The sequence below is a fragment of the Equus asinus genome, chromosome X, assembly GCF_041296235.1.
Source record: "Equus asinus isolate D_3611 breed Donkey chromosome X, EquAss-T2T_v2, whole genome shotgun sequence".
In the NCBI taxonomy this organism is placed as follows: domain Eukaryota; kingdom Metazoa; phylum Chordata; class Mammalia; order Perissodactyla; family Equidae; genus Equus; species Equus asinus.
The window spans coordinates 124591503-124728871 of record NC_091820.1 but is presented as its reverse complement, the minus strand read 5'-3'; the positions used below and the strand labels follow the sequence as shown (position 1 = coordinate 124728871).

Sequence of the window (137369 nt, the reverse complement as noted above, 5' to 3'; positions counted from 1 at the left end):
GTATAGGACTCTGTGCTGAAAATTATAAAATGCTTATATAAGAAATCAAAGATTTAGGGGCTGGCCCAGTGGCGCAGCAGTTCAGTTCGCACGTTCTGCTTCTCGGTGGCCCTGGGTTCACTGGTTCGGATCCCGGGTGCGAACATGGCACCACTTGACAAAAGCCACGCTGTGGTAGGCATCCCACGTATAAATAGAGGAAGATGGGCACGGATGTTAGCTCAGGGCTAGTCTTCCTCAGCAAAAAGACGAAGATTGGCAGTAGTTAGCTGAGGGCTAATCTTTCTCAAAAAAAAAGAAAAGAAATCAAAGATTTAAATAAATGGAGAGACATCCGTTGTTTGTGGATTGGAAGACTCAACATAGCAAAGATGTCAATTCTCCCCCAATTGACCTATAGGTTTAATGCATTTCCTATCAAAATCCCAGCAAGATATTTTGTACAAGATTAGTCCAAAATATATATGGAAAGGCACGGGAACTAGAATAGATAAATTAGTTCTGAAAAAGAATAAAGAGGGGGGGCCGGCCCCGTGGCTGAGTACTTAAGTTCACGCACTCTGCTTCAGTGGCCCAGGGTTCCACCGCGGACATGGCACTGCTCGTCAGGCCATGCTGAGGTGGCATCCCACATGCCACAACTAGAAGGACCTGCAACTAAGATATACAACTATGTACTGGGGGGCTTTGGGGAGAAGAAGAAAAAAAGAATAAAGTGGAAGGAAATACTCCATCTATTGTTAAGACTTACTATGTAGCTACAATAATGAAGACAGTGTGGTACTGGCAAAGAAATAGACATATAGATCATTGGAACAGAACAAAGATCCTAGAATAGATGAACACCATTAGGATCAAGTGATTTTTTACAAAGATGCAAAAGCAATTCAATGGAGAAAGGATTGTGTTTTCAACAAATGGTGCTAGAACAATTGGACATCCATACACAAAAACAAAATGAAACTCAACCTAAGCCTCACACCATATACAAAAAATTAATTCAAAATGGATAATAGATTTAAATAAAAACATAAAATTATTTTTCAATTTTTAGTATAAAATGTAAGAGAAAAATCTTTGGGGTCTAGGGCTAGATCAGGCATGATGCTGAAAGCAAGATCCATAAACGAAAAAAATTAATAAATTGGATTTCATCAAAATTAAAACGTTTCTATGGAAAATCCTGTTAAGGTGGTGAAAAGACCAGATAGACACTGGGAGAAAATATTTACAAACTGGATTAGTTTCCTAGGGCTACCATAACAAATTACCACAAGCTTGGTGTCTTAAAACAACAGAAATTTAGTGTCTCACAGTTCTTGAGCCCAGAAGCCCGATATTAAGGTGTCAGCTGCTTTCTCTGAAGGCCGTAAGTGAAGGATTCTTCCTTGCCCCTTCCTAGCTTCTGGTGGTTGCTGGCAATCCTTAGCACTCCTTGGCTATAGACACATCACTCATGCTAATCCCACCTTCCTTTGTCACGTAGTATTCTCCATATGTGTCAGTGCCCAAATTTTCCTCTTCTTATGAAGACACCAGTTATTGGATTAGGGCTACATCCTAATCCACTATGACCTCATCTTAACTTGATTATATCTGCAAAGACCCTATTTCCAAATAAGGTCACATTCATAGGTATCGTGGTTTAAGACTTGAACATATCTTTTTTGGGGAGCACAGTTATGCCCACAACATAAACCGTATGTTCAACAAAGGCTTTATATCCATAATATATAAAGAACTCTCAAAACTCAACAGTAAAAACACAATCCATCCAGTTATAAAAGGGCCAAAAGACACCAGCAGATATTTCACCAAAGAGGAGACATGTATGGCAAATAAGCACACACACAAAAATGTTCAACATCATTAGCCACTAGGGAAGTGCAAATTAAAACCACAAGAAGTTATCACTACACACCTATTAGAACAGCTAAAATAAAAAACAGTGATAATACTAAATGCTGGTGAGGATGTGGAAACATTGAATCACTCGTGCACTACTGGTGGGAATGTAAAATGGTACAGACACTCTGGAAAACAGTTTGGTAATTTCTCATAAATTTAAACACACACTTACCGTATGGCCCAGCAATCACACTCGTGGGCATAAATAAATGGAAACTTAGTCCATACACAAAAAAGTGTAAAGTATTATTCATAGCAGCTTTCCATGTAATAGCCAAATATTGGAAGTCATCCAAATGTTCTTCAATGGGTGATGCCTGCACAGACTCTAGTATATCCATCTCATGGAATAGGGCAATAAAAAGAGATGAACTACTGATCCATGCAACAACTTGGATGGATCTCACTGGTATTATGCTTAGACAAAATCAATCTCGAAAGGTTATATACTGTATGATTCCATTTATATAACATTTTTGAAATGATGAAACTTCAGAGATGGAGAACAAATTAGTGGTTGCCAAGAGACAGGGATGGGGGTTAGCCGCAAATCCAAAGAGGGAGTACCAGGGAGTTACTTTGTGGTGATGGAAACAGTTCTGTATATTGATTATGGTGATGGTTGCACGAACCTGTATTTGGAGCAAATTTGCATAGAACTATACACACGTAAGTGAATGCAGGTTTAAAAATTGTGAGAACTGTTAAAGTCTTTAGTCAACCATGTTCTATCAATGTTGATTTCCTGATTTTGATACTGTACTCCAGCTATATAAGATGTCACCATTGGGGGAAGTTGGGTGCAGGGCATACAGATCTTTCTACTCTTTTTGCAACTTCCTGTGAATCTATAATTATTTCAAAGTAAAAGGTTTTTTTTAAACGTCTGAATGCCAGGTGTGTGGATTCTATTCAATTATCTTAATCATCTTTGGCAGGGTTATCAGAGGTATTGTAAGCTCTGTGTAGAAATAATAAAGCTTTATTGCGCATTTAGTATGTGTGAGCCGCTATGCTAAGCATTTTACATTCGTTATCCCATTTGATCCATATTATAGCTGGAAGAAGTAGCTAGTGTTATGTCACCTGCCTTTTATAAATCAAGAAACTGAAAATCAGAGAAGTTCAGTAACTTGCCCCAGATCACAGAGCTTAAGTGGCAGAACTAAGGCTTGCACGTAGGTCTAACTGATTCCAAAGCTTGTGATCAAAAACACAATGCCATAATGACTCCATACTTGGGCGGTTGTGAGGCCAAAATGAGGCATCTTACGTCAATTGCCTACCTCAGTGTCTGGAACATAATTAACATCCAGTGACTAGCACACTTTTACTATCATCATCTTCAGCATTATTATTTACTAACTGTGGTCTTCGCCTTAGCACTGAGCAGCATCTGGTCCTTACATTTAGGGCACCGTGAATAGTGTCAGAAGAAAAGAGTCAGATCCGTATCTGTAAAATCATAAAAATAAAAATACCTACCGCACAGGGTTATTGTAAGTTTTCAGTAAAATTAAAGGTGATAATATATGTGAAACGTGCTCTGTAAACAGTAAAGCTCCCTGCATGCTAGCTGCATTGCATTTTATTCCATTTCTTTACCTCTAGATTGGCAGCTAAAAAGCTTTTTGCTTCTCAGCCATGCCGCAATCCACAAGCTCATCACCCTGCTCACTCGCTGTGTGTTTCTATGGCATCAATCACCATAGTTTCTAGATTCTCTGACAGATATATTAGCTGAAAGGCAGTTTAACAGAAGGAATCGGTGAATTTGATTCAAAGAACTCCATCCTCTCCACCTTGAAGCGGTGTTTAGCTGAGCAGCAGCAGGTCACATATTCATTACTTCCCCATTCATTGCTTCCAGATTCCCTTTGCAAAAACGTAAATAAAGTGATGAATTTAGAGTTATTTCTGAGGCTTTCAATAATCAATAGGTTTCTCTAAAATCATCTTTGTCCTGGGATAGAATTTCACAGGGGTTCCTCTACAGCAGAGGGTGGCAAACTATGACCCGTGACCCAAATCTAGCCTGTCACTCCTTTTTGTGTGACCCTCGAGCTGAGTGTTTTTTTACATTTTTTTAATGCTCGGAAAAAAGTAAAAAAAAATAAAAGAATAATATTTCACAACACATGAAAATTACACGGAATTCATATTTTAGTGTCTATAACTAAAGTTTCGTTGGAACACAGACACTCTCACTGTTCAGGCAGAATTGAGTAGTTGTAAAGCTGAAAATATTTACTATCTGGCTCTTTACAGATGAAGCTTGCCAACCCCTGCTCTATATGATAAGAACATCAGTGATCCAATATGGACGCCAAGAGAGTAGACTCTCAACCTACATTTAGCCCCACCCCCACCTCTCCAAGCCACTCTCCTCCTCACTCCCTCCCACCCCCATAGTTTTAAACATACCTATCTCCCACACTACGTTGCAAGTTCTTTGGAGGGAAAGATTCATTCTTTTCTCTTTCATCTTTGCATCCCACAAGGTGCCTAGCATAGTGTTTTACTCATAATAGACAAATGATGAGTTTTTTTGAACAGAGCTGGATTGAATTTCCATAGCAACTGAGTTTCATGAATGAAGTGTCACCATGCAGCATCCTTTAAACCCAACCCATTCCATTCAGTGCTCGAGGTCAGATGTAGATCTGCTGCAGGTAAAATAGTATTTGCACTCTATAGCACGGAGATTCATAAATCACAATTCTGTTTAAATGTCTGCTGTTCTTATTCTTGGAGTAAAAAAGATCTTTCTAAATATTTCACAAAACCCAAACCATAAAACAAAAGATTGATACATTTGACTAAACATTAATAAGGAATTTCTGCATGGCAAAAACCACCTAAACAAAGTAGAAAGATGAATGAACTGGGGAGAAAGGGGATTAACATCAGGTAAAGAGCAAATTTCCCCAAATGAATAGCTTTTACAAATCAATAGGAAAGAGAGCAACAAGCCTTACAGAAATTAGGTGAAGAAAATGAACAAGTAGTTCACAAAGGAGCAAATACAAATGGCTACTGGCGTATGAAAACATGTTCAGCTCCAGTAATAATCAGAGAATTGCAAATTTAAATTCCACCATGATATCATTTTTCACCTATAACATCGACAAAGCTTAATGACACATTTCATTGGCCAAGGTGTGCAGAAACAAGCACTCTCGTGCATTGCTGGTAGAAGTACACATTTCCTTTGCGTGAAAATACATGTGCCTTTTGACCCAACAGTTCCACTTCTAGGAATTTTTTCTAAAGATATACTCATATATGTGTTAAATTATTTATATACAAGGTTAGCCATTGCAGCATTTTTTGGTAAGAGCAAAATATTAGAAACAACCAAAATATAAATCCTGGGGCCGGCATGGTGGCACAGCGGTTAAGTTCACATGTTCTGCTTCGGCGGCCCGGGGTTTGCAGGTTCGGATCCCGCGTGCAGACATGGCACCGCTTGAGAAGCCATGCTGTGGCAGGCGTCCCACATATCAAGTAGAGGAAGATGGGCACGGATGTTAGCTCAGGGCCGGTCTTCCTCAGCAAAAAGAGGAGGATTGGCAGCAGATGTTAGTCAGGGCTAATCTTCCTCAAAATAAAAATAAATAAAAAATAAATAAATAAATGAAAATAAAAAATATAAATCCATAGGTGGCTAGTTAAATAAATGATGTTAAATCATTCGATGGAATACTATGCGGCAATTAAAAAAATAAGGAAGCACTTGACCTACTGTAGACAGGGAAAATGGTAGAAGTTTCGATGTATACCTTTTGTAAATTTTGAATTTGTACCAAGTGATGCATTACTTATACAAAACTAAATTTAATTTTTAAAGGTGTGTTTATTTCTTGTTTCTTGATGGGGGATACTTTGGGGTTTGTTTTATTTTCATTCTTTGTACCTGTGCTATGCATTTCTTTTGTATCTGTTCAGTAGTTAATAAGACCTAAAAATGCCTATTTTTAGGGGTAAGGATTTGTTAATTTAGGGAAGACTATAGGCTCTTGGTCATAAATGTTAGCACATAAAAATTGAGTCTGGGGCTTTGCAATGAAAATCAAGGTTTGTAGAAATATAAAAATATTTTAATTTACTCACAGGCACTGATGGTGATAAATATAGGCAAAACCTTTTGCTTATAGTGAATCATTAATTTTGACAATAGAAGTGTAAATAGGACCACAAATAGAATTTCCAATCATTATCCTATGCCAAATACATCAGCTAGGGTTTAGTCATGAAACATATTTATAGTGAGTGATCTTTCTCCCTTATTTTCTGCATCCTGCTCTGTGCAACCTAGAATTGATCATGAGAGAATAAGGATGCTGCTTCTCCCTAGGCTGATTTTGGTTTATTATCCCTCTAGACAAATGTCAAACAAGTTGGAATCATTAATGGCTATTTCATAAGCTAACCAAATGAGAAATTTTCTTTATTCTCTGAGTGTAATGTTTCTAGCAATGAGATTCGGTTTAAAGCACATTCTTATGCATATAAAATTAACTGTTATAGTAGTAATTAATTTTACTTACACTGGCTGCTAGGTCTGAATTTCCTCAAGGTCCAATGTAAGTCTCCAGTATCCAAATAATATACTATATGATTTTAAAATTCTAGGACTAGCCAATACTTTCCAACGACACTAACAATATCACACTCTATTGTAAGCGTTATTGCCTGTTTGCTGGTCTGTCTCCCCACTAGCTTGTGAGCTCTATAAGAGCAGGGATGGTGCATTTTTTCAGCCTTTTAGTTTCCTCCTCTAGGCTCCCATAATCATTGTCATAGAATAGATGTTCAGTCGGTTGTTGAATGAATGAATAAGTACCCTCTCCTTGTTGTTTTCTGCCACATTATTAAAGGCAAGAATATTTAGAGTATTTAGAGAAGTAATAGGCAGAGGGCAAGCAGGACTCCCCAGTAGTGCTTTACTGGCCCTTTGAGCCACGGACCAACTACACCCTAAGTCATATGGTCTACAACTGCTGGCACGCAAAAAGAATCAAGTATAAGAATCCAAAAGAACAAATAAGCACCAAGTTTGAACCACTGCACTCCTAGCCTCCACACTAATTTGTGCCTTGTTAATTTAGTTTTGGTTGTTGCTGCCTGATTGCTTTACCAATGTGGGTAAAATAGATCCAGACAATATCCAATGGAAAAGCTTAGAATTCAGATGAATTTCGTCTATGGCTTAAACCTCTGCTCATTAGTTTAATGGACATTAAATGCTTAAAATATATTTGAGTACCTGTTCCTAACTAGATTCATTTCTTTTATTCATTTTTGTCTCTAAGCCTCTTGCCACGCTATGAACCAGGAACTGGCAAACTATGACCCATGCAAGGACTGGTCACCTGTTTTTGTAAATAAAGTTTTATGGGAACACAGACACATCCATTTGTTTATGGATTGTCTGTGGCTGCTTTCGCAGCAGAGTTGAGTAGCTATGACAGAGACCATGTGACCCACAAACCTAAAATATTTCCTATCTGGCACTTTACAGAAAAAGTTCACTGACTCCTACTATTTCTGCATGATCAAATGATTAAGGATCTAAAGGAGGATACATTCACTCAACAAATAACTAATATTTAACTGAACTCTAATATGTGCCAGGCACTAGGAATTAAAAGATAATGAAGACCCTGAACGGTGTTTGTACAGGACATAATTTCAGCAGCAAGAAAAGTACATATTCTCATTCCAGAAGTCAAGGTAAACAATGCCACATTTGAAATCTGAATGCTACAGTGAAAAACCACCAGGATGGAGATCCGAGGCAGATGAATTGCTCTTCTTCTCACAGAAGCAATTATATACTTTCTAGAAACCTGGAAAATGTCATTCATTCCAGCTGAGAAGTACCCAACTCAACCAACCAATGTACTGGGAAGCACCTTGGACTGAAAGAAAGAAGTCTCCTAACTCTGCAACTCATAGTGCTAGCTAATAGATACAGCGTTTATCATATACCAGGCCCATACATCAACTTATCTAATGCTCATAAAAACTCTACGAGTTAGGGGCCTTTATTCAGTACCCCCTCTTCACACACAAGGAAACTGAGGTACAGAGTGGTGAAATAGCTTGCCCAAATCACATGCCTAATAAGTGGGAGTAGGGATTTGAACCTATGTAGTTTGGCTTTGGAGTCTGGGCTCTTAACCATCCACACTGCCTTCAACTGATTCTATGAGTGTGGACAGCTCACGCAATCTCCTTGAACCTCAGTTTCCTCATCTGTGAAATGAAAATGTTGGTCTTGATCTCTCGGGTTCTTATAGCTATAAGATTTCAGGATTCTTGGTTTCAATAGACATTTACATGTACCCAACACTGTGGGAATTACCAAAGATAATATAAGACACATATTATTCATTCATTCAACAAGTAATTAATGAGTGTCTACTATGTACCAAACTGTGTTCCAGGCATTGGATACAGCAGCGAACAAAACAGACAGCAATCTCTGCTCTGGTGCTGCTTGCATTCTAGCGGAGGGCATTAATAACAGTGACAAGCATTTGTAGAGCAATTACAGTGTGCCTTACACTGTGCTCTGTAATTTATGTGGGTTCTCCCTTTTAATCTTCACAGCAGTCATGAGTTCTACGGTACAGATGAAAAAACTGAGACTTGGAGAGGTTAGGTACCTACCGAAGGTCACAGCTAGTAAGTGGCAGAGCCCAGATCTGTCTACTTGTAGATTCCATGCGCTAACTCATGTTACGCTACTTCCCTTCTAAGGACTTTATCACCAATTAACTGACTGACAAGCAGTTACGGTGAACTGGCTTAAGAAGAATCTCTTGGTATTTTGACAGTTTTTAAAAAGTGAAGCAAGAGTAAAGGTGGGCCTCTAAATCTGCAAAGTCACATCAGAAACTCTGAGCTGACAGGCCAGAACAAAGGATTCCTGTCTATATGATGACCTCTGGGCCTCTTGAGAGGAGTCGCAAAAGGAATTTAGAGATTGATGGTCTTGTACTAGGATTAAAATTCTGGGATAAAGTAGAAAAGTGCCCTCACCTCTGGCTGGGGGAGTGAGGGCATGCCCCAGGGTGACAGAGGACTCACTCTAAGGAAGAAGAGAGAGAAAAACCCTGAAAACATACTTGTGTCTTGGGTCTTGAGTTTGAAGTCATCAAAGAATGCATATTTGACCCAGCGTGGTCTCAAATGCTTTCTAGCCCAGATGCTGGAAGAACTTGTTCCTCCGCATAGTGGAGTGCAAAGCAGGGAATTGGGAATCTTGCAGTTTTGGTAGCCAAACTGCAATATTCAGAGCCAAATTTCATGAATGTCTCAAACTTTGGTGGGACCTTAGGAAACAATGTTTACAAAGCCTAAATGGATTTGACCATCCCTAAGTCCACTCCCAGTAGACTTTTGGAGGTCTTTAAGTCTTTAGTACCTGTGTTTATATAGCTAAAGTAAAGCCAAAGGCTGTATAACTATCTAATGCACTTAGAACATTCCGTTGTATCAACCATTGTACAAAAGTTTTATCAATCAATTCCTGCTTAATGGATCCAATGGTCTGGGTCTATAGATGCTAGGATTTGGCTCTGTCAATGGGGTGTGTGAGAGAGAGAGTCATTCAAGTTTGAAGCTAAGCTAGAATTCAGACATGTCTAAATTCTTTGACCTCATTGAGACCTCCAGTCCACTGATTCATCACTTTTTCTCGGTCCTTTGGCTTCCTCCCATCCTCTCTTCCTTGTCCAGCTTAGGTTGCATGAACTTATAATCACTTCTTTGCAACTCCCTGGCTTCTCTCTCTCTTTCTCTCTCTCTCTTTCTCTCTCCTGGCAAAAGCCCAACTCTGGTCGAACCCAGAATCTGAGTTACTAAATGTTTCTGGACATAATCAGAGAACTGGGATGCCTGCCTTTACTTTAAATTCATGATCACTGGGGCCAGCCCGGTGGCGTAGTGGTTAAGTTCATGCACTCTGCTTCGGTGGCCCAGGGTTCACCAGTTTGGATCCCAGGCTTGGACCTACACACTGCTCATCAAGCCATGCCATGGCAGCATCCCCCATACAAAAAATAGAGGAAGACTGGCACAGATGTTAGCTCAGGAAGAATCTTCCTCACTAAAAATAAATAAATAGGTAAATAAATAAATAAATAAAACAAGAATTGTTTACTTTAAAATAAATAAATAAATTCATGATCACAAATATCAAATGACACTTAATACTACCAGGCAATCCTGGTACATTTCCCTGGTAAATTCATTTTCTCACTATCCAAAATAATTATTCCATATCTTCTCCTCAAAACTCCTACACTCATTCTCAGCTGGCATCACTTTATATTTCATTGAGATAATAGAAGCCATCAAATGAGAATCTCTTCCTTACTGCAGTTATCCATCACCGTCCTTCATTCCTAGTCTTTCATTGAAGATTTCAATACCTGAATCACCATCTTCTCACTCTAAACTCTTGATGTTCTTGGTGGTTTCAACATCTAAGTACAGAATCCGTGCAACACTCTGGCTGCTCAGATCCATGACTCTCTTTCTCTCTTTCAGTGATCATTTCCTCCATCCTACTTCAGCCACTTACTCCTGTAGTCATAGGTTACATCTTGTCGTTATTGAAAAATGCACCACCTGAAAAATTTTGACTTCAGGCATCCCATTCTCTGACTATCACCCCCAACCCTTCCAGCTCACTTCTTCTAGTTCCCCCACTCCAACCACTTTTTGACTCGTATCTGGACCTCCAATCCATTAACCCTACCACTTTTCACTGACGAATTGAAACCCTCGTGTCTTCCCTTCGTTCCTGAACCAGCTTAGACTACATAATCCAACATCATGACCACTCCCATGCATATATCCTCAAATGACTGACCCTCCTCTCCCTCTATCATTCTTGCCTGACAAAACCTCAATGGCAGTTAAGTCCATCTTTCCACCTACTCTGTGTCTGCTCCTGAGCAGCTAAACTTGTCTGCAGCAAATACAAAACCATGCTGACTCATCTCACTTAACATTTTTGCCAAAACCTTAAGTAGGCCCTCAGTACTGCCTGGCTAGCCTACTATATACATTTTCCTAGTCAAGTCACTCTACTCTTCCAGATGGTTATTTCACACCTTCTCCTCTCAAACCTCCAAAACTCTCTCCACTTCTCTTTCTCTCAAAAGATGATTTTTCTTCTTATTTTATTGGGAAAATATATATAATCAAAAGAAAATTGCATATGCCTCTACCACTAAATCTACCAATTTGCTTGTATCTCTACCCTTATAATGTGGTTACACACAAACTGGAGACCAACTTCTCCACCTGTACACTGGATCCCATCCTCTCTTGTCTACTGGAGAATACGACTCCAACATATATGCCTCCTTGCTCCTGCATCACCAAGATTCTTCTTTTACTGGATTATTATCATTGGCATATGAAAAAATATTCTATCACTCATCATAGAAAAGCCAGATAGCCTTCAAGCTGCCACCTCTTTTCTTTTCTCTCCTTCACAGCAAAACTCCTCAAGAGTTATATAATTTTACCATCTTCACTTTCCTCCCATTCTTTCTCAAATCTATTTTAATCAGGACTTCATCCCCACCAGTCCACCAAAATTTCTCTTAATAATCTCACTAATGACCTCCGTATGTCAAATCCAAAGCTCACTTCTCTGCCCTCATCTTACTCAACTTCACAGAAGCATTTGACACAGTGGCTCACTCACTCCTTCCTCTTTAAATAACTAACTTTCAGAAAACCACACTCTTCTGGTTTTCCTCCTACCTTGCTGACCACTCCATCTCAGCCTTTCTTGCTAACTCCTCCACTTCTTTCTAACTTCTAAAACATTGAAGTGCTCCCGAGCTCATTCCTCAGACTACTTTTCTTCTCTATCTACAGTCATCGTATCCATGCCCATCACTTTAAATGCCAGCAATAAGTTGATGACTCCCAAATTTATGTCTCCAATTGTGACTTCTGCCCTAGGAGCCAGACTCATCTATCCAAATACTGACTCTCCATCTCCACTTGGTTGTCTAAGAAAGAACTTACGTTTAACATGTTCAAAACAAAACTCTGAATTTTCCCATGGAAACCTGTTCTTCTCCATCTCAGTTAATAGTACCACCATTTACCCATTTGCTTAGTTGGAAAGCTTGGGAGTCATCCTAGGTTACTGTCTTACTTTCACACCAATTCATCAGCAAGGCCATTCAACTCTACTTTCAAAATCATGGCCAATCAATCCACTTCTCACCTTCCACAGTACCACCCCAGTTCACAATACAATGCTCTCTCACCTGGTCTACTGTGACAGCCTCCTACCTACTTTCTCTGCTTCTTCTCTTGCTCTCCTACAATCCATTACCAATAGAGTAGCCAGAGGGATCATTTTAAAAATGATTTACTTTTTAAAATGATCATGTCACTCCTCTCCTTAAAAGCCTCAATGGCTTCCCTTTGCTGTTGGAATATAACCCAAAGTCTTCACCAAGGTCTACAAAGATGACCATAAACTTCCCATGCTCACCTCTCCAGCTCTGATTCCTGCTCTTCTTCGCTAGGTTCCAGTAACATTTGCCTTCTTCAAGTGCTCCTGGAATGTTTCTCCCCTGGGATTTTTTTTTGCTCATTGTTCTCTCTTTCTGAAACATTCTTTCCTCATTCTCTTTTAGATCTCTGCTCCTCGGAGAGGCCTTTTCTGGTTACCCTTTTAAAAATAACCACTTCACCTCCCCCATACACTCACCACCCACTAACCCCTTAGTCTATTTTGTGTTCTTCATAACACTTATCTCTCTCTGAAATTCTACTATATATTCTCTGGTTTTAATTCTTCATTATATGTTTTCTCCCTTAGAATGAAAATTGCATGACATGAGATTGGGGACTTAGTCTATTTCACAGTATCTTCATATATAGCCTAGAACAGTGCCTGGTATGTGTTAATTGAATGAATGCATCTTCTCATCACCAAATTCACAATTCTACCTTAATCTGCACCTACTCCCACTTCCCTCTTGATATAAGGAAGGATGTCTCCCTCTTCCAACAAAGATTAAACTCACCACTTGTGACCTCTATCCCAACTCTTTTCACCCACTCAAGGCTTTGACTCCTTAACTTGTTCCCCTCCTTCCTACATCTTCAGTCACTCTGTCTCTACTAGAATATTCCTGTAAGCGTTTGAACATACTCTATTATCTCCCTTCTTAAGAAAATCCTGCAACTCTATGTCCCCTCCAAGATTTCTCTGCTCCCTTTCACAGCAAAACTTCTTTGTAATTGTCTTCACATGTTGTGCTTTCTCCACTTCCTTACCTACCACTCATCCCTCAGCTCTCTCAGCTCTGGCTTCTGTACTCACCACGCCATTGAGACAGCTATGAATAATGTCATCAACAATCATCATGTTGCCAGATCCACTGGACACTTTAAAGTCCTCAAATTACTTGACCCGCCAGGAGGATTAGAGACCATTGGCTACTTGCTTCTTGAAACCCTCTCCCTTCTTGGTGTCTGTGACATCATACTTTCTCGTTTTTCTCCTCCCTCACAGTTCATTCCTTCTCAGCGTCCTTTATAGGCTCTTTCTTTTCTACCTGGCTTCTAAATGTTGTGATTCCTTAGGGTTTGGACCTAGGCCCTCTTTCTCTGACTACACTCTCTTGCTGGGTGACATGATCTGATCCTATGGCTTTAAGGACCATCTATATGTCAATGAAATCCTCTGCAAGGCATCAGAGGCCAATATTTCTACTTAAGTTCCCCTCTGATAGAGTGTAACAACAAAACCAAAAGAGAAGAGAGACCTCCTTTCCCACCGGGAAGCAGGCTACTGTGTAGCTTCAGTACTCTAGATGTGTTAGGAGATAGCCATGACTACTAGATGCCAGGCAGATACAGAGATACCCAGCATATGCCCAGGAGGAAATGAAATTATTTGTGAGTACATGTGAGGTACCCGCTGAGAAGTTCAAAGTCCTGTGGGAGCTAGGTAAATGTAGTTTATTATTGGCAATGTGAGTGAGTCCATTCATACTGGTAAGGCTGGAGAAACACAGGATATGGTACAAGTCATCATGTTTTATATCTGGTGCTTTTCAGGATGTTGATCTCAGTGGTGGTGGGAAAATCTGTGTCTGATTGTCTTGCAAAAGTACCACTCACTACTTGCCCAACAGACTAATAAATAAAAGAGAATGCCAATGGCTTTACAATAATTATTTAGTTGGGAAAATTTAAAGAGGGATTGTCAGTTGGTAAAAAATAGTTATGGGTCAGTACATTTAGCCCACTAGTTTGCAAGGCTTTCTAAATAACCTAGATATAGCTAAATAACCATGCTAAATAAGTGTGGCCTTCTCATTTGCTCCATTAGTAGTGGCTTGGGATTTTAAAAATGGGTATTTTTGAGTATGGGAGGGTTCTATAATTTTATGAAAGGACCAGTTACTTGGGCCAGACAAATTGTCTTCCCTGGGACAGAGGAGCAATAGTATCTGACACAAAAATCAGTTTCAGTGCTCTTAGATGAAAGCAAAACAGTTAGGGTGGCAACTCTTTGTGCAGAAATCCAAGGGTAGAGTGACAGCTCCCTTGAAACTATGGGGCCTTAAAAGATTATTTAAGTAACTCAGGCCAACAAAACAGGTGTTTCCTGTTTAAATCTAGAATATATTTTTTCCCAAGCTTTTTATGTTTACAGGGGGTGGGGAAAAGTTTGGGGACACACCACTGATATCTTTGGGCATCCATCACTCCTGGATCATCTCTTGGGGGTAATATCAAAGAAATTAATGGGAACTTGATAGTCAATGGCTGTTCTCTAACTGATGTCAGCTACAGTACTGAACTTCTAAGTAGGGATGACTAATGACCTTTATACTTACTTCAATCGGTGAGATCTCTGAACCACTTCGTACTCAGCCTGTCTAATATTGGTCACCTTGGGGATAACATTTATAGAATAGAATTGGGAATGAAGATATCAGAAGGCATAATGAAATGATAATGAAAGAATAATAGCAGCAATAGCCAGCGCTTACTATGTATCAGGCATTGTGCTGAATGCCTACACGCATTATCTTATTTAGTCTTCACAACATCCCTGTAAGGTAGGTGCTATTTGTTGTCTCCACACTATGGAAGAAGAAATTGAGGCTCCAAGAGATTAAATGACTTGCTTTAGGTCACACAACCAATATGTGATAGACCCTAAATTCAAATCCAGATCTATCTTACCCAAACCCACACTGTGGGTTGTTTACTCTGCTAACCTGGAAGAGAGGAAAAGAAAGTGAAGAAAAATGACAATGGATAAAATATAAACTATTATACTGAAATGCCTGAAGATATCAATGATGTGTCTCCAAACTTTTTCCCACCCCCAAAATAACTAAAAAGCTCAGGAAAAATAAGTATATTTCAGGTGAAAATCAGGCCATCTTTACTGCCACTCGATCATTCACATTTTCCTTTTTTCTTTTCCAAGAAGCCACTGGTGCCATGTTGTTGTGATATTTGTCCTTATGATTAGAATCCTGAAGTTTCAAAACTCAGTTTCCCAAAATATCAAATTAATTGCATTCTTATTCTGCTCCTTGGAGTGATCTTTGGTACCAGAACCCTCCCAGCCTCTAGCTAAAGCAAGTTAGACTGCACAGGAAACTAGTAATAGTCCAGAGCGCCTTGATACTAGCAGAGTTCTTGTCTGAACACATTGCTCCCTGTCCCTCTTTGGGAGTCGAGGGAAATTGGGTCTAGGGGCAGAGAATTAATCAGGATACAGGCCAAAGTGGTTGGATTTGGATCCCAAGGGCTGGAGGCTAAGCTGGGGAATTACCAAGGCGGCCAGGAGTAGAAGAGGCAGGAATACCAGTACAAGTCCTTAACGGGTACTGAGAATCAGGCTAGGAAAACCAGTGCAGTCACTATACCCTATCAACAGAAGTGGGGTGGAAAATGATAGACAACAACTGGAACAGAATGGAAAGAAGGTTGCAAGCCATTGAGAAGGTCCCCAAATGCTGAGTGGTCCTTACAAACACCTTAGATTGGCATTCTTAGTGCTCCAACTTTCTTTCCAGTGTCCTCTCTCACCATCCTCCCCTTACTCAACCATATGAACACAGGAAGCACTTCCACACCTCTGAGGCTTTCCATATGCTGTTCCCTCAGCCTGGAATGCCTTTCTTCTACACCTTGGCCACAGAAACCACCTCATCTTTCAAGGATCTTCTTAAAAGCCACCTCCTCTGTGAAACTTCCTTATCCTCCCTGACTTAGAATTAGTACTGCATCCTCTGTGTTGTCATGGACTTTACTTATCTCCTTCATAGCACGTAAATTATATGTTATATTGCGGTTATTTGTGAACATGCCTGTGTCTCTTACTAATGCGTAAGCTCTATGAGGCTAGTTTTGTTTCTCCCTTATACCCAGTTCCTTGAGGACAGGATCTTTTTATCTTTGTCCTATTTATCTTTGTGTCCCCAGGGCCTGGCAAATGAGCTGGCACAAAGTGAGGCTCTTGCTAAATATTTATTGAATGAACGAATGACTGTTGAATGATGAGTTAATGAGTGAATGATGGAGACAAACCCTGGCATGTAAAACACTAAAACAGCAGACAAGGCACAAGAAAAAAAAACCTGCTTTATTTACACATCATCCTTTTCCCTCTCAATTTTTTTTTTCCGGGAAGATTAGCCCTGAGCTAACATCCACCGCCAATCCTCCTCTTTTTGCTGAGGAAGATTGGCTCTGAGCTAACCATGCCCATCTTCCCCTACTTTATATGTGGGACGCCTGCCACAGCGTGGCTTGATGAGTGGTGTCTAGATCTGCGCCTGGGATCTGAACTGGTGAACCCTGGGTCGCCGAAGCAGAGTGCACGAACTTAACTGCTGCACCACCAGGCCAGCCCCATTTCCCCCCAAAATTTTGACATGGCTTGAAAGTCATGTATATTTAGATTAGGACAAATATAAAATTAGGACATTGCTGAAGAGGACAGCAAGTGAGTGATTCTGTTGTAATAACCAATCTCTTGGTTTAAAGCAGTAAGAAATAAATATACATCTTCAAAATCCCATTATCTGCTTTTTCACTCTTGGCAGAAGCACACAACTCCCAGCAAAACAATAGCGCTCTTGCAAGAGCTCAAACACACAGGATACTAACACACATGTTGCCCTTTTTCATTAATTTCTTGTTCCACTCTCAGAGCTAACTGGTAAAGTACATAGGTGAGAAAACAAATGTCAAGTAGAGACGAAAAAGAGAAGGGTCAAAAAGAAATAAAGCTTCAAGGTAAAAGCTGAAGCAACGTTTGCCCACTAGGATATGCTGTTAAGTGAGCCAACTGTCCTTAAATCTATCAGCCACCAACTTCTAAAGAAAAGGCTTACTATAAAAGAGACAGAGACAGAGAGAGATGCAGAGAGACAGAGACAGAGAGAGACAGAAAGAACTTATATCCAGATCAGTTAAAGGAAAAACAGAAAAAATCAGCAACTCCATCAGGAAAGGAGAAAGAGTAATGGACTAGGAACTGAAGATAGAGAAGTCACTGAATGCTGAAATTGTTCTGGCCTTTCTGTCAATCAAGAAAATAATTCATGATGGGCTACAAATCTCTCCTTGTCTAAAGAAAATGTGGCACTGAGAGTAAGTCATCAGCCCTGAGCTATTTCTCCAGGAATGAGGATGGCTCCATTTGAAACCCTGCCCACTCTCTTGGCCAGCGTCTTTTGCAAGCTGCGAGACACCCTGGCAGGGTTAGCTGTGGCCTTGGGATGGAGGGAGCTGAGAGACCTACAAGGGACTGAACATGTGGAATGGTTAGCTCCGTGCTCCTACCCACTGGCTGAGCTGCCCAGCAAGGACTTTGACAAGTGATCGACAAGAAACCTTCTCCCAAAGAACCGTATTTTTAAAGCAAAGATGAACGCTTACAGTGCAAACATTGAGATTATTTACTTTGATTTCCTTTTTAAAAGAAAACTCTTGAAAATTACAGTGATGGTTTATTTAATGTCTCAATTTAGAAAATCTTCTCGGAATACAAGGAGGTAATAACTAAAATTTTCTATTTATTAATTAACTTTTCCCATTGTCAACAGTTTAAACCTAGTCCCCTCCTCCCCAGAAAGACAAGTTACAGCTAACGCTTAAGCATTCATCTCCCCCTTCTAATTGCTGTGTAGGAGTAATCCTGTGATTCTGGAAGGAAACTGCAGTGAATAAATGAACGACTCTCTCATTTGCTATTTGGAAGTTATAAAAATTACAAGACATCATTCCATTATATTCTATCATTTCCTTGTCATTGGAAAAGGTTCCAACCTTTCATCATATTAAAAAGCAATTATCAAAATGTTTTATTCCATAATAAGTTTGAGTACTAGGAGAGAAAGTATTCAGAAATCAAAATAACGGGGTTCTTTTTAGCATATAAACAGGTGAGTCAACTCTCCAACTCTGAAAAAAATTATCAGTGAAAGACTACCTTTGAAACCATCTATTTGGAATTTGGTGTTTTTATACAGCCTAATTCCCATTAAACCACTGTGATTGCGTTACAGATGTTATCTTCTTGCTGACTCTGCAAGCTGATGGAGTTGGGTTTCAGTTCCTTCAAAAGCTGGCACACAGTGCTATTCACCAAGGTTAGCTGGGCTTTGTTGGAAAGAATTTGGAGAGCGCTCTCTCCTGCAGCCGGTCAACCAGTAGTAGGCTCTGAAGCCACCACGTGCAAGGCACTGTACTTCCTAGCCGGGGAGAATTACAAAGGGATTTAAAGATATGCCACCTAACCCTTTCATAATAATCCTTAACATTTGTACAGAACCTTACAATTTACAAAGGGCTTTCCCCTAAGTTAGCGCTTTCGATCCTAACAATAACCCAGAGAAGCTAGTACGGCACGTTTTACCAATCCTCATTTGATAAATGAGGAAACCAAGGCTCAGAGGGTTCATGTGCCTCGCCTGACTTCATGAAGTGAGTGAAACAGCAGCCGGGGCTGCAGCCCGAGTCCTGTGATGAGCAGTCCAGTGCTCTTTACATCCTGTTGCTTCTCATATAGCCACAAATGCAGGGGCACACGTGAAAGCGACAGAGCAAAAGTCCAACTGTACACAGAACCATCATCCAGAGTTACCAGAGAGGAGCAAAAGTTACAGGAGTCAGGGAGGCTGGGGCGTCACTCGCGGCCAAGGCTGCTAGACCTTTGTGTGGGTTAGAAGGAAGGTGCTCGCTTCTGAGGGATGCAGCCCTGGAGGGTAAATAGCTTACAGAGCCGTTGTCGGAAGTAGCAAAAAGGGGAGAAGGTGCCCCTTACCCCCGCCCCCTGAAGATGTGGCCAGTACCAAGGTGCAGGGCTAGTGAGCATGGTTTCGATTTCAGCCCTTCTTATCCTCCTCAGCTGGGTGTCTCAGTACCGGGTATTTCTATGCGACCATTCATGGTGGTCTTAAGTAACTAGAAAGCCTGAGAATCGGGGGAGCTAACTAGTCTTCACTACTCCAAGTGTGGTCCTTGGACTAGCAGCATGGGTTTCACCTGGAAGTTGATTAGCTATGCGGAATCTCAGGTGCCACTTCCAGGCCTACTGCCTGAGACTCTGCCTTGTAATAAGACCCCCAGCTGATTCGTGTGCACATTCAAGTTTGAGGAGCACTGGGCTACAAACAGGAGATAGGCCAGGAAGAGGATTTCTGGGAGTTGGAGACAGAAGACTCAGTGATCATTCATGGAACGGCAAGCAGGTTTGTCTGGCTGCAGAAGAAGGCTCTCAGGATAAAGAAGAGGCCCTGCCCTCCAGTGAATGGCACTCTGCTTGGAACTCAGTTGAGCATTAACTTTTACTCTTCTTGTGTTACTCCATTCGACGTTGTTTGAAGCCGTCTCTGGCGCACTAAACCCTGCATGCCTAAAGCTCATTGTCCCTCTTCTGGAGGAGGTCACTGTCTCGAGATAAGAGAGAATATTCAATCCAATGCAACAGGCACCCGAATGAAGATGTAAGCAAGTCGCTGGGGGAGGACAGAGGAGCAGCCAACACCTCTGTCGGGGATATTTGAGTTGGGTGTTGAAACATGAGGAATTGCTCAACACAGAGAAGAGAAGGGTGTCTCTCCAGGCTGAGATGTCTGTCTCCCCCACTGAATTGTGGACCTTTCGTGGGGGTCTGGTTTAGTTTATATCTCCCTCCCCTTCCCCTATTTCAGGGCCTAGCACAGTGGTCAATGCACAACTGTTAATTAATGCTTGTTAAGCAACTGACAAACTGACAGGCTGATTGAATAAATGAGTGGCTTCAGAAAGAGGAGTCATGCCGATTAACAGCTCAGGAATGATGTGGTTAAGATCTGCATTTGGGTTTTGGCTGGAGAAATGAGGGAAAGATCTAAGAAATATTGTACTATGCTAGGATTTCTTGTCTGAAGGAAAAAAAATCTAACAATGAGACAGACATTTTTAAAATACACCTTTGCTAAATCTGAATACTCCTTAACAATGAGCTAAGCGAACTGCAATCAGATCCATTCTCTCCAAATGGGTTGAGTGGAGGGCACTGGGAAAGGCTGCAGCTAGGAATTAGGCCTGTTTTTTCCAGCTCACCGTGGGGTTCCATTTTGCTTTGGGTGAGAGTATGGGTATTTTCCTTTTATAGGTCTCCATTGCAGAGAGCAAGGCAGGAGTCCCCTGAATGAAATCCAGACATTAGCCTATCTTTTATAATCTGCATAATACTTCCAGGGAGGGATAGAGGGAGGGGGTCACAGGCTGGCAAGCCAGGGATCCAAAGGGGCTCATCTGGGCCCTGTTAGTGCAACAAAGCACATTGCAGCCCATCAGCTCCAGAGCCTCCTCCCACTGAACATTCAGTTATGTAGCATAGTTGGCTTAGAGCCTGCATATACTGTAGCTTGAACACAGATGGCATTTTCTACAATATGTGAAATACATTTCAGAAATATAAGTAAGTTAGACTCTGCTGCTTAGTGTAAAAGATTATCAGACATTCAAGGAAAGCTATGTAGTTGAGCGTAGTTGAAGTTAGTAGAGTTGATAGGGGCCGAGAGGGGCGGGAGAGACTTCATGTAAAATCTGCAGAGACCTGAAGCAAGCCCGTGGTACTTGGGGTAAAAGAGAGGAGTAAGAATGAGAGGCATTTCAGAACTGGGAAACAAACTGCATGTGGGTGGCCAGACATTGGAGAGAATTGAGAATGATGCCCAGATTTCTAGTTTGGGCGATAGCATGAGCTGGGGCAGAGGGGATAAAGATAATGAGTTTGGGGATGAACACATTGAGTTTGAGGCGTCTTATGAGTCATTTAGGTGCAGATGTCCAATAAGACTTGGAAATACAAGGCTGGAGTTCAGTAGAGAGGTTGGTCTGGAGATACAGACATGAAAGTTATAAGCATAGTACTGATAACAAAAGCTGTAGAAGTGAATTCTCTCTCCTAGGAAGAATACACAAAGCAAGAGGAGAAGACTGAGAACAGGGAAAAGCCAACAAAAGCTAGGGTAGAGTGGTGTCAAGGAAGCTAAAATAGGACAAAGTTTCAGCATGGAGGAGCCGGCTCCGTGGCCGAGTGGTTAAGTTCACACGCTCCGCTGCAGCGGCCCATGGTTCGGATCCTGGGCACGGACATGGCACCGCTCGTCAGGCCACGTTGAGGCGGCGTCCCACATCCCACAACTAGAAGGATCTGCAACTAAGATATACAACTGTGTACAGGGGGGATTTGGGGAGATAAAGCAGAAAAGTTTCAGCATGGAGGGGTCAGTGATAGCTTGGAAAGCAACAGGAGATTGAAGAGGATAAGGGCTGAGAGGAAATCACCAGATCAGTCAATTAGTAGGTTCTTGGTGATCTTTGCCAGAGCAGTTTCAGTGGTGCAGGGGAGGAAGAATGACTGCAAAGTGAGAAACTGGGGACTATGAGGGGTTTGGTGTTGGAAGGAAGAAGAATGGGGTGGTGGCTTGTGAAGGAGAAGAAATTTTAGTATGCCAGAGGTTTTGGCATTGTGAGCAGAAAGGAACAGATTTGGGTAATGGGAGAAAGGACATCAATGGAGGTAGGTTCCTGAAGAGGTGATGGAAGGATGTGTCTTAGAAAGGAAGGACGCCTTTCCTTTGAAACAGAAAGGAATTCACAAATAAACACAATAAAATGCAGTGTTTTGGAAAATATCTTCATCATTAATAGAAATATTAGTGCCTGGAAAATTAACAAAGAAGAAAGATGCAATCAGGCTTGGCTGTGTAAAAGAATAACTAATTCAAATCACTCATGCCAACTGCTCACCATTTCTGCCTAATTAACATATGGCACCCTAACTATTGTGTATATAGACACATACTTGTCAGGTTAACTTAGTTCTAAATTTTATTTTATTTCACAACCAAATTCTCCTCAGGCGTGCTCAATCTTCATAACCTGTAGCTTATATAATATTGTGTGTTCACCATCTTAAAATCATTTCAGAAGGAGCACTGACGTGGACAGGAGAAAATTCTCAGAAGTGAATTTACTTCTGTGATATTTAACTTGTCAATTAGTGGATAAGAGAGAAAAAAAATGATGTATATATAGTCATGCGCCACATACCGCTGTTTCGGTCAACAACAGACTACACATACAACAGCGGTCCTGTAAGATGAGTACCACACAGCCTAGGTGTGTAGTAGGCTATACCATCCAGGTTTGTGTAAGTACACTCTGTGATGTTCGCACCATGATGAAATACCTAACGACGCATTTCTCAGAACAGATCCCCTTGTTAAGCGATGTGTGACTGTACAGCAGAAAAGGAGGGCAAGTTTACGGCCTTGTCACACTCAAGAGATAGGCTCGCTAATGGAGATGCTTGTTCCATTTTGAGAGAAGATTGTGTTTTCGAAAGCAGCTTTTTTCCTAGGCCTCTGGTAGTTACATATAATTACTATATCCAGGGAACACAAGCGCCATGAAAACTCAGCAGAGGTGTTCTTTGGAGGTCGTCTGGTGAGATGCGGTTTGATGTGCACTACAGCAAAACTTATTCTGAGATTTCTTTGTTCCCCCACACAATGACTCATCTGTGGTCTAAGACATTAAAATCTCTATTATTTAAAAACGTATCAGCATATGCTTTTAATTCTAGTGTAAGCATTTATGAGAATAATAACTACCATTTATTGAGTGCCTACTATGTGATAGACACGTCATATGTACTCAAAAACTTTTTATTGAAGATCTTTTCATTTTTCCAATACTGCTGAGAGATAGGCAATACTATCCATCCCCTTTTACAGGGGAGGGAGCGAAGGCTTCATCTGCCAGCTACCACCCCTTTCTTTGCTCCTATTCACAGCAAACTTCATTAAGAGTGGTCTGTACTCCTTGTCTCCAATTTTTTCGAGCTATTCCAATCAGGCTCTTGCCTCCACCGCTCCATAAAACCTGCTCCAGTTAAGCCACCAATGAGCTCCACATTTCTAATACATGGCTCAATTCTCAGTCATAATCTTCCTTGACCCATCGGCAGCATTTAAGACAGTGGACCACTTCCTCCTCCTTGATGGACTTCCTTCCCTCAGCTTTCAGGACGCTACTCCGTCTTGGTTTTCCTCCAACTTCACAGATCACTCCTTAGTCTCCTTTGCTGGTTGTGCCCTTTCTCTGATGTCTTAGTGCTGTGGGGCCTCAGGACTCAGTCCATGGAGCTCTTCTCTAGCTCTACTCATGCCTCAGGTGGTCTCATCTAGTCTCATGTCTTTGTAGGCCGTCGCTATACCTACGACTCCCGAATTTATACCTCCAGGCCAGACTTCTCCTTTGAACTTCAAACTTGTGTATCCAACTTCCTACTCAACATCCTCTCCACTAGGATTTATTTATTTATTTTTTTTGATAAGATTTTATTTTTTCCTTTTTCTCCCCAAAGCCCCCCGGTACATAGTTGTATATTCTTTGTTGTGGGTCCTTCTAGTTGTGGCATGTGGGACACTGCCTCAGCGTGGTTTGATGAGCAGTGCCATGTCCGCACCCAGGATTCAAACCAACGAAACACTGGGCCGCCTGCAGCGGAGCGCACGAACTTAACTGCTCTGCCATGGGGCCAGCCCCTCCACTAGGATTTCTAATAGACATCTCAACATGTCCAAAACACTGCTCCTGATCTTTCCCCACAATACAAAAGTAAGAAGGAAGGAAAACCTGCTCCAAACTCTACCCTTCATCAAATGTAGGAGTGTATCTATTCTTCTGATTGTTCAGGCTAAAAACCTTGGAGTCATTCTTGACATCTTTCTTTTTCTCAATCACCATACCCAATCTGTCATGAAATCATGTTGGATCTACTTTCAGAATACATCCAGAATTTAACCATTCGTCACACTCTCCACTGCTACCTCCCTATTCCTTGATCTCGCCAAGCATACCTCTGCCTACCACAGGTAGCCATGTGGCTAATTCCCTTTCCTCTTTGCTCAAATGTCACCTTCTCAATAAGACCTACTCTGACCACCCTATTTAATACTGCAGCCTGCACCCTCTGCCCATCACCCCAATGCCCAAGTACCCTTCTCAACTTTTTCTTTAGTCCATAACACTTACCGCTTTCTAACACATCACATAATTTACTTACTTATATGTTAATTGCTGTCTATCTCCCCTTATTAGAATGTCAGCTTCATGAGGGCAGGGATTTTCATCGGTTTTATTCACTACTGTACCCTCAAGCACCTAGAACAATACCTTGCATATAGCAAGCCCATAAATGTTTGTTGGATTGAATTAAAAAGCTTAAACATCTTGCCAAAGTTTGGTTACACAGTAACAGGTCTAGCATTCAAACTCTGGCCTCTCTGATACTAAAGCCCATGCCTTTGAAGACTCCATTCTACTGCTTTCCAATGCAGCATGGAGCAGTGGTTCTCAGCAGATGTGCCATGAACCCTTCTTGTGAGCCCAGGAAGCAATGTATTTTTGCTACAACTGAGCATACAAAATGTTATGATGATGACTGTCGTAAAGAATATTGAGCTGAGTAGGCCATGCAATATCAAATAGACTGGAGCCCAACTTGTTGTAAGGGGGAAGAGGCAAAGGGAAATATCAAACAGATGTCACAGAACAATATCACCCAGCTGTCCAGAAAGATTGCATGTTCACCTGCCTCATGGGTATATAAGTGAGGGTGGTCAAGACAGGAACAGTTCTACTCAAAGCGTGACATGGGTCTGATGCGTGTTGATAAACACATTGTTAAACATCGCTATGCTTCCCCAGGGCCTGAGAGGCATTGTAACAGGGCAGTAGGGACTACACTATCATTATTACTGTCATGTTTAGTAAACTTTTGAAATCCTTTCAAGCATGCTGCCAAAAATTCTAGTATTCAAAAGTGTGACTTAGATTTTAAAAAGTTGTCGAGAATCCTTGCAATCAGAGCGGTTTCACTGGCTTTAACCACTCTTCCTCTACGTAGACAAGGCAGGGCAGTGCATCTTTTTCCTGCTTTTATTTTTAAATTGAAAAAAAAATTATGAAGGAAGCAGAAGCCACAGGATGGAGTTGAATTTATTTAAGAAGGAAACAACAATAGCAAAACAAGTGAGAATTCTCCTGAGTGGACATGCATGGTACAGGCGGAGGAGTACTGGACTCAGGAGGCTTGGGTCTCGTTTAAGCTTTGCAACTAAGTGTGTGACTTTGGCCAAGTCATTTGCCGTCTCAGGGCCTCAGTTTTCTCATCCATAAAATAAGTAGTGAGGTGAGAAGCAGCCTTGGATGACCTGCACGCTCTCCTCCAGCTCTGATCCTGTGTGAGCCAGTGATTCTGAGTTGGAGATAAAGGCGTTACTTGAAACAAAGTCTTCAAGAGGTTGGGAAGTGTTTCAATTCATCTCTTTATCTCTGTATGTGTTTAGTTCATGCCTTAGGAGCAGAGGGTTGTTAATCAAACTCAATTCATGACGCATTTACCGGTCTTGGTTATCTCATTTATTTATTCCCTGCTATCCCCACACCTCACTCACATTTTCCTCCCTCCCTCACTAGCAATCAGTCTCCTCTGTTTAATTACTATATTTTGTTTGTATGCATTCTTATGAAATGTGTATTATCATTTTCAGTGAATGTCTTTTTAATTTCTGTAAATGGCATTGCTGTATATTTTATTCCGTTTCTTGCTATTTCTTATCCAGCACTGTCTTACAAATCTATACATGTTGCCCTATGTACATCTAACCCCTTGCTTCTAATTGCTGAAAACTACTCCAGAATGTGTGTCCACCACATTTTGGCTCTCCTCTCTCTCAGTGATGGATGCCAAATTGCCTCCAGCTCCCTGTCACCATAAATAATGCTGCAATAAGAAGCATTCCAATTTAGAAGAGAATTGTAGGTGAAGGAACAAATAGGAAAGGGAGCTGCTTCTGAGCTGTGACTGGAATGATGAAGTGCTACTGTTCGTTAGGGTCTCCTTTTCTCCAACATGCTGTGGAGCCTCGGGTGATGGAATTAAATCCAAATGCTTCAGCTGGAGCAGTAATCAAGATTTGGGCTCTTGTGGTGCCAAGTAATTATGTTAGGAGATTTTTTTTTCACCACCTTGATAGTTGTTTGAATCAATTTACCCAGTTGGTCAGAGATTTTGACATTGCGCAGACCCTCCACCTCTACCCTCACTCCCGGGAGATGACCTCACATGATCCCCTCAAATGACGAAGACCATGGTCTTTGACCTCAAGTGGAGCTTTAAGGAGGCCAAATTCTTCTGTTTCCCTGTTCAGCGCATCCTCCTGTTCTCCATAGCAGCTATTTAAAACCTTCTCCATCTTATCACTTCTCCCTTCTCTCTCAGCAGGTTACCTCACCTCCTGCTTCACAGAGAAAACAGAAGCTATCAGATGAGCGTTCCCTTATGTTGCTATTACCAAACCTATAAATTTGCCTACATCCGCACCCACCCTTTCCTCTTCCTTCCTGTTACAATGGAGTGCCCCACCTTCTGTCTAAGAGGAATCCTTCCATCTGAGCTGTGGATCCTATCCTCTCCTTCCTGGCTTCATTGGCTAAATTACACCCCCAGGCCCTCAATATTTCAGTCTCTATACTTGTACTAGCTTCTTCCCATCACCATGTAAATGTGTTCAAGTATTTTTGATCTTAATACTGTATTTGTTAAAAATCTCTCTCAACCTCAATCCCCTCCAGTGACCCCCATCTCCACCACCAACTCCTACAACTTAGCAACTAAATTTATTGAAAGAGCTACATTGGTCCCCCACCCCCAGTCAACCTCCCGGATCTCACCAAAGATTCCTTGTCATGAAATCCAGAAGACACATTTCTCTCTTTGCACTTCCATTCTCACCAGCATTTGTCACTATTGAGTATTTTGTCCATTGTGGACTTCTTTTTCCTTGACTCGCATACCTCATACTCCTGACTTTCTTCCTAGCTCTCTAGCCATTCCTTCCAGGTATCCTTTGCAGGCAGATCCACTTCTGTCTGGTCCTTGGTGTTTCTCATTTCTGGGCCTGCGTGCTTCTATCATTTCTCTGCATACTCCCCCTCGGCAATCCCGTTCCTTCCTATGGTGGCTTTGATTGCCATCCATGTGCCAGAATCTCTACCTCAATCCCTAAACACTCCCCTCTGCTCCCAAGACTGAATTTATTATCTTTCTCAACGACCCCCCTTGGATCACCTCCACTGTTACTATCTCAGTGAGTGAATGGCCTTTTGACTTCCCAAGCCATGGAAACTTATTGCACACTATATATTCTTATCATTACTAAAATTTTAAATTACAAAAATTATACATGCTTGTTATAAAAATTAAAACAATACCTTAGCATATAAGATAAAGAAGTAGAAGCCCCCACCAATCACTCTTCCCAGAGATAAACCACTATTAACAAGGAGGTGTGTGTCCTTACAGATTTTTTTGGTACCTATATATGGATGCACGCACAAAGTTTTGTTTTTGCATGTACTTTATCATACTATATGTACTGTTTTGCAACTTGCTTCTCAGCATAAAAATATATTATGGATATCTTTACCTTATTAATCATATTGATATAACTTATTCTTTTTATTAGCTGCATATTATCCCATATTATATAAAGCCCACATTTATTTAACCATTATGATATTGTTGGGCTTTACTGTATTTCCAGTTTTCACTATTCCAGGGTTGCAGTAAATAACTTTATTCATACATTTTTGTATTCCTGTGCTAAGATAGCACACTAGAAATGGGAGTTCTAGGTTAAGTATGTATACTTAAGTTTGGATGGATACTGCTAAAGTGCCCTCAAAAAAGTTGTATGTTTTTTTCCTTCTACTTCTCAATTGAGAGACAGCATGCATACTGTAAAGTGCATAAAGTGAGCTATTTTTAGTGTGCAGCTGGATGAGCTTTTATGTGTATGTACCTGTGTAGCCACCATCCAGATCAAGTTGTAAACCATCTCCAGCATCTCAGAAGGTTACCTCTTACACCTTCCCAGTATATACCCCTCCCCCAGAAATAACCACTATTCTGACTTCTATAATCATCAATTATTTTTGCTCCTTCATATAAATGAAGTCGTACAGTAAAAACTCTTTTGTATCTGGCTTCTTTGACTCAAAGTATTTTTTATATTTATCTATATCGTTGTGTATATCCATAGTTCCTTCTTTTGTCACTGTTATGTAGTATTCACTGTAGGAGCATCCCACAATTTGTTTATCCATTCACCTATTGATGAGCATTTGGGTTGTTTTCTAGGAACGGAATTGCTGGGTCTAGAGTATGTTTGATTTTGTTATTAGAAACTACAAAACAGTTTTCCAAAGAGGCTGGAGTTGTTTGTCCTCCCACCGGTTGTGTAAATGGGAACCTCGAATAATAGTGGATGAGAGTATCACACACTGTATTGTTACTGCACATTTAATTTTCTGTCTCCCCAGACAATTGTAGGAACTGTGTCTGTCTTGTTCAGTTCCTCAAACATAGTAGATACTCGAGAAGTATTTGTGGAATTAGATTCATAATTAAGTGGCTATTGTGTATTATGCCTAAAGATCTCTACCACACAATTTAAAGAGTTAACATGTGTTACTGTGGACAAATCGTTATAGGTGTGGATGTTTTATTGCCCAAGGGCAGTTCCGGGTTGTTATGGGTAGAACTGTGACTCATTCATTGTTGTATCCTCTATGACATAGAACTGAGCACAGAGGAAGTGCCTGTGATGCCCAGCATGCTGTCCTTGGTTAGACAACAAGTGAAAAGAATGTCAAACCTTCCTGAAACCTTTACTTGCTCACATTTCTGAACTCAGGTCGAAAGGAGGCAGAGAGGGATCTTCTACTACTCACCAGCTGCACAGCCACTGGCCCCGATACTAGGAAATGTTCCCCCAATCTCAAGTCCACAACCCGATTTCCTTTTTTTTTTTTTTTTGACCTGTACAAGACTGTTTATTGCAGCATTTTTTTGAAGTAGCAAAAGTTTGGAAACCACCATTAGGGGACCTCTTTAAAAAGTTATGGTATAGCCATACAATGGAATATAATTCAGCCTTAGAAAAAGAAGCTCTTTATGTCCTGATATATTGCTAAATGTAAAACAACAACAAAAAGAACAGAAAAAGTCAAGATACAGAGGAGTATGTATATTATAACGACTATTCGAGGTTAATAAAGGAGGGGGAAGGGGACTGGAGAGAATATTTTCTGGGCGGAAGACAGCTAGAGTCTAATTCAGCTCATTGCCAACCTGCACAACTTGATTTCTTGGGTCCACTAAAGACCCAGATGATGCCGGCTTGGGGAGGTCTGATGCACTATAAAGTATACCCCAAGTCTCAACTCCTGAAAGGGCCAGTGTCTGAAGATTTATGGAGCCTGTTACACTAGGTCTTTATTCTTCCTCCGTAACTGCCTCTAAAGTTTTCCATTCCTCTAGGAATTTGTGTGCTGAGGATTTTTTTAAAAAAAGTCTTTCCCACATTAACTAGGCCTTCATCAAAATTCACTGCAACTCAGATTCATTTCCATTTCTAGTCCTATTGCTGCCTACAACCAACTAAGCATGAGGGATGAGCCAGTTATCTATCCATCTAACCATCTATCTAGCATGTCCCCTGATTTGAGTGCCTTCACAGTATTAATGTAGCATATCCTTCAGTCTTGCCTCCCCTCCCTTCTAAGCAATTATGAGGTGTAAGCAAAAATCCTCAACCTTGTTTCTCTGGTGAATACCAGGTTAACATAAGTAAATCTTGGAAACTTAGGGATTTGCCAGTCCCAACTTTTTGTTTAACTTACATAATCATTTGCGTAGTACTGCATATGTTAAGGAAACATCTGTAGTTTTCTTATGCATTTAGATAAGATGAAAATTGTTTGCAATATTTGAAGTTACCACTTATTATTGATTTCTTTTGGGTCTTTTTTTTGTACTCACATCAGCGTCCTCCGATGCAGGGCCCTGAATGCCATATGCCTCCCCCTTTTCTTGGCATCTCACTTTGTGAATATCATGCTGTTAGCATAGTAAGATGGAGACTATAAGCGGCATTCCTCCTCGCTTTCCTTCTCAGACGACTGCGCCTTCCCCAATCAGAGCTGAAGGCTCCTAGAAGCTGGGATCAAAATATATTTTCAGATATTTGGGGGAACTCTCAGAAAGCTGTATGGTGAAGCACCTTCACAAAAAAACGTAATCAGTTGTGAACTCCTCTGGAGAGACGTGGCAACCATAGACAAAAAACTAAGCTCATTTTCATATACTGATTTTCCTTAGAGTGAGGTCAACAGGTAAACCCAAGATAAAAATCACCTTTTCTAACAGCACTCTTCTCTATTGTTCTGAGATGCTGATCTTGAACTCTTCAGCTCTCTCGATTCATCCTGATACACTTTCACCTTTAAAGAATAAGTGAATACATGAATGAGGCATGGGGGGTGGGAGAGAGACCTCTTCTTCTAAGCACTATTGCAACCTCATTCAAGAAATATATTACTGAATTAGCCATTCATTCAACCAAAATACATTCAGCCCTATATTGTATGTACTCGGCATATGTGGGGGTTTTTCCTTACCTACTTATCCATTCCTAACAACACCCTAATTTCTCTTCAGAGAATCACTTCTCCCCCACTCTGGGTATTCTTGGTGGGATGGTAAATCCAAGCTCCTGTCCTACCTCTATCAAAACAAATCGGCTCCCTGAAGATTTCTTCTGCCACATTCTTCCTCTCACCGCTCAGTACAGGACAAAATTTAAGCTTAGCCTATCAGAAGCAGTCTCATGAGACTCTGAATCTTAAGCTGATAACATGAGGCTAGATGAAATTACTGTTTATTCTTCCTGGTGGTCGTGCCCTTACAAGAAGAGTCCCTGCTAGGAGACTATCCCTATGGTTCCTGATTTGTAGACCTCTGTCCTTTTTCAAGCCCCTTTCTTTTTTTAAGGATTGGCACCTGAGCTAACCTCTGTTGCCAATCTTTTATTGTTATTATTATTATTTTCTTCTTCTCCCCAAAGCCCCCCAGTACATAGTTGTATATGCCAGTTGTAGGTCCTTCTGGCTCTGCTCTGTGGGACGCCGCCTCAGCATGGCCTGATGAGCAGTGCTAGGTCTGCGCCCCAGATCCAAACCGGCAAAACCCTGGGCCACCGAAGCAGAATGCGTGAACTTAACCACTCAGCCATGGGGTCGGCCCCTCAAGCCCTATTCTTTAACATTCCCATAAATTATTTGAGTTCCCAAAACCCTTTTGACCAATTCTCTTTCCCTTGGGTAACTGGAACTGACAATTGTCAGTTCAAAGACATTTGGTTTTTGCTGCTGGCAACCAAAGAAACTTGACTGAAATATTGTGCTAGGCACTGAGAGTACAGCAGTCAACAAGACAGACACGGTTCCTACTCTCACGAAGCTTACATATTAGTGAAGAATATAGGTTCGTTTGGCACTAAGATAAGAAATCCTAGATTAGGAAAAGTCAGCCATTGCTTTCATATACCCTTACTGTAGACCATTCATTCATGCATGCATGCAAGAAATATTTATGGAGTGCCTACAAAGTACCAGACATTATAAGTATGAATTTAATCCATTTCATTTGTTTTGCCTAATCAACAGAATTATAACTAGGTCCTTCCTCCCTTGTTCTAAACTCCTTGTGTCCCCTAAATGTCTGAAGGTCAGGACCAGAAACACACCCATTAACCGTAAGCCGGAGCTGTTGATGATACAAGCCTTACCTCCTCTCACACTTCCACCCCCTAACCTTCCCATATCCTTGGATGCCGAGGAGGTGGGCCATCACAGATGATCGCTGTCTCCTCTGACACTTCTGACAAAACAGTAAGGATTGAGGTCCTGGGGAGGAGCTTCCTCAGACTTGCCCCAGAGAGAGTTCAGTACTAGTCAGAGTTTCCCAGCTTGCCCACAGGGTACCCAGAGCACAGAGGAGAATGCAAAGCCAGAGCCTGTGCCCTGAAGCTCCAAGAGGCTTTGTAAATTTGTTGACTAGTACTTAATAAAGAGCATTTGCCTGTGGTGTTGAGAAATGGAATCCTGCCGTACCTAAGCTGCCCTCCTCCAAACCTGGAATGCACCACTCTCAGCCTAACTAAACACCGTGTGATTTCCTGCCCGTGAAGGACTTCTCTTCCACCATGTCCTTGCTTTAATCATTCACTATTCCAATGTTTGTAGCTGGTCTCCCCAGGTAAACATTAAGCTGCTGGAGGTAGTGGTCTAAGTATGACACGTCTGAATCTTTCTCTCCATGTCAGGGCTAAATGAATGCTTGGGGCTTGATTGTTGATTGAAAGCAGCCCAAAGGTTCTAGGGTCTCTTTTCCATAATCGCTTGAGTCTGTCTTCACACAAGAGTGGGCCATTTTGTGGGCCCAGGAAGAGCAAACCAAAGGATGCCTGAAAGATGTTTAAGCAGTGTTTGCCCTACAATTTCAAACTGTCGACTAATTTGCAAAACACCCATGTTTTACTAATTAGCAGGAGAAGTCATGACAGGAATCATGAACTTTTCTATAAAATAACATTTCTGTTCTTGACAGCATGTCAGGTCATTAGAGAGGGGCTGCATCTTCATCACTCCCACAGCAGCAGAACAATCAGAGCCCCATTGCTCAGTGAAAATCAACACAATCATGGGCATTTTCACAGCCAAAAATGATCCCCCAAATCAAAGCATTTCTGGAATGTATATATGCATAGACTTGCTTATTACACCCAAATCTTGTCCTTAAATCTGTTTTTGAATGAAGATGACAATATTCTCAATTCAAAGACATTTTCTAACATTCAAGACACTTTGTTCATCGTTTATGTTAGTCTTTTCGCACTCACTCACTCACTCACCTTCCTCGACAACAAAGTACCCATAAAGCCCTATAGGGAACAATGGTTGTGGGATTTCCTCAGGACAAAACTTCCTGGGCAAAGGGATTGACTTGGAGGCAGATATTCAGGGGCCTAAGGGCCTACATACTTTTTTTAATGTTGCATGAGATGTGGATGGGGCAAAGAGGAGCCTAAGAGCTTGGTAGCAGTGACTGGCACCAGTCTGTTTGGCAGTCAGTGATGAATCTTGCTTAGGGGATCCAATGTGGGACCTTTAATGGAGCAGACATAGTGAGTGGGGCCACGAGGTGTGAGAGGTAAGTGGTGGAGGTTAGAAAGAGAAAGGGGTTAAGATGTACTGTTTCACTGTGCTAGAAAATTTATAAACCTCATCTCACTTAAGCCTCACCTCAACTCTATAATGAATATACTACTGCTATTACCACTCCAAATCTCACGTCTAGAAATCTCTCTCACCTCTCCATCAAGAGCTTGGATTTGAACCCAGATCTGCTGTCTCCATAGCCCACCGCACCATACATATTCACAAGGGTAACTGGGGACTTGGTTTATGGTACTGAAACCCAGTTTATCTTTCTTTCTTATTGGAAGGGTCCGACTGTCTTTATTTATTTATGTCTTCATTTATTTATTGCTTAAAGAGGTAATATATTCTCTCAGTACAAGATTCAAAAAATATAGAGGTATATGGTGAAAAGTAAATCTCCCTTCCTCCCTAGCTACCAGGCCCAATTCTGCATCCTGAAGTCAACCACTGATACCAGTTGCTTGTGTGTCCTTCCAGAATGTTCATCTCTTTACTCATTTCTACCCAAGGCCAAATGCAAGCAGCCTACCTGGCTGGAAGCCTCGGTGGCAGTATTTGGGATAACATTAAGAACACCACCCATGGTGCTTAGCCGCAGAGTGCAAAGCAGGTAAAATTCATCTTCAATGCTCACTCTGTTGCGTTTGGGTGGTTCTTCTCACCTCCATCTCCCTACAGTCCTGCTCACCCTGACCTGTTCTTTCCTCCCTAGGGGGAACCACCAGCTTTAAACAGCTCCTGTTCTGATACATTCCCTCAGGACCCTGCTTGCTGTTCCCTCAGGAGATGTCTTGGCTGAGAAATTCATCCCCACTAAGGAATTCATGGGTGTCTATGGCTTGATGAGCCACCCTTTTCACAAAACAAGTTTACATTTTATCAAGGGGCTTCAATCAAGAGAGTAACTTGAATAATGGAAATTTCAAATGACAGCCCAACAGGATGGAGTTTTTTTCCAAAAGGTATGACCTGGTGGCTCTTCCTCTTTACTTCCCCTGTGGATGTCAGGCCACCTGCGTATGGGGCAGCTTTGGCCACCTTTGTTTGGCTCTCAGGGCAATAAGGGCACTGATTTTGATTTTTTTCCTTTTAGAATGTGAACACTTAGAGTTTTTGAAACAAAATGTCCAATGCTGTAGAACTTTCTCCCCTAATATATCATAACTCTAGGCTCAAATCTTATCTAAAATGAGAAACTATAACAACGAATAGGAGAATTATTCTGATTTTAATATTCACTAAATGCTATCTCATTCTGCCCCTTCCAAAATAATATTTAGAATATGAAGTTGGAGCAGATGGCGTCACAAATTCAACATTTTTCCCAATCTAGGGGTGAAGGGAGGTGGGTCTCTCTGCTGGGAATTATTGAAGAAATCTTTGTTTGTGAATGGAATTCATTTTTAATTCATCAGGTTATATTCTTCTCACACAAGTAGGCACAATTTCACAACTCAAGGGAGAGAAACAGTAGGGATTGTCATCAAAATGATCTGCATTAAAGAAAAAAAGAACATTTTCAGCCATGGCATTGGGGACTTTGCACATAGTAGGAGCATAAGAAGTTTTTTTTTTTTTTTAAGATTGGCACCTGGGCTAACAACTGTTGCCAATCTTTATTTTTTTCCTGCTTTATCTCCCCAAAGACCCCTGTACACAGTTGTATATCTTAGTTGCAGCTCCTTCTAGTTGTGGGATGTGGGACGCCACCTCAACGTGGCCTGACGAGTGGTGCCATGTCCGCGCTCAGGATCTGAACCCTGGGCCGCCGCAGCGGAGCGCGCAAACTTAACCACTCAGCCACGGAGCCGGCCCCAGAAGTTTTTATCAAATGAAGGAATGAATAGAGGAATTAGAAAGGAAGTGAAAGTTATGGTGCTTTCCTTGGATAGTTTAGTATGAATCTGGGATGGATTAATTCATCCTAACGGCACTGTTTAGGCAATTACAGGTGCATGTGTTCTTCCTGCATTGTGAATAACAGGCTATGTTATTCAAAGTAACCTTAGCCTAGGGGGAGATATTCATGGACAAACCATGGAGTCCTTCACGAAGAGACAATATAAAATGGTAACACACATAGCTATATCCCATATGAGTTTGATATTCTTGTTCTGAAGGTTTAGCTGTTTCTCAAGACTGAGGGTACCCAGTGGTATAGAGGGTGTAATTTTTCATTCTGTGCTAATGGAATCGAGCTTCTGGCTGCCACAAGTCTGATGGCAGCATCCAGATTGCAGTTTTAGAACTGTGGTCCAAGATGCTGGACTACTTGCCCTACTGGCTGCGTTACTGTCACAACTGATGAGCATTTTGATGCTGGCTGCAGGCCCCTGGGCTCTCCAGGTCTATGGCTCGGTACAGCAACATTCAAAATCCTGTACATGGTATTTGCTACTGGTCTTCCAAAGAAAAATATGTACATTTGGGCTGTAGATGATTTGCCACTGAAACAATATCCCCTGGGGACAGCAGAGAAGCCAATACTAACTAACCCTCTTGAAAAATATTTCCCAATCAGCCCCAACTATTATCTGCTAAGGAGCTTCCATAACTCAAGCCCTCTATCTGCCATGGTTCCCCAGTGCCTCCATATGAGCATCAGAACCTATCCACAAGTTAGCTGGCCAGAGTCTGAGGGATGCTTTGGCCAGCGAAAGACTTTCTCCATATGCGCCAACTTTCCCATACAGAAATGGAGACTGAGACTCTATACACTAGTCAACCAGCCTAACTGGAAAAAAGTGTTGCCTCACACAGTCCTGAAGCTGGTAGGCACTTTGGAGATTGCCCATCCTAGCCCCCTCATGTTGAGGGTAGAGAAAATGTAGCTCCAAGTAGGGAAGTGATGTGCCAAGGTCACAGAGTTAGTGACAGAGCTTGGACTCAAGCCAAAGCCTTTGGACTCCAAGTTTGGTGCTTTTTTTTACCTACCACGCTGCTTCTGGATTGGCTGCAACCCTTGGAAACAGAACTGTTGTGTGGAGCCAACATAATGAAAACTACAAGTGGATAAGGCAGTTCTACCACCAGCTCTGAGAAGGTGGGAGAAGGACTACAGCCAGGCCACCAAAGGTGTTCTCTGTGTGTGAGCCGGAGTCTACTTTGGTCTTTAAGAAAGGAAACCAAAGGCCACCGCACCACCATCTAGATGGAAGTACACAACACAGAATCATCACAACATCAACTTGAGTTCTTAAGTTCTTGCTCATTTTGCCTTTCGCTTTACTTTTGACCTTTAGACCAATCCTTAACCTGCATTTTTCCTCCCAACACCACCTCCACCTCAACATCTGTCTCTGTACCTAGAAAGTGGGCTTCCTATGGAAGAAGGTGAGCATCTAAGAGTGGTGTGCAGCTCGGCGGGTATTTTTGGTGGGGTGTGATGAGCACTAACCCGAGAGCCAGGAGACCTGAGTTCTGGCCCCAGTTCTGCTGCTGATGGGCTGAGCGACTGTCCGTAAGGTGTTTTCCTTTTCCTGCTTAAGGTTCCTCATCTGTAAAATGAGGGGATTGTACTAGACAATGCCTAAAGTTCCTTCTGCTTTTTTCTTTTTTTTTTTATTAGTGTAACATTGGTTTATAACATAATATAAATTTCAGGTGTACATCGTTATATTTTGATTTCCATGTAGGTTACATCATGTTGACCACCCAAAGACTAGTTACAATCCATCACCACACACATGTGCCTAATCACCCCTTTTGCCCACCTCCCTCCCCACTTCCCCTCTGGTAACCACCAATCCAATCTCTGTTTCTATGTGTTTCTTGATCGTTGTTTTAATCTTCTACTTATGAGTGAGATCATATAGTATTTGACTTTCTCCCTCTGACTTATTTCACTTAGTATAATACCCTCAAGGTCCATCCATGTTGAAACAAATGGCCGGATTTCATCGTTTCTTATGGCTAAGTAGTATTCCATTGTGCATATGTATACTGCATCTTCTTTATCCATTCGTCCCTTGACGGGCACCTGGGTTGTTTCCAAGTCCTGGATATTGTGAATAATGCTACGATGAACATAGGAGTGTATGCATCTTTATGCATTCGTGTTTTCACATTCTTTGGATAAATACCCAGCAGTGGAATAGCTGGATCACATGGTAGATCTATTTGTAATTTTTTGAGGAATCTCCAAACTGTTTTCCATAGTGGCTGCACCAGTTTGTACTCCCACCAGCAGTGTATAAGGGTTCCCTTCTCTCCACATCCTCTCCAACAATTATTGTTTCCTGTCTTGTTAATTATAGCCATGCTGACGGGAGTGAGCTGATATCTCATTGTCGTTTATGTTTGCATTTCCCTGATAGTTAATGATGTTGAACATCTTTTTATGTGCCTGTTGGCCATCTGTATATCTTCTTTGGAGAAATGTCTGTTCAGATCTCTTGCCCATTTTTTAATTGGGTTGTTACTTTTTTTGTTGTTGAGATGTATGAGTTCTTTGTATATTTGGATATTACCCCCTTATCTGATATATGGTTTGCAAATATCTTCTCCCAATTGTCAGGTTCTCTTTTCGTTTTGTTGATGGTTTCCTTTGCTGTGCAGAAGCTTTTTAGTTTGACGTAGTCTCATTTGTTTATTTTTTCTATTGTTTCCCTTGGCCGTTCAGATATGGTACTTAAAAATATGCTGCTAAGACGATGTCAAAGAGCGTACTGCCTATGTTTTCTCCTAGAAGTTTAATGGTTCTAGGTCTTACGTTCAAATCTTTAATCCATTTTGAGTTTATTTTTGTGTATGGTGTAAGATAATGGTCTACTTTCATTCTTTTGCATGTGGCTGTCCAGTTTTCCCAACACTGTTTATTGAAGAGACTTTCCTTTTTCCATTGTATGTTCTTGGCTCCCTTGTTGAAAATTAGCTGTCCATAGATGTGTGGGTTTATTTCTGGCTCTCAATTCTGTTCCACTGATCTGTGTGTCTATTTTTGTGCCAGTCCCATGCTGTTTTGGTCACTATAGCTCTGTAGTATATTTTGAAATCAGGGAGTGTGATACCTCCAGCTTCGTTCTTTTTTCTCAGGATTCCTTTGGCTATTTGAGGGTTTTTCTTGTTCCCTATAAATTTTAGGATTCTTTGTTCTATTTCTGTGAAAAAATGTTGTTGGAACTTTGATAGGGATTGCATTGAAACTATAGATTGCTTTAGGAAGTATGGACATTTTAACTATGTTAATTCCTCCAATCCAAGAGCACAGAATATCTTTTCATTTCTTTGTGTCTTCAATTTCTTTCAACAATGTTTTGTAGTTTTCAGTATACAGATGTTTCACTTCTTTGGTTAAGTTTATTCCTAGGTATTTTAGTCTTTTTGTTGCAATCATGAATGGGATTGTATTCTTAATTTCTCTTTCTGCTACTTTGCTGTTAGTGTATAGACCATATTCATTTATTTTTCTGAAAGTTTTTTAGTGGGTTCTTTAGAGTTTTCTCTATATAAAATCATGTCATCTGCAAATGGTGACTGTTTCACGTCTTCATTTCCAGTGTGGATCCCTTTTATTTCTTTTTCTTGCCTGATTGCTCTGGCTAGGACTTCCAATACTATGTTAAATAAGAGTGGTGACAGTGCGCATCCTTGTCTGGTTCCTGTGCTTAGAGGGATAGCCTTCAGTTTTTCTCCATTGAGAATGATATTAGCTGTGGGTTTGTCGTATGTGGTCTTTATTATGTTGCGGTACTTTCCTTGTATACCCATTTTATTCAGAGGTTTTATCATAAGTGGATGCTATATCTTGTCAAATTCTTTCTCTGCATCTATTGAGATGATCATGTGATTTTTATTCTTCATTTTGTTAATGTGGTGTATTATGTTGATTGATTTGCGGATGTTGAACCATCCCTGAATCCCTGGAATAAATCCCACTTGATTGTGACGTATGATCTTTTTGATGTATTTGTTGTATTCGATTTGCTAGTATTTTGTTGAGGACTTTTGCACCAATGTTCATCAGTGATATTGGCCTGTAATTTTCTTTTTTTGTGTTGTCCCTGTCTGGTTTTGGTATCCGGGTAATGTTGGCTTCGTAGAATGAGTTAGGGAGCTTCACCTCCTCTTCAATTTTTTGGAAGAGTTTGAGAAGGATAGGTATTAAGTCTTCTTTGAATGTTTGGTAGAATTCACCAGGGAAGCCATCTGGTCCTGGACTTTTATTTTTTTGGAGGTTTATGATTGCTGTTTCGATCTTCTTACTGGTGATCAGTATATTCAAATTCTCTATTTCTTATTGATTCATTTTTGGAAGGCTGTATGATCCTAAGAATTTATCCATTTCTTCTAGATTATCCAATTTGTTGGCATATAGCTTTTGATAGTATTCTCATAATCTTTTGTATTTTTGAGGTGTCTGTTGTAATTTCTCCTCTTTCATTTCTGATTTTATTTATTTGAGCCTTCTCTCTTTTTTTGTTGGTGAGTCTAGTTAAAGTTTTGTCAACTTTGTTTGTCTTTTCAAAGAAGCAGCTCTTGGTTTCATTGATTTTTCTATTGTTTTTTAAGTCTCTATCTCATTTATTTCTGCTCTGATTTGTATTGTTTCCTGCCTTCTAATCTTTTGGGCTTTGTTTGTTCTTCTTTTTCCATTTCCTTTAGGTGCACTGTTAGATTGTCTACTTGAGATTTTTCTTGTTTGTTGAGGTAGGCCTGTATTGCTATAAACTTCCCTCTTAGAACTGCTTTTGCTGTATCCCATAGATTTTGGCTTTTTGTATTTTCATTTTCACCTTCTGTTTTTAACAGTCTGTGACAATTGTTTTAATTATCCATGGATTTTTTTGGATCTTCAGTCTCTTCTCTCTTCCGTTATTCTAATAGCCTACCAGATTTATACAGACTAAGTTCACTAGGTGCTTCTATACACACTTTCTCAGCCAAGAATGAACCCAGGTATATACATGCACATGTGCATTTCCTTCTGAGGAGGCAATATTTCCCAAGACCATTTATGTAGCTTCACATTCATTCAATATCTCTGAGACATCAGTGCAGGCGACATAGCATTTTCTCTCACCATTTGGGAAGCTCATTTGTGAAGGAGTGCCTTGTGCGGAGCCTAAAGACTTGAAAGTGGAGCTAGTTGCAGTTGACTTGAGGGATGGTGTCAACAATTTTTGCTTGAAGGTTTTCTTCAGTCTTTCCTTTTTATACCCAATATTTAGCCCATACCTGCTGGCATCTGAAAAGACACCAAAAATAGTTAAAAACATAAACCTTACTAAATTCTACACTTCAAATGGGTAAATTATACCTTAAGAATTTTGTTAAAAAGTATAAAGCCCGATGTACAGAGTGTTCATTCTGGGTATCTCAAGGAGTCAGCTTTTCTATGAAGTTGTAAGAAGTAAGTTTGAACTGTAATGTATGCTACAGGCAAAGTCAATTCACTTACCAAGGATGCCTGCTTTCCCTAGAGCCTGGCACAGGGGCCAGCAGGTTACTGACATGCCCAACATAAAGGAGCAGGATCTCTGTGCTACTTATAGAATCTTTGAGTTCAAGCATTGCCTTCTCTAAAGGAAATAGACTGAGCTTTGCATTGAGACTGAGTGAAGCTGCCTGAATTGGATGGAGGAGCCTTTTGATACATAGAAAATCAATTTGCCTGGACTGGAGACATCCTCAGAGGCAACGTCAGAGTCCTCTACATTTCCCACTGTGCAGGAAAGGTCCTCAGTCCGTGTGGGAAGCCCACTAGCTGGGCATCCTAGGGATGCTGCAAGTTCTCTCCATCTCCACCATCACTCCTTGCTTCCCACAGCCACTCAACCCACTGTTGGCTACGGGCCAGAAAGACCCTGTGACTCAGTGCGTAGAACACAGTAGGCACTCAATCAATGTTCTTTAATTGAATTGAGACTCAGTAGACAGCAAGGGCAAGCAATCCAAGGAATTTGGGCCAAAAGAGAAGCTTTATTAAGTTAAAATATGGCCCAAATCACATCTTTCACCTGACTTCATTCATCTCGGCTCAAAAGTACAAATCATTTTCATGACATGAAAACAGCCTCCATTTTGATGTTGATGCTGTATGAACTCAAATCAGGAGACAAGTTAATCTGATGAGTTTTGTAAAACCTGTAGAATTCAAAACCTTACCCAAACTGACATCTTACCAGAAGAGTCACTCAGTCGAAACCACCTGCAACAGAGGTGTATCTGCCACTGCTCCCGGACACTCTCCTTCATTGCACAGTGGAATACAAAAATGAGGAATCCTAAGCCAGGAAAAGAAGGTCAGTCTTTTTCAGCTTCTTTCATTCTGTCACCAATGCTCACACTCAGGCCTGCTGTTGTCATCATTAATACCTCTTCTAAGGAACCCCAGGGTCATTACTGACTTTCTGCGCTTATCTTTCCAGCCTCCCTCCCAAAGTCAGTGATGGCAAAAAGGTCTCAAGACTTCATGTTAACCACAGTATTCCCCCTGGGCTGCTGTCCATCCTGGAGCTTGAGAGATGAGGCCTGCAATGGGAGCTAGCCTCTGAGACGGTTCTCAACGATCCCCACATCTTGGCATTCACATCCTTATGGAGTCTCCTCCCACATTGTACCAACAGAATATGGCAGAAATGATGGTGTAGTCACTTCCAAGATTAGTTTATAAAAGACATTGTGGCTTTCTCTCTCTCCCTATTATCACTTACTCTGAAGGAAGCCAAGTGTTATGTCTTAAAGACACTCTGACAGCCCTGTAGAGAGGACCACATGGTGAGGAACTGAAGCTTCCAGTCCACGGCCGAGTGAGTGAGCCTTCCTGGAAGCAGATCCTCAAGCATCAGTCAAGTCTCCAGATGACTGCAGCCCGGCTGACAGCTTGACTGCAACTCCATAAGAGACCCTGAGCCAGAACCACTCAGCTAAGCTGCGCCTGAATTCCTGACCCTCCGAAACCATGTAAGATAATAAGTGTTTGTTGTTTTAAGCTGCTAAAATTTGGGAGTAATAACACAGCAATAAATACCTAATACACATGTTCTTTGGCACAATTACACTGTGTGGAAATCATGAATTCGGTGCCCTCAATTTCTACTGCCAGCTCTGATTTTTGTCCTGCAAGTGAGGAAGGGGTGCTAATGGTATCCACTAGCAATTTTGGCCATTTCTCATCCCCTAAGTCTAAAATATCTTCTTGGGGGATGAAAGTAGGACTCATGATGATCCTTATTGCAAATGCCCTGGAACGCCAATTGGATTTCCTAAAGTTTGGAGGTGAAATTGTCAACAGCCTGGCTTTTATTTATGGTCCATGCTAAAAGTCTTTATTCACAAAGCCTTTCCAGATGCCTCAAACTGAAACTCAGCTTTCCCACTCCTGAGCTCCCATAGCACTTTGTTTCTTATAACGTTTGCCATGTTTAGCCATATTATTCTCCATGCACTGCCCATCTCTCCAGCTAGCTGTCAAGTCTTTGAGGGCTGAGGTAGCTTTCTCTTCCGTCTTTATATCATTTCTCCCTTTGCCTCCAGTATTCTGTGTAGCAGCTCAATAGATGTTTGTTGACTTGAACTCCAAAGCCCTTAACACACAAACTCTCATGGCTTTCTGCAACCTTAGTGATATCTTCTTGGGCCTCAAAATATTTCTTTTGGTCCAAGTGCAGTTTGGAAACCTTTCTTCTCTATATAAGGTTCAGCTTGCCTCCTCATTGGCCAGTTGTTCTGAAGGTAAATGATTAGTGATGGATTGGAGTGGTCTTAACTCATTGCAAGGTGAGCACGAGTCACTAGTAAATGCCCCCAAAGCTCATTTAAGCCAGGGAATTAGTGGAAGTAAAGAATCTTGCATGAGGAGAGTAAGCATCTCCTGCCATTCTGCCCTGGTTTAGCCCTTCCTCCTACCAGCACCAAACTGAGTTTGGGAGGCTTTGTTTTAAGAAGATGATAACAAGTAGAAGTATTCAGGAAGAGAGCAAACAAGAATAGGGATGGACTTGAGGAAAGGCTGAAAGAGCTGGGGTGCTGTAATTTGGATAAGAGAAAACTTGGAGTGTGGAATATAGGGTGAGGAGAGATGGTAGCTACAGTCACAGATCTGAAAGGCTGTCAGGAAGAGGATAAGCTAGGCTTGTTCTGTGTAGTTGTCAGGTTGGAACTCAGAGCAATGGGAGGAAGCCACAGAGCAACCGTGTAATGAAAAGTCAAGCTAGTCTTCACTAAGCAATGACTGTGTCCTAGGCATTGTGCTATTAGTCTCATTTTTACAGATGAGAGGCCTCAGAGTCCAAGTCTAGTAAACTTGACCGAGTCACAGAGCCAACATTGATCTGGCAGCCTCAGGACTGAACTCAGGCAATCTGAATGCAGAGCCCAAGGTCTTAACCACTGCACTATGCTACCCTCAGGAAAGGATGACCCAGATAAGATTAAGGGCTGAGTAGAAGTTACAATAGCAATCATGTACAATATGTAAATTTATCTAATCAACATGTTGTTTGCCTTAAATTTACACAAGGTTGTATGTCAAATATATTTCAATAAAGAGAAGTTCAATGCTCTGCTTTATGAAATGGTGAGCTCTGTGTCTCTGGGAAGTTTGAGGTAGAGGCATGTGACTTCTGTCACTCACTGGGAAATTGGATTGGGAAGCTCTTCATTCCCAGGTCCCAGCCCTGAGACTCTCTGATTCTGGATGGGAGGCAGCAATCGGGAGGCTAAACGGAATGACATGTTTCACTATGTCCCCTGAGGGCTTTATCTTCATTTGTAACCAAACAACACTGGTGATGAATCTGGCAGCGTTCACTCTTTTTCTGAGCAGCAGCCACCTGGAAGTTGTTGCAGCCACCGAATGAGAGCAAACCCCCATCTCAGAGCAGCTAAAACCTCTCCATCTTCAGCGCAAACAAGGGGCAACAGTGGCGACAAGCACCTATGGCTGCTCTGATTTCCTGCATGGGGTTTAGTTCGTTCTCAGGCTTAAAGGTTATTCTCTGAATTCCAATGAGCTGCCTGCCAGCTCTCCCTCTCTGCCTGACAGCCTTCTTTTTTCTTTCCAATAACAGATTGATCTGCTTACTCACTAGAACATAGGCATGCGGGAAGATGTCAGGTTTTTGTCACCTGCATTTTTATTTGTGCGTCCCTCCTTCAGAAATGGCTCATCATGGGCATAATTTTTTCACACCTGACCACAGGGCAGCCCCTTTCAGCCAGAATTGCAAACTTGCCATCTGTCTTTTAAATGGCTAATTTGTTAACTCGTTTCACTGCATTCTTGTTTTGACTATTTGGGGTGTGTATGTTTGTGTGTGCAACTTGAGTTTGAAACTCAGGGCTCTGAAAACACCCTCTCTGCAAGATGGCACAGTCTATCTTGTAGGTGGGACTAGCAACTAGAAATGCTTGGTGATTGATTGACATAAAGCATGTCTGACAGACAGACAGCTCGGCTCGGTTGATGCTGGGTCTACAAGGCTCTGGTTTCGGTTCTTGGGAGGTCCTCCTTGGGATTCTGCTTCTGCCAATGTAGGCTTCCTGCTTAGGTACTAGCAGTCCCTTCTACCATAGGAATGGAGCTCGCTGTTTTGAAAACACCTCTCCCCGCTTTAAGCTCTAAACTGCTTTGCTTTCCTGTTTTTTTTTTTTGTCAGCTTTCCCTTTCACCCCTCTTTTCATAGGGTAAGTGTGTTCCTCCTCAGAATTAGTGAGCCAAGAGAAGCCTGGAGTTATTGCTGAGGAAAAAGTCTGCACGGGCACCTGGCTCCTAATCCACTTCTCTACACATTCTACACCAAGGCTGGTTGGTTCTTAAAGCATGCTACAGAGACCAGGGTGTCTCAGCGTAGGCCAGGTAGGTCTGTCAATAGGGAAAGTATAGAACTATTACCAGGGCCTCAGTCAGCAATGCAGGAGACAACCAAGTGCTGCCAGCCTCAAAAAGCGAACCAAGCGAGAGGGGCATGGAGAGCTCCTAAAAATGTCATCCTCACCACCAGAAGGCAGAAAGTAGGCATGCGGGGGAAGAACAACACATTTTGTGTCTTTTTGCATTGCAATCCGAATATGGCTAGATCAGGTTGGCAGAATCTGGTGGGACAGAAAGTTTCAGTTGATACACTTCATTGCTCTAAAATGAGATGGTTGCTTGAATAATAAGACATGAGGGCAAAAACTGCGCCTGATTCTAGATTGCTTCCCCATCTCTCTGCAGCACCTTGCAAATGCCTGGCATATAACTGCACACCAATTAATATTTCCCAAGCTTCCTCAAGGGTTAATAACCACAATGACAAAGTGTTCTGAAGTGTTTTTAAATGCTGGGTTAAAACGAATCTTTGAAGGTTTTTCTCCCCCAGCAGAATTCCTCAGACCTTGACCATTCTAATGTATATTGTGCCATTTCAAGAATGGGGGAAGGGGGGCCAGCCTGGTGGTGCAGCAGTTAAGTTTGGCGGCCTTGGGATCGTTGGTTCGGATCCCAGGTATGGACCTACGCACCGCTGGTCAAGCCATGCTGAGGCAGGCATCCCACAAATAAATTAGAGGAAGATGGGCACAGATGTTAGCTCAGGGCTAATCTTCCTCAAGCAAAAGGAAAAGAGGAAGATTGGCAACAGATGTTAGTTCAGGGCAAATCTTCCTCAGGAAAAAAAAATGAACATCAACAATTACTCACAGGTATATTAACCAGATCCCTTGCTTTTACTTATCATGTCATCTTGGCCTACCATTTAATCATTTCCTCATCATTTGCTCCTTTCACCAGAAAACAGGAATGAGATTAAAGAGCTATAGAGCCATTCACTTAGGCTCATCTAACTCAACAAGTTGTGGTGACTTTTTCAAGGTTGATTTGTAGCAAAACGAAGACTAGAACCTTGGCCCCTTGCCTTGGTCCACTGCTTTTTGCTCTTTACCTTTGTTCCTCGATGACTCTGTAATTTCCTAGCCTGGCTCTTTCCCACAGTATTAGGATATCTAATGCAGCCAGAGTCTATGTGGTCAAAAGTTTAATGTTTCTACTGTCCAATAATTGCTATGTTCAACTGGATTGTGCATTTCGAAATGTCAACATAAGTGTGAATCTGGACACCTATGAGCAGAATGTGTTGATGTAATGAATACTGTAAGAAGTATTGTGAAGCAGCATTTGATATAGACATTGCCAGTTAACTAGGGTTGGGTTAGCTATCTAGGCTTCTCTCTGCATCCCTGAGTAAGAGAGAGTGGGCTCATTTAATGAAGCCCTAGCATCTAGCTAATGTTTCCAATGGCTGCCTGTCAACTCATTGACAGCAGAAGCCTCTTGGAGTATCCTCTCCTCCTCCAAAACCCTGAAAGGTGAGATTATTTTCTAAGGCAGCAAAAGCTTTGGTGGAGGTCTAGCTAGCCACAGAAAGTGCAAAGAACAGCAGTTACCTTGCAAAGTGTTAAAAATGGCAAAAAGATACAAGAAAAAGATCCTCACAGGTCCCCAGGCAAAAAAGGCAAACCCCCAGGTGAGGCCAAGTAAGAATGTCAGGCTTGTTGTGCCTTTGAGATCATGCAGGATCATCTTCTGCCGAGTCTTCTGGCTATGGGCTTTCATGGAATTCAGTTTGGCAAAAACAATGCAGAACATGGAGAGATTCATGAGAAAGATGAAGCAAAAATAAGCCACAACTGAGATGTAAAAGATAGAATCGTCTTTAATCCAACAACTGCAAGAGACAAAGAAGAGAAGACCATTGTGAGGTAGAGAAACATAAACTCCTATTTTTCAGTAAGACTCTGAAGATCACCTAGTCACAGTTTCATTTCACCTGAGAACACCTAGACCTAGAGAGACGAAACAACTTGACACAGTTCATTCACACTCACTAGGGGCGGAGCTGGGACTAGGAACTTAATCTCCTGAGCCCCACTCCAGGGTTCTTTCCAGTGCCTAATTAGAAATCCTAGAGGATATTTCTGCCCTATATGTGCAGAAACCTCTCAATCCAATTTCCTAGAAGGCTACTGTCTTCCTCAACAACAGAAGAACAAATTATGTATTTCCCCCCAAAGTGGCTCTCCTCCCCCATGTCTTACACCTAAGCTTTTATTTGAGGGATGAATTCCGCTTTTCATGATAAGTATCACAGTAAAAGGACAGTAAGCAATGACTGGCTTTTCTGAATGCTGTATCAAACAATGATAAGATTATCAGAGTTAATGAAAATGCAACAAAAAAGCACAGCTCTCGTTGCATTGCTTTAAAATATGATGTATATGTTAAACGTCCCACCACATTTACAGGTTAGGACTACAAAAGGCAATACTGGCCACTGGATTGATTAATGGCTCCACAGTTTCTATTAAAGAAGAAATATGTGAGCCAGCCCTGATGGCCTAGCTGTTAAAGTTCAGTGTGCTCTACTTCAGTGGCCCAGGCTAAGCTACTGGACGTCAAACCACACCACTTGTCTGTCAGTAGCCATGCTGTGGGGGTGGTTCACATAGAAGAACTGGAAGGATTTACAACTGGGATATACAACTATGTACTGGGGCTTTGGGCAGGGAAAAAAAAGGGAGGAAGATTGGCAACAGATGTTAGCTCAAGGCGAATCTTTCTCAGCAAAAAAAAAAAAAAAAGAAGAAATGTGTAGTGATCCCTATGAACAAATATTTTAGCCAACATCATTTCCAATTACTGGAGGCATCACCTCTGATTTTTGAACATAGACAAGCTTCATTAATTTAATCGTGTGTCAACTTAGCTGAGATCTCTTTTCCAGAACCAAGAAAATCCCTTGTGGTCACATTGTTCATGTTGGTGTGGATACTTGCATGTATTTGTGAGTTTGTGTGTACTGGGAGGGGGCGAAAAAAGCATTTAATTTCCCTAATAGAGACTAATACTTAGGGTTCCTTGAATATCATCTTCAGCCTTAAAGAAGGATATAGAAAACTCTTGAAAAGTGGCAGAGCTATATGTTTGGATGGAGAATCATCTCCTAAACATATTGTTAAGTATCAAAAAGTGTATCTCTACCCCTTAGGTAACAAAGTGTGCAAGAGAATATGTATGCAAATTTGATTGCTGGTAATAAGAGTTGCATCAAGGGAGATAAGCTGGGTAGCTGGGGTTGGGACTGGGGCTTACTTTTCATCCTCTACCCTTTTGTACATTTGAATTTTGTACCATGTGCATGTATTACTTCTTCAAAATATAATTATTTTTCAAAAAGCTCTTAGAGCAATCTACCTCTTACTAACCAACGCACATATGAAAGGGCTCTACTCAGGGCGAGTGGAGTTGGTTTTGTTCTTGTTTTTTCTTTTGCTTTTGATCTTTGAAGAACCACCATTAGACAGACACTAGGGATCCTTTAAGCCACAAAACAGGCAAGGAGGGAGGACAAAGGAGGAGATGAGAAGGAAGGGAAGAGAAAAGGGAGAGAAAGAAAGGATAACAAGGAATTATAATTAGACGGCATCTGCTGGAAAGGGCAATATAATTTTGACCTTCTGGAAACTGTCATCTCAATATGAAAGACAGAGGAGTCTCGGGGGCAAGACCTCCTACGTTTCACGCCAGTCTGGTGGGAGGGAAAATCTATAGCAAAAAATAGCTTGGGAGGCAACGATAAAGAGAATAGATATGGGTATGTAAAAAAGAATCAGAGTGTGAAATGAGACTGTGCAGTCTAAAGGACTACATGGTTACTACCTACAGGTCTGTAAAAGAAGGTTCTAGAGAGGTGGGGCAAAGTGAATGGCTAGTCTCTTGTGGCTGTGGATGAGAGAACCAAAGAGATGGGTTTATATGTTAAAAAGAAAAGAAAAAGAAAGAAAGAAAAGAATGTCTAGGACAACAAAGCTGAGCCAATTTGCAAAGGAAAGTGGTGGAGTCGTCTTCAGGGGAGAACTTTGTTGTTGAAAGGTAGAAAATGTTTTCCAACTCATCTCCGTATTTCCTTATAGTGGCCACTCCAACTCCTTCCACCTTCTGTGAGCTTTCTAATCATAATCACAATAGCTGCCAGTTATGTAGCACTTACCAGGGAACAGGCCACATGATGAGCACTTTATATATATGATGTCATTTTAATTTACGCACAACACTGAGAGCAAACATTATTATACCCATTTTCCAGAGGAGGAAATGGAAGTAAGAGGTAAGGTAACTTGCCCAAGGGCATAAAGAGCCCAGGCACCTGACCATTATGTGAGTGTGCACATGACTGTGTTTAGATCAGAAAGACTGAGGCTGAGTCCTCCCTAAAGTCAGAGTCAAGACTAAGCCCTAGGCCTGGAACACCCCACCGTTCCCTGATGGTCAAGAGCATCACCACCTGAGAAGCAGAGATGCTGGTACTTACAATGGAGTCTTTGAGCTCTGAGTTCCATACAGATCTCTTTTCACACTGACTATAACTGCCACCATGATTGCTGGGATTCCTAGAGTGAGGAAGCAAGCCAAAGGCATCCCATTAGGAAGCGGGGGAGAGATCCTGATCAATGAATGTGGGCACTGATACATTAAAACACTTTAAATGAACCACAGATGTGCGGGCATCAAAATACCATTGTTTGCAGAATGTTTGTGAATTCTTCCAAGTGAAACATTTCTAGGAGTTCCCCAATCTGCTAAACTAGACAGCATGCCGATGGCTCCAATACAACGCCCACTGGTTATTAAAAATAGCTCAAGTGCCGAAAAATCAACTTGGCAACAGAAATATCTCGTTCATCGGAATATAAGTTCGCATCAAGCATTTCTTCTCAGATGATGGGCCGCCACTTTTTCTCCCTTTCCCTCACTTCCCAGTGTCTTTATGTCTAGGTCACCTTGGAGGCAGGGCACAGGCAATCATCAGCAACCTTCAGTGCCTTTCTGACAGGGGAGCTGTTTCCACACTCGTTACTAGTTTGACATTTTGACTAGATCGACCAGTTAACAACCAGTCAATTCAGCCAGACTATAATAAAGCAATCAGTTCGGTCTAAGTGGTCAAACGTGACATGAGTATAGATACAGGGTTTAAAAATCCAATTTCACGTACATTTGCAAAACTTAAACGTTTTCCTTGTTTCTAACAATGCATTGCTCCTAAACTAAGACCGTTACACCCGCACACATTTTAAGCATTTTGTAAGATATATCCAAAGCTGTTCCGAACCCCAGAGTGCCGAGTATGTGTGTCCTATTCTGTCATAAACTGGACAGTCCCTTCCAATGTGTGCATCACACCTAACACAGTGCCTAGCAATAATGTAGATGTTTAAGAATATACCTGTTGGAGGCCAGAAGGGAGGGGTGGACGGAGGCCTCACATTTAGGATGGAAGTTGTGAGGCAGTCTCTAAGCTGTGTTTACACTTTGATAATTAAAACAAAAAAGATCCCTAGCGCTTACCAAAAAGAAGGTGGACAACACTATTGCCTTGGGCCGGGATTTAGATAAAGGAATAAAACCTTTTCAACAGGTTGCTTTGGCATTAGGAAGATAGAACTTCAAATACAAACAGATGCCAATATTTATTTTCCTTACAGTTGATTGCATTTGTCTAATATTTATTGATTTAATTTTTTAATTGAAATATAATTGACATCCACTATCCCATTAGTTTTAGGTGTACATCATGGCGATTCAATATTCATATACATTATGAAATGATCACCACGATGAGTTCAGTTGCCATCTGTCACTGTACAAAGTTATTACAATATTATTAACTATATTCCCTATGCTGTACATTATTTAAATGCTCTGAAACTCCCTGTAGCGGGACAGCTCTGCAGTGGCTCCCTGGCGACCTCGCAGGTATCCACGTAGACTGAGTAGGCAAAGGCTTGAACAGCAGCTGATTTGAATGTGGGCAGAACGCCTTGTGATCTTCCACGAATTCAAGAAGACGGCAGGCCAGTGAGGAGGTGCTCTGAGGCTATCTCCTTCTCGCCTGCCTCTCCTCTGGGAGGCTGTCAGGACACTGTCTCTCATCGCCTCCCAGGTTCTGAGGCAGTGTGGTGCTTTGCACCCTACCCCCTCAGAACAGAACTGTGGAATATAAAACCACATAGCTTCAGTTTCGAACTGGCTCCTCCGCAACAGGGAATCCCACAGCTCGTGTGGCAGCCATCTGTTCCCTTTTGTTTTGGTGTCGTTCTTTATAGTGTGTGGGACAAGGACTTGGGAGCTGGCACCTTTAGCTACTCTTCCTTTCGCCGCTATGGAAGTAATCAACTGAATCTGAAAGTGGCTCGTTGTATCTTTACTGGTCGAGCCAATCAGCCCTTGGCCTTGGCTTGAGTGTGTACTTGACACCCCCCAAGTTCTTCCTGCCTCCAAGTACCAAGCCTTAGCCTTTCCTGCCTCTCCTTGTACCCCAGGAAGTGTGTGTGGAATGAGAAGATCAAAGAGGTAAGAAGCATGCTCTGGGGAACACCAACATTGAAGGAGGAAGGGTCTGAAAAGGAAGCCGAGAATGAATAATGACGAGGGAGAAGGAAAGCCAGGATTGAGTGCTATTTACAGCCCCCCCCACAGTCAGCCATACGGGGGTTATCTACTTTCTGGATTATTCATGAAGACTCTTCCACAACGTTTTTCAATCTTCCAGTTGACTGGAGGTGAGGGCTGCCAGGCATAAAGCGGAGTGTATTGACTGCTTTTGGCTCTGTGTTTCTGATGGATTCCAAAGTGTGCAAAAACAATTTTTGCGATTATGCTTTGTTAAGCATTTGCCTGTCTTTGCTCCCTATATTAGCGTGGATAATAGCACTGACTGCGTACCCAATGAAAACATGTGCTATGTTAATGAACTCACTAAAAGGATGGGTAGCTAATTGGGAAGCTATTGTCTTCACAAAGGCAATGGAAGATAAAATCTATCTTCCTATGTATCCTAAGCATCCCACCCAGTGTGCATCTCCTATGTGGCCAAGGCATTTTGTGAATTCAAAATCTGTCTTGAACAGGCAAAGGGTGGGGGAGGAGCTGAGCTGTGTCAGTTAGAAATACAGGAAAGCAAACCAAAGAAATGACATTTAAATTAGGAAATAGTCTTGCTGAGGCTCATTTCTGCCCCCTTCCATAGGGCAGCAGTGAGAGTGACAGTCATGAGGGGTGGTAAGAATCAGGGTGTGTCTGGGTGAGCACGATGTCACACATTGCAAGTCCTTTCCCTGTCCCTTAAATCAGGGGGTTAGATCAGATGGAGTGAAAGCCCAAACTATGGAGACAGACTCCCTGGTTCAAATCCCAGTTCTGCTACTTGCTAGGCTGTGTGAGTTTTGGCAAATTACCTAATCTCTCTGTGCCTCAGTGTCCTCATCTATTAAATGAGAATAATGATGAAGCCTTTCCCATAGAGACATTGTGAAGATTAAATGAGTATGTAAAGCTCTTAGAACAATGTCTGGCACATGTAAGCACTACCTAAGTGTTGGCTGCTGTATCAGTAAGTATTTGTTGTGACTATAACTTCTACAAAGGGAAGGATAAAATCTGACAGGTTTACTCCCATAGATCCAGCATTTAGCTGAGTACACAAGCAGGTGTTTATAAATATTTGTGAACTAATCCCTCCCCATAAAGTTTAAAAGTTGAATTTATAGAGCAACATAGGCAGAAGAAGGGATGCACACCCAACCTCAGCGAGGTAGTTCTTAATTCCTTACCTATGATAATAACAGAATTTGGTCCCCAATAATTTGTCTAATAGAGCTAGAATTAGAAAGACACACACAGGCTTTTAAGGTTTTAACATAGGCATCGAGGACAATGGCAGATATACTTACCCCAACCAACTAGGCAAAATTTAAGGATATAATTGGGAATGTATACATTGAAGACTTGGACTAGAGCAAAATACATGTGGAGCGCCTCCAGGCCCATCCAAGTCAAAGAAACCAGCAGGAAGTAATGAAGCACGACTGCGGCTGTGATGCAAAGTCCCTCCTTCTGAAATGATGACGACCAGGAATTGACCAGAAATACCAGGTTTAGCATCAGTAGTGCTGTGCACAGGTTGATCAGGATTTTGGAAGGATGATCTTTGCGAAGTTTGCTAAAAGAAAAGGCAAGATGTTTAGTTAGGTAGGGTCTCTATTTTTAATGAAGCGTTGCCACATCTTATTTGCATAACGAGTGAAAGAATGAAAGAACTGCCTGTTAAAATTAAATTACTCATGGTACCTTACAAGTACTGAATTTTAGAGTTCCCCACCCTCTTTCCAAATTGAGTCAAAGTATCCTAAATATAGTGACCTTCACTAACAGGAGTAATAATAGCCTCTCTCAATTAAGCAGTATCCCCTTTTTTTTTTCTTTTTCTTTTTCTCTTTTGGAGAGAAGGAAGGAGTTTCCTGGATAGTACAATTCTGTCTTCACTCCTTCAGCAGACTCAAGGCTGGATCTACATATGACCGAAGAGCAGGATGACCATGAAAACCATTTCAAGTATTGGGTGTTTCCAAAGATTCAGACATTTGGCATCACTAAGTGATCACAATTGTACTTTGTGGAAACTGACCCAGTATTTTCCAAATTAAATATGTATATTTCCTTTTCTTTTTCATTTCTAATAAATAATTCTTGATTTAAATTTTGCAATTTTAATTTTGTGTGTGTAGGTTTTATTAAATCGAGGTAAATAGTAAAGTACACAAGTCTTAAGAATGTAACTCAGTGAATCTTTTCATATGAATACACCTGAGGAACTTCCACCCAGATCAAGCAATAGAATGTTTTCAACATCTCAGAAGGCTCCTTCATTCCTTCTCCCATTCAATACCCCCCACTAGAGTAACCAATATTCTAAATTCTATCCCCATAGATTTAGTTTTGCCTGAACTTGGAATTTCATATAAATGGAAGCATACAGTACGTTCTCTTCTTTTTCTGCTTCCTTTGCTAAACTCTATGTCTACGAGATTTAGATATTATGTTCCATTGTATAGAAGTTCATTCATTTTCACTGCTGTGAAGCATTTCATTTTATGAATATACCACAATTTATGCATCCAGTCAACTGTTAATGTACATTGGAATTGTTTCCAATTTGGGGCCATTATCAATGAAGCTGCTGTGAATATTCTTGTATATTGCTTTCAGTGGCTATATGCACTCATTTCTCTAAAATAGTGAAATTTCTGGGTCAACAGCTAGATATATATTTGTGTTTAGTGGGTATTGTCAAAGAATTTTCCAAAGTGTCTGTGCCATTTTTGCATTCCCACCAGCAGTGTGTAAGAGTTTCCGTTGTTCCACATCCCTGTTGACACTTGCTATTGTCAGAATTTTTCATTTTAGTCATTCTGGTAGGTGCGTAAAAGTATAATTCTGGTTTTAATCTCTGAGGAGTAATGATGTTGAAAACCCCGTGATGTACTTATTAGCCAGATGGGTAGGATTTAGGGCTAGGCATGGATATCCTCTTTTGTGAGGTGCCAGTTCAAATCTTTTACTTATTTTTACTTGTATTGTCTGTCTTTTGCTTTTGATTTGTAAGAGTTTTTTATATATTTTGCATACAAGTCTTCTGTCAGATATATGCATTGTGAATATCTTCTTCCAATCTTTGATCTGCCTTTTCACTTCTTAACAGTGTTGTTGAAAGAAGTTTGTAATTTTAATGGCCCAATTTATCAACTTTTTCTTTTATGGTTAGTGTTTTTGTATCCTCTTAGAGAGATCTTTTCCTATGCTAACACTCTTGCTTTTTTAAAAATCCAGTCACAATCTTTTTTTTTTTTAAGAGGAGAATTGGTTGTTGTTGTTGTTTTTTTAACCTGTTCACTTCATAACCTAATGGATCTGACTTCTTCCTATTGTGATGAATAGGAAACTTTGTATGAAGTTAACATGGTTCCAATGACAGCAGCATCCACCAAACCAAATTAAACTTACTCTATCAACTTACTGAAAGGCTATGTACGTCACCACTGCAACTCCCAGGAAAATGGAGGAGATTCCACATCCAATGTATGTTATAAGCACTAATATCCGTTCATTCACTGCATCCACTGCAGACCTGGATAAATCCTAGGGAATGCAATGTGTTGTATTTTATACATTCACCAGAGCAAGTTTATGGTAAAATGCTTCCAGTGCCCATTAACGGGAGGTTCCCAGGATGTGTAGCATCTCTGCTATTGCTCTTATAAAACCAGAGTATGCAGATGGCTATATGATAAGACCGTATATTGTTTGTTGAGTGTGTCTGGTGCGACTCACTGTGTACAGGGCCTGAAGAGCCATCAACAGCACTGGAAGAACATTTAGTCCTTGGTTTTATTGTCATTAACATGTTCCACACTTAAAATATAACCAAACTAATAGATGTGAATTTGAGATGCAAAGTGAATCATTATCTGAACTGAGCGTCCCAAAACACTACACAGAACATCAAAAAAAAAATGTTCCTTTCCCTTAGACCTTACATAACTTTCATAAAATTAAAAGACAAAATGGACCTTAGGGAGCACATAATCCAGTAGTTCTTAGCCTGAGGACCATAAAAGACCCAAAGGGGCATGCAAAATTATTTGAATATATGTGTACATTTTTCTGGGAAGAAGGTCCATAGCTTTCATCTGATGCTTATAGAAATTCATGACTCATAAAAGGTTAAGAAGCGCTGGTCTACCCTGGTAGTTCTCACTGGGAGCGATTTTACCCTTCCCCCAGGGATATTTGACAATGTCTGGAGACATTTTTGGTTGTCACAACTGGGGAGGATGCTACTGGCATCTGGCGGGTAGAGGCCAGGGATACTGTTAAACATCCTATAATGCACAGGACAGCCCCCCAAAACAAAGAATTATTTGGCCCAGAATATCACTAGTGCCAAGGTTAAGAAATCCTGGTCTGCTCCAATCTTTCACATTTTAGAAGACAACTCTAAGGTCCAAACAAGTGAAACAACCTGACCAAGGTCACACAGGTAGTTAGTGACAGAGCTGGAACGTGAGCCCTGGTCTTTTGACTCCTACTGTAATGTTCTACCCAATTTGGAGGGAGCTAAACAAAGTTCTTACAATTCAATGAGCATCAGAGGAGCATCTCTTATTTATTGAATAGATTTTGTAAAAAAAACAAAAAACAAAAAAAAGAATAGAAATATAGAACAGACTCTCAGCCTTCACAGAGCTTACCATTAGCAGGAGAAACAACTCATGCATGACACATTCAGATAAAAGCGTACGATAATATATAATAAAGTAACTTAAAAGAACTAAGAAAGTACTCAGGGGCGGGTAGAGAAGAAGGAACACATTTAAGAGCTGTTTTGAAGGAAAACTCAGCAAGTCCCAATGTTAGGGAGGACCAGCGGGAACAAGGGAAACTATAGTTAAGGAGAACTCTGAGGCTCTATGCCTGGATATGCGAATTAATGAGATAACTCTTGTTTGGTTAAGTACTACAAATGTTAAAAAAAAATACCTCTTCCCCACACTGCAACTTGACAATAACTATTAAAATTAAAAATTATAAGGACCATACCCTTGTGGTACATATATACAATGGAATACTACTCAGCCATAAAAAAGGACAAAGTTGTCCCATTCACAGCAACGTGGATAGACCTTGAGAGTATTATGTTGAGTGAAATAAGCCAGACAGAGAAAGATGAACTCTGTATGACTCCACTCATAGGTGGTAGTTAACATATGGACAAAGAGAACTGATCGGTGGTTGCCAGGGGAAAGGGAGGTGGGGGGAGGGCACTAGGGGTCAAGTGGTGTACCTACAACATGACTAATAATAATGTACAACTGTAATTTCACAAGGATGTTAACTTTTATAACCTTAATAAAAACAAAAAATTATAAGGACCATACCCTTTAACCCAGCAATTCAACTTCTGTCAATTTATCCTATAGAAATACTTACATCAGTGTTAGAAGATAAATGAATAAAAATGTATATTACAACATTGCTCATAATGGAGAAAAACAGTAACAACTAAAATGCCTACTTAGGGTGGATTGGTTAAATTCATTGTGTTAAATTGTCAGAATGGAATACTACAAAGGTGTTTTAAAAATTTAAGTAGATGGATATGTATTTGCCTGAAAGGTGTCCAATATATATTGCCAGGTGAAAAATAAGTGGTAAAAACAGTGTAAATAACTTGATCCCATTTTTATAAAACAAAAACATGTTAATATACACATAGGAAAAGAATCTGAGAGAATATACATGAAGGTGTTAAAGGTGTTAATTTCTTGGGAGGGGAATTATAGGGACCTTTTCTGTAATGTTTGAATTTTGAGCAGCAGGCATTAATTTTATAAGGAGGAAAATAAATATTTGCTTCAATCTGCTCTACTTTGGTTGAACAAAGTGGGACTTTTTCCACCCACATGCCATTTTTCCATTCCTTAGTTCACATGTATATTCCTGGTCTGTAATTTAATAAAAGTTGTCAAAATTCTATGAAGGAGTGATTAAGGGAAAACTTACCATTAACACTCCAAAATGGGTGAGGTGGTCACACTGGCAGATTGTGTGATTTACGTTTGTTTCCTTTACTTTACAGCCTGATGAATTCCATCCACCTCGCCCATCTGCAGGAGACAGAAGGGAATTTCAAAGCAATTTTGTTTTTCTCAGAAATATTTAACTTTTTGTTATATGCACCTTCTGAACGTGTGTTGTAATTTTCATTGTTTGTTAAGACAGCAAGATAGAGGTATAATTGAACACGGAAATTAAGTCTAATAGGCTAAATTGACTTGTTAGGAACTTTGTGAATGGCATAACTTTGGCTCTTACTTTTCCTGCTCTTGTACTTCTACAGATTAGGACAGACTCTTACCATGAACAGCAGTCCCGCCGCCATGCTGTGGTGACAGAGTAAGGACTGTTTTTGAAAGTAGCACAAATAGGAAACAGGTATTTCTTGAACTTTTTGAAGGACATGAGCTATGGAATACAGTCTGACACTTGAGCCAACTCAGTGGCATTGCAATAAACATCTGAAACAACTAATTCAACCCAGAATTCAAATGGTCTCGAATGCTTTACACTCAAGCCAGATCATGTTCTGGAGGTCCTTAGGGCCAAGGAAAGCCTCTGGTCTACTGGACACCTGCCTCGTTTCTCACTCCTGAGCATATTCATGGTTCTAGAATCAACTCTCAGACTTCCATAACCTGCAGGTCTCGAGTAGTAGACCAGGTGTAGAGTCGAACCTCCAGGGTAGCACTAGACCAGAGTGCTTATCCTAGGGCAAGCAGCTAAGTGTGCTCAAAGTTTGTCCATCCAGGATAATTCCATAGATCCCAGAGGTTCTGGATTCATGGACAGAGGGGTGGGAGCAAAGGGTGACCTGGGAGGAGCCCAGCAACTGGCATTAATGAACACACGGATCAACTTCTTGAGGCTGTGAGAGACAAAGCTCATCATTTTATCCTAGGAGACTTGGAGGGGTGTAGGAAAGGAACAGTATTCCCACATCCCAGGGAGTTGAATGGGAAGAAAATGTCCCTTTCTCCCAGAATTCCAAGGATACTAAAAAGGGAAAAGTTGCCAAGCAGAGCTTCTACAGGTGGAAGGACTGGTCACATAGCCACTCCTGGCATGCCAGGGGAAATTGATTCTGTGTGGGAATTCTCTGAGATTTGGCGATATCCCTGGAGATTCCAGTGGAGATGGCAAGCCTAAGAGGAATCTGTTCAGTAACCCTGATCCCCAGTCCTTTCCATTCTCGTCCCTAAAGACTCATACCTAGCCAAGCAGGAAGGACCCTGAGAGACCAACCAGGAAGTCTTATGCCCTCAATGAAAAGATAAAAAGATTGGGGCTCTAAGAGAATAAATGGACTATCCACGGTCACACAATCAGTCTAGAAGAAATGAGGGGAAAAAAGGGAAGGAGATAGTAGACATTGCAAATCTCCATGGGAAAGCACAGATCAAGAGCCAGATGTTCACTCCTCAACTTTCTTCAAACAGCTCAAGGCTGCTCTGCACTAGGTCTTCCAAATTTTCTTCCAATCTTGCCTATCCCTGAGTTGTGTGATTTTTCTGATCTCCCAGATAAGTCTCTTACCAAAAAGAAAGGTTTAAACTCGCATTCCCTAATTAGATATAAGACTCATATTTGGATTTTGGTCAGTCAGAGTTCTCTCTAGGCTCTGATAAGATAGTAGCTTCAATATAACTCCCTCCCATCCAACTGCCGAATAGGAAAATGGTCAGGGGCAAAGTCTTGTTGAGAGCCAAAGACAAAGCTTGCTAGGAATAAAACTTACTGTTACTCCCAAAGTCCCAAAAGGCACAGTGAACTTGATCGTAATTCTAGATAAAAGAAAAATCAGAGGTGAAATACCTTTCCTTGTGATAGTTCCCACACAATGACAACTACACCCGTGTTTTTTTCTCAATGTTTTTCAAACAGTAGACACACACACACACACACACACATACACACAGACCATTTGTGAGTTGTTTTTAAGACTCAACCCAAGTAACTTGGGGTTTACAAGTGAGAAAATAACATATTAATGCATGGTGATCTGGCACATGTCCTTTAAAATGTTTGGTAACAGGAATTTGCCATACCCTCCTGGTGCAAGGCCCAAGAGGAGGCTGTGGATGGCTGGCGCCCGTCTGATGTGTGGTAGGTACGCCTTGTGGAAGTTGGGAATTTGGGGCTCACAGCTGAGATCAAGCCTTGTAGAGTGAAGGTTGGCTGCCTCCTCATTAAGCCTGGTGAGCATTCCTGAGAACTCACCAGCTCCCACAATCTTCAGGGAACTGGAGGCAATGAGAAATTGGTCATTGGGGGATGCTGGGAGGGCTGTGGCCCCAGTGGGAATTGAGAGATCTTAGCCATTTGTCATGTTTCATTTGGTATCTGGTTGTTTTTTTTTTAAGTTCCCTCTCCCATTCTTCCTTCTTCCCTTCTAGAATAAGATCTGTGAAAAAGATGCTGTACCATATGGTCTTTTAGATTGGGAATAAAGGAAGCTATTAAGACGTCACACTGGACATACATTACCATCAAAGAATGGCATAGTAGTTCGTTCTTATACTGCAGCTAAATTTGATCATTTAGTAATATATACCTTATGTTATGCCATATGACTATAGTTTTAATCCTTTGGTGATAATTAATACATATTTTAATGTTCTTCATGGAAATTCAAAGGATAAAAATTTTCAATTATTTCAAATTAAATTGTTTGCCTCACTCAAAAATAAATGGAATTAAATATCATTTAGTGTGATGGAACAGCTAAAACATCCACCTGCCCCCGATCACTCCTCAGCCAATCTGTCACAGTGCTAGAAACCCACCATCAGTTACCCCTTTAGGCTAAGGCATTATTTCTAGAAGGCCCCAATTACAACAAACCTCTGCTACCTAGAATGGGACAATCTTCATTAAGTCTTAGAATCACATCTGTTAACTAGGCAATTACTTTTAACAGGAAAATCATGGAAGAGTTCCGAGGCCTTTTTATTCTGACATGCAAATGGATATGTTACCTGGTTGCCTTCAATGTGCTGCAGAGTAATAACCACTGGGTCAGGCAAGTTTTGAATGGATGTATCTGAAAGGCTGGCACTCACAACATATGTGGTTAATGATTTAGTGACGTTTTTGATCTGTAGATGAAACATGTAAGAAAGAGGGTTCAAGTTCTACATTTCTAATTTCTTGCGTGTTAATAATCTAGAATTTTGAAGTGCTACACATTAGGTACTGAAATATGGAAAATAAAATCACAAGCTAAGGGGCCGGCCCCATGGCCGAGTGGTTAAGTTCGCGCGCTCTGCTTCGGCGGCCCAGGGTTTCACCGGTTCGAATCCTGGGTGCTGACATGGCACCACTCGTCAGGCCATGCTGAGGCAGCGTCCCCACATGCCACAACTGAAGATACACAACTATGTACTGGGGGTGCTTTGGGAGGAAAAGGAAAAATAAAATCTTTAAAAATAAAAAAAATCACGAGCTAGGAAGAAATTTTTAATTTTTTTATTTCTTTGAGGAAGATTAGCCCTGAGCTAACATCTGCTGCCAATCTTCCTCTACTTTATATGTGGGATGCCTGCCACAGCTTGGCTTGCCAAGCGGTGCCATGTCCACACCAGGATCTGAACCGGTCAACCCTGGGCCCGCCAAAGCGGAACGTGGGAACTTAACCGCTGCGCCACTGGGCCGGCCCCCAGAAGAAATTTTTAAAGGTCGTTTAGCTCATCTCCTGTCTTCACATAAGGTCTCGATTATGCCAAGCTAGAACAGTTCATTAATCCACCCATGCATCCAGATATCTACCCAAGAAGCATTGGTTTTGCTCCTACTACTCAGGACTGCGCTGGCAACAAAGTGAAACTATTCCCTACTTTGATAACTCTCTGGACCCTGACATTTCACAACTTATCCCGGTTCTAACTCTCAACCATCCTTACTTACTTTTAGGGGACCCCTCCTTACAAGGAACATAAATCCATCACGTGTTAGTTATAAACCACTTCCTGTTCCATCCTCGCTGGAGATGGAAGCAGTTGATTAACATGCGGCTTGGAACAAGTCTCTGAGGACGGTCATCTCCTCCCTAGAGGACCATGAACCCTGAGGCCGGAGCCTAGGCCTTGGGTGTCCTGGTGTCCCCTGCATGGCCTAGCACATAGCAGGTGTTTCATCTTATACCCACGGTGAGCCAATTACTTTGTTAAGTGATTTGCGCACACAGTGTCTTCAGCCCTCACTGAAACCATATAGGCATTTTTCAGATAAACTGAGGCTCTGGGAGGCTCAAAAACTTGGACAAAAGTCACATGGCTAGTGAATGATAGGACAGGGATGCTTAATAAATGTTGGTTTAAAGGGAACAAACTAGAACGTAGCCATTGAGATGTGGAGTTTGCTAATTAACAGGGCCAACGTGCCACATGCCAAGGCTCTGGGAGGCAAAGCAGCTGGGAGACCGCCTCTCCTGGGGCACAGGTGAAGAGATGAGGGTTGGGCAGATCCAAGACAGGAGGGAGAAGAAGCAAATCCTCTGAAGACTTGCCAAGAAAGCCTAGAGGAGCTGGGCCCAAATAATGTCCCTTGGGGAGACTGCCAGGCAACTTTTAGAAGACTGCAAGTTCTCCTATTTCCGAGCCTTGCAGCCATTGAGAACTGGGTAATTGGGAATGCAGCCTGGGGCTCCAGTGGGAAGCTACTCACTTCCTGTTCCTGACCAGCTCTGTTCATTCCAACCAGCCTGATGGTGCTCCCGTCCCAGAAGAATTCCCCTGGGGTAGCCTAATGCAGAGGGCAGTCTGCAGTAAGATATGGTGGAAAGGGCCCAGTCAAAAGCCAAAAGACCAAGTGTTAACCCAAGCCTTCTTGTTTCTTGAAATTCCCTTCTCCTTTCTGAGATATTGGTGACATGAAGGAAGGTGAACCAGATGATATTTAACAACCCCCTCACCAACTTAGTATAATAGAACAGTTTTCAGAAGTGGAGAGGCCAAAGCAGGAGAAGCACACGGTGACCCAGGACTTAGTTAACCTGTTCTCTGGCTTTATTTCGCTTACCTACAAAATGGCAGCCATGCAGAGAAAGGAACTAAATCATTTTTCGCTCCTCCACCCTTTGTGCTCTAGGCTCAAGTTTTACCTATTTCACTTCTGAACCTTTACAGAAGCTGCTCTCTCTGCCTGAAACACTCCCCCCTCCTTCTTCTAACCCTCTTTCATTGTCTAGCTCCTACTCAACATCAGGTCTCAGTGGCCACCTCTCTTACACTAGGCTTTTCCTATCTATGCTCCCAGAGTCCCTGTGCCATACTAGACTTGCCTAGTGCTTCATCCCTCTGCCTGAGGAACGCTAGTGGAGGAACGGAGGATGAGGTACGTGTTTTCCAAGAGTGGTGTCTTATCAGTGATTTTTAAGGTAATATGTTGTAATGACAGTTACAATTTTGATCAAAAGACGGTAGAGGAAACAATGTGAAAGCAAGGCTGTGAGACACAGGAGTCCGGGGAAAAGGTAGTTAAAGGGTGGGTTCTCTTGCAAGCATTCACTCCCCAACAACCAATGGCAGAGGTCCCAGCCTCAGGCTATCCCCTTCAATGTTAGAATCTTTAGGTCTCTGTTTTCTCCCATCAGACTGTAGGTTTCAGGAGCGTAGGCACCACGTGGATCTCTCTTGCTCACCACTGTATCCCCAGCACCCAGCACCACACAACACACATAGTAGGAATTCAATAAATATTTGCTGACTGAACAAGTAACTGCATGAATAAATGAATAAATTGTGTCACCTCCAGGAGGTCCCTTCCCCTTTCTGGGTCTCAATTTCTTCATTGGTAAAATGAGGAAATGGGACACTATGAGCTATAATTGACCTTCCAGCTCTGAATTTGATGGCAGGCTATTTCTAATCCTTCATCTAGCACTATGACGTCTGTAGGCTAATTTTGTGAAAGATCTTTAATATCTTTCAGTGGAAGGTATGAGTGAATAAAAATTACTTATTAGGTGTGAAATCTATGCAAAACAGGTTTCTCTTTTATTCTATGAGGAAGCATAGCCCTTTGAACAAAGGAGAGAAATTAAGACCAAAATAATGACATCTCAGGAGATACAGAGAAATTACAAGCCTAACAAAGGGTCAGAGTGTTATGAATCACATTCTTAATTTTTATTATAATTTTATTCATTAGCTGGCTTGTCCTGGGTCCAACCTAATTTTTTTCCATTAAAAAAAGGTCTAATAAATATATTTCTACCAAAAACATATTGGGTACCTAGCCCTGTGCTGGGTGCCATGAAAATAAAAAATGTCTGGGCCATGACATATGCCACAACCTACTTGGAGAAACCAGTCTAGAAACTAGGCAGAAGTATAAGACAAGAATACAAGCAGGGGTTGGGGAGGAGAGCAGGGGCTCACAGACTCTGGGCAAGCTTTCTGAGTAGGATTGGAGCTAAGCCCATAGGAGCAAATAGAATTTAGAGAGATAGAAAGGGGAGAGGCTTGAGAATACCAGGAGACCAGAATGTCTTGCAGACACAGCTGGAGATAACGTGGTATGTTTGAGCTGGTGTGTGGTATAGGTATGTGGTATATTTTAGTTGGCCAGGTACAACCTCCCCCAAAATAACTCTGAATATTTGACCATTAGAAATTCATTCCTCTGGGTAGTCTCTTTGGAAAATGCAAACACACCTGGACAAGTTAATGTATTGACCTCTTAAACACTTGAACTTTGGAGTCAAACAGCCTGTGTTTGATTCCTAGCTGCGCCACTTCCAAGCTGTGTGACCTTGGGCAAAATTACTTAACCAATTTGTCTTATTCTGTTCAGGCTGCCAAAAAAAATCCCAGACTGGGTAGCTTCTAAACGACAGACATTTATTTCTCACAGTTCTGGAGGCTGGCAGTCCAAGATGAGGGTGCCTGTGTAGTCAGGTTCCGATGAGAGCTCACTCTCTGGTTCATAGGTGGCACCTTCTTGCTGTGTCCTCACATGGTGGAAGTGGTAAGGGAGCTCTCCGGGGCCTCTTTATAAGGGCGCTCATCCATTCATGAGGGCTCTGCACTAGAGACCTAGTCACCTCCCAGAGGCCCCACCTCCTCATACCATCACCTTGGGGATTAAGATTTCAATACATACATTTTGGGGGAACACAAGCATTCAGACCACGGCACGCTTTGAGTCTCAGTTTCTTGTGAGAAGTAAATGAGACAGTAAGTGTAACTGTTAACAATTAATAGCGATCATCAACAACTTCATGCAAATTCTGATCGCTGTCTTCCCCGTAGCTGGATGGGACAGAGCGGGCTGAAGGAATGGGCCTTTGTTAGGCAGAGCCCCAAGACAGACAAATAATAATAGCAATACAAACATGTGGTGCTTATTACGTGCCAGGCAATATCCTAAGCACTTTCTATGAATTAACTCCTTTAATCTTTCAAAAGTCCAGTGAGGTACTGCTATCACCCTGTTTTACATAGAAGGAAACTAAGGCATGTGGAGGTTGAGTAACTTGTCCAAGGTCACACAGGCAGACGATGGCATAGCAGCTTTCAATTCAGGCACTTTGGCCCCAGAGTCCACACTTTTAACCGCGACATCATATTGACTCTCTGTTTTAACAATGGGTGAGGACTGGAGCCCTCAGAGAAGGTTCTGTAGATGCGGGGGTGAAGAAGCAACAAATGCCTGCAGGCAAGTGTTCTGCTGGACACCACTTAGCTTCAGATACATTGGCCCGAGGCGGGGGCATGTTGGCTTTGAGGAGCCGGGGAGGATTTGGGAGGGAAGCACTGACAAGCTGAAAGGGCATTTCATTGGAACTTGCTGTTCTTTTCTGGCTTTAAAATATCTTGAGGCCTCTGTTTGGTCACCAGATAATCCTTCAGGTTCCTTCAGAACTGAAAAGCTGTGAAAATTAAAAACTGTGGAACATCATTAAAGCAGACGTTGATTCATGTTGAGGGCCAGGGGTCGTGCTAGGAGACTTGTGGAATAAATCACACAGCATATTCTAAAGTAAACAGAACATCATGAAAATAGCAAGAGTTCATAATTACAATGAGTCACCGAACGTCGGTCCATGACAGTTACCAGAGGCAAGGACTTACCTTAAAGAGTGAAGTCTGGCCAAAGAAATTAAACAAGATGGTCTGTAAGTTGCTAAGAGAAATTTTCTCCCTCAGTGATTTAGGCAAATATATGGAAGCCAAAACCCTCCCCAGAGGGACTTCGCCTAGGTAAATCTGCAAAGAAAAGCCAGAAAATGAAAACTGGAGTCATCACCCGTCATCTTGAAGGTCCCCCCCACCTCCCACTGCAGCCCCAGCCTCAACCCCAGAGTACCACGTGGACGGCTGAAGGGGGGGAACTAGCTTCACAAGCTATGCTACACCTTTCACACACACACACACACACACACTCAGATCACAGACCAAGACGTGACCTGGGTGCATGTAAACAGACACACACACACATACCACCTTTTCCCTTCTGAACCCATCCTTGAGTTTCTCCCCCTTTGATCTGCTTCCACCCAGGTATTTAGAGAGGTGGAAAAGGGAATGACACATTAGCTGATTTTCCCTGATTCTCAGAAATAAAGGCCAGTCTTCGAAAGCAGGCCACCTTCTGCCATATAGTTCTGAGAGAGAAAACACAAAACAAAAAAAAGCCCAATATAATGGCGTTAGGCACTTGCCCCATAGTTTATTGAGCAATGCTTTTGTTAAGAAGTGGGGCAGGGAAGAGGGGCATTAGGCCTTAGGAATTCTAGGGGCTCACTCTCAGAAGATTTTGCTGATTTGATTAGTAATAGTATTTAATAAGTACTGGAACATTTCTGAAAGTGAAAGGCGGCTTTACCAATAATTATACTGGGACCACAGTTGTAAACTCGGACCCCCTCAGGCAAAACAGGGTATGTGAGCACTCCCACATGCATTCTCTCATTTAATCCATCTATCAGCTCTGAAAGGTATGTTGTATTATGCCATCAGGAAATGGACACGCAGAGAGGTTAAGTGACTTGTCTAGGGTCACACAGCTGGGATATAGTTCAATAAAGATATATGTGATTTAGGCCCACATTTTTCTCCTTATCCATGCTGCCTCTCAAGGAACTCTTATCTAGCTGGGGGTATCATAGGGAGATGAAAGTTTATAATATTTCTAAAAATGACTCGTGAGCCCAAAAGGCATATGACTCTTCTCCTGACATAAATGGATTCTGCTAGAGCAGTCAAGTACTGTGGAGAGGTTACGATTTAGCTTCAACGTGTAAGCACTTTGGTACCAAGAATGTGATTGGGGTTGGTTCACTTGTTTCTCCACCCAGGCCAATAATAGAAAACCCCATATGTAACCAAAAGGCAATGGGAAGTCAACATCTGCTTTCAGTATGGCTGAGTCGCTCCTGGTGGACTCGACCCGCTTGTATATAACAACTATAGAAAACAACCGTGACTCAAAGGCATTGCAAAATGAACAGAAGCGGGCAGATTCTGGAGAAGAGTAGACACTTGGAAAAAGGTAACATCACAAGATCAGTTACTTGTTTTTATAGGTTTTAGCCTGACGGCAAGCTGAGACTAACGCTGTGAAGGACACTCAAAATTCTGATGGAAAACCTGCAGTCCTTCTGGCATGAAAAATCAGAGAACAAAGGTCAGGGCAACCACAGCCACTGGAAGGTCAGGGGGGAATCCTGGAGAGGAGAGAGCTAAAGAGGAGAAGCCAAAATTCTGAGTATAAACTCTGTCTGACCTCTGAACCACGTATGTACAGGACAGAATCCAACTAAGGATAAAGGAACTTAACTGAGATTTGAGCTGCCATCCAAGAGATGGAATCTACAGTTTGATTCCAAAAAAATTAATTGTTGGGTGTAATAAAAATCAATAGTCTTGAGAGGAATATAGTGGAATCCAGAGTCTCCACAACGTAACATTCACATTATTCAGAACGTAATCCAAAATTACTCACTATGTGAAGAAAAAGTAAATGTGACCCATTTTTAAGTGAAAAGACAATCAATGGAGATCAACTTTGAGATGACCCAGATGTTAGAATAAGCAGACAAATATTTTTAAAGTAGCTAACTATAACTATGCTTGGATTTTTTTTTTTTTTGAGGAAGATTGGCCCTGAGCTAAAATCTGTGCCCATCTTCCTCTACTTTATATGTGGGACACCTGCCACAGCATGGCTCGACCAGCAGTGCATAGGTCCGTGCCTGGGATGCAAACTGGTGAGCCCTGGGCCGTCAAAGTGAAGCATGTGAAATTAACCACTACATCACTGGGCCAGCCCCAAACTATGCTTGTGTATTTAAAAGAAAATATGCTTGCAGTTAATGTAAAAAGAAGAAAAAGCAGAGAAACAGGAGCGAAAAAAAGAAAATATGGAAATTCTAGAACTGAAAATACAATATGAAAATTTTTAAAATTGCACTGGATGTCTTCAATAGTAACATGAAGGTGACAGAGGTCAGTGAACTTGAAGATAAGAAATTATGCTATCATAAGAATAGACAGTAGAAATGATTAAACACAGGAACAGTCTCAGGGAGCTGTGTGGCAGCATCAAAAAAATCTTACATACATGCACTTAGTATCCCAAAAGGAGAGGAGAGAGAGAATGGTGAAGAAACAATATTTGAAGAAATAATCGTGGAAATTTCCCCAAATTTGGTCAAAAACATAAATTTACAGGTTCAAGAAGCTCAGCAAACCTCAAGCAGGATAAATACAGAGAAAAACATGCCTAAGCCCATAATAGTCAAACTGCAAAAAAAAAAAAACCCAAAATTCAAGGGAAATACTGAAAGCAATCAGTGAAAAATGACACATTACACGTTACACACAGACAAACAAAAATTCAAATGATTACTGACTTCTCATCAGAAAACGTGAAGGCCAGAAGAGAGTGAAACAACATCTTTAAAATGCTGAGGGGGAAATGCTGTCAGTCCAGAATTCTATCATAAACAAAAATATCCTTCAAGAATAAAGGCAAAATAAAGACATTTTCAGGTAAATGAAAACTAAGAAAATTCATCACCATCCTGATGTTCAGGAAGGAATGAAGAGCATTGAAAATGGCAAATATCTAGGTAAATACTAAAGACTATTTTTTCTCTCAATTTCATAGAACTTTTAAAAGTAATGAATATAACATTGACCTGTGGGGTTTCTGATCTTCTTAGATAGAATGTATATGACAACAATAACATGACAGACGGCATAAATGGATGTTGAAATTTCTACGTTTTATATGAAGTGGTACAATGTTAACTCTAAGTAGGATGCAAAAATATAAGGATGTATATTATAATCTCTAGAGCAACCATTGAGAAAATAATGCAAATAGATATAACGAAAGAGTCTGAAAAAATTAAAATTCAATTGTAATAAATACTAAAATAAAGCAAGAGGCAACATAAAAGAGGAACAAAATTCGGAGGGGCAGATAGGAAATAAAATAAAATGGTAGACCTAAATCCAACCATGTCAAAAATTACATTAAGTTTTACAGGACTACTCACTCCAAATAAAAGGCAGATATTTTCAAGATGGATAAAAAAATGAAACACAAACCATATGCTATCTACAAGAAGTGCACTTCAAATATGAAGACATATAGAAAGCAATTAAATGAAAAATATGTATAAAATAAAAACAGTAAGCATAAATAGGATGCGATGATTATATTAAAATGAGATAGGGGCCGGCCTGGTTGCGCAGTGGGTAAGTGCGCACGTTCCGCTTTGGCAGCCTGGGGTTCATCAGTTCGGATCCCGGGTGTGGACATGGCACTGCTCATCAAGCCATGCTGTGGTAGGCGTCCCACATAGAAAGTAGAAGAAGGTGGGCACGGATGTTAGCTCAGGGCCAGTCTTTCTCAGCAAAAAGAAGAGGATTGGCAGATGTTAGCTCAGGGCTGATCTTCCTCAAAAAAAATAATAAATTAATTAAAAAAATAAATAATTAAAATAAAATAGACTGCAAAACAAAGAATAGTACCAGAAATAAAGAGGGCTATTTCATTGAGATAAATAGGTTAGGACTAGAGTTAGTATTAGGAAGATATAACAACATAAATGTGTATTCACTTATTAGCAGAGCCCCAAAATAAACAAGGCAAAATTTGAGAGGACTAAAGAGAGAAATAGACAATTTCGCAATCAAAATTAGAGATTTTAACACCCCTCTAAACTAGGATCTGAACAAACATTATCAACCACTTTGAGGCCTGATTGATATTTATAGTATACCATATCCAACAACTGTAGAAGGCACATTTGTTTTCAAGTGCACATGGAATACCAAGTTTTTCAAGTGTATGAAACACTTGAAAACACTCATATACTGGGCCATAAAACAAGTCTCAATAATTCTAAATAGATTGAAATTATACTGAGCATATTCTGTGAACAAAATCAAATGAACAAGAAATCAATAATAACAATATATCTTAGATATGTCCCAAATATCTGGGACTTAAAGAACACACTCCCGAATAATCCATGCAGTGAAGAAGGAAGTAGAAAATATTTTGAACTGACTAATCAAGAAAATTGGGGCAAGAAGATTGAGGCAACTTCCTCAATCAAATAAAGAGCATCTGTCACTATTTGCAGATGACACGATTTTATATACATAGAAAACCCTAAAGAATCCACTGAAAAACTTTTAGAAGTAATAAATCAATACAGTCAAGTTACAGGATACAAAATTAACATACAAAAACCAGTTGCGTTTCTACACATTAACAACGAAGTAGCAGAAAGAGAAGTTAAGAATATAATTCCATTTACAGGGCTGGCCCTGTGGCCAAGTGGTTAAGTCCACATGCTCCACTTCAGCAGCCCAGGGTTTGGCTGGTTTGGATCATGGGTGTAGGCATGGCATGACTCATCGGGCCATGCTGAGGTGGAGTCCCACATAGCACAACCAGAGGCACTCTCAACTAGAATATACAACTATGTACTGGGGGACTTTGGGGAGAAGAAGAAGGAAAAAGATAAAAAGAAGATTAACAACAGATGTTAGCTCAGGTGCCAATCTTTAAAAAAAAAAAAAAGAATACAATCCTATTTACAATTGCAACAAAAAGAATAAACTATCTAGGAATAAACTTAACCAAAGAAGGGAAAGATCTGTACGCTGAAAACTATAAAACATTGTTGAAATAGGGCCTACAATGGAGAAAAGAAAGTCTCTTCAACAAATGGTGCTGGGAAAACTGGACAGCCACATGCAAAAGATGGAAAATTGACCATTCTTTTTCACCACACACCAAAATAAACTCAAAATGGATCAAAGACCTAAAGATTAGGCCTGAAACAATAAGTCTTCTGGAAGAGAATATAGGCAGTACACTCTTTGACATCAGTTTCAAAAGAATCTTTTCGGACACTGTAACTCCTCAGTTGAGGGAAACAATAGAAAGAATAAACAAATGGGACTTCATCAGACTAAAGAGCTTCTTCAAGGCAAGGGAAAACAGGATTGAAACAAGAAAACAGCCCACTAATTGGGAAAAAATATTTACAAGCCACTTATCCGACAAAGGGTTAATCTCCATAATATACAAAGAACTCACACGGCTCAACAACAAAAAAACAAACAACCCGATCAAAAAATGGGCAGAGGACATGAACAGACATTTCTCAAAAGAAGATATGAATATGGCCAATAGACACCTGAAAAGATGTTCATCATCGCTAATCATCAGGGAAATGCAAATCAAAACTACACTAAGATATCACCTTACACCCGTTAGATTGGCAAAAACATCCAAAACCAAGAGCGACAAATGTTGGAGAGGTTGTGGAGAAAAAGGAACCCTCATACACTGTTGGTGGGAATGCAAACTGGTACAGCCACTATGGAAAACAGTATGGAGATTTCTCAAAAAGTTAAGAATAGAAATACCTTATGACCCAGCCATCCCATTACTGGGTATCTATCCTAAGAACCTGAAATCAGAAATCCCAAGAGTCCCTTGCACCCCTATGTTCATCGCAGCATTATTTACAATAGCCAAGACGTGGAACCAGCCTACATACCCAGAAACTGATGATTGGATAAAGAAGATATGGTATATATACACAATGGAATACTACTCAGCCATAAAAAAAGACAAAATTGGCCCATTCACAGCAACGTGGATGGACCTTGAGAGTATTATGTTAAGCGAAATAAGCCAGTCAGAGAAAGATGAACTCTATATGACTCCACTCATAGGTGGAAGTTAGTATATTGACAAGGAGATCTGATCCGTGGTTACCAGGGAAAAGGGGGGGTGGGGGGAGGGCACAAAGGGGGAAGTGGTGTACCCACAACATGACTAACAAAAATGTACAATTGAAATCTCACAAGGTTGTAATCTATCATAACATTAATAAAACAAACAAACAAACAAAAAAAAAAAAAAACATTGTTGAAATAAATTGAAGACATAAAGAAAAGGAAAGATACTCCGTTCTCTTGGAATGGAAGAATTAATATAGTTAAAATGTCCATACTTCTTAAAGCAATCTACAGATTCAATACAATCCCTCTCCAAGTTCCAATATTTTTCACAGAAATAGAACAAAGAATCCTAAAATGTATATGGAATTTAATCCTAAATAAATCCATTTATATGAAATATAAATCCTAAAATTTATAGCCAAAGGAATTCTGAGAAAAAAACAACAAAGCTGGAGGCATCACATTCCCTGATTTTGAAATATACTACAAAGCTACAGTAACCAAAACAGCACTGTTCTGGCACAAAAACAGACACACAGATCAATGGAACAGAATCGAGAGCCCAGAAATAAAACCACACATCTACGGACAGTTAATATTTGACAAGGGAGCCAAGAACATACAATGGAAAAAGGAAAGACTCTTCAGCAAATGGTGTTGGGAAAACTGGACAGCCACATGCAAAAGAATGAAACTAGACCATTGTCTCACACCATACAAAAACTAGCTCAAAATGGATTAGACTTGAAAGTAAGACCTAGAGCCATTAAACTTCTAAAAGAAAACTTAGGCAGTACGCTCTTCGACATTGGTCTGAGCAGCATATTTTCAAGTTCCATGTCTGACCAGGCAAGGGAAACAAAAGAAAAAATGAACAAATGGGACTACATCAAACTAAAAAGCTTCTGCACAGCAAAGGAAACCATCAATACAACAAAAAGACAACCTAACAATTGGGAGAAGATATTTGCACACCGCATATCAGATAAGGGGTTAATATCCAAATATACAAAGAACTCATACATCTCAACAACAAAAAAAGTAACAACCCAATTAAAAAATGGGCAAGAGATCTGAACAGACATTTCTCCAAAGAAGATATACAGATGGCCAACAGGCACATGAAAAGATGGTCAACATCATTAACTATCAGGGAAATACAAACCAAAACTACAATGCAATATCACCTCACTCCAGTCAGAATGGCTATAACTAACACGACAGGAAACAATAAGTGTTGGAGAGGATGTGGAGAGAAGGCAACTCTCATACACTGCTGGTGGGGGTGCAAACTGGTGCAGCCACTATGGGAAACAGTATGGAGATTCCTCAAAAAATTACAGATCTACCATGTGATCCAGCTATTCCACTGCTGGGTATTTATCCAAAGAACATGAAAACACGAATGCGTAAAGATACATGCACTCCTATGTTCATCGCAGCATTATTCACAATAGCCAAGGCTTGGAAGCAACCTAGGTGCCTATCAAGGGATGAATGGATAAAGAAGATGTGGTATATATACACGATGGAATACTACTCAGCCATAAGAAACGATAAAATCCGGCCATTTGTGACAACATGGATGGACCTTGAGGGTATTATGCTAAGTGAAACACATCAGAGGGAGAAAGTCAAATACCATATGATCTCACTTGTAAGTAGAAGATGAAAATGACAACAAACAAACGCATAGCAACAGAGGTTGGATTGGTGGTTACCAGAGGGGAAGGGGGGAGGGGGAAGGGCAAAAGGGTTGATTAGGCACATGTGTGTGGTGATGGATTGTAATTAATGTTTGGGTGGTGAAGATGTTATAATCTATGCAGAAATCGAAATGTGTAATGATGTACACCTGAAATTTATATAACGTTATAAACCAATGTTACTGCAATAAAAAAAGAATAAAAAAAATTTTAAAGATTAAATAAATAAATAAAGGGCATCTGAAAAAACAAAATAGAACAAAAACGTGGCCAACATCACAGTAATGGTAAAATAGTGAATACTTTTCTTCTAATATCAAAAACAAAACAAAGATGTCCACTTTAACCACTTCTATTCAACATTTTATTGGAAGCACTAACATCAAAAGAAGGCAAAAAAGCCAAATAAAGTTCAATAAGGAAGACCTAAAACTGTCTCTATTGACAGATGACGTTGGCTTACATAGAAAGACCTAAGCAATCTCTAAAACAGCTACGATCTCTAGTAGGTGAGTTTAGCAATTTCACAAGATACAAAATTTAGATAGATAGATAGATGATAGACATAGAATATCAAATGTATTTTTATATACCTGCAGCAAATAATTGGGAAATGAAATTCAAACATGATTCCATTTCCAACAGCATCAAAAAATGTAAAATACTTAGGAATAAATTTCACAAGGACATGCAATGCCCCTCCACTTAAAACTACAAAACATTCCATTAAAAAAAACTACAGAACATTGCTGAGAGAAATTTAAATAGACCTAAATAAATGCTTCTGAATTAGAAACTCAATATTCCACTGCTATATGGTATATTTGAAAGTTTTTAAGAGAGTAGATCCTAAGAGTTCTCACCACAAGGAAAAAAAGCATATTTTTCTTTTGTGTGTATGTTTCTATACGAGATGATGAGTGTTAACTAAACTTATTGTGGTAATCATTTCACAATATGTGTAAGTGAAATCATTATGCTGTACACCTTAAACTTATATGGTGCTGTATGTCAATTACATCTCAATAAAACTAGAAAAAAATTTAAACAAAAATAAAAAACTCAATATCACTAAGAAATCAATTCTCCCAAAATTGATCAACAGCTTCAACTCAGTCTCAATCATCATCTCAGCAAGTTTTTTGCACAAATTGATAAGCAGATTAAAAATTCGTATGGACATGCCAAAGGCCCAGAATAACCAAACAATCCTGAAAAAGAACAAAGTGAAGAACTCACATGACCTGACATCAAGACTACAAGAATCAAGACAGTGTGGTAACGGCATAAGAGTCTCCAAAAAATAAATGGAACAGAATAAAATGCTCAGAAACAGACTGACTTACATTTCCATGAGTATTTGATTTTTTGTCAAAGATGACAATGCAAGCCATTGGAGAAAGAAAAGTCTTCAATACATGGTGCTGGAATAAGTGGATATCCATAAGGAACAAAATGAATTCCAAACCCTACACCATACTATACCTCATACCACACACAAAATTCCATTCAATTAATTAAGATTATAGTCCTAAACGTAAAAGCTAAAACCACAGAGCATTTAAAGACAAGCATAAGAGAATATCTTCATGACCTGCTGATAGGCAAAGATGTCTTAGACAAGTCATAAAGGGTTATTTATAAAAGGAAAAAAAACGATAATTTAGACCCCCATCAAAATTAAAACTTAGGCTCATCACAAGACACCATTGAGAAAATGAATAGGCAAATCACAGAGAAAATATTTTCAAAACATATATCTGATGCTGTATCCAGAACATGTAAAAACATACTTACAACTCAATAATAGTAAGACAAGCAACCCAACTAAAATGGCAAAAAGATTTTAACAGATACTTGACCAAAGAAAATATACAAATGGCCAATACAAAAACGAAAAATCCCTCCACATCATTAACCGCTTTAGAAAACAGTATGAGAGGTTCTTACAAATTTAAGCATACGTCTTATCAACCAGCAGTTCCTTTCCTAGGTATTTACTCAAGATATATCAAAACATATGCCCACACAAAGACTTTTACATGAATGTTCATAGCAGCATTATTCATAATAGCCTAACCCTGGAAACAATCCAAATGGCTGTCAACAGAGGAACAGACAATCTGTAGTAGATCCATACAATGGAATACTATTCAGCAATAAAAAGGAATAAACTACAGAAACAAAAGAATGAATCTCAAAAAAAACCACCATTATGCTACATGAAAGAAGCCTTCTACAAGACAGTACATATTGAATGATTCCATTTACATAAAATTCTAGAACAGGCAAAACTATAGTGGAAAAATATCAAAACAGTGGTTGCCAGTGGAGATTGGTAGTGACAGGGATCGACTGGGAAGGGGCATGAGGGAACTTTTAGGGGTGATAGTAATGTTCTATATCTTAGAGGAGTTTGAGTTACACAGATGCACACATTTGTCAAAATTCAGAGAATTTACACTTAGAATTTGTGCAGTATTCTATATGCAAATTTTATAATTTTTTAACTGTAAAAAAAATATGCTGCTCTCCTGAATTGTTGTCAGCAGGGGTTGGTGGTCTATGGCCCGCCAAAGGCCGAGGTAGCGTGGTGTGGTGGAAAGAGCATAGACTTGAAAGCTAGCCAGACTTAACCCTGAATCCTGGCTCAGCCATTAGGCTGTGTCCTTGGGCAAGTTATTTAACTTCTCTGTTTCCTTATCCACAAAAAGGAGACAGAAGAGCAACCCTCAACATATAACCAGTGCTCCAAAAATGGTAGCTAATAATAAACTGACATTTGAGTTGATTTGGGGTCACAGGGCCAAAGATGGTATTACTGCCCATCTCATGGACACCACGCCAAGGTGTTAGCCTACTAAGGGTTGGATATAAATCTTCCCTAGGATATTTGTATTTTCACAAAGTCTCTTGAAATTAAAATCTTTTAAAAAGTACCCTCAACCCCTTCCAAAAAGTAGGTGAATGAAGACTTGAAAGAGTGCTTGGCTGATTGGCTCTCAGTTTCCTGAGCGGCACTCACCTCAGGGTCTATGCCTTCTTCGTAGGAGCGGATACTGAAGGCCGTGCCTTCAAACGTGTGCTCCACCCGCAGGACAGCCAAAGCCAACCTGTCCACCGTCAAATTTGCTGAACTCCCGAAAAACTCCATCTTGTGCCCAGTACGCTCGATTATCTTCAGAATTCTGGAAAAAAAACAAGCAGGCAGAGCAGAGCATTCCTACTTTTTCAATGTAAAACCCATCCGTCCTCCTTACAAGATTTCAATGTAAGACTTTTGTTTGAGTTTTAATCACTATCTTTATACTGTTTAGGAATTATTAGATAAGAGCATGGGCTTTGGAGTCAGCCAGGCTAAGGTCTAAATCTTAGCTCCTCTAATTTCTAACTGGGGGGGCAAATAAAATAACCTCGATGAGCTTCAGATTCCTCACCTGCAAAGTCAGAGGTAACACTGGTACTCATCTCAAAAGACTGTTGTGAAGATTAAATGAAATTGTTGTATGTAAAGCCAGATCCTGCAGGGCCTCATAGGCCAAGAAATGTGGATTTTATTTTATATTCACTGAGCGGTTTTAAGAGCGAGAGAATGACATGGTCTGACATGCACATTAAAGATTGTTCTGGCTGCTATACAGAAGAGGTACCACAGAGAGGCAAGAGCAGAGGCAGGGAGACCAGACAGGCTATTGCAGAGGTCAGCTGAGAGAAATGGTGCTGGGACTAGGGTGGTGCTGATGGAGATAGAGAGAAGCAGATGGATTCCAGGAGTCTTTTTTTTTTTATTGAGTTAATGATAGGTTACAATCTTGTGAAATTTCAGTTGTACATTAACGTTTGTCCTTCGTGTTGTAGGTGCACCACTTCACCCTTTGTGCGCACCCCCCAACCCCACCTTTCCCCTGGTATCCACTAAACTGTTCTCTTAGTCCACATTTTTAAATTCCTCATATGAGTGGAGTCATACACAGATTATCCTTCTCTTGCTGGCTTATTTCACTTGACATAATTCCCTCAAGGTCCATTCCAGGAGTCTTTAAGAGACTTTTAAAAAATTAGGTACAGTGACTCATATCGGACTTGGTTATTGATTGGCTGTGAGGCAGAAGGAGGTAACTAGCATTATTCTCAAGTTTTTTGCTTGAGCACTGGGTGGATGCATTTTCTAGAAATGGGGAACATTAGAGGAGTACCAGGGCTGGGGGAAATAGATTGGAGGTTTGGTTTAGGGTAACCTATTTATCTGGAAAGTCGCTATCATTAAGATTCACTTAGAGTTTGAAAGCATTCTTTGACAATTGGGATTTGAGCAGGATGACCCCATTGCATTGTACTAGCTTTCAGGGCACAGCTACCTGACCTTTAAAACTGAGGATGACTGTATGCAAAGGAATTAATCACAAATATTTTAAATTTTATGAAATAATTTATCTTACCAAACTATTAGTACTTACTCATTGCTTACTTCATGCAGATGAGATGTGGAATTGTTTTGCTTTCCCAAAGCAGCATTGATTATTTGTAATATAATCTGGGTTAGGTTCATACTTATCTCATCACATTGTGAAATATCAGATACTTTAGAAACAATAATCTTTGTTTCTTCTTCATCCAGAGTGGGGCATTCATTTATCAAATTTAAAATGTGTTCTGCAACTTCATCTGCATTCTCTGGGGAAATAAAATTGAAATGGAAAGCCTGCATTACTTAGTTTTGGCCCATGCTGGTCTGCTCCCTTCTCTTTAATCAGTAAAGGCAGAGAAATGGAAATAGATACCAAGATAACAAAGTTCACAGAAGGAAAACGCTGGACCTCAAGGTCTCCAGTAGATGGAGTCTCAGAAAGTAGCACGCAAGTCAAGTTTTTTATTCATTAAATCCTTTTTTAACGCAACAGGGAAACCTTTTTGTCACTGAAGAATTATCTCGCAATTAGATTCTAATTAAGTTAAGACTTTTGAGTATTGGGTTGAGTTAAGTAGATCCCACCTGTACTCAAATATCAGCAAACACTCAGTCTATGTTTTCGTAATCAAGGGTGGTGATTATGTTTTTCTGTCAAGAACCAGCAACCCGCAGGAAAAAAGTTAATATGGCCCACATAACAATAAAAAGCCAATTAATTTAGGTTTTTTTAGAGAGGAAGAACAATAGACATTAACTCGCTCACTTTTTTCTTCACTTTTTATTATGGAAATTTTCCAACATGCACAAAAGTAGAAAGAATAGTATAATGAATCCCCATTTACCTCATGAATCACCTAGCTTCAACAAGTGTCAATGAAGAGCTAATCTTATTTTATCTACACTCCCGCCCACCTTCCCTGAACCCCAGCTAATTCTAAAGCAAATCCTAGACATCATAACATTTCACCCATAAATACTTCAGTATGCATCTGTAAAACGAAGGACCTTCGTTTGTCATAACCACAACACCAGCATCATGTCTTTAAAAGGTTAGCAATAATACTCAAAATCATCAAATATCCGGTCAGTGCCCCGATGTCCTTAATTGTGTCATAAATGCTTTCTCCAAATAGTTTTTTGTTTGAATTATCACTCACTTTTAAAGTTAAAGGCTTTGTTAAACAAATACAACACAAATTAGATGTTAGTTCAATATAACCCACATAAAGCTGAGCTCCCTTGTGGTGCCATCCTAGCTTAAAGCAGTCACATTCGAGTTCAGTAATCATAATAGTGGAAAATAATTGAAAAATACAATCTATTCAGAAAAATTCCAGAGAGAGATTACACTCAAAACACACTTAACCCGGGTTACATTACAGATAACCAACTTTGTTTGGGAAAACAAAATAACTTAGCACAAACTTCATTTTTTCTCTCTCTCTGTTTCTCCTTCTCTTTCAGTGTCCTCCACAGTTGGCAGCATCTCCCCAAATCTTTCTCTTCTACCCCCAAACCCCCTACATCTTTACCCCCAGCACAGCCTGCACAGGCTATTTTTTCTCCCTTTTCCACTCATTTTCTTGCTTTATTCTCTCTCTCTCTCTTTGCAAATGACTCTGCCTTTGTCAATGTAAATTAAGCAATCCTAACTATGATCCTCTCAATTTCCCCCTCTTAACCATTACCCCAATCTGCCCAACAATGGCTTACACTGGAACTGACTTGGCAAAGAGAGTTCTCCTTGAGATGGAAGGAAGGGAGAGATCGCACAAGGTTGTAATTACTTGAACAAGACTGTAATTGCGTCTCAATTAATATTTTTTCTCTGTTACATCTATCTTCTGGGCAGTTAAAGAACCTGAGAAAACAATAAAACTAGAGATGGAAGAAAAATACAGTGTGCTCACTCACAGATCTTTCTAGTGCTCTTATTAAATTGTTCGGGCTTTGTTGTAAATGGGATAGCCAGAGCTGCCTTCCTGGGGTCATTATTCTTTGGGCTTCAGTGGTGCAACCTTACCTGATGCAGTCCCTGCTGTGGCAGAATGAAAGGAAATCACAGGACAATGGGACGCTAACTATATTGTGGAAAGTAATTACAGATTTTCATCTAGAGTTATATGGTTTTCAAGCAAAATTTAGGACAAATTACACTCGTGTGAAAATTCTAGGTCCCCAAGCAAAAGCAATGAAAGGAATCCTCCTTTATTAGTTGTAGAGTAAATAGATCCCATTGCTTGAAATAGTTATAATTAATCTGCCAGTAATTGCAATAATCAAAACAATAATATCTGTTATTTACCAAGCAATTTCTGTAAGCCCATATTTGAGTTATCTATTGTTGCATAACGAACCACCCCAGAACTTAATGGCTTACAACAACAAGTTGTTATTATCCCTTATGGTTCTGTGTATTGTCCGGGCTCGGCTGAGCAGGGCTCACTCGAGTTCTCTGATGTAGCTGCTGTCAGATGGCAGCGGGGACTTGAGTCATCTGAAGGCTAGACGGGGATGGAAGTCCAAAATGGCTCACTCACGTGGCTGGCAGGTGATGCTACCACGGACTGGTCAGGTGGGGCTGTTGTCATTTGGGGGTCACTTGGGCCAGTTGAGGCTGTTCCCTACACATGGCCTCTCCTGGTGGCTTAGGCTCAGTGGGATGCTGGATCCGGCTTGTGGCGTACTGGAGCCAGCTTGTATTAACTTGTGAGAACTAGCTGTTAAATTTTCAGGAATTTTGTGAGCTGGTTGTTAAACACAACCATTATTAAAAATTAAATTATATAAACTTACAATTAAAAACAATGGTGATACTCAAAACTCATCACTTCCTAATTATTTTGCTGCATTTGAATAATCTATCCTCATGTGATTATTTACATCTACTGTATCTGGTTGTGCATCTCTTATCAACTTCATGTTCACTGACTACATTTTGTACTTTGTATTCAGCCACGGGGGGCGTATTACACCAAGGAAAGGAGCAAATGTTACAAATCATTACCTTTTTTCGGTAGAACTGGTTCTTAGGCATTTTCCAGCACACCACTGTTTGGGCTTCTTAGAGCATGGTGTCTGGGTTCTGAGAGGAAGAATTCCAAATGAGAGTGTACCAAGAGAAAGGAAGCAGAAACTTCCAGTCCTCTTAAAAATTAGTCCCATACTTTGCAGTGTCACTACTGCCAAGTTCTGTTGGGCTAAGCAGCCACAAGCCAGCCCTGATTCAACTCCCAATCGGCAAGGAAGGAATGACTCGATGATGGGCATTTTGGAGACAAGATATGACAGCAAGGCATTGTACATACATTTTACCATTTAATCAGCATAATAATCCTATGCAGTGGATACTAATATTATCCACTTTATACAGATTAAGAAATTAAGACACAGAGAGGCTCTAACTCAGGCCTGTTTGATGTCAAAACTTGAGTTCTTCAATAACAATTTCTACTACAGCATCTGTGCCTTTGTCCTTTTTCTCCACGGTGTTGGGGGTTGGAACAGCTGTGTTGGGCAGTTCTTCTCCCTGACATCCTGGGAATTACATTGTTCCCTTTCAATCACGCATTATCCTGCCCTGATGGTGGGATGGACACAGACAGGAGATGGTTTTGTGAAAAGTTCAGCCAACTTCATTAAAGTGTGATGCATCTTCGATACCGCAGAAGTAACAAATTTGAGCATGTCAAAGAACCTATAGAACTTTGAAATAAGGGTAACTTTTCTAACTCTCTGGTATTTTGGGCTAAATAAAATGAGCATTTTCACGGGGGAATTGATGAGTTTTTCTCCAGCCAAGATATCTAATGCTTGTCAGCAACATTGAAAGCTAAAGAAAATAGTTTTAACGTGAACACGTTTTTCTTTCCTTTACATGGTACTCGTTTTCATGAGCTCCTAACTTACAAGGAGGAGAGAAGGATTCCTCCAAAGCTCATCAACTTGAGAGTTTACTCTTCAGTTAGATGCACTACAGCCATCATCCAACTGTTCTCTTTCTCTGCAGTAGATTTTTTTTTATAAAGTGATTTCTGACAGTTCATTTTCTAAAACTCTCAGCCCGATGCGATGCTTTTGTTGTTATTATGGTTGTTGGTTAACTTTTCCTTCCACAGAGAAAATACTATTAGCATGTCTAAGAAAAATGTGTCATTCAGAGGGAGGGAGGTCAGCATGGAACACAGACCTCTCTATCTTGCTGCCCACTCACTTCAAGCTGACACATTCCCTATTGCCCTGACTCATGATTTCGGATCTAGAAACCGTCAGAGCTATGCTTGCTTTCCTACTTCTTCTAGATATTCCTTGGCAAGGATCTCAAATTTACATCTTCTGCAGGGAAGACAAGTCGAAGAATTTCACTGCCTCAAGGCAATTTAGCTCTTCTGCAAGACACTGGAATGCCTGTGCCTCCATTTCCAACTGTTCATTATGGGAGGGACCCACTTTATGCAGGAGAGTCATGCCTGACAAGGTGTGTATAAACTGAAATTCTATAAGGAAAACCTTTATGCATACTTTAAAAATACCAATAAAGAGGGGCAGGACTTTCTCTTTTTTTTTTAAAGATTTTTTTCCCCTTTTTCTCCCCAAAGCCCCCGGTACATAGTTGTGTATTTTCAGTTGTAGGTCCTTCTAGTTGTGGCATGTGGGACACTGCCTCAGCATGGCTTGATGAATGGTGCCATGTCTGCGCCCAGGATTCAAACTAGTGAATCCCTGGGCCGCCGAAGTGGAGTGCACAAACTTAACCACTCAGCCACGGGGCTGGTCCCGAGGACTTTCAGAACGGTGCTGTAAAGAGGAGCTTGGGGAAAAGTTCTCTAAGAGAGACACCTATTATGCGAGCAAAATTAGCAAAAACAATCATTCCAGGTCTCTGGAGATTGATGGGAGGGCTTACAACAAATTGAGATGCATTTATTCAACAAAATCTAAAAAAAAATGGAAGTACAGTAGGAGGCCATGGCATTTGAATGAGGAACTGCACCCATTCCCCACAGGTCTGCCTTGTGGAAGACTTGTTCCATTGGGTTAGGCAGCCAAGTGGCAGTTACCATCTTGCCCAGGTCCCTGGGGTGGAAGAACTATTCTGAGTGGATTTGACAGCCAGTGAACATTGGCAGTTCCCATCTTTCTAACTCTGGGCTGTGGAAGATTCATACCAAGCAGTGGCAGCAAGAAGTTCCCCCTCCCTGCAAATATACACATTGTTCCCACTCCATAGGGAAGACCCTGGTGAAGTGCACATTCACCACCACCACCACCACCCCTCAAGCTCTTGCCCCATTGGACAGATATTTTGCCCAGAGGAGGGTAGGAGAAAGCCTCAAAGACTGGCAATACTCTGCTCCTTCCAAGGGAACAGACTTTAATTGGATCAGACTGTGGAGCAATTTATACCCCAGGTTTTGCCAAAAACAACAGAGCAATCAACTAGCAATTAGGAGGCTAACAGCTGGGTGTAATACCAATAGAGGCAGACCAGTCAGAAGCTCAGTGGGAAGATCAGAGAAAGGGATAGTCAGAGAGAACCCAACTAGAACTGCAGTCATCCCTGGTGGTCAGAGAAATTGTGTTCAGGCCCAAGGCTGTATCTTCTAAGGAGCAACATCAGAGGATGTACACTGCAGGGGAAATAAACTTCACTAAACTAGTCCAGCCAATGGAATTTTTTACAGAAATATAAAAAGCAGTTCTAAAATTCATATGGAACCACAAAAAAACCAAATAGGCAAATCAACCTAGAGAAAGTAGAACAAAGGCATCATACTCCTTGAAATCAAACTATACTACAAAGCTACAATAATCCAAACAGTATGGTACTGGTACAAAAACAGACATATAGACCAATGAAACAGAATAGAGAGCCCAGAAATAAACCCACACATATACCATTAACTGATCTGCAACAAGCATGCCAAGAATACACAATGGAGAAAGGATAGTTTCTTTAACAAATGGTGTTGGGGAAACTGGAACTGGATATCCACATGCAAAAGAATGAAATTGTACCCGTATATGACACTATATACAAAAAGCAACTCAATATAGATTTAAGACTTAAATGGAAGACCTGAAACTCTAAAGCTCCTAGAAGAAAACATAAAGGAAAACCTTCATGACATTCATCTTAGCAATGATTTCATGGATATGACACCAAAAGCACAGGCAAAAAAACCAAAAATAAACAAGTGGGACTACATCTAATAAAAAACTTCTGCACAGCAAAGGAAACAATCAACAGAGTGAAAAGACAACCTATGGAATGGGAGAAAATATTTGCAAACCACATCTGATAAGAGGTTAATTGCCAAAATAAACAAAGAACTCTTAAAACTCAATAGCAAAAAACCCCAAATAACCTGATTAAAAATGGGCTCAGGACTTGAACAGACATTTCTCAGAAGAAGATATATAAAAAGTCAATAGATATATGAAAAGGTGCTCAACATTAGTAATCATCAAGGAAATGCGAATCAAAACCACAATGAGATATCACTTCATAACTGACAGGATAGCTATTATCAGAAGTCAAGAGATAACAAGTGTTGGCAAGGATGTGGAGAAAAGGAAACACTCGTACACTGTTGGTGGGAATGCAAATTGGTAAAGCCATTATGGAGGTTCCTCAAAAATTAAAAACAGAACTACCATATGATCCAGCAATCCCCTTGTGTGTATATATCCAAAGGAAATACAATCACTATCTCAAAGAGGTCTCCATTCCCATGTTCATTGCAGCATTATTCACAATAGTCAAGATATGGAAACAACCTAAGTGTTCGTTGACAGATGAATGGATAAAGAAAATGTGATTGATGGATAGATAGACAGGTAGGTACGTAGATAGATAGATAGATAGATAGATAGATAGATAGATAGATAATGAAATATTATTCAGCCTTTAAAAAGAAGGGAATCTTGCTATTTGCAACAACACGGATGTACTTTGAGGGCATTATGCTAAGTGAAACAAGCCAGACACAGAAAGACAAATACTGCATGACCTTACTTACATGTGGAGTCTAAAATAGTCAAACTTACAGAAGCCCAGAGTAGAATGGTGGTTGCCAAGGGCTGGGGGAAGGGGAAATGAGGGGATACTAATCAATAAGCATAAAGTTTCAGTTAAGCAAGATGAATAGTTGTAGAGATCTGCTGTATGACTTTGTATCTACAGTCAATAGTAATGTCTTATAAACTTAAAAATTTGTCAAGAGGTTGGTCTCATGTTAAGTGTTCTTACTACAAAAAAATTAAATTAAAAGAAGAAAGAAAGAAAGTAGATTAAAGGTTTCCAGGGGTGAGGGGGAGGGGGGAATGGAGAGTGACTGCTAATGTGTATGGGGTTTCTTTTTGAAGCGATTTAAATGTTCTGGAATTAGTAGTGATGGATGCACAATCTAGCAAATATACTAGAAACCGTGGAATTGTATACATTAAATGGGTGAATTTTAAGATATGTGAATATCTCCATTAAAAAATGTTTTACACAGGGGCTGGCCCCGTGGCCGAGTGGTTAAGTTCGCGCGCTCCGCTGCAGGCGGCCCTGTGTTTCGTTGGTTCGAATCCTGGGCGCGGACATGGCACTGCTCATCAAACCACGCTGAGGCAGCGTCCCACATGCCACAACTAGAAGGACCCACAACGAAGAATATACAACTATGTACCGGGGGGCTTTGGGGAGAAAAAGGAAAAAATAAAATCTTTAAAAAAAAAAATGTTTTACACAATCCTAACAAAACGAGTAAAATGTCTTGGAATAAATTTAACCAAGGAAGTGAAAGACCTATACAATGAAAACTACAAGACTTTCCCGAAAGAAATTGATGACGACATAAAGAGAGGGAAAGACAGTCCTTGCACACAGATTGGAAGAATAAGCATAGTTAAAATGTCCATACTACCTAAAGCAATCCACAGATTCGGGGCAATCCCAATCAGAACCCCAATGACATTCTTCACGAAAATAGAACAAAGAAGCCTTAAATTCATATGGGGCAACAAAAGACCCTGAATTGCTAAAGAAATCCTGATAAAAAAGAGCAAAGCTGAAGGCATCACAATCCCTGACTTCAAAATGTACTACAAAGCTACAGTAATCAAAACAGCATGGTACTGATACAAAAACAGGTGCACAGATCAATGGAACAGAATTGAAAGCCCAGATATAAAACCACACAACTACGGACAGCTAATCTTCAACAAAGAAGTCAAGAACATACAATGGAGAAAGGAAAGTCTCTTCAACAAATGGTATTGGGAAAACTGGACAGCCACATGTAAAGGAATGAAAATAGCCTATTCTCTTATGCCATTCACAAAAATAAACTCAAAATGGATCAAAGACTTAAAGGTAAGACCTGAAACCATAAGACTTCTAGAAGAAAATATAGGCAGTACACTCTTTGACATCAGACTTAAAAGGATCTTTTCAGACACCATGTCTTCTCGGACAAGGGAAACGATAGAACAAACAAGTGGGACATCATCAGACTAAAGAGCTTCTACAAGGCAAGGGAAAACAGGATTGAAACAAAAAGACAGGACACCAACTGGGAGAAAATATTTGCAAATCATATATCCTAAAAAAGGGTTAATCTCCATAATATACAAAGAACTCACACAACTCAACAACAAAAAAATCAAACAACCTGATCAAAAAATGGGCAGGGGATATGAACAGACATTACTCCAAAGAAGATATACGGATGGCCAATAGGCACATGAAAAGATGCTCATCATCGCTGATCATCAAGGAAATGCAAATCAAAACTACACTAAGATGTCACCTTACACCCGTTAGAATGGTTATAACAACCAAGACAAACAATAACTAATGTTGGAGAGGTTGTGGAGAAAAAGGAACCCTCATACACTGCTGATGGGAATGCAAACTGGTGCAGCCACTACGGAAACAGAGTATGGAGATTTCTCAAAAAATTGAAAATAGAAATACCATATGACCCAGCCAGTGGCATACTCCACTTTGTGTCTGAAAAGGGAGGGGGAATATATTTGTATGAACAGAATATGTGTATATTTCCTTATAAATGCATAAACCATCTCTGCGGATAGTAACTGAATGGCTGGGTTCAGCAATGGGAAGAAGGTGTTTCACTGTATATCCTGTTTTGTTTTTTTTAATATTGGACTATGTGAAGTATTATCTACTAAACCTTTTAAAAATGGAAAATAATTAGCCAAAACTTATAAAATAAAAAACTTTATAAAACAAATTAAAAACATTGATAGTCTTAACTTATCGTGTCCCACCCCCACCTCCACCAATATTAACCACCTAGTTTCTGAAATTGGATTGTTGTAAGTTAGATTTCCCTACATGAGGTTTGACTGTGCTCTCTGGTGTCAGGTCAAAGAGACAAACTGACTGAGGTTCCATTATTTCTCAAATGTGCACAGAACAGTCTTACCGTCACTTATAGTAATATTAGCAAGATCCACAATATTATTAGGAAGTCCTTGAAGCAACTTGCATTGTTTAAGCTTTGGTTTTTCCCACTGAGATTTGCCAGTGTCGATACTGACTGAGCTGAAAAAGAGAGGAGAGAGGAACCAAAAGCTTTCTCATTGGAGGATGAGGCCAGAATAGTCATAAAGCAAACGGTGAAGGAACCCGGCGTATGTTTGGCTTGCCTCCCCTTCGCCCACTGCCAGCCTCCTGGCTGAGATAGCAAAGGCAGGAGCCCAGTGTTTGTTAAGTGAAGAAAACTTTGCTGTTGGGGAGCAAGCGAATCTGGGGTTGCCACGCAGGAGGTGTAAACAGGCAAGAGAGCCCGAGATGGGGCACAGCAATGTCCAGGGGACCAAGAGTTGAGGCAGAGATCTTGCCCCTCTGGACACGACTCTTTACCCTCACTTTCCCTTCTTAACCCCATTTTAAGAGGAAATTCCTCTTAGAATGTGGTCTCTCTCTCAACATATTAGTTTACTCAAGGCAATTAGTATAGAAAGCTCATTGGCTCCACCTTCCCCTATGCCTCATCCAATTCAACCCAGCTCATTTCAAGTCCGCTAACACATTTATTGAGCATCCACTATGTTCTCAGACTGGTATTAGGTAGTGCAAACACAGCAGGATCTCAGCTCTCGAGGAGCTTGTCACTTGGTGGTTTGAGATTGTAAATGTAAACTACGTTTGCTAGGGAAGATAGGAGATGAAAAGCTGTAGAAACAAAACTGAATCTATCAAACCTCCAAGCAAGGAGAACTTTTATTTGCAACTTTTGAGCTGAGCTGGGAGCTGAAAGGACAGAGATGGAGAAGGGTATACCCCATACCCCCAAACCAGAGCAAATAGCGCAAGCAGAGAAAGAGATGCAAGGAAACACCCAATTAGTCCCTTTTTGGCTGGAACACACAATAAAGAAGCGAGCCTGTTGGTCTTGAGTACTGTATTTAGGGGTTTGGACTTAATTCTTGAGGTCATGCGGAACCAGAGCAAGAGAGTGATGGCAACAATACTTTAGGAAAATCATGCTGGCAGCAGTACAGGGTATAGCTGGGTGGTAGCGGACAGTTAGAAGGCAAGGAGACTGCTCTGACAGTAGGCAAGAGACAGTAAGAGGCTGCCCCAGGGTAGCAGCAGTGGGATTGGAAGGGAGAGCCTGGATGTGAGCCGTGATTGTGACTGTAAAAGCTGCGTGATTTGCTGACTGATTAGATGCAGGCAGGAAAAGGTAGGATACAATCCAAGATGTCGCCTTCCAAAAGAGAGCTTTTAAGCCTCTGTCAAAACCTGCTGGCCCTCTGGTCTGCCCACTTAAGTTAATGGCATAAACCATTAACAGCAGAGAGTAAGAAAAAGGGGCTGATGGTTTTAAAAGGGAAAATGATAAAGTCAACAATAGAAGAGTAATTTAGTAAATTATTATGGCCCATCAACGAGGTAGCTTCTGAGGCGGTTTTTCAAAATGGTCATTAAGAAGATGAATGTAAAACATGGAAAATGTTTGATAAACCACTGAGTGAAAGGCTAAATGACACTAATGATATAAGGATGGCGATTACCACTACGTAAAACATAAAGGCACTCAGTGAAAGGCCAGATGAAACAATACATCAACCTAAAAACAGCTGTGTTCAGGCGGTGGGATCATGGGTGACTTTTTTCTCTTTGTCCTCTTGAAATTCTTTTCTAGAATGTTGTTGTGTTGCATGTGCATGCTTAAGTAGGTCCAAAAGGTGAGAGAAAGAAAGACAGACAGTCGAGGCGGAGGGAGGGAGCAGGCTCAGAGAAGTGACATAGAAATATGCCCCTAATTAAGTAGATCTTTGTGTATCTGAACTAGCAATTAGAGCTTGGCCGGTACATACCAGATTCGAATAGCGTTTCCATCCTCATTTTTTATGCATCTAGTTTGGGCTGTCTCCGTAGGATTGGTTAAGAGCCACTCATATGTCCCTTTGTATTTAGAGGCTGTTTTATCGGCTTCGCACTTTCCTGGCTCTACAGAGAAAATGAACGCACGTTTTAAGGGCAAAAGGCACTTAAAAATACCATGAACATCCATTACAACCCATCATTATTACCCTGCGCATAAACATCAGCAAATAAAAGAGGAAATTTTTTCGACCAGGCCATTTAAACCAGGCTTCACTGAAAATAGCATTAAATGGAGTCTTTTTTAAAAAATAAGCCTCTCAGTACAATCTCACATTTAGTCCTTTTCATTAAAACCACCCGTGGACAGAACAGTTTTTTTGTTTTTAAAAGTGATACACATGCATTGAAAAGAATTCAACCCACACAAAGGGGTATAGAGTAAAAATCAAAAGTTCTCACCTGCCAATTGCCCTCCTTCCGAGGTACCCACTGTTAATAGTTCGAGGTGCAATGACAGGAGAGTAAAGGCTCGCTTCTCTTTCTGGATGGCTCCTCCCTTCTTAATGGACTCCGGAGGAGATTTGACTTTAGCAAACTTAATGTGTCTGCCGTCACCAACATAGACCTGGAAACTCTGTTCTGGCGTTGGTGCTGAGGGCAAGATTTTGCTGCCAAATGTTGTCACGGTAAGGGAGATGTGACCTGGGCCAAGTTTGTGTGGTAAGTTCCCAGATTTTACTGACCACTCACGGCATTTGTGACCCTGATTTCAGGAATCTTTCCCTCGGGTGTTGAAGGGCCCAAAGAAGTGGCCCAGCCAGCCCTGCCCAGCCAGCCCACTCCCCTCTCTGAGTGAGGATGAGAGGGGCCTTCTGGGCACTCTCAGGATACATTCTCGAGCGTCACTCGCACGGCGGGCTCTGCCTGTGGCTTCAACACTTCTCTGCCTTCCATCTCACTCTCATCCTTTAACAATCACAGCCTGCCCTCTGCTACTTAATTATTTTGTTGCCAAGGATTGTGGGTTCTAACGCCTATTCGTGTTATCTGGGTTAGCTCGATGTTTTTACTTCACTCTATTGGGGAAAGGGAAGAAAGTTGGCAGCAATGAGAAGGAGGCAGAGCGGCCTGGTAACCTTTCTCTTTTACCTTTAAAGGCTTGCTAATCTAAAAAGAAAATGCCCATGAGAGAAATTCTGGACTGTTCCCAGATCACTTTCCAAGATGAATAGCTAGCTAAATCAATCAATAAATTAGCAAGTATCTATTGGGCAGCTATTATGTGTAATGAGGAAGCTCTCCAGGGCTCTGGATATTTACACAAGAAAGACAGTCCTCCCATGCCATTCATGGACTGGCCACGCTGATATCCAGAGCTGATTAACAGTCTCTGGTAACCCCTCTGGCACTCTGTTTTTTGGTAAGCTCTTTAAAGGTAGAAAGGTTGTTAGGGCAAGTGGGCACCGAGGATATGAAAAGGACCATGAAGACAACGTCTCTCCCCTCTGAAGTCAGGATCTCTTACTAGGTATGCATTATGAGCTTTATAACAAGGGGAGTGAATTCATATGGAAATACCCCCCTCCCCGAAATTACCTAGTTTCTTCACTACAACGTGTTCAGACTTTACTAATAACGTCAATTGATCTTGTGTGAAGTTTCCATGCGTGAAGTTGCCATGTATTCTACTTTTGATCCTTCTAATCAATTCGACAGGTGCTAAAGAAGAATTGGCCTTTATGATGACCTGACAAACACAGCTAAAAAAGCAGAGCAAAAAAGAAAGATGTTGCAGTTATGTCAACAGAGCGCAATTTGGCCCGTGGTACTAAAATTCTGTACAGATGAATTAATTGGTAGTCCATAAATGTTAAACACTTTACAGCTATGAAGTGGCAAATCTTAAGAAATGATGGAAGACAGCATATTGAAACCTTCTGATAAATTTTCTCCCATCCAAAACAAACAACTCAAAATCCATTTTCAAAAGAACGGTCGGCAACATTTGCCTTATGTTGAAATTGACTAGCCATGCAATTTCTCTAGGAGTTTGTGATAATTAATAGAGAGGATAGAATATTCAGGATTTATTACTACAGAGAGAATATTTTATCCTTCTAGTCTCCAATTTATCCATCGTTACTGCAATAAGGCAAATAGGCACATGCTCAATTAGTCTATAAAGATGTATTCTGCAGAAGGTCTATTTCTATAATAGAATAATAATGATGACAATGATAATGATAGTAGCTAACATTTGTAGAGCTCTTTCTTCATGTGTTTGACTCATGTTATGCTCACAACAACCTTATGAGGTGGTGCCGTTATTATTCCCATTCTACAGATGAGAGAACTGAGCCTTAGCCAAGGTGACAAAGACCTAGTATTTCATTTCTGAATATTCTATCCTCCAAAAGATATGTTTCAAAAGAATAAGGCTGTCCTTGACCTCACCCTCTGTAGCGCAATCCTCAAACACTCTAAATTCCTCTACTATTCCATTTCAGAGCACATTTCGGATTCACAAACTTACTTATACCTTTTCTCTATTTACATTTGTAGACACATCTTCGTGAAGAACACATTTGTTCTGTTTCCTACTGCTGTTGAAAGTTAGACGTGCTTGTGTTGACTCAAAATTTCTCTCTATGTCTGATCTCAGCCGTGCCTCCCTCTCCACTGAGCCATATTTGGTGAAATACCTGCTCATCCTACCCATTCCATTTAGAGGCTCTCTCTTCTCAGCTCTCATCTTTCCAGTCTGAAGAGGACGCCTCATTTTTAAACCTCTCCTCTTGCTACAACAGACTCTCTACTTTTAGTACCCTGAACATTTCAATGACCTTTCCATGAGCCTTCTTTGGCTATATGTCCTTCTTGAGTTGAGTCAAGCAGACCAACGACAGCCAGTGTTCCAGGAGGAGCTGGATCACGGGTCTGAACAGGACTGAGGCTGCTTTCTGTGTTGTTTTTCAATTTGCTTGGTCAGTATTTTCTGGACTTTTTTGATGACAACAACAAACGTTTTATTCCCTCATCCCCAAATTATGACCACTTTGGACTCTATTTTCTCTTCACTACAAAGAGGCAGCTGGCAGGCTGTTAGGCTGTGCTGTGACCAACTGAAACAACTTATTTCATGAAGGTAAGAGCCCAATTACAGCATCTGTAAAACAACCACTGGATACTTTGATCTCCATCTGACAACTCTGACCAACAGGCTGCACATACAGAATTAAATGGAAGGAAAATCAGAACTAAATGTACCAGCTATGAATAAACTCAGCTCCTACCTGTATGGTACATGGGAAATTGTAGCCATTCCTTGCCCTTCTCTCTGTTCCAAATAATGCAAAAGAAAAGTACATAGTCACTGAAATCTTTAAACAAACGTCAAAATTGAGTACAGGGCTTATTGTCGACAACAGCAATCATAATTGTACTTTACACTTATGAAACCCATTGCCATTTGCAAATCACCTTCAAAAACATCAATGCATTTAGTCCTCACATCAACCCTGTAGGATGGGCAATGCACGGATCGTCACCCCATTTTCTTGATGAGGAAGCTAAGTCTCAGAGAAGTTAAGTGATCTGCCCAATGTCGCACAGAGCTAGGAGCAGAATCTAAACCTTCTGGATCTGGATCCTGACATGGTGATGACAATAGTAAACACTAACAAGCATTTACTACTCTCTGTGTCTTGTGCTAAGTACTTTACATAAATTATTCCATTCCATCTTTCCAACAGCCTTGTGAGGAATGATAATATTGTTATCCTCATTTCACAGATGAGGAAACTGAGGACAGAGAGGTTCATTAAGATGCCCAAGGACTCACAGTCAGGAAGTGGAAGAGCAGGGACTCCAATCCAGGCAGCCTGACTCTGGGGACCATGTGATCACCAAAAGGCTTTTACATGTATTATTTGAGAGCAATTTTACTTATGTCATGTTATCTATAATGTATTCAATAAAAAAATTCTAACTCAGCTATTTACAGAAAGTATTTTATAGAATTTTTTTTTTCGGGAAGATTAGACCTGAACTAACATCCACAGCCAATCCTCCTCTTTTTGCTGAGGAAGATTGGCCTTGAGCTAACATCCGTGCCCATCTTCCTCTACTTTATATGTGGGACTCCTGCCACAGCATGGTTTGATGAGGAGTGCGTAGGTCCACACCCAGGATTATGAACCAGCATACACTGGGTGGCCGAAGTGGAGTGTGTGAACTTAACCGCTAAGCTACTGGGCTGGCCCCCAGAAAGTATTTTAAATAATTTCCAATTTTAAATAATTTTTAAAATAATTTAAAACTTAAAAAATTAATTAATCTTTTAAAATTTCCAATTTTAAATAATTGGAAATTCAAAAATTTCCAAATTTTAGGGGCCGGCCCCACAGCCGAGTGGTTAAGTTCGCACGCTCTGCTGCGGTGGCCCAGGGTTTCGCCAGTTTGGATCCTGGATGCAGACATGGCACCGCTCATCAGGCCATGCTGAGGTGGCATCCCACATGCCACAACTAGAAGGACCCACAACTGAAAAAAATACACAACTATGTACCGGGGGGCTTTGGGAGAAAAAGGAAAAATAAAATCTTTAAAAAAAAATTTCCAAATTTTAGATAATTTGGAATACACCATAGGCTTGATTGCATTTTGTATAGTCAAAACATTTGTCTCATATTTAAATACCTTAAAAGGTGTGTGTATACTATCCTTTCAGAGTCTAACATTGCAAAATTTCAAGGCCCTGGAATAAGTACTGAGAATTGGGGCAAGATGATGGGAGATCGTTTTGCCACACTCTGACTTCAAATCTATACAAATAGAGGGTGAATTTATTATGTGAATGCCAGTCTTCCAAAAAATTGTGTTACTCTTGGAAGAATCAGGCTTTTTTGCAAGATGTCTACAATCAAGAAATTCCATTTAGTATTTACAATCCCCAAGTCATTCCAACACTCCCATAGCCCACAAAATTTGCCTCAAAAAACTGCCACCTAGATAGTTCAGAAAAGCAAAGGACAGTTTTCTTCATGGGTTCTTGTGCAGATCCCAAAAAAGGTGATGTAATTTGACCCTCAGTTCTCACAACTGAGCCTTGCCTGATAAGACAGACTTGGGCGGAGGAGCTATTTACTTACATCTGATCAGGTATAGGATGGCTACAAGTAGATTCGTTTCGAGAAATTACTTACAGAAGTTTGGTCCACAATTATTTCTTCTCCCACTTGCTCAGAAGTGTCTCTGTATCAAAAGCATCAAAAAATTTTAGAAAAATGAAATATAGTACCAAATGCACAAGGGCACAAATTCAGGAGAAAGACAACTCTGAGGCAGAACAGTAGACTCTCCCAGCTGGAAATTCCAATAATACTAGGGATTCAAGAATACACTTCCAAAGAACTTGGTCATTATTTGGTAGGCCTTTGCCTCAGCAATCCCACTTCCAGGAATCTATCTCATAATAGTACCAGCAAGGGTACATAAAAATAGATGTACAAGAGATAAAGATATGTAAGAAATAAAAACTATACATCTCTGGTTAAAAAAAAAAAAAATATATATATATATATATATATACGTACAAGGGTGGAAATAACTGAACTGTCCAGCACCAGGTAATTGGCTAACTACACCATGGCACACCCACACAAAAGAATCCTATGCAGTAATTTAAAAGAATAACCTAAGTCTGTATATACCGGTCTGAAAGAAATGTACATGATGTATTCTAAAGCGAGAGAAGAAAGTCGTAAAACAGCATGTAGAGTAGGATTCCATTCTCTTAGGAAATGCATGGCAACAAGTCTAGAGGAATATGTGAAATAAGCTATTAACCAGAGCTCTTGGAGGGGTGGGGAAGAGTGGGTTTCTGGATATTTTCACTATCCATGTTATCCATATTTCTGTAAAGCTTTAAGATTTTACACTGGCCACATGTTACTTTTGTAATGGGGTAAAATAATAGACGCAATTTTTTAAAAGAATGTTGTACACTTCAGACATCCCCAATTTTCTTTGAATAAGCTACCACGGATTTACTTCCATTACTTTCTATGAACATTCTTGAACCTATTTATATTTGAACATGCAATAGAAACCGAAATCCCAGTGTATGGAAAATAGGCAGTCACATTTAATGTTTTAAAAATTAGCTTCCCATGGTTTACCAGAGCCATGCCTATTTTTCAAAGGGACTCTTCTGGATGTTTCTTTAACTGGGAACTAATAATATATGCAGGGAAAGAGTAAAGGAAATATTTCTCAGATGACCAATTGCCTTTGTCTTGGTCTCCTTGATACTACTCAGTGCCTGCTGATTTCACTGCAGCCACCTCTCCACATTTGTGCCCCAGGCGTGGCTTGGACTCGTCAGCATTCCTCAGTTTAAACATTTCAAGTTCCCTTTGGGGTTTCTAATTCCTGAAAACGCATTATCCAAAAATAAAAGGCCTTACAAATCTTCATGTATTAGCCATCCTTAGGCTGTCATCCCTTTAAGGCATGATTTTTTTCCGGAGTCACAGAATCATAGCGTTTTAAAGTCGAAAGGGGCGTTAGAGGTAACTGAGTCCAATTCCACTGTTTCCCCTATTTACTTTCTTCTGTTTTGTTCTCCCATTGGCTTTATACCCCACAGTAATGATAGAAGTTTCTTCCTCATTCCAAAGAGAACCTACACTCAGAAAGGAAGCCATAACTCAAAAAGCACCAGTCCCTAAACCTCAGACAAAAGCAAAGAAATCCCCTTTGGATAGGAACAGACCCGGAATGCCCTCAAACTGCACTTCAACCCACAGTAGTTGACACTCACATACCTGCTTTTAATTTGAATAGCCAGATTAGCAAGAGCAAATTCACTGTCCTGAAAGATAGAATTCAACTGTAAAAGACAAAACATACCAGTTTTAGTATTCCTGCTCCTCTAGCCTAACCCAGCAAAGTTACCTGAGACGATGAGATCATTAAACTGCATTCATTATTTCAATTGATTCAACATTTCCGTATGCTCCACTCAGTTTTTCAATTTACATTTTACCTACTGTCATGGAGTGAATTGTGTCCCCCACCAAATTCATCTTGGGAAGCCTTAACTCCCAATGTGCCTGTATTTGGAGGTGGGGCCTTTAAAGTTGCCATTAAAGTTAAATGAGGTCATAAGGGTGGGGCCCTGTTCTGATAGGACTGGTGTCCTTATGAGAAAAGGAAGAGACACCAGAGCTCTCTCTCTACCCACACAGAAATAAACCCCATGTGAGGACACAGTGAGAAGACAGCCATCTGCAAGCCAGGAAGAGAGGCCTCACCAGAAACCAACCCTGCTTGCACCTTGACCTTGGACCTCCAGTCTCCAGAACTAGGAGAAAATAAGTGTCTGCTGTTTAAGAGACTCTGCACTCTGTATTTTGCTATGGCAGCCCTAGTGGACAAATACACCCACCCATTTTCAAGAACTTATAATCATGTCATACACACTTGAAAATAAATGCCGATGGGGGCTGGCCCTGTGGCCGAGTGGTTAAGTTCACGCGCTCTGCTGCAGGCGGCCCAGTGTTTCACTGGTTTGAATCCTGGGCGTGGACATGGCACTGCTCATCAAGCCACGCTGAGGCAGTGTCCCACATGCCACAACTAGAAGGACCCACAATGAAGAATATACAACTATGTACCGGAGGGCTTTGGGGAGAAAAAGGAAAAAAATAAAAAATTTTTAAAAAAAAACAAAAGAAAAAAGAAAATAAATGCCGATGAAGAGAGAGGGGAAACAGACAGGACCACATAGCGATAGCTATTAAAATGTGAAACGTTCATGTCCTTTGATCCAGCAATTCCAGTTCTAGGAATTTATCCTATAGAAACACTCAAATGCCCCCAAAATTTATTATATGGGTATTATTGTCAATATTTGTTTCTAAATAGGGAAAAAAGTAGAAACAACCCAGATGTCTACCAATGGATGCCTGGATTTAAAAAAAAGTACTATAATGGGATCCAGCAAAAGTCCTAAGAGGTCCAAAAAAGTCCAAAAAAGGTCCTAAGAGGGCAATTTATAGCAATACAGGCCCCAGTTAACAAACAAGAAAAAGCTCAAATAAACAATCTTAAATTACACCTAACAGAATTAGAAAAAGAAGAACAAACAAAGCCCAAACTCAGCAGAAAGAGAGAAATAATAAAAATTAGAGCAGAAATAAATGAAATTGAAAGAAAAAGACTGTAGAAACGATCAATGAAACTAGGAGAAGTTTCTTTGAGAAGATAAACAAAATTGACAAACCCTTAGCCAGACTCACTAAGAAAAAAAGAGAGAAGCCTCAAATAAATAAAATTAGAAATGAAAGAGGAGAAATTACAATGGATACCACTGAAATACAAAAGATTATAAGAGAATATTATGGAAAACTATATGCCAACAAACTTGACAATCTAGAAGAAATGGATAAATTCTTAGACTCTTACAACCTCCCAAGACTGAATCAAGAAGTAGAGAATCTGAATAGACCAATCACAAGTAAAGAGACTGAAACAGTTGTCAAAACCCTACCCAAAAATAAAATTCCAGGACCAGATGGCTTCTCAGGAGAATTCTACCAAACATTCAAAGAATACTTATTACCCATTCTTCTCAAACTATTCCAAAAAATTAAGGAAGATGGAAATATTCCTAACACATTCTACAAAGTCAACATCACCCTGATACCAAAGCCAGATAAGGACAACACGAAGAAGGAAAGTGACAGGCAAATATCACTGATGAACATAGATGCAAAAATCCTGAACAAAATATTGGCAAACCGAATACAATACATCAAAAAGATCATACACCGTGATCAAGTGTGATTTATACCAGGGACACAGGGATGGTTCAACATCTGCATATCCATCAATGTGATACACCTCATTAACAAAATGAGGAACAAAAACCACATGATAATCTCCATACATGCAGAGAAAGCATTTGACAAGATCCAACATCCACTCATGATAAAAACTCTCAGTAAAAAGGGTATAGAAGGAAAGTACCTCAACATGATAAAGGCCATATATGACAAACCCACAGCCAACATCATACTCAATGGGAAAAAACTGAAAGCCGTCCTTCTGAGAACAGGAAGAAGACAAGCATGCACACTCTCACCTCTCTTATTCAACAAGAGGTTTTGGCCAGAGCAATTAGGCAAGAAAAAGAAATAAAAGGAATCTAAATAGGCACTGAGGAAGTGAAACTCTCGCTGTTTGCAGATGACATGATTTTATGTATAGAAAACTCTAGGGGCTGGCCCCGTGACTGAGTGGTTAAGCTCGCACGCTCCGCTGCAGGTGGCCCAGTGTTTCATTGGTTCGAATCCTGGGCGCAGACATGGCACTGCTCATCAAACCACGCTGAGGCAGCGTCCCACATGCCAGAACTAGAAGGACCCCCAATGAAGAATATGCAACTATGTACTGTGGGGCTTTGGGGAGAAAAAGGAAAAAAATAAAATCTTTAAAAAAAAAGAAAACTCTAAAGAATCCATTGGAAAATCATTAGAAATAATCAATAACTATAGCAAAGTTGCAGGGTACAAAGTCAACTTACAAAAATCAGCATTCCCATACTCAAATAAAAAACCAACAGAACAAGAATTCAAGAATACAATTCCATTTATAATCGCAACAAAAAGAATAAAATATCTAGGAATAAATTTAACCAAGGAGGTGAAAGACCTATACAAAGAAAACTATAAAACATTACTGAAAAAAATCAATAATGACATAAAGAAATGGAAAGATATTCCATGCACATGGATTGGCAGAATAAACAGAGTTAAAATGTCCATAGTACCTAAAGCAATCTACAGATTCAATCCCAATCAGAATCCCAATGACATTCTTCACAGAAATAGGACGAAGAATCTTAAAATTCATCTAGGGCAACAAAAGATCCTGAATAACCACAGCAATACTGAAAAACAATAACAAAGCTGATGGCATCGCAATAACTGGCTTCAAAATATATCACAAAGCCATAGTAATCAAAACAGCATGGTACTGGTACAAGAACAGACACACAGATCAATGAAACAGAATTGAAAGCCCAGAAATAAAACCACACATCTATGGACAGCTAATCTTCCACAAAGGAGCCAAGAACATACACTGGAGAAAGGAAAGACTGTTCAATAAATGGTGCTGGGAAAACTGGACAGCCACATGCAAAAGAATGAAAGTAGATCGTTATCTTTCCCCATGCACAAAAATAGACTCAAAATGGACCAAAGACTTGAAGTTAAGACCTGAAACCACAAAACTTCTGGAAGAGAATATAGGCAGTACACTCTTTGACATCAGACTTAAAAGGATCTTTTCGAATACCATGTCTACTCAGACAAGGGAAACAAAAGAAAAAATAAACAAGTGGGACTTCATCAGACTAAAAGCCTTCCGCAAGGGAAAGGAAATCAGGATCAAAACGAAAAAAACAACCTACTAACTGGGAGAAAATATTCGCAAATCATATATCCAATAAGGGGTTAATCTCCATAATATATAAAGAGCTCACACAAATGAACTATAAAAAAACAAACAACTCAATCAAAAAGTGGACAGAAGATATGAACAGACATTTTTCCAAAGAAGATATACAGATGGCCAATCGGCACATGAAAAGATGCTCAACATCACTAATTATCAGGGAAATGCAAATCAAAACTATACTTAGATACCATCTTAGACCCGTTAGGATGGCTATAATCACCAAGACAAAAAACAAGTGTTGGAGAGGGTGTGGAGAAAAGGGAACCCTCATACACTGCTGATGGGAATGCAAACTGGTGCAGCCACCGTGGAAAATAGTATGGAGATTTCTCAAAAAATTAAAAGTAGAAATACCATATGACCCAGCCATCCCACTACTGGGTATTTATCCAAGGAACTTGAAATCGACAATACAAAGAGACTTATGCACCCCTATGCTCACTGCAGCATTATTCACAATAGCCAAGGTGTGGAAGCAACCCAAGTGCCCATCCACGGATGATTGGATAGAGAAGATGTGGTGTATATATATACAATGGAATACTACTCAGCCAGAAAAAAAGACAAAATGGTCCCATTCACAATAACATGGATGAACCTTGAGGGCATCATGTTAAGTGAAATAAGCCAGACAGAGAAAGAGAAACGCTATATGATTTCACTCAATCATCTGGTAGAATCCTGTGCACCCTGTTAAAGTGTGTGAAGTACATCTATATTCACTGGCATGAGTGCGCTCAAAGATACATGATTAAGCAGAAAAAAAGCAAGTTTCAGAAGAGCAAAACTAGCATGCTTCCAATTATCTTTGTAAAAGAACATACACGCATCAGTGTTATTACATACATAGAAAAAAATCTGAAAGAAAATACCTCAATATGTTAAAAGAGGAGTTAATACAAAGAGCAGAATTAGAAAGGATATTTACTTTCTGGGTTTCAGAACTCAGTGTCAGAATTTTTTACGGTGTGTATTACTCTTATTATCAGAAAAACAGAAGGATGAATAAAACATGTATTATGTAAGAGAGAGAAAAAATTAAAATGCAGAAAACAAAAATATTTAAATACAGAGGCATAGACTTTGCTATCACTGCTCTCCTACTTTCTCCAAATAGGAAAATTAGGCAAAGATCTAGAGTTTGTGTCAGTGGAGCAGATGTACAGTGCTAAACAAATTAAAATAACAGCATCCCATAAAAGCTTTTAGCACTGGCACTCTGAAAGAGAGACTGCATACATCCTCATGGTGTTGCTTACAGAATGGATAGATTTGCAGCAAAAAAATCAAAACTAGACAAAGGGTTAATCTCCATAATATACAAAGAACTCACACAACTCAACAATAAAAAATCAAACAACCCAATTACAAAACGGGCAGGGGACATGAACAGACATTTCTCCAAAGAAGATATACGGATGGCCAATAGACACATGAAAAGATGCTCATCATCACTAATCATCAGGGAAATGCAAATCAAAACTACACTAAGATATCACCTTACACCTGTTAGAATGGCAAAAATATCCAAAACCAAGAGTGACAAATGTTGGAGAGGCTGTGGAGAAAAGGGAACCCTCATACACTGTTGGTGGGAATGCAAACTGGTGCAGCCACTATGGAAAACAGTATGGAGACTCCTTAAAAAGTTAAGAATAGAAATACCTTATGACCCAGCCATCCCACTACTGGGTATCTATCCTAAGAACCTGAATTCAACAATTCCAAAAGTTCCATGCACCCCTATGTTCATCGCAGCATTGTTCACAATAGCCAAGTCATGGAACCAACCTAAGTGCCCAGCAACTGATGATTGGATAAAGAAGATGTGGTATATATATACAATGGAATACTACTCAGCCATAAAAAAGGACAAAGTCGTCCCATTCACAACAACATGGATAGACCTTGAGAGTATTATGTTGAGTGAAATAAGCCAGACAGAGAAAGACGAACTCTGTATGACTCCACTCATAGGTGGTAGTTAACATATGGACAAAGAGAACTGATCAGTGGTTGCCAGGGGAAAGGGGGGTTGGGGGAGGGCACTAGGGGTGAAGTGGTGTACCTACAACATGACTAATAATGATGTACAACTGTAATTTCACAAGGATGTTAACTTTCATAACCTTAATAAAAATAAAATCAAAACTAATTAGCTGTGAAATGTATTATGGGTAGAAAAACGTAGAGCCTGGTTTTGATCTACTCAGTCTTTGTCCTATACATATATATGTCAAATATATATTCACATATTTTAAGTGGCATAAATATTCAAAAGATTATTTTACCCAATTTTCTGCAAATTCATTCACAACACTGTTAGCAGCGAGCCTTGGCTCTTCATCAAAGACAGAGAAGCTCATTTCAATGTTGTAGAAAGTAACTGTAATTAAAAATAAAGAGATTAATTTTATTCATTTAGTTCAAGAAATTTAACTTCTGTAAATTCAGTTAAAACAGCTCTTCATTTTAAAGAAACCAAACAATGAAGTCTCGTTCTTAAACTCTGCTCAGTTTAACTCCAAGGTCAAGAACCAGCACTTTCAGCTCCTCATCCAAAAGCAAACAGGAGGTACCATTGCATTTTTGCTTTAGTTATTTGGGCAGTTCCCTAATTTCTACACAGTTGATGGACATTCTGCAAATCCCCCAAATCTTCAATTTTCATTGGCCAAAGGATTTCCAGTCCATTTAATGGCCAAACTGAACATTATCTCAGAAGATCACTTGTACTGAGAAAATATTTATTTCTCCTCGTGGTTTTCTTTCTGCTTCTGGTTTTTCTCTCTTTATTTCCCTCCTTCTCTTGTCTGTCCTATCAAATTTCAATTTTGGAATGTTAAAAGTTGAAGGAACATCCAAAATTTGAACGATACAGAAGCCAAATACTTCCTGGCCACAGATAAGCATTCCAAGCCCGCTGGAGGTAGAGACTGGAAAAGGCTGAGACCTGAATAAGAAGAATTTAAAAAATCAGGCTGGAATATCTTCTGATGTTTTCTGGTACGTAATCAACATGTCAGACCTAAGGCCATATAATCCTCCTACTGGGAAAGGGGGGAGAGTTCCTGACCCACGTTCACGTTGGCAGCGTCAGAGTCAGAGTATCAGGAACCAAATGGGTATAAAGCAGGCTTAGAAATGTCATACTGACTGAAAAAATACATTTGCATTGTATTTCAATAAAGCGAAGATAAGCAAGACGGCTAGAGAATTCTGTGTTTGGACAAGATACTCATAGTATCCACTGTCTAAAGGAGATAAGATACACGTGTACCCTTCTTCATCCTTTTCTGCCTTTAGAGAACAGGCCACCTTGGAGAACACATGGCCCATTGTGCGTACATTCTATTAGTGATACACTGCACACATTGTGGAACATACCTATGGGTACAGTGGCAATAAGCGAAGTTGATGTTTCCATAAATAGAAAGGAAGATGTGGAGTCCAGCCAACTTGTCCCAAAAGAGGAAGAAAGTAGTGAAGACACAGTTGCTGTAAAAGGATGTGTTACTCCAGTGGGTATGAGTGGAAATGAGGCTCCAGTAGCAGTAGATGAATTGATGGTTATATTTGGTAGGGAGTCCACTGTGGGCTTAGGAAGAATTAAAGTAGGGGATGCTGATGCCGCTGGGATTCTGGTCTGTGCAGATGTTATTGTAGGGCTAGACAGAAGCATGGAGCCAATAGATAGGGTGTGGTGAGTTGTAGGAGGTGACCTACTCATTCTGCTAAAGGATGGAGGTTGAGACACACTCCTGAAGTTGGCAGGCATAGTGGTTCTATAAGATGCCTCAGGGGATTTGGAAATGTACACACTGTCATCTGTGATTTTTACAGATACGGGGAGAGAAGTTGGCAAGCCAGTAGTGACACTGCCCACTGTAGGTGTTGGAGTGGTTTTGGTGAGTATGGTGCTTACAGTAGCAAAGGGTAGTGTTGTAAAGTTAGTGAATGGATGTGTTGGGGTTATGTCAGAAGTCAGAAATGTGGATTTTGACCCCTGTACTGTAGAGGAAGTTATAAAGTGAGGAGTATTGGATACAGTTGCCAGAAGGGAACCTAAAGGGGGACTAGATAAGATCCAGTTCAGCATGGGTGAAGTAGTAGCCTTTGAAATTATAGATCCTGCAGCAGCACCAGAAGAATTCAATGGAAATGTGGTTCCAGGAGTTACAGATGTGGTTGTCTTCTCAAATGTGTGCTTAATGTCAGCCAAAGTGGTAGGAATAGATCTTGAAGATATTGATAACGAAGGACTCTCAGACATCCCCAAGGTAGGAAGAATTCCTGATGTGGAAATTGATGATGTTGCCATAACATCTCCAGATACAAGACCGGTCTGAGAGGCTGTGAATGTTGATAAAGACCCAGGACCAAGGTATGGCGTCTCTGTTTCCATCATGTTGGGTGTAGGTACATGAGTAGTGGTAGAAATTGGAAATTGGGAATCTTCAGCTGTGGGTGTGTTCCAGGAAGTCATAAGTGGAGACTGGGTGTTACTAGTTGTGGTTCTTGTTTCCAGAACTGGAAATTCAACCATTTGGGATGTAAGAGGAAGAGAAGTCTTTAGAGTAGAGACCTTGGCTTCACTACTATGAGCTGAAAAAAGAAATGATGTCAAATAGAGTGGAGTTGCACTGGATGGAGTCCCTGGAGGGTATGAGACAGGGGTATTCACAGATGTGGCACCTTTTGCTGGTTCATTTGTTGAAGTATTTTCTGACAAAGAAGTCATCTTTTCTGTATTCAAAGAAAGGTAATTGGTACCTTTTACAATTTTTGTGGGTCCAGGAGTGCTCTTAAAACTAGTCAAAGATGGGGAAACCTGAATATTCAAAGAAGTATGGAGATTATCTGAAGGAGTGGATAAAAACACACTTTCAGGGGCAGCAGTTCTGGAATAAGTATTTGTGAGAGCTGTTACTCTACCACTGCTTACAGGAGACAGGGAGCCGTTAGTGATCCCGGATAGTATGCCCAGAGTTGTAGCCTCATCTCCTTGTGATGATTGTTGGGGTGTTGTTAGCAATGGTGAAAATGTGGTCTTTGGAATGGAAAAAACAGCTTCAGTGTTCTTAGAACTGGGAAGAGAGGAGGAAGTGGTGCCTACAAATGGAGTCACTATCCCAGCCATAATAGTGGTTGGAACGGTTTTCACAGACGGAAAAGTTGGCTCTGTTGGAGAGGAAAGGGATGCAGGTGTGATCCTGGAGGACACCTCTGTCATTTCTGAAGTAGTGAAAGCAGAGGAAACCATTGTGCTTTTTGAAGCAGACCCAGCATATGTCACAGGTGTGGCATCCAATGTAGATGGCTGTATGGTCATAATAGTCTTGGGGGTAATTGAAGACAATAAACTAGAGAATGATCCAACTTTTATGGAAGGGTCAGAAGAAACCGCTGAGAGTGAGAAGGCAGAGTCATTAACTGACAGTGAAGATATCTCGGACACAGGCTCGGAAGTGGCTCTAGAAGATTTAGTCATTAGTATCGTGGGAGTGTCAGAAACTCTTTTGGAGGTCAAGGCAGTTATACTAACAGGCAGTGAGGACATTCGGTAGATAGGAATAGATGTTTCTGTAGAGGTTTTCCTAAGAAGTGCCGTAGGTACATTTGGAGCAGAAAGCGCTGTCGTGACCTCGTCAGTAGAGGTAACTGTAAAATTGGCACTAGATAGTCCAGTTGTGGAAAGAGACGGGGACTCAGGAGGGGTCTGTGTGCTTTCAGAAATGGTAGAGCCAATTGAAGTCACCTCAGGTTGAGTCCTAGGTGAAAGCAAGTGTGAAAGAGTTGTGTTGATGTTAATAGGATTTGATATTCTGGTTGTCCTGGAAGTTATGATATCTACAAATGAAGTATCCTGGTGGTATGAGAAAGGGTGGGTCACGGAGGTGGACCTTACTATCATTTTCTCAGTCCTGGGAGTGTATACCGAAAGGGCACTCATGCCTTCCTCTCCAGGAGACAAAAATGTGGTAGTTGGCAGAGCTTGTGAAAGGAGATCTGTTTTCCCAAGACTGGTAGACATGTCTGAAATGTGTATGTCTATTGTGGTACCTGAGGTCAAGATGCATGTAGCCTGCATACTCCCAGAAGTGGGAGATGAAGCCAAAATCCTGTCAGGTGGAGTCGCAAGTGGAATCTCTGAAGGTGAATGTGTTTGGTGACTGGGAATTTTTGTGGTCTCAGTAAATCCTATATCTGTCATTTTGGAGGATGGAGTACTCTGGGAGTCTGAAATCAAAGGATTCTTTGATGGGGACATTTCTGTCACCTCCATAGTTCTAGGGGTGTTTCCCAGGGAGGTGGTCATCTGCTCTTTGTCAGGAGATAAGGTAGAAATGTCAGTCACTAATAGGGTGGGGACCTGTGTGTTTACAAGACGTGTGGAAGATTGAGCAACGTGACCATCTGCTGAAGTAGTAAGCTTATTGGCAGAGGCGTGTGAGGGCATGGTCTCATCAACAACAGAAGTTTCTGTGGGGCCAGTAGCCAAACTAATGTCTCCACTACCACTGAAAGTATACGGAAAGCCGAGAGCGTGGGCAGAAGTCTTCTTCACTTGAGATATGGGTCGGGTTGCTACTGGTGTAGACATAGTTGAGATCACATGAGTGGAGGATGCAACAGGAATGTTGTCAGGGAGAGATTTGGAGCAGGTAAGAGTGGGTGTGGATGGGGTTACTGTGTCAGCTGAGGTGGAGAGAAGGGTGGTCTCAGCCTTAGTTGCCACAGGAGTGAAAGGTTTCAGCGAGGGGACTGGAGTTTCTGTCAGAGAGGGAACTGCCATGGATGTCCTCCTGACAGAGACTACTGTGGCCTCTGAAGTGGTATGAATCGAGTCTCTGTGGGTAAGCACGGTATCGCTGGTTGTGGAAGCAGTCTGATCCAACGGTGGCACAGATGCTGCAGTCACTGTAGCTGATGACATAGTTGAGACATCTGAAAACATAGACGTGGAGGAAGCCCCCACCAGTGTAGAAGGTTCAGGCATGGTAACCTTAGTCTCCTCAGGCACCACCATAGAGGTGACAGCAGAGACATTAACTGGTAGTGAGAAGATATGGGTAATAGGCAACGTGGTTGCTGGGGAACGGGTAGCTGTAGGCTGTGGAGGCAAGGTACCAGCCGACAAGGACATAACTGTCCTGTCTGTAGGGATAGTGGCAAAACTGGTCCCCAATATCCTTGTGGTGGAAGAACCCGAGGGTTCAGGGAATGTCTGTGTGCTCCCAGAAGTGGGAGATGGAGCTGGATTCCCCTCAGATGGAGTCTCTGAATTCCAATTTGCTGTGTATGTGTGAGCGGAATTAAAAGTTTCTGTAGTTCCGTTACGTGAACTCTTAGGTGTGGTTTTCACCAATTTTGTAGAAAGCCAACTTCCTCTCACCTCAGTAGCTGCAGCTTTATTATCCAGTGGGGTAGTCAACTTTCCTATATCGGGAAAAGGGGAAACAGTGATAGAGGCTATCATCATTTGTGCAGAAGGATCTGTTGCTTCCAGCATTGTTGCAAATGGAAAAACCTCAGTTATTGCTGAGGTTCCCTTAAGATAATGGGAAGTTGTTTCTTTCCTTGTCACAGTAGCGTCAAATCTTTGTGTTGTTGCAGACTCTGGTACAGGGGCTGTTGTCACTCCAAATGCAATTGTACCATTTGTCTCTGTTTGTATGGTCTCAGAAGCACTCTCCTCAGTAGAAAAATTTGGTTCAGTGTCAGCAAGGGTAGATAGTGTATCTACTGGTGGAGCAACCATCTCCCTTGGTGCTGAAAGAAGTTCATTTCCAGCTACTGTGGACATAGTGGGGATTTTTAGTAGTAAGGTGGTAAGTTTAAACTCAGGCAGTTTGGTTACAAATGTGGTTCCAGAAACTGTGGAGAAATTAGCAAACCACGGAGATGTCAATTTGGATAGAGCCATTGTGTATCTGTCTATAGTAGCATCAGCAGTAATGATAGCATCAGTGGTAGTGGCATCCTCACTCTCTGCGGATGCTTCTGGTGGGATGATAATATTAGCAGTTGTGAATGAATTTTCTGTATTAGAAGTACTCCCATGGAATACTGATGTCAACAGGGTCTCATCTGGCCTGGAAGTCCAAGTGGTCTCATTGGTGGAGCACAGATGGGCACCTTCATCGGTTATTGATGTGGGACCAGACTCAGATACCTTGGAAGTGGAAGTTGATCTAGTGGAAATCAAAGGAAGCATGTTTCCACCACCTGTGGATGTATTCTGAGTAAGTACTGGCCCAGTGATTGTAGGGGAAAGCATAGTTTCAGTCACTGTAGGTGCAAGTGTGATTCCAGGAGTCAAGGCTGTATGTGTAGTCTCAGCATCGATAAGTGTCTGTACACTCTGAGCTCTGCTGAATGGAGAGGATGTCCTGAAAGAAAGGGCCATAGAAGAGGCCTCTTTTGTCATGAAGGTAGATATTGTATCCTTCACTCTGGGTGAAGGGACATCCTGGAAATTTGTAGACTTCAATTCTATTTCAGCTGTTCTTAGCACAGGCGTCGTCTCAATAGGCTCAGTTGGGAGCGTCATTGAATGAGCTGTAAATGCTATTTCCATATCAGTTGTTGCCAATGTAGATGCCGTCTGATTTCTAGGAAATACAGACTCCACTGGAGCAGCTGTGGAGATGAGAACAGACTCAGTTGGGAATGCTGATGTAGTCCCAATGTGAGTAGTTGTAGCTGAAGTCTGTTCCATCGTGGCCCAAGGTACAGTTCCAGCAGCTGCAGATACAAGAAATTCCTGGCTACCTGTGGAGATAGGGAGATCCCCAATATCTGTGGATTTGAGTTTGGGCCAAGATGATGTAGGCATAGATGTCGACTCGATAGATGAGAATAAAGATATTGTCTTCATAATGGCCGACTGAGATTCAGTCGCTAAAGTTTTGGATACAGTTGAATTCTTGGTAAATCCAGATGTGTATAGGAAATGAGTAGCTGTAGTTCGATGAAAAGCCTCAGGAACGATGGCTTCAGCCATTTTTGACGTCCTTGTGCTCTCTGAAGATGGGGATTTAGTTATTTCCATGGAATTGGTAGTAGTGCCTCTGGAGGTACTCTTGGTCGGCAGAGCAATGGCTGCTGAAGTAGACAAAGCATCTGCTGCCAATGTAGCTGTCTCTGCTATGGATGTCTTTAAAAAATTTGGCGCAGTCATTGTTTCTAGAAGCGGAGGTGTTGTATTGGAATATGATAGGGTTGTATGATCAGTTGCAAATACAGGCATGCTTTGGGTCATCGCTGAAGAAGAATATACAGTCTTTTGCGGTTTGAGTCCAGTAACTTGGGGTGGAGTTGTCAAATCTATTTGTTGTGAAAGAGTTGTACTTGTTTCTTCAATTGTCGTATTTTCAGAAACAACTGAAAAATTAGAAAGCACGTGTTATTTTGAATTCAGCTTTAGAAATCAGAGACAGTTCTTTAAGAAAGAGTTCTCTAATTTTTTCTCATATTTTTAATAAGAGGTAAGTATCTGATACAATCAAATCACTTGATTACTTGGTTTTTCTTAAGATGATTTTTGACTTTCTAAAAATCTCTATATGGTTCTCATAACACCCTGTTTAAGTAACAAGGAGGAGAACATCCTTTCCATAGTGTCTCCATAAAAAAATATAGGCACTCCTAAAAGAGGGGTGCATGCTAGAGTAGTGCACTGATTAAGAGGATTAGCTTTGGGAAATGGACCAATTTCTTGAAAGACACAAGTTATCAAAACCCACTTAAGAAGAAATAGATAATTTGAATAGTCCCGCATCTATTAAAGAAGTTGGATTTTGTAGTTAAAAACCTTCCAACAAAAGAAGACCAGCTTTGGATTCAAATAGATGTGGTTTTAAATCCTAGCTCCTTCAGTTACTCATTATGTAACCTTGGACTAGTTACTTAACCGCTCTGTGCCTCAATCTCCACCTCTGTAATGTGAGATAATAACACCTACCTTTTAAAATTGTTTTGAGAATTGAGTTAATGCATGTCAAACACTTAGCGTAGCACCTGGCACACAGTAAGTGCTCAGAAAATAATAAACTGTTGTTAATAAAGCCTTGCTGGGTGGGGGGAGGGCACAAAGGGTGGGGGGGTGCACCTATAACACAACTGACAAACAATAACGTACAACGGAAATTTCACAAGGTTCTAAACTATCATAATCTCAATAAAAAGTTAAAACAATGAAATAAATAAAGGCTTGCTATTTTAGACTTGGTCAAATTTTTATGACTCATCTAAATAGTATAGATTGAAAATGTTTTGATCTGGAACCCCAAGATTAAAATTTCTTGATCATGCACCACTGATGTATTTGTATTTGTTTATCAATAATGTATACATATAAAAATTTGTATTATGTACATTATAAATATGCACAAAAATAGAAATGTCAAGAGTATGATAAAAATAAATTTAAAAAGAAGTCTTAAAACCTTTTCTTCCTGCACTCTAACGCATTGTCTGTGTACCCTCTAGAATCACGCACTCCACTTTGAAGACCACTAGAGCCTAGCTTACGTCTCGGTTCAAGTCAGTTAAATTCAACAAGCATTGTGAACGCCATTCTAGGTTCTGTGAGAAATGTACAGCTGTCCCTTGGTATCTGCAGGAGGATTGGTTCCAGGATGCCCCCCCCCCACCAAAACCCACAGATGCTCAAGCCCCTTATATAAAATGGCAGAGTATTTGCATATAACGTGCTCACATCCTTCCGTACACTTTAAATTATCCCTAAATTACTTATAATACCTAATACAATGTAAATAGTTGTTACATTGTATCGTTTATGGAATAATGACAAGGAAAAAAGTCTGCACACGTTCAGTACAAATGCAACTATCATAGGTCTTTCGATCTGTGGTTGGTTGAATCCACAGCCGTGGACCCCGTGGATATGGAGGGCTGACTGTATAGAGATTATGGCATAATTCCTTCCCTCAAAGAGCTCACACTCTTATTTAAAAAATCTTGTATTACTGAAATAGTTTTAGACAAATTATAACATAATATTTTTGAAAACAAAACAATAAAATAATAGTACAGTTTATAGTAAAGTGAACAATGGGATAGAATCAGGTTCCACATGTCTCTAAAGTGCAATGGGAGATCAGTGCACTGAGATTAATGCTGGCTTCAGGCTAAAGAGGAAGCTTTGTCTTAGAAGATGTAGGCCTTTGAGAAATGATGGGGTTTGCATAGAGAAGGCAAAGGCACTTGGCAAGGAATATGGAGGCATTGAAAAGATCAGTCTAGCTGGGAAGGAGTATATTGGATCGGGGTGAGAAAGACTGTCAGACCAGGATGGGACCTGAAGGGGAGAGTGGAGAGACAGATAAGAGAAGATAATATAGGGGCTGGCTCCGTGGCTGAGTGGGTTAAGTTCCCGCACTCTACTTCGGTGGCCCAAGGTTTCGCCGGTTCGGATCCTGGGCACAGACATGGCAGCACTCATCAGGCCATGCTGAGGCGGCGTCCCACATGCCACAACCAGAGGCACTCACAACTAGAATATGCAACTACATACTGGGGGGCTTTGGGGAGAAGAAGAAGGGGAAAAAAAGAGAAGATAATATAATAACTTCCATGCACTTACTACAAGCCAAGCATTGTGCTACATGCTCTCATTTAATCCACCTAACAGTCTTATAAGGGAGATATTACAATTACTCCCATTTTAGAGTTAAAGAAACAGAGTGTCAGAAACTTTACATGAATTGCTCAACTTCATGCTTGGAGTTCAAACCAAAGTCTGTCATCTGTGCTCTTACCACTAAACCATTTGGAAGGATTTAGATTTTTTTTTTGAGGAAGATTAGCCCTGAGCTAACATCGGCTGCCAATCCTCCTCTTTTTGCTGAGGAAGACTGGCCCTGAGCTAACAACCAAGCCCATCTGCCTCTACTTTATATGTGGGATGCCTACCACAGCATGGCTTGCCAAGCGGTGCCATGTCTGCACCCGGGATCCGAACTGGGGAACCCCAGGCCACCGAAGTGGAACCTGTACACTTAACCACCGCGCCACTGGGCCGGCCCCGGGATTTAGATTCTTGAGCAAGGAGAATAAGTTGATAAAAAGTAGTCTCGAAGGAAAATGAATTTCGTGGCAGTGAACAGGATGGGTAGGAGTGGGAAGAAACTGAAGGCAAGGAGACTCTTTAAGATGCTGGTAGAGTCCTCCTCCCCACCTCACTCCTGCCAACTCTGGGCCAACCCAGCTATCCATCGCCTCCATATCTGCATGTGAGCCATCAAGCACTGCTGGACACAGTTACACAAGAGGATGAATTAGTATTTCTATAAATTCATGATCCGCAACCCTAAATAAGTTTTTTCACACTGCCCAGTCCTACTGCCCTATTACTTTTCTCTGGCCAACTTATGCTCCTACTCTCTGCAGTAACTATTTCAAACCTTCCCCCTTCTCAAACTCTACCACCACGTGTTTATCAAGTAACCATGTCTCTTATTTCATAGGAAAAGATAACTGAAGTCATCAGATAGAAATTTAACTGTGCTAGCATCTCAGAAACCTTACACCAGGAGCCGGTCCAGTGGCATAGTGGTTAGGTTCATGCACTCCACTTCAGTGGCCCAGGGCTGGCGGGTTCAGATCCTGGGCACAGACCTACACACTGTTCATCAAGCCATGCTGTGGCAGTATCCCACAAACAAAATAGAGGAAGATTGGCAACAGATGTTATCTCAGGGCCAATCTTCCACACACACACACAAAAAGAAACCTTACACCAGCAGTCATCCTTCCTTTCCCTAAGGAGCCTTTCCCTATTGATCTAAAATGTGTTCCAATCTCTTGCAATAAAAAGTAAAAACCCCACATTCCTCTGTAGGTACTGTCCTCTCTCTCTCCTCCCCTCAAGTTCAAACTTCTTTAAAGAAAGTTTACCTATACTGGCTGTCTCCATGCTCTTCTGCCCCATTCTTTAGCTCACACTAATCTGGCTTCTGCCATCATCAATCAACTGAACAGCACCCACTAAGGCCACCAATGGCCTCCACATGCAAATAGTATGGATACTTTTTCAGTCTTCATCTTACTGGACCTCTCAAGAGCTTTTGACAATGTTGACCACTCTCTCCCTCTTAAAATACTCTTTTCGTTGACTTCCATGACATAACGCACTGTTGGGTTTTCTCCTACTTTTCTGATCACTCCTTCTGTATCTCCTTTGCAGACCCATCCTATTCCACCTGGCCATTAAATATTAGAGTTCCCCAGGGCTTGGTCCCAGTACCTCTTCTCTTCTCACTCTATAGTTTCTTCACACCTAAGACTCCAATTTACATCTATACACAGATGAATCTCAAAGTTATATCTTTAGACCAGATCTCCATTCTGAGCTCCACATTTATATAACCAATTGCTTACTTGACATTAAAAACATTGACTCATAAACACCTCAAACTCAATATGCCCTAAGTTGAACTCACTATCTTCTCTCCAAACTGGGTCATCTTTCAGTATTCCCTCGGTGAATGGCACCTTCATACATTCAATTATTCAAGCCAAAACCCTCTCCCTCCGTCTCCTTCATTTTCTCTCTCACCTGCCACAGCCGACCCATAATCTTATCCTATGGATCTTATCTCCTAGATATCTCTTGACTCCATCTGTTTCTCTCCATCTCTGTCACTTGTCACCCTGACCAAGCCACCATCAATCTCTCACCTGGACTTCTGCAGTAACCTCCCGACTGGACTCTGCCTCTACTCTTGGGGCCCCTCCAATCTGTTCCATAATGCAATCAGAATGATCTTTTTGAAATGCAAATGTTATCATATCAAACACACACATTCACACACTCAGCTCCCTTTAGTGGCCTTCCCTTGCGCATAGGATTAAAACACACACACACAGTTTTTTTAGTAAAACCTATAAAGCTGTGCACAGTTTGGTCCCTACCTACCTCTCCAGCTTCAAATTGCGTGGTTTCCCCCCTGTTTTCTGGGCTTCAACCCGTCAGCCTCGTTTCCATCCTCCAATACTTGGCATGCTCTTTGCTACCACAAGATCACTGCATATGCTGTTACTCTGCTTAGAATGTTCTTCCCATCCTTCTTCATCTGATGTAGTTCTACTCATCCTTTAGATCTCAGCTCAAACATCACCTCCTCAGGGAAGCCTACCTTCTTTGGCATCCATGACTAGGTCAAACCAATCTATTCTTGGCTCTTTTTTTTTTTCAAAGATTTTATTTTTCCTTTTTCTCCCCAAAGGCCCCCGGTACATAGCTGTATATTCTTAGTTGTGGGTCCTCCCAGCTTTGGCATGTGGGACTCCACCTCAACATGGCTTGATGAGCAGTGCCACGTCCGCTCCCAGGATCTGAACCGGCGAAACCCTGGGCTGCCACAGGGGAGCATGCAAACTTAACCACTCGGCCACGGGGCTGGCCCCTATTCTAGGCTCTTATGACACCTCATACCTCTTCTTCATAGTACTTGTCACATGTACAGTTTTACATTCGCGTGTGCTTATTAATGTCTGTCTTACTCACTACACCGTATGGGCGAGGATCTCATCTTTCTTTGCTCACCATTGTACACTCAGTGCCTAGCACAGGGCCTGACACATGGTAGATGTCCAATAGACATTTGTAGGCTGACTGAACAAGTGGAAATGATGAGGGCTTGGAATGAGGTTAGAGTGAGGATTCCTAGTCCTTCAGCTATTGGAAAGGAAGAATTGACAGGTTACAGTAACAAAGAGATTTAAGAGATGGAGAAGACAGAGAAATCCAAGAAAACTCAAATTTTGCTTTTGGGCAACTTGAAGAAGAGTGGTGATATTCATAGAAATAGGAAAATTGGGAAAGCAGGCTCACTCAGAAGAAAAACATCCAATTCAGACTTGGATAAGTGGAATTTGGGAACATACAAGTGAAAATGGTGCATGGTATAATTCAAGACTGAGTCATAATTTTTCTCCAGTACAAATCACTCAAAATGAAATCATGCATATTTACCATTGGGAAATTAGCATTTTGAATTTATCCACCTGGGAAGCATATTGCATACGATGAACGAATAATTATTTTTGTAGACAATCTATTAACTCGTTTCGCCGTTTTGAGCATTAAAATTACTTTCAATTTGCATATATATAAATTTTGAGTTGTGTATAGGATGCTCTTTAGGATTTTGTGGTCATTAGAAAGTAGAATGAGTGACAATCGGAAACCTGCAACTTGTATAGATTGAGTTCACAAAAGTAGATACATTTCTAAGGAGAAAAGTCAAAGTTATATAAGAAGTATTTTTTCACTTAATTTTACATCATTTCAATTATCAGAGATTCGTATTCTGCTAGGTTTTATCAAGAAGTTGGTACGTTTCAGCAGCACGATATTTATTTCAAGCTTTCTGCCTTCAAATCTGTCCATAACTACAAGTAAAAGGAGAATTGTCAGGATCTTGGTTTCCATTTTTGCAGATGGCTTTCCCCTAGCCAACTGGCCTAGGAAACTGTTAAAGTGTTACTTATATCACATTTGAGGAGTGTGGCATCCCAGAGTCTGAATCGCTCTCTATGAATGCACTAATGTTGAGACAAGAGTCCACAATTCCTACTCCTTTACAAATGATTAATGACAGAGCTGCATTCACTTTTTAGGAAAACAATAAAACACTAAATGCCACAGAAAGCCTAAGTTATCTTCTTTGATGCAGCATTCAAAGAACACTACTAGAGGGATGCTAATAAGTAATGAGAAACTTTTAGAGCACAGAGGGGAGTTAGGCATGATATTTTTATTGGAGAGGGCTGAGCTATAGATGTTAGTTGTCATTAGCACTTCCAATAAGCATCTCAAAGAGAAGTATAAGATTTAGAAAAAGAAAAACAAATGAGTTGAACAAAATTGTCAAGCAGGTGTCAAGCAGGTGTCAGGCAGTTTCAAGTACCAGATATCTCTTAGGAGATAACGCAACTTACGTTGCTTCATTTTAACCTAAAGCCTGGATTTCTATATTTCAGCAAACCTCCCACTGAATCTTTCAGATGAAAGGTTTTTTCCAGAGGGCTTACTGTTTCACGTTTTCCCTCTAAAGTCTTTAGTAATAAAGACTCAAGTCTTCATTAATTACAATCACAGAATTTTAGAACTAAGTCTTGGAGATTGTATTCAATCCCTTCATTTAGCAATTAGGCCCACAGAGGAGCAGTGTTGAGAAGATGAGATTTCCACAGATTAAATATGTAGAGAAGAAATAAGACAGTTTGTGCCAGTGCTTCAATTATCTAATACCCACAAGTACATGCCCTCAATTTACACAGAACCACCACAAACTCAGGAGAAAGAAGAGACTGTACCTAAAAGAATCAAAGAGAGACAAACTTAGGCAATAAAAGCCAAGTTCTGCAAGTGCTGAACAGCTCAGGAAAAAGCAATCACCCAAAACAGTGAGACATAAACCTTAGAGGAGAGCATCACAGTGCTCAACCGAAACATGAAGGTGCCCTTGCAAGCCTAGGCATAGAAACCCAGTGGGGATCCCAAATTACAGCCATGCCCTGAAACAATATCTGCCTTGAAGAATCAGTCATTTCCCAAATAAAGGCAGTTCAATCAAGTGTCAGTAGCTTTTCAAACAGGATCCATAGGTATTAAAGATCCTTTCAAACCCAAGTCTAGCAATTAATTGCAAGCGGTTAGCAAACATGTTCAGTTGATACAGAAGAAGCATTTGACAAAATCCCACATCCATTCATGATAAAATTTCTTGGCAAGTTAGGAATAGACAGTAGTTATATTAACTCAATAAAGAACACCAGCAAGAAACTGCGGCTAAAATGAACCATAATGATGAAAGACTGAACGTCTTCCCACTGAGACTGGAGCCAGGCAAGGCTAGCTGCTCACGCTTATTCAACACAGTGGCGGAAGTTAGAGGCACTCCAGTTAGGAGAGAAAAAGAAAGAAAAGGCATTGCAGATGACGTGATTGTCCGTGCAGAAAATCCCAAAGAATCTAAAAAAATCCCCCTTGAACTTAAAAGTGAGTTCAGTAAGGTTGGAGGATGCAAAATTAACACTAAGCAAAGCGTTCTTAGACTTGATACCAAAAGGATGATCTGCAAAAAGAAAAATTGATAAATTGGACTTCAGCAAGACTAAAAGCTTTTGCTCTGTGAAAGTCCATGTAAAAAGGATGAAAAAGCAATCTACAGGCTAGGAGAAAATATTTGCAAAACATATATCCAACAAAAGACTACAACATATAGAGAACTCTCAAGACTCAACAGGAAAAAAAATCTAATTTTAAAAAATGGCAAAAGACCTGAATAGTTCACTAAAGAGCAAGTACAGATGGCAAATAATCACAAGAAAAGATGTTCATCATTAGGCCTCAGGGAAATGCAAATTAAAGCCACAATGAAACATCACTACACACTTACCAGAATGGCTAAAATAAAAAAATAGTGACAACACCAAATGCTGGCAAGGATGCAGAGAAACGAGATCACTCATACCTTGCTGGTAGGAATATAAAACGGTACAGCCACTTTGGAGAAACAGTCTGACAGTTTCATACAGAACCAAATGTGCAACTGCCGTACAACCCAGCAATTGTATTCCTGCGCATTTGTCTCAGAGAAATGAAAGCTTATGTTCACACAAGAACCCGTACACAAACGTTCATGGCAGGGGTTTTTTTGGTAATAGCCACAAACCGGAATCAGTCCAGGTGGCTTTTAACAGGTGAATGGTTAAACTAACCGTGGTACACCCATTCTCTGGAATAGTACTCAGCAATAGAAAGGAACAGACTATTGATACAAGCAGCAACCTGGATGGGTCTCTAGAGAATTATGCTAACTGAAAAAAGCCAATCCTAAAAGACTGCATACTGTGTGTTTCCATTTATTAAAGTTTTTGAAATGACAAAATTTTAGAAACAAGAGACAGGTTAGTAGTTGTCAAGGGTTAGGAACAGAGGAGTTTAGGGGGAAAGAGTGGGAGAGAGGTAGGGGTGTTCATAGATAGGGCCATGGGAGGGATCCTTTTGGGGTTGAAAATGTTCAGTATCTTGACTGTGGTGGTGGATGCACAAACCTACACAGATGATAAAATTGTATAGAACTTAATACACACAAATGAGTACAAGTAAAACTAGAGAAATCTGAATAAGCTCGGTGGATTGTATCAATGTCAATATTCTCGTTGTTACCCAATCGCTTTGCAAAATGTTACCATTGGGAGAGACTAACCAAAGTGTACAAAGGATGTCCAGCTGCATGTGAATCTACAATTATCTCAACAAAAATTTCAATTAAAAAAAGCAAATACAAAAGCCCAGACTGTGCAGAAAGTTGAACGATAAGAGAATGTTCATTCGTACTGGAGGGAGCACAGAAGTCGGGGAGCCTGGCCTCCATCTTTGAAAGGCTTGCAAACATGTTTTGCCACAATCATTCTGCTCCCCTTTGGGAACAAGTGATCCCTTGGCACAAATGATTTGCATGAGCTTTGCTGTCTCTGTATTTTACAGTGGGGATGATCCATGTTAATTCACGGGGGCCTGTGGGCCTCATTGCCGTTTGCGCCTTCACTGTAGACAAAATTGCATTCTTGTAATCATTGGGAGCTGGAGAACAGAGGTATAGAGTAGCTGAATATTTATGAGGCATTTGTTGCAGATGTACCTGCCAACAGAATATTAAGTAGAACATTTGCTAAGGTACCAAATCCTGCTTATGATTTGGGTGTATCATGTCATATTAAATCTTTGTGGTTTTCTAGCCCACATCTCACATCTGGTTTTTCTTTCAATCATAACTTCTGTAAATATAATCCAGAGTGTGTTTATTAGATTTGTGAGAGACAATAGTGACCAGAAACTGCCACAGACAGATCTGCCTGTGGGGTAGGAAAAATATGAAATGAGCATCTTTAAGTTGATGAGAGAAAACTTTTTTTCAAAATGGTGTCTATATGCAGTTTCCAGGCAAGGACATGAAAAATGAATTCTGCGACAGTGAGAGAGACAAGCCGGAGCCTCCATCTCCGATTCTATAGGAGAACGGCACCCTATGCAGGAGAATACAAATAAGGGGGTTTGAGCAAACTACAAACAGCTCCTGCTTATCTCTCGGGATGAGAAATGAGGCTAGCGCACAGAATTGATATACAACGGCAAAACCAAATTGCCTTTTAGCTAGTAGAGCCCATCACTGTGGAACCTTTCCTATGAGAGCTGATAATTGCTTAGAGCTCTTAACAGTGGGCCAAACAAATGCCTTTAAAAAGTACATAAACTACATAATCAATCTTTGCATATTTTAAAAATGGTTAGTTCATAAAGTAATTCAAAGCGGCTGGAGCACTCGATCAATTAATAAATCGTAGCGAATCAATAGCTCCACAGATAAGGGACCCCATGTTTTGCTACAGCGTAGATTTCCCAGGATGGACTCAATTCATGTTATTTCATTCTTTTCAAAGAGGAGATTTCTCAAATGCATAACTAAGAGTAATTTAATCTGCATACCTTTAGGAAGACACTTCGTCTTCATATATTCATAAGTCAGAACAAATCCTTTGCTGGATCATGTGTCTGAGCTGTGCATGCCTCGAGAGGAGTTTGTGCATGTCATCCGTCCCTAATGGTCACTTCAAGAAATTCCTTTCACCATCCACCCCTCTTAAAAATACTGTAGACTCGGGGCTGGCCCCGTGGCCGAGTGGTTAAGTTCGTGCGCTCCACTGCAGGCGGCCCAGTGTTATGTTGGTTCGAATCCTGGGTGCGGACATGGCACTGCTCATCAAACCAGGCTGAGGCAGCGTCCCACATGCCACAACTAGAAGGACCCCCAATGAAGAATATACAACTATGTACAGGGGGCTTTGGGGAGAAAAAGGAAAAAATTAAAAAATCAAAAAAAATACTGTAGACTTTAGTCACAGCTAAAAACTGGAAACAACTTAAAAGTCCTTCAAAGGGAGCTCATTGAATAAATTACAGCATATCCCCATTCTATCCTACTAATCAGCATCCCGAAAAATCAGATAGCTCCATATGTTCTGCTATGGAAATATCTCCAAAACATGTTATTAAGTGCAAAAGAAGATACAGAAGACTATGCATATAATGATGATCTAAACTATGAAAAAGAAAAACAAAGAATATTTACATGTAAAGCCACGTCCTAAATTGTTAACAATCATTACTTCTTGAGAAGCCACTTGGGGTAAGGGATTGAAGAGAAGGAGAATTTTACTTTTAATTTATATCTTTATACGTTGTTTACATCTTTACCACGCATATCTACTACTTTTACTTTAAAAAATAAATCAATTTTTAATGAACAGTTAAATTAATAAAATAACTAGTAAAAATGGTAAATCAATTTAAATTGCGAAACTTTTATCCTCTTCTGTTGAAGTTCTACTTTTAGTTATGTGTCCTATGAAACTACAAGCACACATATACCAAGATGTTTGTACAAGGAAGTTTATTATAGCATTATTTGTAACTGCAAAAAGTTGGAAGCAACTTAAATGCCCATCAGTGGCGACTTAGTTAAATAAATTAAAGTACATCTATACAACGAACATATGCAGCCCTAAAAATGGATGAAGTGGATCTCAATGTACTAACGTTATATGATAATATTAAGTTAAAATACATCAAATTGTAGAACAATATGCACATATGAATATATTATTTTTGTTTTCTTAACTATACACAGCCATGCACACATACACACACACTTATCATAAATCGATAGGAAAAAAATCTTTAAAAAATAGACACTTCTATGGAGAAGATGCAAGGTAGATTTCACTTTATACTTCATGTACTTTTGTATTGTTTGAGTTTATTTTATTCACAGACATAATGTATTGCATTGGTAATTTTTAAAAATAAAGAAAAGATGCTTAAAAACTAAAATTACTAACGACTGGCAACTTTGCTGTTACTATTATTTATCACTGTGTTGTTTAAATATTCCTGAGACATCTCGAACTATGGTGAATACTTATTAAACCTAGGTAGGGTTCATGGTTTATGGCAAATGTTCCCCAAAAGCCTTTTCTCATGAATACATAAATATATACATATATAATTTATGTGTAAATAGATTTATTGAGATCTGTAACCGGGCAATGTGCTCATTAAAATTTATTTTTTAAAGGTCATAATCCTTCTATGGACCATAAATACCAATTTATTAGGCCACAGTTGAAGCTAGACACATTGTAATCACTCCTGTTTATTTACGTAGCTGCCCCCTTTTCCCAGATGTCATCCCACCAAGACGGAGGTAGAAGAGATTCTGTGGTGGTACAGCTCCTTCAGTGGTGAGCAGGTAGTGACTGCAGCTCATAGCCTCATTTCCCAGGTGGGTTATCAGCACCAGCAACTCCCTTCAAAGGAAGCTTCTAAGACAGCGGTTCATAATCTTTTGGGGGCCCCAGACCCCCTGGAGGTAGTCCTGCATGGTGTAGGGGTAAAAAGAACATGGGCTTTGCAACCAGACAAATCTTTGTTCAAGTCCCAGCTCCACTACTTATCTGATAGGTGACCTCAAGCAATTTACTTAATCTCTCTGAGCCTCTCTTTCCTCATCTATAAAATGCCTGGCACACGGCAAGATCTTAGTAAAAGGCAACAATTATCATATTATTTTAGATAACGAAAACTAAAGACTCTGTCCTCAGAAAAAAAATCCACCTTGCATTTTTAGGATGTTGCATACAATTTCAAGGGCTTTGCCTACCCATCAAGGCCATTCTGGACCTCAGGCTAGGAAGCCCTGGCCTAAGGTTTGGAAAGAACATTCGAAGAAACTTGAATAGTAGAAATAACATTTTCTACTCCTTTTGCTGATTGTCACGTTAGATTGTGTGTTCTTTTGCTGGTTTGTTGTGTTTGATTATTTGTGTATTATGCCCACCAGGACCTGCTCAGACCAGGAGGATAGAATGTACATTGAAAAGCGTACAAAAGATCAAAATAAATGAGGATTGTCTAGCACTTTAACACATCAGTTAGATTTAGCAATTCACCAGCAAAGTGACGGGAAAGGCCATGGCAATTCACTGGCCAGAGTAGGTTTTCAAAAACCACCGCTAAGCATATGGATTTAATGGAGTCATACTTCCGGTTCCTTAGATCAAAGGTAAAGTTACTTTAAGCTGCTTTGGGTGAGCTGTTCAGGCTTAACCTACTAGTCTCTAGCTCAGTTTTGTACTCAGAGCCCACTAAGACTGTTCTCTTCTATTTTCAAGGCCACAGAAAAGAGAAAAACCAAATGCCTTCAGGTCGTAGCTCAAAGGAATAGCTTTCCTGTTCCTTTGCATTAGTCTGATCTCAAAAAAAACACAGAAACCCCTAGGAATGTGCCTCTGCCATTAACTCAAAGAGCAGCCAGACCCTTGGTGAAAACATATCTCCACAGTCTTTGAGAGCCCTATTAGGGATGGATCCAGCCCCCATTCCCTCCCTAACCCCTGCTCCAAATCCGTAAGAACAATAAATAATAGTACTCTGAGGACATGTGCACATTTCAGGAAATGAGAAAAAATCCTGTCTTGATGCCATTATCCCTGACTTTATCCACGCTTCAGGACCGCTGCTGCTAATGGTGGAGAATATTGGATTTGAGGGGAGAGCGTGGTTGTACAGAGAAAAACAATCCTATATTTCCTCCTCAAAATTGGAAAGAAGGGGAAAAATACATGTGAATTCCAAGAAGCCAGTTTTCTTACAAGAAAATAGTTCGCCAACATCATCATTACTCTCAAAAGAAAAATGAATTGGTCTCTAAGTGCCATTCCCCACTGAAAGGAACCAGGGCTCTTTGGTAAAATGGCTGATTCTTGGGCTGAGCAGGGAAACTACAAGATAAGCCTGTAAGATCCTGTTGTGCTAGAAAGCAAGGAAGTGTTCAAAAATGATGGGAATGTGTCAAAAGGACATAAGAGCCAGATTGAAGGACTCCTACTGGCCAAATCGGGGCCAATTTGAGCATCAAAATAAATGATAGCAACAGACTGTAAACCATTGAATAAAATAAGAATCCATGAGTTCATGCTGATTTAAACAGAAACAACTGAAGGAATAAATAAGTAAATGTGGAAGAAGAGAACCCTCTTCCTTACACTAGAAGCCTACCTAACAAGTGTAGAAAAGTGATGGAGTGTGACAAACCATCATTTTGCAACCATCATAGTAATGTGATTGAGGCAAAAATCATCAATAGATGTAAAACTACCGGGTGAAAGTTTGATAAGAACAGGATATTTACATAGCCTCCAAATACCTCCCCAGAAATTATTTATTATTTACAAAGGAAACAATAGTAACTTTACAGTGGAGAAATCCAGCAATCATCATCAGAATCAAGTGATGAAACTTATCATCACCAGTAATGGGACAAATTAGCATCATGAAACACAAGGAAAGACTAAGGATTGGTTCCAGATTAAAATCTAAAGACACATGATAACTAAATGCAACGTGTGATCCTGAATTGGATCCTGGACCAAACAAAAAATAGCTATAAAAGAGATCATTAGGATAATTGGCTAAATTTGAATATGGACTATGAATTAGATATTAGTATTTTATCATTGCTAAATTTCCTGATTCTGATCGTTGTACCATAGTTGTGTAAGAGAATGTCCTTATTGTTAAGAGATGCACACTGAGATATTTAGGGATAATAAGGCATTATGTCTGCAACTTACTCCCAAATGATTAAGAAACAAATAATTTGTGTGTGTGTGTGTGTGTGTGCATATGTGTGTATGGAGGGAGAGGGAAAGAGAAAGAGAGAGAGATAGGGAGAGAGAAGGATAAAACACATGAGGAAAATCTAACAGTCAATGAATCTGGGTAAAAAGTATGTAGAAATACTTCGTCCTATTCTTGCAATTTTTCTGTAAATTTGAAATCATATCAAAATAAAAGACAAAAGAAAATAGCATTTGCTCTGCATTAAAAAGTAAACGACAAAACTATGGTGACTTTGGGCCCCTCCAAGGAAGACAGAGGCTTGGCCTAAGAGTGGGTTATTTGGAGTAGCCGGCAGAAGAACACCACACCCCGACTACCCTTGTTAACAAGGACAATTCAGAAGTTACTCACAGCAGCGCAGTCTCCTGTCAACAGTTGGCAGGATCTTGTTGACAAGCCAAACATCTTCTTCCCAACTAACTACGTTTCCACCCAAACACTTCATAAACTCCTCATTTTCCAGGATGCGGTCCCAGAGTTGAAAGTAATACAAGCTGCCAGTGAAGCCAGGCATCCTGCTTTTAATCTGGGTGTTCCCATTCTTGAGAAAATATCCTAGAACCAGAGTCCCATTGGGTGTCAGATTTTGTGGGTGATCCAGCATTATCAGCATCCTTTCTTTATTCAGAAAAAGTTCTAATGAGCCCTTCACACCATCCCGTATCAAGCAAATTGTATGCCATTGAAATGGAGTCAGGTGGTAATGGATATAAAAGGTCTTGCCCAAGTTGTGTAGTATTAGCTGCTGATGGTCTCCTGCAAGTCCAAAGTCTATGTCTTCTCTGCCCAGGAAGGCGTTATTGATAACATAGGAGAAGGCCGTCCAATCACGCGATTTGCCGTCCCTAAATACCAGGTCAATGCATGCTGTGAATCGACTGAGTTCAGGAATGGCGTTGGTCAGCCTCACATATGTGTCAGTTCTTCCGTAAAAATCCAGCCTTTTTCCTTTTAGTGAAAGTGCATCTGTCCAAATTTGGGGAAAAGGAACGAGAAAACAAATGAAATTTCAGTAACAAAAAATCAATTTTACCATTGTCTTTAGCCATATAGTCAAATCCAGATTATACAATACTATTATGAGTCAATACTGGTACAAATAAGCCAAAATAGTAGATATACAAAAAATCATCTCTATTTGACATTGGCATGTGACTTTTTCTAGCAGAAGAGTTTCTTCCTAATTCTATTTTGTCTGGGCTAATATGAAACATTAGATTACTGTCTACAGAGCACATACCAGCTGGACAGTTTGGGGGATGCAGTTGGGAGTGTGTGGCTAGTTGGGGAGAAGGTCAAGGGAAAGGCAGCTGGGACTTAAAATTGGCTGCACATAATCCTCACTCATATAATCAAAAGATCACTATTTCCATCTACCTAACTGCCTTCTTATATTCATGGTGCAACAGCAATTTATTTCTCCAATGCCTTTTCCTGAGCCAAATTACCTGATTTATTCTGTCTCTGGAGACTGCTTCTCAGCAAAAGCACTGACAGAGGCCTGAAGGATGACAAGCTGGACAATACTTAAGCTCCAGGCTTCTGTTTGCACTCAGGAATGGGAGAAATGGTACTACCCTGAGTGTGTCCTGATTCCCTCCTTCCAGCTCCTCACTGAGGGGGCTGCAGCAGCTTTAAGAGGCTCTGGATGGCCATGGACCCAGTTACTATTGGCTCTAGAGTCAGATAGCCCAGGTTGGAATCCCAGCTCTGACACTCATTAGCTGTGTAACTTTGAGCAAGGAACTTAACTTCCTGATACCTCAACATTTGCTTCAGTAAAATGGGGATTAAGGACCACAGTGTTGTATGTATGCACAACTACGGGCCATCATTCTCATTGTAGTCTCTATACCAGATAATACCCCTACTTACTGACTTTACAAGACTGCTTGAAGAATAAGTGAGATGATACGTGCGAAGCCCTCACAAACACTGCTGAAGGACATGTCCGCTGGTACAGTCTTTTGACGGGAAATTTGGCAATATCTATGAAAATTTAAATTGGCTATGCCCTTTGTTTCATAGGAAGCTATTGATGAATCGTGATACTATCACCATTACAAACCTCAAACCACAGGCCGCTAGGCGAATATCTGAGGATTGCCAAACATCAGCCTAATTCCAGTCCCAGCACAGCCAAAGACAAACCAAAAAAGCTTTACAGCAGAATGGCACACCAACCTCTCTCTGAACCAGGGTTGTAATGTTGGGACTGCCACTCTAAAACTGACAGCTATAATAGCACACCGGAGGGGCTGGCAGGAAGCGACCACTTCCCTGCTCCTGGGAGATAGCCCCAAATAAACTCTTCTAGATATTCTCTAACCCTCCAATATTCTCTCCCTCCATTCCTCCACTGAACATCTTCCAAAAGCAAACCAGTACATGCCTGCCCACACACATGCACACACACACACGCCCATGTGCCGGAACCCATACCATCCACCTGCCAGGGAGCTATTTCTGAACTGTCCATGGTGGATGAACAAATGCTTATTTCAGTCCCTGGCTTACGTGTTATATTATCTTATCATCTTCCATGTTGCTAATAAATCGAGTTAATCCCACAAAGTGATAATCACTATGAAACCCAAGCCTCGATTATGATTGGTTAACATTGCTCTTCTGTTCAACCCTCCAAAATGACATCACACACAACATTTAAGAATGGGTTTTTGTGGTGAGCATAAATCTCCAGGGCTTACTTGTCCCTTAAAAGAGAATGTATCATAATCTCATATGGTCTACAAGGGCCCCTCCTCTCTGCAATATACCAGTTGCCAAAGGACATGAACAAGCAACTTAAAAAATCAGAAGTATGAAAAGATGGCCTCTCACTATTTTTAAAACACAAGTCAGAACAACACTGAGATACCATTTTTGCCTATAAGAATAACATTTTAGACTGTGAACACCCAGTATTGATGAGCCTGTGTGGAAACAAGTCACTTTTATACATTGCCGATGGGAATACCTATTAGGACAATGTTTTTTTTAAGGGCAATTTGTCAATATCTATGAAGATTTTAATTATGTATACACTTTTGACCCAACAATTCCATTCCCATCAATTTATTCTAGACAAGTATACGTATATACAAAGATGCAGGTACAAGATGTTTATTGTAGCATTGTTTCTAATTGAGAAAAATAGGCAAATCTGTATGCCTATCAATTAGTGACTAGTTAAGCAATTGTTACCTCTATGTAATGCAATATTAAAACAAACAAGGTACGATGAAGAGATTCCCAAAGATCAATATTGTGTGAAATGGGAGTTACGTAAGTGTAGGTATAGTATTATCCTATTTAAAAAAACAAAACAGGGGCCAGCTCTGTGGCCTAGTGGTTAAGTTCGCACGCTCCACTGTGGCGGCCCAGGGTTCGGATCCTGGGCGCGGACATGGCACCGCTCATCAGGCCACGCTGAGGCGGCGTCCCACATCCCACAACTAGACAGACCTGCAACTAAGATATACAACTATGTACAGGGGGGGGTTGGGGAGATAAAGCAGGAAAAAAAAAAAAAGATTGGCAACAGTTGTTAGCCCAGGTGCCAATCTTTAAGAAAAAATAAATAAATTAAATAAATAAATAAATAAATAAATAATATGTACGTCTGCATACACATCGAAAAAATATGGAAGAACATATACCAAAGAGTTAAGAACGAGTATCTTCAGGAGTGAGATTTAGGAGGATTTTTACTTTTTATTGTTGCTTATTTCAGTAATATTTGCATTTTTATACAGTCACGTGTTACATTTATAATCAGAAAAATACAGATGGATGGATAGATAGATAAATAGGTAACCGATAGATAGGTGGTAGGTAGGTAGGTAGATAGATAGGCAGACAGGCAGAACCACTTGTGGCCATAGTTGAGATTCTGCAGGCAGAGGCACGCTCTGCTTAGATAGGAGAAGAAGCGTGGTGTCGTGGGGTCCAAAGAGCCAGATTTGAATCCCATTTCCGCCCCTTACTAGCTGCATGAACATGGGCAATCAGTGCATGTGAAAGCTTTTAGGACAGTGTCCAGCATAGGGTGAGCACTATACGAGTGTTAAGTAAATAAATTCACATCACTTCTCTGTGCCTCGTCCCTCCAGGGTAAGATGGGAGTAATTACCTACCCCCCAGGGCCATTCTGAAAGGTGGTGCAATAATAACTAACGTTTAGGTTATGTATGTGAGAATGTTTATAAACTGTGAAGTCCCATGTAAATGTCAGCTGCCACGTTTTCCATTGCCATTATCAGAAGCCTCTTTCTTCTCCCACAGCCTCTTTTGTACCCTCACACATGCAAGCACACCTGTGCTGAGTGCCGCTGCAGCCTCTAGGCCCCCAGCAGGGCTCCGAGATGGCCAGACAATGACGAGGCGGACACGGGCTTTGCCCTTTTGTTTGGCCCGGCAAACAGCATTCTCCGCCGGGCCTCTCCAGGGCCTGCCTCAAAGGCCACTTGTGTCTTTGCATACGATTTAACTATCCATTGCAGATGTCTACTTGGATGCTGCCATCTGTTCCCTGGCAATTTTCAAGTCCAAATTGCATGATTGCTCCCCTGAAGCGTGTTCTTTCTTGATTCACTCCTCTGTGTCTCTTTGCCTCTATCCTCTATTTTCTTTTATTTTAAATTACATTTATTGTTTTCCCCACTATAAAAAAAAAGAGTCTGTAGTACCTAGAGCAATCTACAGATTCGATGCAATCCCAATCAGAATCCCAGCGACACTCCTCACGGAAACAGAGCAAAGAAGCCTAAATTCATATGGGGCAACAAAAGACCCTGAATAGCTAAAGCAATCCTGAGAAAAAAGAACAAAGCTGGAGGCATCACAATCCCTGACTTCAAAACATACTACAAAGCTACAGTAATCAAAACAGCATGGTACTGGTACAAAAACAGGTTCACAGATCAATGGAACAGAATTGAAAGCCCAGAAATAAAGCCACACATCTATGGACAGCTAATCTTCGGCAAAGGAGCCAAGAACACACAATGGAGAAAGGAAAGTCTCTTCAACAAACAGTATTGGGAAAACTGGACAGCCACATGCAAAAGAATGAAAGTAGACCATTATCTTACGCCATATACAAAAATAAACTCAAAATGGATCAAAGACTTAAAGGTAAGACCTGAAACCATAAAGCTTCTAGAAGAAAATATAGACAGTACACTCTTTGACATAGTCTTAAAAGGATCTTTTCAAATACCATGTCTGCTCGGACAAGGGAAACAAAAGAAAATATAAACAAGTGGGACTTCATCAGCCTAAAGAGCTTATACAAGACAAGGGAAATCAAGATCAAAACGAAAAGACAACTCACCAACTGGGAGAAAATATTTTCAAATCATATATCTGACAAGTGATTAATCTCCATAATATACAAAGAACTCACACAACTAAACAACAACAAATCAAACAACCCCATCAAAAAATGGGCAGGGGATATGAACAGACATTTTTCTAAAGAAGGTATATGGATGGCCAATAGGCATGTGAAAAGATGTTCAACATCGCTAATCATCAGGGAAATACAAATCAAAACTACACTAAGGTATCACCTTACATCCATTAGAATGGCTATAATAACCAAGACAAAAAATAACAAATGTTGGAGAGGTTGTGGACAAAAGGGAACCCTCATCCACTGCTGATGGGAAGGCAAACTGGTGCAGCCACTACAGAAAACAGTATGGAGATTCCTCAAAAAGCTAAAAATAGAAATATTATACAACCCAGCCATCCCACTACTGGGTATTTATCCAAAGAACTTGAAATCAGCAATTCAAAGAGACTTACGCACCCCTATGTTCACACAGCATTATTCACAATGACCAAGACATGGAAGCAACCCAAGAGCCCACCGACTGATGACTGGATAAAGAAGATGTGGTAGATACATACAACGGAATACTACTCAGCCGGAAAAAAGTCAAAATCATCCCATTCACAACAACGTGAATGGACATTGAGGGTATTAGGTTAAGTGAAATAAGCCAGACAAAGACAAACACCATATGGTTTCATTCATATATGGAAGACAAACAAACACATAGACAAAGAGAACTGTTTAGTGGTTACCAGGGGGGAGGGGGGTGTGGGGTGGGCACAAAGGGTCAAGGGGCACACCTATATGGTGACTGACAAATAATAATGTACAGCTAAAATTTCACAAGGTTGTAAAGTATCATAACCTCATTACAAAAAAAGAGGTGTTTTTTCTATTATAAAAATGAGACTGCACAGGCTTTTTAAAAGAAAAAATGGGAAGTATTAGAAAGTAAAAAGATGAGAACAAAGTCAGCCAGAGTCCCACCATCCGGAGACAACCTCCATTAACATTTTGGTATATTTTCTTTGGCTTTTTTTGTGTTTCTGCGCAGGGGTTTTGCTTGTTTCTTTGTGGCTGAGATCATATCATATGGAAAATTTAGTATGCTGCTTTTCTCACTTAACATTATGACATAAGTGTTTTCCATGTTAGGAGAAATTTATCATAAACCTCATTTAAATGGCCATGTTACAGGCCTGGGATTGCCAAGCACCGTTTTATTTGCATTGAGAAAATTCACATAACGTAAAATTCACCATTTTAATCATTTTAAAGTATACAATTCAGTGGCATTTAGTACATTCACAGCGGTGTAGGACCATCACTGTTGTCTAGTTCCAGAACATTTTCATCACCCTAAATGGAAACTCTGTACCCATTAAGCAGTCATTCCCCATTAGCCCCTCCCCCCAGGCCCTGGCAACCACTAATCTGCTTTTTGTCTCTGTAGATTTGCCTATTCTGGACATATCATATAAATGGAATCATTCAACAATATGTGGCCTTTTGTATTTGGCTTCTTTCACTTAGTATAATGTTTTCAAGGTTCGTCAGAGTTACAACGTGTATCAGTACTTCATTCCTTTCTACGGCTGAATAATATTCCATTGTAAGGATATCCCACATTTTGTTTATTGTCTCATCTGTTGATGGATCTTTGGATTGTTCCTGCCTTTCGGCTGTTAGGAACAGTGCTGCTATGAACATTCGTTCCATGAGTTTTGTTTGAACACCTGTTTTCATTTCTTTGGGGTATATACCTGGGAGTGAGTCATACAGTAATTCTATGCTTAACTTGTTGAGTAATAGCCAAACTGTTTTCCACAGTGGCTGCTCCATTTTACATTTCCACCAGCAATGTATGAGGGCTCCAATTTCTCTACCTCCTGGACAATGCTTGTTGTTTTCTGGTTTTTTTAATTAATATTATAACCATCCTAGAGGGTGTGGAGTGGTATCCCATTGTAGTTTTGATAGGCATTTCCCTAATGACTAATGACACTAAGCCTCTTTTCACATGAGTGTCGGCCATTTGCATATCTTCTTTGGAGAAATGTCTGTCAAGTCTTTTGACCATTTTTTAATTGGCTTGGTTGTCTTTTTGTTGTTGAGTTGTAAGCATTCTTTATATATTCTGGACACTAGGACCTTATGAGATATATGAACTACAAATATTTTCTCCTGTTCTGTAGGCTGTCTTTTCACTTTCGTGACAGTGTCCTTTGATGCACAAAAGTTTTTAATTTTGATGAAGTCCAATTTATCTATTTTTTCTTTTGTTGCTTGTTCTTTTGGTGTCATTTCTAAGAATCTATTGCCAAATCCAAAGTCCTGAAGATTTAACCCCATGCTTTCTTCTAAGAGTTTTATAATTGTACTTCTTACATTTAAGTCTTTCAGCCATTTTGAGTCAATTTTTGTGTATGGTGTGCAGTGGGGAGCTCCAACTTCATTCTCGTACATGCATTTACATACGTATGTATGAATACATGTATACATGGATATGTGTTTACACATCCAGTTGTCCCAACACCATTCGTTGAAGAGAATATTTTTCCCCATTGAATGGTCTTGACACCCTTGTGGAAAATTAATTGACCATACTTATATGGGTTTCTTTCTGGACTCTCAATTTTGTTCCGTTAATCTCTGTCTATCCTTGTGCCAAGAACACACTATTTTGGTTGCTGTAGCTTTGTAGTAAGTTTTGAAATTGGGATGTGTGAGTCCTCCAACTTTGTTCTTTTTCAAGATTATTTTAGCTATGCAGGGTCCCTTGCATATGAATTGTAGGATCAACTTGTTTCATATCTGTAAAAAAAGGCCAATGAAATGTTCATAGAGTTTGCATTGAACCTGTAGATCTCTTTGGGGAATCTCACCATCTTGATATCAAACCCACAAACAAGAAATCTTTTCCATTTATTTAGGTCTTCTCTAATTTCATTCAGCAATGTTTGTCGTTTGGGTGTAGAAGTCATTCATCTGCTTGGTTAAATTTATTCCCAGATATTTTATGCTTTAAGGTGCTATTGTAAGTGAAATTGTTTTCCTAACTTCATTTCAGATTGTTCATCACTAGTGCATAGAAATATCACTAATTTTTGTGGGTCAATCTTGTAACTTAAAACTTTGCCGAATTTGCTTATTAACTTAAATACTTTTTTGGGGATTTTTTAGGATGCTCTGGATGTAAGATCACACCATCTGCAAAGAGAGATGGTTTTACTTCTTCTTTCCAGTTTGGATGCCTTTTATTCCTTTTTCTTGCCCAATTGCTCTGGCTAGAATTTCCAATATAATGTTGAATAGAAATGGTGAAAGTGGGCATTCCGGTCTTGTTCCTGATCTTATGGGGAAGCTTTTAGTTTTTCACCATTATTCACTGCGGGTTTTTCACAGTGGGCTGTGGGATGTTCATTGTGGGTTTTGTGTAGATGGCCTTTATCAGCTTGAAGCCATTCTCTTCTATTTCTAATATGTTGGCTTTTTATCCTGAAAAGGTGTTGGACTTCGTCGATGCTTTTTCTGCGTCAGTTGAGATGATCATGTGTTTTTTCCCTTCAATCTATTAATGTGGTATATTACACTGATTGATCAATTTTTCTTTGTTGAACCACCTTTGCATTCCTGGGATAAATTCTACTGGGTCAAGTATATAATCTTTGTAATATACTTCCTGATTCAGTCTGCTAGTATTTTGTTAGGAGTTTTTGCATCTATATTCATAAAGGATATTGGTCTGTAGTTTTCTTTTCCTGTGATGTCTTTATCTTCCAGCTACTAATTTTTACCTCTATAACAGATTTATATAGCAAGAGATTGTGCCCCAGGTCTTTCTCTGGCGGAGCCTGGGGGGAAATGAAACTCTTGCCATAAATGGTTACTCACTATGTAATTTTATTTTCCTTTTTGCTAAATTCCAAAGCTGCTTTGCCTGGTGATGTCATGTTTAAGCAATTTTTAAGCAGAACTGAATTCACTGAGCATTAAGCAATGCCAGTTTTTCCCAGAATGCTCCAACTTTTGTATTATCTGATTTTTCAGGGCAGTGGTATAACCAGAGTCTTGACCTCTACTGTCAGTTTCCATTGCCCAGCATGGTTGGCACATAGTAGTTCCTTTATAGCTATTTACTGAGTAAATGATTGTGCTTTGTATCATGGCAATGAGTTGGAAGCTGATGGGCATGCAGATGAAGGGCTGTCCCTTGTGCAAAGGTACCAGGGATGTGGGCAAAGCATTTGGCATAGAATGAGAAGTTCTGAACCGCAAACCAAACTTGTGCCCTGCCCTCTGTTTTAGAGAACTTCTGGCAAAAGATCGGGGGAGAATTCCCTCTCCCTATCATACCTCAAAAGTAATGAATACATTCATTTTAAAAGTCAGCGAGGGCCAGCCCCAGGGCCTAGTGGGTAAGTTCAGCACGCTCTGCTTCAGCGGCCTGCGTTTCATTCCCAGATGTGGACCTACACCACTCTGTTAGCAGCCATGCTGTGCTGACGGCCCACATATTTAAAAACAGAGGAAGATGGGCATGGATGTTAGCTTAGGGTGAATCTTCCTCAGCAAAAAAAAAAAAATAATAATAATAAATAAGAGTCGGTGAGTAAAAAGTTTAAAACCCTAAGAAATAATCAGAATGACTTCTTTCAGCAAAGTTTCTTCATTTTCTGAAGACAGCATTAAGTGCTCATTAGATGTAGTCTGCACTCGACTTCTGTTCTCTCTCGGCAGTTTTCCTTGAAACGTTAGTGTGTCAAAGGTTAGGGGACTGAGATTCTAGCTGCACGTCCCTGCACCAACTTTGAGGGGTGGACAAATAAGGTCCATCCATGGTCAGACACTACAGGCATCACGTGGTCACTGATTCTTCCCCATGAATTGACCTAGTTTCCTCTACTTCACGCAAAATTTCTGATCCAGCAGGCCTGACCCAGCATCAGTGTCTGAGGGTCTTAGTCAGTAGGGTGCTATAACAAAGTCCCACAAACTGGGTGGCTTAAACAACAGAAATTTAGTGTCTCACAGTTCTGGGGGCTAGAAATCTGAGATCAAAGTGTCAGCAGGGTTATTTCCCTCTGAGGGCTGTGAGGGAAAAATCTATCCCATGCCTCTCTCCTCGTTTCTGGTGGTTTCCTGGCAATATTTGGTGTTCCGTGGCTTATGCCACATCACCTCAATCTCCACCTCTATCTTCATATGGCCTTCTTCCTGTGTGTGTGTCTGTGTCCAAATTTCCCCCTTTTATGAGGACACCAGCCATATTGGATTAGAGGCCCACCCTCCTCCAGTGTGACCTCATCTTCACTTAACTAATTACATTTGTAATTCCCTATTTCCAAATATGATCTCCTTCTGAGGTGCTGAGGGTTAGGACTTCAACACATGAATTTTAGGGGCACACAATTCACCTCTTAATACCGTGTAAGGCTTCGGCAGCTAACCACCTGGCAATACTTCCTATCAGAGGAAGGGTAGGAGGCAGAGCAGACTTTGGGGAAGGGGCCCACCAGAGGCATTGGCTGTGTTTATACCATGGAGAATCTGGCCACTCTGAGGGCGAGCATTCTACCAAGGGCACACCATACCTGCCTCAACTAGGAAATGTCACTACTCATTCATAAAAGGGTAGTGGGCTTGGGGCCAGCCAAGTGGTGTAGTGGTTAAGCTCGTGCGCTCTGCTTAGGCAGCCCGGGTTCGCAGGTTTGGATCCTGGGCACAGACCTAGCACTGCTCATTCAAGCCATGCTGTGTCAACATCCCACATAAAATAGAGGCAGATTGGCAACAGATGTTAGCTCAGGGCCAATCTTCTTCATAAAAAAACAAAGGGAGTGGGAAGACATTTATTTTCATAGTATATGAAATCTTTTCCTGAGTAAGGGGGTCTTCTGGCTCTTAGTATCACAAATCCTTACAAATGAATGTTCAGGGGCATTGAAAAACTTTGTAGACCAGGTCCTGGTCTAGCAGACTCACAGCTGTCTGAGTAGATATGATGGTGTTTGAATCCGGGTAGTTCCATTACCCACATCACCGTGGCCATAATGTGGACAATCACAGAGAATCGGAGTTACTATTCACCACTCACTGCTCGTACTTCCCACTGGTCTTGTGAGTAATCAACTAATCTTTAGATAAACCAGATCTGCCATATATAAAAGCATTCAACTTTGAGCCTCATTTCTGTCACCAGTCATCAGCCACAGTTATCCAACACATCCCCTCCCCCGGTACCCAGGCCACTGACCATACATGTGGCCTGCCAAGAGTTCCTCTTGGAATAAGAGGCAGAAGAATTACTCCCACATAGGTAATGTGATTCTTCCTTCAAATCTTGCATTCAAGGCCCATGTCTCACTCAACAAAATGGATGTCCTCACTCATAAAGCCAGAAGCACCCTAGAAAATTCATTTACTTGACAAAAATGGTCATTAAACATCAACAATGTGTCAATGCTATAGTACAGTGATAGAGTGAACTCATGTTCACACCAGGTCCCTGACCTTAGTCAGTTTACATTCCAGAGAGAGAAGCGGTCAATAAACAAGTAAAGAAAAGAATGACACATTGTGAAAAGTGATCTGAACGATATTAACAAACAGGCCAGTGAGCTAGATAATGGGAGAGGCAGGGGTGAGGAGAATGGGTGTGTCTACGTTAGATAGAATAGTTAAAGAAGATCTCTCCTAGGAGTCATTTTAGCTTAGTCCAAGGAGATGTGAAAGAGCTAGGGTTACAAAGATGTAGAGTAAGAGTGACCCGGACATGGGTAATAGCATGTGCAAAGGCCTTGAGGTGGGACTGTGCTTGGCTTGTTCAAGGAATAGGGAGGAAGCCAGTGTGTCTGGAGTGGAGTGAGAGAGAGGAAGCATGGCAGGAAATGAGGCCCCAGAGGCAGTGGGAGACCGGATCATGCAATGCTTTTTAGGTCTGATTAAAGAGTTTGGATTGTATTCTAATTGTGATGGAAATGTATTGACAAGTTTTGAGTAATAGAGTGACATGATCTGACTTGATACATTAAAGAATCTCTCTGGCTGCTGTGTCGAGATTAGGCTGTAGCAGAGCAAAAGCGGAAGTGCAGAGACCAGTTAGGAAGCCAATTCTGCTTTATTCCTTCCCTCCTGCTCTATTCTGCAACTCTCCAGTTCCTGACCCCAGTCTTCATCCCTTCTGGCTGGCTCTGTTCTCACCCTTAGACCTTCTGACAGATTTGGTTTCTTCTTCTTGATCCTTGGTATTCTTCCATGGACATGGTTTTCTCCACACTCTGGCTCCATCCCGTTAGAGCATCTGAGGCCCCCTCTGCCTGATCTAGGTTTGGCCGTAGCCCTCTCCCTCAATGACCCTCATAATTGGGAGGCTGGTGACATCTGGAGCCTGAAGGGAACTGAACCCTAATTATACCGTTGTTTCAAAGACAGTTTTTTTTCCAGGAAGAAAACGATGAATTTCTCACCAATTGAAGGACAATTAGACCTAATTGTTTGACAACCTAAAAGAATCATTGCCTTGACTCATGGATTTGAGACCCAGTCTGGAAAACCTTGTGATTGCTTTAAAGTGACCTCTGCAGGTTTAAAATCTGCACGTTTATTATGATTTCCATTGACCATGGCATTCCTCACAAAACCCAGTCTAACTTTCCAGTACCATGCTCTCTTCCACTCTTTCTCCACGACTGCACTAAAGGCTTCCAGGTCCCTCTATTCTATGCTCCCATGAACTCTCACAAAAAAAACCCACTAAGAGTTTGTGTCACACACACCACCACCATACAAGTGTTCAAAGTTTCCTAATTTCAAATTATGTTAATTTAATAAATCAGCAAATATGTGCTCAGCACTTAACCTGTGTGTCAAGACCTGTGCTGGATGTTTTGGATAAAGAAATGGAGAAAACACAGTTTCTTGCCTTTGAGGAAACAGTCAAGGAAAAGGTAAATAGA

General features: G+C 40.6%; 1 protein-coding gene across 1 annotated transcript; it reads right to left on the bottom strand.

The window, feature by feature from the left end:
* Positions 1-35049: 35049 nt before the first annotated feature.
* On the bottom strand, positions 35050-126549 carry ADGRG4 (adhesion G protein-coupled receptor G4). The gene is given in 23 exon segments (XM_070501792.1): positions 35050-35126; positions 40655-40819; positions 41757-41858; positions 47002-47282; positions 49926-50004; positions 53347-53615; positions 55470-55591; positions 58016-58119; positions 59808-59853; positions 61048-61167; positions 66145-66279; positions 77023-77185; positions 78455-78671; positions 87849-87967; positions 89752-89884; positions 91358-91521; positions 93055-93134; positions 94966-95014; positions 96589-96653; positions 102580-102674; positions 103676-109675; positions 124422-125036; positions 126513-126549. Coding segments are annotated over 23 exon segments (9237 nt in total).
* Between the last annotated feature and the right edge of the window lie 10820 nt (positions 126550-137369).